The sequence below is a fragment of the Clarias gariepinus genome, chromosome 1 (assembly GCF_024256425.1).
Source record: "Clarias gariepinus isolate MV-2021 ecotype Netherlands chromosome 1, CGAR_prim_01v2, whole genome shotgun sequence".
NCBI lineage: Eukaryota > Metazoa > Chordata > Actinopteri > Siluriformes > Clariidae > Clarias > Clarias gariepinus.
The window spans coordinates 8,024,651-8,168,829 of record NC_071100.1 but is presented as its reverse complement, the minus strand read 5'-3'; the positions used below and the strand labels follow the sequence as shown (position 1 = coordinate 8,168,829).

The window sequence follows — 144,179 nt, the reverse complement described above, 5'->3', positions numbered from 1 at the left end:
TATAGTTCATTCATGTCTTCTGATGATGTCGACACATTTTTTACGTTTTAAATAAGATATGTTGGCATATTCACGAATCAGGACATTCGCATAGTTAAGACTATCAGCCTACTATCAGGAAATTAAATTAATTTCAACACCATGTAAACCGAGACATTGCCATGTCTTTCACTGTTTTGTCCCTGTTAAAACATTACAAAAAATATATAAGAAACTTATTAAGAATTTTAAAGCACGAATTTGGGCATCTCATTTCATCATTATGAAAATAATATGAAGCACACATACACACATTCATCATGAAAGATCTGTTGTAAAGCAAAATAAAATTCATGTTTGCTTCAGCATTGGGAACAATATTGTTTTAGACTAAGTAATTATACACAATTCTTCGTTGTACAGTACTTGGTCCGGCGTTCAAATAAAGTCCTTCCATGCGCCATCTGGCGGATATTCAGTGAAGCACAACACATTTATTTAAATTCCCGAATGTTGCTTACGGCAAGTTGCGGCGCGCCGCGCGCTAAATTGAGGCATCCCGCGGGAAAACACGCGCAGTCTTAATGACCACATCTGTATGTATTTTTTTGGGCTGTAGAACGAATAATTTAGGTTTCCATTATTTCCTATGGGTAAATTAAATTTGGTTTACGAGTGTTTTGGAATACGAGCCCGCTCCTGGAACGAATTAAGCTCGTAATCCGAGGTTCCACTGTGTATATATATATATATATATATATATATATATATATATATATTCGGCTCCGTTTTGGTTAGCTTATAACACTGCTATCGGTAATGTTATTTAGCCCAAACAAGCTAGTTCCAGTTGTCTAAAATACTGCCTTTTGTAGCTAAGAGATGTTTATGAATGTTTCTGTGGTGTAAATGTTAATAATGCCTTTTGTTAAGCTTGTATTTACAAATGCCTGTTTGTAAATACAATAGGTGTAAATGTTTAGAATGTGTTAAATACGTGTGTAAAGCATGTCAAGTGGATGGTGTTTGCTAATGACTCAGGTGTAAATGTTTGAGATGCACTACATGGTTTATGGCCCATCAACAGATATTTGTCTAGGCTATTGTCCATCAACAGACACATAGGGGCACAAAATGTATACACTTCATACCTATTAAGCGTCCATACCTATTAATTGCACATCCATTTACTCTGAACAGTATGGGCAAACTTTTTCATTTATTTATTTGTTTTTAGCAATGTGTCTGCATCACCCTTGCCTTCACCAGCACCACATATCAGGACACGCAAGCGCCGTTCAGTTTTGAGCGCAATTGAGAATCATACTGAGTGAGTGCACATATATGTGTATATATCTATATGATGATAATGTACATTAGTTCATTTTGTGTTATCAGCATGGTTTTTTTTTGTTTGCTTTTTTTTTAAATAGTGAAAGTGATCAGCCACCTGTCCCCCAAAAAAGCAAAGGCAAACAAGCAAACAAGATGCAGGCAACGTTATGGAAAACGCATAAGATAAGATAAACCTTTATTTGTCCCACAAGTGGGAAATTCGTTAGTTACGAAAATAAAAGGAAATATTACACAATCAAGGGAAAATGGGTTTAACAAACATCAAAATGTGCATTTAACTTTTATAATTTATGCAAAGTTACAAACTAAGCATGTCAAACATTAAAAAAAAACTGTGTAAAGCACATAAAGGAGAAACATGCAGCACAATAATGTGCAATACCTTATAAGATGAAACATTGACTGTAAGAATGGATGTATCATTTTCAGGTTAGACGTCCTTTGGAGGAGCAGCGAGTTCTAGCTAGTGAGACGTTGGTGTGGTGCCATTATTCCCTGATTTAGGCATTATTATTATTATTAGGCTGCAATGCTTGTTGGTCCCTGGTTAAGCTGCCTGTGCGTTACAGAGGTTTAAGGCTTTTGCCTAAGATCAGGCCATGCAAGTGAGTCTGTGATTCTGAGTGTGTGTGTGGGGGGATGGGTGTGTTCTGGCCCAGGTGGAATGGCCACCTAATACAACAGCTTACCCTCGCTATTAAAATACATATGATGCACTGTGTCAATCCAGTCATTCTGTCTTGAGAACTGTTAGTCCTAGAGCTTAGCTTTTTTTTCTCATCAAGGGGAATGTTTAATCTTGATAGATATTAAGCTTTCTGTGTGTATTCCTAAAATTGTGGTTTAAAAAAATACTATGTCAAGTATATTCATTTCAATAAGGGTTTCGATTTCATGCCAGGTCCAGAACAAACAATAACAATCTGACCAATCAGCTCCATCTATACTTTCTAGAAATCAAGAGACCTCTTCATTATAACACATGTTAGATTGTTTGTGTGCAAAAATTAAGGCGGTTCAGTGAGAGAGGAACAAATGTTTTTTTTTTTTTGGCAAAATACTTCTCCCACTACTCAGGACACCCATTCATTTTTTAATGGGCCACGTATGGGTGCAATCTGTGACAGGGGGCATTTTAGTGCATAACACAACTTTACTGCTGTTCACCACTATTGCTCAAATTCCCCCCTCTTGGTCGGCGACTGCGAGTGACGTCACTCCCCACACAATCCCGCCCCACAGTATAGACCCGCCCCTGATGCTGATTGACAGGTTTCTGTGTAACGTGTTGGAAATGTAATTGCAAATGGATTAGCGATTGTGTTAGAATTTTGGCCGGCTTGACACGCGATGCACAGAAAGTGAAAAAGCAAACGTGTTCATTGATTTTGCTATTTAAATATGGCAGGCTCATGACTTGTAAGACATGGGAAATACAAATGCAAATGGACTTTTCTTTCTCATTTGAAATTTGGCAGTCAGTGTGCGTTCACGAAGGCGAAACAGCAAACAGTAATGAAAAGTTTGCAATTGCATTTGAATTATGGCACACTTTGTGCGTCCACATATGGGAAACGCAAATGTGATTAAAAAAAATCCTTTTGAATATTGTCCGGGATATCGCTCCATACACGTAAAAGCTACTTCATTTATTAACAGTAGGTTGTTTTATAGGGAGTGCTAAAGCTGTGGTGACTATAAAGCCTGATAAACACACATACAGAGGAGAGAATGTTACTCTCACATGTGACATACAGGGAGGAGGAGACACTGACTGGACATACAGCTGGTATAAGAATAACAACACTTTCCACAATGAGAGAAAAAACAAAGTCTTTACCAACAGCACAATAAAGTGGGTCACAGTTAGGTTTTTTAATGACTCTGACAGTGGTAATTACACCTGCGGAGGACAGAGACGTGACTCTCAGAGCTCAGTGATCAGTGATGCTGTTACACTGACTGTATCAGGTGAGTCTGTAGCAACAAGATTATGATTTTATAGTTTTATACTTACAAACTCATATTTAGGATTTCATTTCAATTCCAAGTAAATTATATATTAGACATATTTATGATTGTTTACATGACCAGCCCTTAGATATGGTAGTAAGGTCTACTCTTGAAAGTTTGGACACAGCTGTTAAGCCTCTGTGTAGTATTGTTATACCCTTTGGTAATGTGTGAGGAACTAACACACCTTAATCCCATAACCATTTCATATGTAAAGTCATATTTAATGCTAAATTTAAATCCTCAATAAAATGGTAGAGAATGTGAATTAAGAATTTAAAATTATTATTGTATATAAATTAAATGTACAGATTTAAGTATAGTTTTGTATTTCCTGTGTAACAGAGAGACCAGAGGCAGTACTGAGTGTATCTCCACAGAGCTGGCTGACTGAAGGAGACTCAGTGACTTTAAGCTGTGAGGTTACAGACTCCTATACAGACTGGACATTCAGCTGGCACATGCTCGTTCCCATCAAACGCAATGATACCAATAAAAATGATTAAAAAAATAACTTATTTTCCAACAGCAGCAGAGGATCTGGAGGCTCCTACACTCTCATTCCTGTTGTTCTTAATCACACAGGAGTTTATAGGTGCAGAGGAAAGAGAGAAAAGAACAACCCTCTCAAACAAAATACAGCAATCAACAGGCACTATGGATCACCGGTGAGGAAAAAATAACAACACTAGTGTTTTGGAGTGTCAAATACAGATCTGGCCTTTAAAAATGCACGTTTTGAGAAAAGGGATCCCGCGACTTGCAGCGGCTGCGGGTGAAGCTGTAAAATGCCCTTCATTACCTGTAGGGGGCAGTCGTGTTTCAGTCTGAAGTATTGTGTGTGTCTACTGAAGCCAAAAAATGTGTTATGCCCATTGATAGCAAGCGACATAACGTGTCAAGCTCAAACTGATATGTATTTATTCTTCATTTTCATTCAGAATTATTATTATTAGTAGTAGTAGTTCTCCAAATTTATTATTGTTATTATGATTATTATTATTATTGTAACGCACCCGCGCATGTGTGCAAAAGGGCTACAAAGATGTACGATATGTTAGCCTAAACCAATATTGTTTTATTGTTTTTATGCGCTTTAAACTTTCAAGGGCACTAGTGGCTCAGTGGTAGGTGATTCGCCTGCCATGCGGGAGGCCTGGGTTCGATTCCCAGTCAGTGCTCGAAGTGCCGGTGTTATGCGCTAAAATGCCATATAGCCATTACATTATCAAGTTATGCTTCAGTACTAAATGCATGTTTGCAATTGAGAATTTTTTTTTCTTAAGCTATGAAACACATTAGCACTCACCTCACAGTTGCTATAATTTAATGATTATCATAAGCAAAAAGTGTAAAACAAAGGATTCACTTTTATTACATTTTCACCCAGAGCGGGATTCGAACCAGAGTCTGGACGATTTTATACTATTATTTAAGCAACGCCACACCACGTGGAAAGCAACAAAAATGCTTAAATTTCATTGGCTGTCACTAAGTGTCAGCTATTCACGACTGGCCCCCCCGCGGAACACAGAATCCCTGGGCTTTGACTGCGCTTTCTCCATTCGTTATTACAGGGGCGGACTGGGACCAAAAAGTGGCCCTGGACTTCCTGGCCCACAGCAGCCCACACCATAATACATTGGCTCATTAATGTAGAGATACATTTTTAACACCAGTTACTAGTATAAAAATATAACACAATACAGAAATCAATGCTATTTAAACATGTTATTTGAAGTATCACTGAACATATATTGGGTCAAAGAAACGAAAAAAAGAACATCAAGACAAACAACATATAAATCTATAAAGACAATATTTTAAAAGGAATGGCAATAAAACTGAACAGGTAAGCTGAAATAAAATCAGTAGCAGCAGTAGCTCACACTAGTAAACTAGTTACTTATTTTAATTATTAGGGTAGTCAATATTAACACGAAACAATGCTGCTAATAATAATAACTACCATAATAATTACTAGCACGGGTTAATGCTGCTACTAATTTTATTCAGTTTGATTGCCATTCTTTTTACTTGGCTCTGGTAGATCAGGGGAGACGTGTTGGTCATCATCAGCAGGCACTGGTTCATTATCACTGATGAGTGGTATGTCTTACAATGCATCAAGATGATATCCCCGAATTGCAAAATGTTCATGATAACTCACAAAAAAGGCTTTTCCTCATAAAGTGTTTAGGTGAAATTGAACCCATACAAGGGTCACAAATATACAAAGAAAAAAAATCAGAAAGGGGCAAATGCTTTTTTTATGGCACTACACATGTAGTCAGATTGTTCCACTGGGATTAAACTGTGCCAGGTGGAGTTATAGCACTTTCAAAATCATACTAACTACACTGATATGAATAACTTTAAATGATATGAATAGCTTTTTAACACCCTTGTGACTCAATAAGAGACAATGCAAAGAATATTTTCTAACAGCATTTTAATCATACATTTCGGCAGTATTGTCTTGCATCTTTTAAAATACATAAATAAATAAAAAATCACAATACTGACAAAATGTCTCATTTTGCTGTCAAACTGTTTTTAAGCCTCCTGGGTCTCTGTATGACTGGTGCTACTGGACACTGAAAATATTGTATTTTTATATGTTGTTTGTCTTATTATTCTTTCCTTTGTTTTACAAATATGACCGAATACATGTTCAGTGAAACTTTGTTTTACGTTTTTGTATTGTGTTAAATTTTTATACTAGTAAGTAGTTTTAAAAAATAATCTCCACTTTAATGAGCCAATGTATTATGATGTGGGATGTGGTGCGCTGCTGGATCCAGCCTCACTGTCCCTGACCTGTTATAGGCAGAATCTGTTAATTTTAAGCATTTCACAGCATTTACCTCAAAGCTTTTTCTTATTTTCGCGTAACCTTTTCTTCTTTCTCCTTTTCATTCATGGAAATTATTATTAATTTGCTCAGAAAATTCGCTGCATCAAGAAAGGATCAATATCTAAAAATTTTAAGATGCCCACGTGTGTGGACAAAAAATACAAAAGTATATAATCTTTAATAAAGTTAATCTAATACAATATTGTTTCCAAAGTTAAACTCTGCGCCTTGTTTTTATAATGTGGAGCAAGCCCGAGATCATATTAACGTTAATTATCGCCAACCGAAACGAATAAGCGGCTCCGTCCCTTTGCCGCCTATTCAGGGAGCCTACGGAGTGAGCGAGTAGAGATGGTAGATTTGGGCGCACACCCATCAAAAGCGCACGCCTGACAGATCATCATAAGTTTCTTTAATAGTAAATAATGACCCCCGTTGCGCTGTACCACCGCTGGCAAAACCCTTATAAAATAAAAGTTAAACATTAAACGAATTTACAAAACTTTATACGTGTGGTTAAGCGCTGATTCTACATACAGTAGGAAAGTAAAGAGGAGCAATGGCAGACGTCTGGCCATCTGGAGCACCGGGAGTTTTCCAGGTGGGCCACTGGCCAATGTGGGCCAGCCTAGTCAATACGCAAATATATGTATATAAAAAAAATGATGGAAATCATAATATTGCATCTCTTTTCTACGCATATGGATGCGCAAGTGCGTCCCGACAAAGAGCGCGTGATTATGTTACCGCGGATCCCAGTGGAACATTCTGACTACATGTGCAGTGCCATGAAAAAGTATTTGCACCTTCCTAATTTTTTTCTTTGCATATTTGTCACAATTGTATAGGTGGAATTTCACCTAAACATTTCATGGGGAAAAGACAAATTGGCCTTTTTGATTAAAAACGGCTGCAGACAGGAAGTCACTGCCAGCACCGGAAGCGCGTTCATCATCACCGAGCATGACGTGAGGAGAGCCTTCAAGAGAGTGAACACCAGGAAAGCAGCAGGACCAGACGGCATCTCAGGCCGTCTCCTCAGAGCCTGCGCAGACCAGCTAGCACCTGTGTTCACTGAGATATTCAACATCTCTTTATCTCAGGCGGTGATCCCCACATGCTTCAAAGAGTCCATCATTGTTCCTGTCCCAAAGAAACCTCATCCTGCTTCACTCAATGACTATCGCCCTGTAGCCCTCACTTCAGTAGTGATGAAGTGCTTTGAACGCCTGGTCAGAGACTTCATCATCTCTTCACTACCAGACACACTAGACCCACTACAGTTTGCTTATCGTCCAAACCGTTCCACGGACGATGCAATCTCTCATCTCCTCCATACATCTCTCACTCACCTGGACACTCGGAGGGGGAATTATGTGAAAATGCTCTTCATCGACTACAGTTCTGCATTTAATACCATAATTCCCTCCACACTTACCACCAAGCTGGAGCACCTGGGACTCAGCTCATCTATGTGTCAGTGGATCTCCAACTTCCTAACTGGCAGACCACAGGCAGTAAGGATGGGCGGACATGTCTCAGCCCCTCTCACTCTCAGCACTGGAGCCCCCCAGGGTTGTGTTCTGAGCCCCCTGCTGTACTCTCTGTACACCCACGACTGCGTGGCCACTACCAGCTCCACCACCATCATCAAGTTTGCTGACGACACTGTTGTGGTGGGCCTGATCACGAACAATGATGAGACGGCCTACCTGGAGGAGGTTGGAAATCTGGAGAACTGGTGCCAGAGAAACAATCTCCTCCTGAACGTCAGTAAGACAAAGGAGCTGATAGTGGACTTTAGTACAAAGCAGGTGAGGAACTACCAGACCCCCGTCATCAACAGGAGCCCAGTGGAGAGAGTGGACAGCTTCAGATACCTCAGTGTTCACATCACGCAGGACCTGGCATGGTCCTGTCACATCAACACCGTGGTAAAAAAGGCCCGGCAGCGTCTCTACCACCTCAGACGCTTGAGAGACTTTAGACTGCCCTCCAAGGTGCTCAGGAATTTCTACTCCTGCACCATCGAGAGCATCCTGACGGGAAATATCACGACCTGGTTCGGGAACAGCACCATGCAGGACAGACGAGCTCTACAGAGGGTGGTGCGATCAGCTGAGCGCATCATCCGCATCGAGCTCCCTGACCTGCACTCGATCTACAACAAGCGGTGCTTGACCAAGGCCAGGAAGATCGTGAAGGACCTCAGCCACCCCAATAACGGACTGTTTACTCTGTTGCGGTCTGGGAAGCGATTCCGCTCCTTGAAGGCCAACACAGAGAGACTGAGGAGGAGCTTCTTCCCGCAGGCGATAAGGTCTCTCAACCACAACCACACCACTATGCAGAACTACACAATATTTTCATAATTGGTCAAATCTATCAATCTTCTTACATCCATAAACACTATGGACAATTACACGCTCACCTTCCTTCATATATACACTACATGTCGTACGTTACATCCTGGACCATTGCACAAAGACACTTTAATAACTTTGCACACCTACCTTCACAACTACACTACATTTTACAGTTTTACGTTTACATCCTGGACCAGTGCACAAAGACACTTTAATAACCTCTGCACTAAGACACTTTGTTCCATGCATATTTGCACACACCGTGAAGTATATTTCAATTTGCACAGTATATTTCTATTTTGTACATCCTATTTCTATTTTTATTTTTAGTTCTATTTTTTCATAGCACATTTCTATTTTTATTTTTAGTTCTATTTTTCCTAGTTTAATTTAATTTTGTAATTTAATTTCTATCGTATTTCTTTTATTCATATTTATTTCTTATTTGTAAAATTTAACTCTCTTTTAGGGTCAATGGCAGTCGTATAATGCATTTCACTACATTTCGTACTGTGTATGTTTGTGTATGTGACAAATAAAATTTGAATTTGAATTTAAAAACAATGCAATTTAAGGAAAATATCAATTTCTTCCATTCCAAGGATTTAAAACGGTAACAATGTCTACTTCAGAATCTAGAATCGAGAAGATAAAATTTACACAAATTTAAAAAGAGGCCTTAATCACTAAAAGTCTTCAGAAGAGCCTCAGATTCAAGAGGTTTTTAAAGTGTGGAGAGGTGCATTACAGTTCCTCTGAATGTATAGGTGAGAACAGCTGATTTACACTTGCGGAGAGTGACTAATTTGCATTTGAATGTTGTCTGGCATTGTAAATTCCAGACACGCACATACTGAAAGAACAACAACCCAGGATTAATAGAAATAGGAGGCACTAAAGAGGAGGATTTTTATTTAGACTATAAAAAAATTAACCTGTGTCTATTTTTAGGCGTGCCAGATGCCACTTTTTAGTTAGAAGTTTTCAATACAAATCTTATAATGCCCACATGACATCAAAAATTCCCCTTGTTAATATTTTAACTATTATCATCCATGCCTAATTCCGCGGCCCCGCTTCTTCGCATATCTGAAGGAGAGGCCGCCTAACTAGTGAGCGAGGAGCGATACTGATTTGGGCGCACCCCGTGGCTAAAAAAAAACTATTGTCCTCAAAAATGTAACAGATGAGGACTCTGATTAATGTGCAAAAACTATTTAATAAAACTATATAAGACTACATGCCTATATAAGACTCAACTTTTATTTAAGCGCACTCACAATAATGAAAAAACGTTGTGATTTTGTAAATGTTTGAAAGCAAATAAGCTGCGCTGTTCTGTATTGTTTTTTAGTGAACTTGAGCGCGTCAGAAAATGAACGCAAGCGTTTTTTTTAAATGGTCAGTCAGTCTGCTTGCTGTTTTCTTTATGTGTGCGGCTGAGCGCTGATTAAAACTATGGAGTAAATTAAAGAGGAGAGTCACGATGCCGACTCGAAGTCCTGAGCCCAAACCTCATTTAAATTAAAATAACAAATATTATAAGTAAAAAAACGAAAAAGATTTCCTGAAGCTCCGAAATCACTGGGGCATTTTTTCTAAATAGATGCTATCTTTAATAACTGATGGAGGTTTTGAGCTGTATACACACGCAGTTTTGAAGGGTTTAAAATGACTACAACGAGCAGACCTACATGAAAGGTGAGAAGTGAGTAACTGAGCGTGCTGTCGCGGTGTATATACTGTACAACACACGTTTATCAACCTTTTGATAAAAACTCTGCCTTTTGTAAAGTGAAAGTACTTTACAAAAGACAAACAGCTTTATTTCAGTCATGAATTCACAATTCAATTCAATTTTATTTGTATAGCGCTTTTAGCTTTTAATTATCATTGCCGCAAAGCAGCTTTACACAGTCAAAAGAATTATTTAAGTTAGTATGAAATGTGAATTTGTATGAATCAAAATGGTCAGTTTGTCCCTGGTGAGCAAGCCGAGGGCGACAGTGGCAAGGAAAAACTCCCCGGTCATCATCAGTATTTCTGGTCATCACCCCGGTATTTCTGGTCATCATCAGGAACACCACATTCCCCATCCTTATGTAAACCACACCAAGACACATATCATGTGGTTTTTAGTTTCCTGTCATTAATATGTTGTTAACAAGTCATCCCCGCCTTGGTATTGTGCACTAAATTGTAGGACGGTCCAGATTGGGCTTGGCTTATTTGGAAGGTAGATAAAAAATTTTAATGTTATGAGTATTCCTGAATAAATTTGAGTGCAAATCTTTATTTTCAAATATATTTTGCATGTATTTAAAGAAGTGTCCCTTTCCTATGCGATGTGATCTTTACATTGTGATGTAAGTAATTTAAGTGGATTTTCCTTGTTATGTGTTAAACAAGGTCTGGGAACTTTAAATATTAAGGGTGATACTCAACTATTGACTTTATTCTTGCAGACCTCTTGATCCACGAGTCTGATAAAAGCCTCAGTCTTTTCTCGAAGGTGCAATTCTGATGTCATTCCAGGTTCTTATATTATTAAATCGTCTTAACCTCACTTGTGTTTGAATGTAATGGCATATCCATGCAAGTTTAAACAAAATTTGGAGATTTGCACAAACATTGGTGGAGAAATATTTTAAAGGAAAAAAATTGGAAGATGGAATGTAAAATAAAAAAAACAGAAAAGTGAAAAAATGTGGAGACGGAAAAAAAATCACAACATGGAAGGAACAATAATAATGTTGATAATAATAATAACAACAACAACAATAATAGTAATAGTATTATTGTCATTTTATTATTTTCATTGTTATTAAGAGGGCCAGGGGTAGCTCAGTGGTTAAGGCAGTGGTTCTCAAAGTGTGGGGCGCGCCCCCCTAGTGGGGAATAGAGACATGACAGGTGGGGCGCAATGAACGGGAGGGAATTAGTGGAAAATAATAGGAAAGTACCTATTATAATTCATGCTTTTCTTTATTGATTTATTTAATCTTTATTTTCTTTATCAGACACTCAAAACTAAAAGAAAAGAAACACACAAAGAATTGGATCATTAATACAAGTAAATTAAAATAACAACAGAGAAAAAGTGGAACCATAGTGCAACAATAACGGTTTAACGCCGGCATGTTGATTGCAGAGGAACAATATATAAGGAAACATTCGGTATTATATATGTCATTTCATTTATTCCTATGTGTATGCTGATGTTTCTGTATTTTTGTTAAAAATTAATATTTTATCAGGCAGTACTAGTCTGGCATTTCTAGTTTCCAGTGTGGCAACAAAGTTGCTTTTTGATCCTTCAGGCGCTGAACAGAAGGGAAGATCAATATCGTTCTACACTTTTTGTTGGTGTGCGGCATTTTGCGATGATCCCTAAATCATTCGTTGCGCCGTAGAGAATAATGGTGTTTATGCTTTTAAACTTGTATAATTAAAGGCGGATGTAGCTTAAAGACACTGTAGAGAGGAAATATATGTGGGTATCTTATTCGCGGGTTTATTTACGCAGCTATTGAATTCGGAGATGCGAATATCAAACTAACTTTACCGCGGACACAAACAGGTGTTATGCGCTAAAATGCCCCCCTGCCACGGATTGCCCCCCTACATAATCTCTATCAAATATTATATTAGGACATGCATTCAAAGGTTTATTATTATCAAATATATTATTACTATTATAATTAACACTAGGCACGTGACCCTCGTCGAGACGATTAATACAAATCTCCCAAAATGATTATTTTATGGCAAATTTATTTTGCAGGGGTTTGTCGATGTAGAAATAACAAATTATTTATCACAAATTACACTAAATATTGTTTGTGGTAAAAAAAATTACAGGAAACGATTTTTATTATAAAATAAGCAATATAAAAATATAAATTTGTTATATAAAAAAATATATAATTTATATATTTTGCCCCCTATACAACCTTTTTTTTTATATTGCTTACTTTATAATTAAATTCATTTGTTATAATTTGTAAACCATAAACCTATGAATTTAGATGGGCAATCTGTGGGGGGGCATTTTAGACCATAACACAGTAGCGTACTGTATGTAGTGAGCATAATAACATCAATGGATACATTTGTTACATGGACCACAAATAAGCAGGTGATTCAGCACTATCAGCCTAATCAACCAAAAATCCAGCCAAAAGGAAAACATGATGAAGCCTACTGTATGTTGCGATTGGATTCATGGTGGGGATGGTGGGGCAGAGAAGAGACCCATGTGTGTTTTGTGTCTTAAACCGCTGGCAGCAGACAGCATGAGACAAAGTAGGAAGACACTTAGAGACAACACACCCCAGTCACGTTAATAAGCCACCTAACTTTTTGGAAATAAAGCTCTAGATAAGTGATAAAGTAAGTCTGTTATAACAATAGCACGTGTATTTTATGTTTTGAACTTGGTGTTATTTGATCTTACTGGTTTAAAAATTGATATTTCAATAAATAGTAAACTTGGCCGTTTTCGTTATCATTTTGTTGACAAGTGGGGCTTGAAAATTCGCCCACCCCCTTAAGTGGGGAATGACAGAAAATGTTTGAGAACCACTGGGTTAAGGCATTGGACTACGGTTCGGAAGATCCCAGGTTCAAACCCCACAACCACCAAGTTGCCACTGTTGGGCCCTTGAGCAAGGCCCTTAACCCTCAACTGCTCAGATGTGTAATGAGATAAAAATGTAAGTCGCTCTGGATAAGAGTGTCTGCCAAATGCCTAAATGTATTATTTTTTATTATTGTTATTATTATTATTATTACTATTATATTTTAAGCAGTTGGCAAGCAGTTTTTTTAGGTGCATTACTGCCAACTGCTGGAAAGAATTGATAAAGCTTGAGGGTCTCAATTGTTTTTTTTTTTTCTTCTTGCAATTTTTTTCTTTCCTGTCTTTCCTGTTGCTGTTGACGTGAGTGGTGGTGGCATCAATTTATAGTAACCAGTTGTCCACTGGATGGTAGGTGACCAGTGTTCTCCAGCCTTGCTGATTTACTGCACTCCAATTTGGTTTTTAAAGGTCCTACACATCCCATTTTTCATTAAATGTTAATATGATCTTTAGAGTCCCAATGAAAAGTTTGTATTATACGTTAATTAAAACACTACTTTTACCTGGTAAAAACTAGCTCTGTTCTCAGCAACCTGTTTCAGTACATGCTAATTTAAATGCTCATGACCTCTGCTGAGCCCGCTCCCCCAGTTCTGTGGGGCGTGTCTTCACAACACACGTGGGGTATAGCCACGGAAGTGTAGTCCAGTGCGGGCAATGCTTTGTGGGTAATGCAGTCCAAACTGGAAAACGCTGAATTATGGAGGCTGAGCCTGTTTTCTTCAGTCGTTTTTGGTTTGATTTAAGTACGGAACCTACGCGGAAGTTTGTAATATCGCTTGACAACGCAGAAATTAAAAGAATGGACATGCATCGACTCGATTTGTCTTTCTCATCACTGCATGGGCATGAATTAACGGGCAGTTATGCTGCCGCGACAAACAACAACATAAAGCGGAGAAACTTACCGAGAGAGATACGGACGCGATGTGTTTACTGATGTGTTTACATGACTTCTTAATCTTCGACAGACATCGTTATAAACCATCTAACGTTACAAAGGTAAGCATAATATAGTTTTCCAACTACGTACACAGTTTGCAACCAGACAATCACCTTAATGCATTGTTTATTATAAACGGGCGATTAGGGATTATATAGAGACGGATGTACATAGAGAAGAAGCCATAACCATGTTCTATGAAAGTATAAGTTAACTTACACTCCGCATTCATCGTGATTATTAAAAAAGGCGATCTGCAAAGAGTCATAGAAAAATAAATTACTCACTGAGCCTGGTGAAGATAAAACAGGAACACGAAGCGTTAGTACAGATCCATTTTTTTAGGAGCAGCTTCCTAGTAAAACCTGCTTTATATTGACCCGCGTTTATAAAGCAGTCTGGTGAAAAATGATTATCGCAAACATGAACGCATTTAGGTAAATCGGCGGGGACGTTAGCTTTAAAAACTAAATTCAGCCACTGCGTCCTCAGTCGCTTAGATACCTAACCCTAGGTAGGTACCCTAGGTCACTAACCCTAGGTAGTGAATGACGACTGCTGTGTTCGCTATTACACCCAACAACTGTACACAACACTCGCTTAGGCGCCATTTTGCTCCAGCGGCGAAAAACAATGGCCGACAGCTTCTTCTCACTCGGGGCGGGTCTTTGCTAAAACACCAGTGTCAATCAACTAGTGTAGGAGCGGCCTCTTTTGGTGTGGCGTCACATCGACAGGCATTTGCGATTGGCCTGATTTCAGAAGGGGCATGTTATTGTAATAAATGAAAAGAAAATCACTGGGCGGCTCTTTATCATCGTAGAGTGGTTGTGTACGCACTCTCCTAACACACAGTTCAGTCCAAACAGCTCAAAAAAGTGCATGTAGGCCTGTATGACCCCTTTAAACAACTTATGAGGACATAACAAGAATCAGTCATTAGTGGGGACCAAATTTGCATAGACAGAAAATTAACTGGTTTTCATAATGTTGTGGGGACATCGCTAGTGACCTAATTTGCATACATCACTAAATAGCTAAATGGATAAACACTTATAAGGCATATTACACAAGATCAAGGGGACATTGGTTTAACAAACATCAAACTGTGCATTTAACTTTTATAATTTATGCAAAATTACAAACTAAGCATGTCAAAAAAAAAAAAAAATGGGTAAAGCACATAAAGGAGGACCAGGGGTAGCTCAGTGGTTAAGGCATTGGATTACGGTTCGAAAGATCCCAGGTTCAAATCCCACAGCCACCAAGTTGCCACTGTTGGGCCCTTGAGCAAGACCCTTAACCTCAACTGCTCAGATGTATAATGAGATAAAAAAAATAAATAAGTTGCTCTGGATAAGAGTGTCTGTGTAAGGGTCCACCACCAGAGGTCGCTGTTTTTTATTTGTAGTTTTTGTTGGCTGACTCAGTTTTCCAGCAGGCATCTCGGTCAGGTGATGCGAGTGCACACCTGAGCCGAGGTAGCCATTAATCCATCTATAAATAGCTGTTTAGACTGGGAAACTGTGTTGAGCATTTTTGGTTTTACCCCTGTCATTTGTGTGGGCATTTTGTTCTGTTTTGGTTTGTTTTGTTATTTGTTTAGTTTATATTTTAATTTAAGTTGTGTTGACTTGGGCTCTCTTATTGGCAATGTTTTCTGTATATGTTTTGTGTGTCTATTTTGGTGGAGCTGTTGCAGTCATGTCTGGTGTGGTTGTTGTCCTCCTGTTTTCTTGTGTTTAGCTAGAGCAGGTAAGTAGATAGGTGTGTGTTTGAGTTACCGTAACTAGCATGCTTCTAGCCATAGCCCCTTTGTGTCTCTAGGTTTTCTGTGTTTCCTGTCTCCCTAGATCCCAGTGAGCCTAGCCTTTGAGTGTCCCCTAGCCTAGCCTTTGAGTGTCCCCTAGCCTAGCCTTTGAGTGTCCCCTAGCCTAGCCTTTGAGTGTCCCCTAGCCTAGCCTTTGAGTGTCCCCTAGCCTAGCCTTTGAGTGTCCCCTAGCCTAGCCACTGGGTATCTCTTGTTTCTGTGCCCCAATTCCCTAGTGTGTGTTGAGGTATTAGGTAAGTGTAGCTTAGTGCATGTTGGAGCTGAAGACATGTTTAGCTAGGTGTATGTGTAGCTGACTGCCATGGTTAAGAGCAATCTTAACCATGTTTAGCTAAAAGCCATGCCTAGCTGACTGCCATGTCTTTAGCCTTAGTCTTGTTTCTCTCCTGTCTTTAGTCTCTACGTGTCTCCCCTAGTCTCTACGTGTCTCTCTCTAGTGTCTCCCTCTAGTGTCCAGTTTCAGCTCCACGCATAGTTTGTGTGTCCTGTTACGTGTTTGTCCTCCTTCTGCCTGTGTCTCGCCACAGGGTGTGTTCTTCGTCCCTCTGCCTGTGTCTCGCCACAGGGTGTGTTCTTCGTCCCTCTGCCTGTGTCTCGCCACAGGGTGTGTTCTTCGTCCCTCTGCCTGTGTCTCGCCACAGGGTGTGTTCTTCGTCCCTCTGCCTGTGTCTCGCCACAGGGTGTGTTCTTCGTCCCTCTGCCTGTGTCTCGCCACAGGGTGTGTTCTTCGTCCCTCTGCCTGTGTCTCGCCACAGGACGTGTGGCGTTCATCCTTCTTTTGGAGGAGCAGTGAGGACTATCTAGTGAGACGTTGGTGTGGTGCCGTTATCCCCTGGCTTAGGCATTATGCTAGGCTGCAATGTTTGTTGATCCCTGGTCAAGCTGTCTGCGTGTTTCAGGGATTTAAGGCTTTTGTCTAAGATCAGGCCATGCAAGTTAGGCTGTGACTGAGTGTGTGTGTGGGGGATGGGTGTGTCCTGGCCCAGGTGGAATGGACACCTAATACAACAGCTTATTAAAATACATAGGAAGCACTGTGTCAATCCAGGCATTCTGTCTTGGGAACTGTTAGTCCTGGAGCTTAGCTTTTTTTTGTTATCAAGGGGAATGTTTAATCTTTATAGATTTTAAGCTTTCTGTGTGTACTCCTAAAATTTTGGTTTTAGAAAAACATTCTGTAAAGTATATTCATTTCAATAGGACTTTCGATTTTGTTTCAGGTCCAGAACAAACTTTTAATAACAACCTGACCAATCAACTCCATCATTACTTTCTAGAAGTCAGGAGACCTCTCCATTATAACACATGTTATAGTGGTGTGTGCAAAAATGAAGGAGGATTGGTGAGAGGTACAAAGGTATTATTATTTTTTTTGCAAAATACTTCTTCCTCTTCTCAGGACACCCATTCATTTTCAATGGGCCACATATGGGGAGCAATTTATAGGGACCCATGAATCAACACACACTGCTCACACACACCTTTGGACTAATGTGTTCCAGCTGTGATGTCTCCTCACTCTGAAGTTAAACACTGCACGGCGTCTGTGAGAAGGCTGATCATTCGTGGCATTTTACCTTTACAATAAATTTTTCATATATTAATATTAATGTTCAGTTGAGGTTCCTTAAGAATATTCTGTGTAAAACCTGTTGGCAGACAGAGAACAGCTGATCATGATCTTAAACACAGTGTATCTCAGATCATTTCCACCAGCCCAGCCCCAGCACTAGAGATGATAATAAAAAGTCAGTATGAGCTGCACTACTGAGCTGTGGTGCTCCTCTCCAGCCCTGAGCTCCATCTCACACACTTTAAACTCAACTCACAGCTCAAATCCTGCAATAAATTCAAATTTCAAATTCAAATTTTATTTGTCACATACACAAACATACACAGTACGAAATGTAGTGAAATGCATTTTACGGCTGCCATTGACCCTAGAAGAGAATTAAAGTTTACAAATAAATAAATATGAATAAAAGAAATACGATAGAAATTAAATAAAAATTAAATTAAACTAGGAAAAATAGAACTAAAAATAAAAATAGAAATAGAAATATGATGTGCAAAAATAGAAATCTACTGTACAAATTGAAATATACTGTGCTGTGTGTGCAGATATGCATGGAATAAAGTGACTTTGTGCAGAGGTTATTAAAGTGTCTTTGTGCACTGGTCCAGGATGTAAACGTAAAACTGTAAAATGTAGTGTAGTTGTGAAGGTAGGTGTGCAAAGTTATTAAAGTGACTTTGTGCAATGGTCCAGGATGTAAGCAAACGACATGTAGTGTATATATGAAGGAAGGTGAGCATGTAATTGTCCATAGTGTTCATGGATGTAAGAAGATTGATGGATTTGATCAATTATGAAAAAGATGAAAAGATTGTTAGTTCTGCATAGTGGTGTGGTTGTGGTTGAGAGACCTTATCGCCTGCGGGAAGAAGCTCCTCCTCAGTCTCTCTGTGTTGGCCTTCAAGGAGCGGAATCGCTTCCCAGACCGCAACAGAGTAAACAGTCCGTTATTGGGGTGACTGAGGTCCTTCACGATCTTCCTGGCCTTGGTCAAGCACCGCTTGCTGTAGATTGAGTGCAGGTCAGGGAGCTCGATGCGGATGATGCGCTCAGCTGATCGCACCACCCTCTGTAGAGCTCGTCTGTCCTGCATGGTGCTGTTCCCGAACCAGGTCGTGATATTTCCCGTCAGGATGCTCTCTATGGTGCAGGAGTAGAAATTCCTGAGCACCTTGGAGGGCAGTCTAAAGTCTCTCAAGCGTCTGAGGTGGTAGAGACGCTGCCGGGCCTTTTTTACCACGGTGTTGATGTGACAGGACCATGCCAGGTCCTGCGTGATGTGAACACCGAGGTATCTGAAGCTGTCCACTCTCTCCACTGGGCTCCTGTTGATGACGGGGGTCTGGTAGTTCCTCACCTGCTTTGTACTAAAGTCCACTATCAGCTCCTTCGTCTTACTGACGTTCAGGAGGAGATTGTTTCTCTGGCACCAGTTCTCCAGATTTCCAACCTCCTCCAGGTAGGCCGTCTCATCGTTGTTCGTGATCAGGCCCACCACAACAGTGTCGTCAGCGAACTTGATGATGGTGGTGGAGCTGGTAGTGGCCACGCAGTCGTGGGTGTACAGAGAGTACAGCAGGGGGCTCAGAACACAACCCTGGGGGGCTCCAGTGCTGAGAGTGAGGGAGGCTGAGACATGTCCGCCCATCCTTACTGCCTGTGGTCTGCCAGTCAGAAAATTGGAGATCCACTGACACATTGATGAGCTGAGTCCCAGGTGCTCCAGCTTGGTGGTAAGTGTGGAGGGAATTATGGTATTAAATGCAGAACGGTAGTCGATGAAGAGCATTTTCACATAATTCCCCCTCCGAGTGTCCAGGTGAGTGAGAGATGTATGGAGGAGATGAGAGATTGCATCGTCCGTGGAACGGTTTGTACTATAAGCGAACTGTAGTGGGTCTAGTGTGTCTGGTAGTGAAGAGATGATGAAGTCTCTGACCAGGCGTTCAAAGCACTTCATCACTACTGAAGTGAGGGCTACAGGGCGATAATCATTGAGGGAAGCAGGATGAGGTTTCTTTGGGACAGGAACAATGATGGACTCTTTGAAGCATGTGGGGATCACCGACTGAGATAAAGAGATGTTGAATATCTCAGTGAACACAGGTGCTAGCTGGTCTGCGCAGGCTTTGAGAATACGGCCTGAGATGCCGTCTGGTCCTGCTGCTTTCCTGGTGTTCACTCTCTTGAAGGCTCTCCTCACGTCGTGCTCGGTGATGATGAACGCGCTTCCGGTGCTGGCAGTGACTTCCTGTCTGCAGCCGTTAGCGCCGCTAGCATTAGCATCGCTAGCGTCCTTAGCTGCAGCCTCGAAGCGAGCATAGAAAGTGTTGAGCTCATCTGCCAGAGTCACGTCTGCGTTTATCATACCGGATGTTGGTGCTTTATAATCCGTTATTGTTCTTAATCCCTGCCACAGGCTCCTAGAGTCACTCTGTTGGAGTTGTGACTCTAGTTTCCTCCCGTAGCGCTGCTTCGCCTCTTTCACCGCCTTCCGGACGCTGTATGACGCAGCCTTGTACGGTTCCATGTCCCCCGACGCGAGTCCCGTGTTGTAGGCAGCGGTGCGAGATCTCAGAGCGTCGCGGATGGTTTTATCCACCCACGGCTTCTGGTTGGGAAACGTTTTAATAGTCTTTTTTTCTACGGTATCGTCCGCTAGTTTCCCGATGAATCCCACAACCGCTTCCGTAAACACGCTGACGTCACCATCGGAGCTGTTTCTGAACATGTCCCAGTCTGCGTCATCGAGTGCGTCCTGTAACGCGGCCACCGATTGGTCCGTCCAGCACGCGACCTCCCTCTGAACCGGAACTTCCTGTTTCAGCCTTTGTTTGTATTTTGGCATGAGGAAGATGGCGGCGTGGTCGGATTTACCAAACGGTGGACAAGATTGTGCCTTGTAGCCGTCCTTGACCGTTGTATAGCAGTGATCCAATGTCCTTTCGCCCCTGGTGGGGCAGGTGATGTGCTGATAAAAGTTCGGCGCTGCGCGTTTGAGGTTGGCACTGTTAAAGTCCCCCGCCACAATAAGCGCAGCGTCCCGGTGTTGTGTTTGTTGCTGTGTGAGTGCCTCATGCAGCTCGCATAAGGCAGTGTCCGTGTCCGCTTGTGGTGGAATATAAACGGCGCTGATTATGACCGATGTGAACTCCCGAGGAAGGTAAAAAGGACGACACATGATGGACAGTAGTTCCAGGTTGGGTGTGCAGGAGCGTGTGAGAGGAACAACGCTCGCGCTGTTGCACCAGCTGCTGTTCACCATTAAACACACGCCGCCTCCCCTTGACTTCCCCGAGTCCCGCGTCCTGTCCATGCGGTGAACCGAGAAGAACTCGGCCGGCTGGATGGCGTGGTCCGGCACCGCTGGGTTCAGCCATGTCTCGGTGAAGCAGAGGAGATTGCAGTCCCGAATGTCTCTCTGGAACTTTATCCTGGCCCTGAGGTCATCGAGCTTGTTTTCCAGTGACTGGACGTTGGCGAGCAGGATGCTAGGCAGAGGTGTGCGGTGTGCACGGGCTCTCAGCCTGTTCCTGACGCCGGCTCGTTTCCCTCGAGGCCGCCGCTTCGCGTCGCGTCCTTTGTTGTTCCTCAGGATCTCACTCGGCCAGCTCGGATCCGGAGTTAAAAACGTCGAATTGTGAGTACATTGTATACCAATAGAAACAAGAGTGTCTCTATCATAACTAATGTACCCCATGGTGGTAATTTTGCCGGTTTTAAAATGCTGTAAACTAACTTAAAGAACAAAAACAAAGAAAAGGTGGTCGGAGCAGTCGTGACGGCAGCCGACCTCACCGGCGCCATCTTGGAAATCGACTCATAGACTCAATAGACTCATTTCACAAACACGCTGCTGCTGTTTATCACCTTACATTAACTGTATGACGAGGGATAACCCGTTAAATAGACAGGTGTTACATTAAACAGTAATTTATGCCAACTACAGGAGACAATTTAATAGATTTAATCAGTTTTAAGAGTTTACTGAACTCCTAAACTGTATCAGCATGTCCACTAGCATAAGTCACTCTAACATTGCGATTGCTTTTATAAATAACACTAAAACACGAAAACAAACTTTAAAACATGTTAGAGTGACTTGCAAAATGCGATGTGGAGCAAATGGTCACACAAATACACCTATCCAGAGGGTCACTTATGTGCCAAAGCTAAAAACTGGTGGGGCACTTATTTATACCCTCCTCAACACGTTACAATACTTCAACAGTGTGGGGACATTTCTTTTGTCCCCATAACGGTTTCAGCCCCCATAATGTTTGTGTGTAGCCATAGTGATGTCCCCACAATGCGATAATTACACACACACACATAGTCTGTGAGACCACAGGAAGTTTAGACAGTGAAACACATCACTTCTCTGCCAGTCAGTCAGTCTTTACAGGACCATGATGGAGTTCCGTCCACTCTCTGTGATGCTATGTGAGTAAATGTTCTCTTTGACAAAATCCCTCAACCTTCTTGATGTAAGTATTTGTGTAGGCAAGTGTCTGCATTAGAATAAAAAAAAAAATCAAATTTTACTGCAAATTTTTTTTTTTTTTTTTTTTTTTAAAGCACGTATTTAATGCAGCTATATTTAATAGCTTCTCATAAACAATGTTGTCAGAAGACATGTTCTGTTGTTATGGAAAATCTTGCACTGGGTTTCAATTCAAATTACTGGTTTAAGCAACGATTTCTATGTCATTACTACATTACATAGGGTTGTTAAAATAATGCCATGGTGAATTCACACATTAATCACAGTTAAGGGCAGTCAAGCAAAATATTCGAGTGTTAGGAATGTTTTTTATACATTAGTGTAAAAAACTTGAGCAAAAATTATGCAGACACAAGCAGAGGCCCTAAAATAGAGAAGTTATTTTTGTTAGTTTGTTTTTTGGTCTATTTAGCAGTGTGGGTTTAGCAGGAGGAGGTGTGAAATGATGTATGAGACTGATAACAGGCTTTAACTAAACAGAGTTTTACCTAAATATGGACAACATATATACCTCATGAATAACTCAACGTATGATTGGTCACTTTTAACATGAACCTTTTCCAAGATGGCGCCGGTTAGGTCAGCTGCCGTCACGATTGCTCCGACAACCTTTTCTTTGTTTTTGTTAGTTTTTAGCGTTTTAAAACCAGTCAAATTACCACCATGGAGTACATTAGTTATGATAGAGACACTCTTGTTTCTATTGGTATACAATGTACTCACAATTCGAAACAATTCGTTTTTAACCCCGGATCCGAGCTGGCCGAGTGAGATCCTGAGGGAGAACAATGGACGCGACGCGAAGTGGCGGCCCTGAGGGAAACGAGGGCCGCCACAAACGTGCACACCACACACCTCTGCCTAGCACTCGCCAACGTCCAGTCACTGGAGAACAAGCTCGATGACATGCAATCTCCTCTGCTTCACCGAGACATGGCTGAACCCAGCAGTGCCGGACCACGCCATCCAGCCGGCCGAGTTCTTCTCGGTTCACCGCATGGACAGGACGTGGGACTCGGGGAAGTCAAGGGGAGGCGGCGTGTGTTTAATGGTGAACACTAGCTGGTGCAACAGCGCGAGCGTTGTTCCTCTCACACGCTCCTGCACACCAAATCTGGAACTACTGTCCATCATGTGTCGTCCTTTTTATCTACCTCGGGAGTTTACATAGGTCATAATCAGCGCCATTTATATTCCACCACAAGCGGACACGGACACTGCCTTATGCGAGCTGCATGAGGCACTCACACAGCACCAAACACAACACCGGGACTGCGCTTATTGTGGCGGGGGACAAAGGCTGAAACAGGAAGTTCACAGGAAGTTCCGGTTCAGAGTAAGGTCGCGCGCTGGACAGACCAATCGGTGGCCGCGTTACAGGACGCACTCAATAACGCAGACTGGGACATGTTCAGAAACAGCTCACACACTACGGGCAATTTGGGAATGCTAGTTCACCTAACCTGCATATCTTTGGACTGTGGGATAATTAAACAAATATATATCAAATAAAATTATACCAGTTTAAAATTAATTTGACCTGGATCATTTAAGTGTGACAAAATTTTTTATTAACTCCTTGATGTTATTTTATTTTTTTAATGAAAATGTCCTACACTTGGCCTTCTGAGGAATCAGTAGTACTTTGTTTGAGATCACATCAGTGCATCATTGTGTCTATAATGTGCAGTGTTTAATGATATACTGAATCTTTTAGATGAATAAAGCACATCTACTATCTACTATTTTCATAGTCGAATCTGATTCGTTTGATTTTGCCATAGTCGAACCTTTTTTTTTTTTTTTTTTTTTTAGATAGCAGCTAGATTTTTTCCATTTCAAACAAAAGAGTTAAAAAAAACTAAAAGAAAAACATGGTGTGTAACAAATACCTTTTATTCATTTAAAGCCAGATGGGGTCCTGCTTCAGAGCGCTGTTTATGCAGAGTTGTAATGTGTGGCCCGCGCAGCGCACTCCTTTCATCTTTCCCCAGCGGGGCTGCTGGACCAACTGGTTGGTGCACGCAACCATGTTTGCTGCGTTATCACGAACCACAGAAACGATCTTGCTACTTGGAATGTCCCACTCACAAATGATCTCCGTCAGTTCTCGTGCAATGTGATCAGCTGTGTGACTGTCCTCCATTTTTTTTGTTTCTAAAACTCTCCAGTCGCCAGTCTCCGGTGATGAAATGTGACGTGACTGTGAGATAAGCCTCCATCTGAAGTGAGGTCCAGATATCAGTTGTGAAACTGACAGCTTCACAGTCCTGTATAGCCATGTAAATATCTGACCGTATCGATAGATATTTTGTGTGCACGACATCCATCACTGTAGCTCTTGTAGGGACGGTGTAGCCTGGCTCAAGTGTGCGCAAGAGTTCTTTAAATCCCTCACCCTCAACAATGAGCACGGGCCTCATATAAAGTGCCACAAACTCCGCAATCTTTTCAGTAATTTCCTTTTTTCTCTTCTCTGAAAGTGGTGGTCTCAAATAAATTTTTTTGCGTTAATCTCGGGGCCGCCGCTGATGCAGACGTGCTGCCTGAGCTGTCGTCATGAAACTGCGGGTGTAACCGTTTCAAATGATAAGCCATGTTGGTTGTCGTCGTGTGATATGAAAGAAGCTGCTGACACAACTTGCACTTAACTTTCTTTGGGTCATCTTTAACCTTCTCGAAATACTCCCACACTTTTGATAATTTTTTAAAAGCCATTGTGAGCCAATAAATCCGTAAATGCTAACAAATGCGGTCCGGACGTTACAGGCCTGTAGTGTGCTGCTTCTCATTGGTTACATAACACTTTCCTACTATTCGATTATGAGGTTCATAGTCGAATCAGACGTCTACGAATCGAATCGTCGAATCCTCGACTATTAGAAGTCAGCCCTATTATTATTATTATTATTATTATTATTATTATTATTATTATTTGTTTCATTAAATTTGCCTTTGTGCTCTTGGTGAATTCTAAATATTCTAATTAATGACTTTATTGCAGTGGTGTTGTGAACATCATCGTGTAATTAGTTAAATATTAATTTTACATATTTGTATTTTTTTCTGTATTAAGTATATTTAGTGTTTGATTCCTTATTCTGTATTTTGTATTTCCTGTGTAACAGAGAGACCACGCCCAGTACTGAGTGTATCTCCACAGAGCTGGCTGACTGAAGGAGACTCAGTGACTCTAAACTGTGTTACAGAGTCCTATACAAACTGGACATTCAGCTGGTACAGAGAGGTTCCCTACAGAGATGGCCTACTTCAATTAAAAAATAATCATAGCTATGTGGAGCTCCTCTCAGACAGCAACAGAGGATCTGGAGGCAACTACACTCTCAGTCCTGCTGCTCTTAATCACACAGGAGTTTATAGGTGCAGAGGAGAGAGAGAACAATTCTTTACAAAGTTCAGCAAACCACAGCCAGTATGGATCACTGGTGAGGAAAAATATCAACAGTGATGTGTTGGAGTATCAAATATAGGTGTAAAAATAAATGTAGCATTGATTTAAAATATGATGGAGGAATACACTCACCGGATACCTCATTAGGTGCAACAGTTAAATTGCTTGTTAACACAAATATCTCATCAGCCAATCACATGACAGTAACACATTTCGGCATGTAGACATGGGCAAGGTGATCTGCTAAAGAAAGGAGATTTGAGTGACTTGTTGGTGCCAGATGGGCTGGTCTGAGTATTTCTGAAATTGTTTGTCTACTGGTATTGTCATGGACAACCATCTCTAAGGTTTACAGAAAATGGTCTGAAAAAAAAAGAAGATTTTAAGTGAGGTTAGCTATCTGGGCGAGAATGTGCTGTTGATGCCAAAGGTCAGAGGAGAATGGCCAGGTATGCTGAACACACAACATTGAATAATTGAATATTGTTGCTGACCAGGTGGCACGGAGGTGTAGTGGTTAGCACTGTCACCTTGCACCTCCAGGGTCTGGGTTCGATTCCCGGCCAGGCTCGGTTCCCATATCTGTATGCATGGAGTTTGCATGTTCTCCCTGTGCTTACTCAGTGGGTTTCCTCTGGGTACTCTTGTTTCCTCCCACATTTACAAAGACATGTAGGTAAGGTTAATTAACGTTCCCAAATTGCCCGTAGTGTGTGTGAGTGTATCTAAATATTATGTGTGCCCTGCGATGGATTGGCACCCTGTCCAGGGTGTACCCTGCCTCGTGTCCTAAGTCTCCTGGGATAGGCTCCAGTTCCCCGTGACCCTGAATACAGGATAAAGCGGTATAGAAGATGAGTGAGTGTTGCTGACCATGTCTATTCCTTTATGACCAGAGGATAATGTGGAATTTCACAAATATATAATCATCTAAAACTGGCTCCTTGAACATCACAATGAGTTCACTGTAATGGCCTCCACATTCAAATGGCTTTCACATTCACCAGATCTTAGTCCAATAGAGTGGCTTTGTGATGTGGTGGAAAGGGACATTTGCATCATGGTTGTGTAGCCAACAAATCTGCAGTGACTGCATGATGCTATCATGTCAATATGGACCAAAATGTCTGAGGAATGTTTCCACTACCTTATTGGATCTATGCAATTAAGAATTAAGACAGTTCTGTATGCAAAAGTGTGTCTAACCCAGTACTAGGTGTACCTAATGAAGTGTTCTGTGAGTGTACAGCTGTGATTTATTAAAAGATGTTACTCTTTTGAGTGAGGAATTTGTAAGGCAGTTCATTAGCCCTAAGCAATCCACAGCCACTAACTGATAAATAAAATTACAAACACTGATGAGCTGCAATAGCAAATATTAATAAACAAATGTGCAAATTAACACAAAACTAATTTGACATATAATGAAGGAATACAGTTACAATATAACCTGTAAAAATATTCCCTCTAGTCCGTGACTGATGTTTAAGGAAGTTGAAAAGCCCTAAGCACTGGTAGAGGATTATTCTCATTCAAATATAAATTTAAGTTGACCATAAAAACACAATCATAATAACACATCAATTATTATTATTATTATTATTATTATTATTATTATTATTATATTTTATTTATAAGTGCATTATACACATAATTATAATGTTGTGTGTTTAAGGTGAATCTCCTCCAGTCTCTCTGATCATCAATCCCATCAGAACTCAACACTTTACTGGTGACTCTCTCTCACTGAGCTGTGAGGACCAGAGACACTCTACTGGATGGACAGTGAGACGATACATAGACAATAAAAAAGTGTCAGATTGTTCACTATGGGGATCAGTTACAGGATTTATATGTAATATCAGCTCCCTCTCCACATTCTACACTGGAGTTTACTGGTGTGAGTCTGAATCTGGAGAAAACAGTAATCCTGTCAACATAACAGTGCGTGGTGAGTCTTCATGTAGTGTGTTTATTGATAAAGAAATACAGTATATTATTATTATTATTATTATTATTGTTATTATTATTATTATTTATAATAATAATAATAATAATATATGTAGAGTTTCAAACAGGGAAAACTGTTTAACAAGAGACACTTAACTGGTTTATCTCATTAATGTTTTAAAAATTATTAAGCCTCCGAGTGGTGCAGTGGTAAAGTGCTCGCCCTATCATCCGGAGATCGCTGGTTCGAACCCCGGGTGATGCTGTTTTCCTCTTACAGCCGGAGGCACTGAGAGACCTGATTGGCCGAGCTCTCTCAGGGGGGAGAGATGAGAGGTACTTTGTGCTCCCACATTAATCACGGCTCTACAGCCAATCAGGGGCGTCTGTGAGCTCGCGCACCCGGAAGGAACGGCTAGCGCTTTCCTCCGAGTGTGTTACTCCGCCCCTAACGGTGCGTGAACGAGCAGTTCGAAAAGATGCGGTCGGCTCGCGTCACGTGGTTCGGAGGAACCACGGGATAGCTTTCGTCCTCCCGACTGAGTGGTGGTAGCCTTAATGTGGGAGCCCCCTAGTGACGGGGAGTAATTGGCCACTACTAGAATTGGACAGGACTAAATTTATAGAAAAAAAAAAAAAGTTATTAAAATCTGTAACTTTAATATTACCTGAAGACAGCAATAAAACGGCACAGTTGGATTCCTCTTATGAGCTGAATCATCTACTGTAGAACATTTGAATGAGACTGTAATGTAGATTTGCACAATTCTAGTATTGCACTCCTTAACTTAAGATTTTTCACCCAACTCAACCTTTAACATCACAAAACACAAGCATGCTAATAGGTTTCACAGTAAGAATTTTGTCTAAATACTGTTTAGTTTAAAGTGATCCTGGAGCATCCTGTCCATCCTGTGAATGAGGGACATCCTCAGAAATACTAGAGTTTATATCACAACGCAAAGCCCTCAAACATCTAATCTGAGTTCTATAAAGATGAATCCGTCCTCAAGGCCTGCAAGACAAGCATTGTTTAAAAGCATTTTATATAGTTTTATACTTGCAAACTCATATTTAGGATTTCATTTCAATTCCAAGTAAACTATATATTAGACATATTTATGATTGTTTACATGGCTAGACCTCAGGTATGTTAGTTAGGTCTACTCTTAGCCCTCTTTGAAAGTTTGGACACAGCTGTATTATGTAGATTATACTACAAATCAACAGCAGCTAAGCTTAAGCGTAGTATAATTATACCCTTTGGTAATGTGTGAGGAACTAACACACCTCAATCTCATAACCATAACCATATGTAAAGTCATATTTAATGCTAAATTTAAATATTTTATAAAATAAGTTCATAGAGATAATGTGAATTAAGCACACGTTTCCTGTAGTAAAAAATACAATATATTTAATGATTTTTTTTTTAATTGCCTGTTTTCTAAAACTAATTTTAATTGTAATTTTCCATTTGAGGATTTTTTCCTTCTTAACACCTACATTATTGGGTCTGTGGGGTCCATTGAGTCATACTAAAGTATAATAAAAGAAGACTGTTTTGGTTATAATATTATGACTTCATTGCAGTGGTGTTGTGAACATCATCGTGTAATTAGTTCGATATAAATTTTACATATTTATATTTTTTTCTGTATTTAGCATATTTAGTGTTTGATTCCTTTTTCTGTATGTAGTGTGACATCAGAAATCAATAGCAAAATTATTATTGTATATAAATTAAATGTACAGATTTAAAGTATAGTTGTGTATTTCCTGTGTAACAGAGAGACCAGAGGCAGTACTGAGTGTATCTCCACAGAGCTGGCTGACTGAAGGAGACTCACTGACTCTCAGCTGTAAGGTTACAAACTCCTCTACAGACTGGACATTCAGCTGGTACAGAGAGGTTCCCTACAGAGATGGCCTACTTCAATTAAAAAATAATCATAGCTATGTGGATCTCCTCTCAGACAGCAGCAGAGGATCTGGAGGCAACTACACTCTCAGTCCTGCTGCTCGTAATCACACAGGAGTTTATAGGTGCAGAGGAGAGAGAGAACAATTCTTTACAAAGTTCAGCAACCCACAGCCAGTATGGATCATTGGTGAGGAAAAATATCAACAGTGATGTGTTGTAGTACTGAATATAGGTGTCGTTTGTGAAAATAAATGTAGCATTGATTTAAAATATGATGGAGGAATACACTCACCGGTTACCTCATTAGATGCAACAGTTAAATTGCTTGTTAACACAAATATCTCATCAGCCAATCACATGGCAGTAACACATTTCGGCATGTAGACACGGTCAAGATGATCTGCTAAAGAAAGGAGATTTGAGTGACTTTGAATGTGGCCTGGTTGTTGGTGCCAGATTGGCTGGTCTGAGTATTTCTGAAATTGTTTGTCTACTGGTATTGTTATGGACAACCATCTCTAGGGTTTACAGAAAATGGTCTGAAAAAATGTTCCAATGTTTATAGTTTTTCTAATTGCACCATTTTAGAATTTCTAATTTCATGTACATCGTATAATGACAATAAAATCTATTCATGCAAGTTTTTTTTTTCTTTTTTTAATGAGCTAACCCTTCATGAGCTATTGGAAAATTCATGTGTAATGTTTATTTTCTAACACTTACTTTTCTGAAGCACTGTCACTTTTTCACTTCACTTCACCCTTTAAACTGTATTAAAAATGAGTTCAAATGCAATTTATCTGGCTTCATGATACAAACAACGTTTATGAACCTGCTACAAAAGTGACCTTGTTATTTTCTTTAACAGCTCAAACTGATGGAGAGAGAACCGTGAGTGCAATCATAAAGGAGTGAGCAGAGTCGCTGTATAAAGAGAGAATGCAATGATGTTTTTTTATTTTATTTTTTTAGATTATTGGATGGATTGTATGATAGGGTTTTTTTTTTTTTTTTTTGCTGTGATGTTTTGCTTTGAACGCAATCTTTGTAAGGTTCAATAGAAAATGAGAAAAATACTTATGTAAATAGGTTTTCATTGTCAACAGCAGCCTCACAGTGTATATTTTCTATATTAATTGACTTTAACTGTAGCTGTGTGAGGAGATTTGTGGATTTAGTAATGTTCAGAGATGTTACTTGTAGAAAGCAGGACAGTAGAACCCCATATTTTCTTACACCTTTATGTAAATGTAACACAACAGTGTGTATCATTTAATAGTGAGGGCAGTTCAGTGGGATGTGTCATTGTTTCTTAACAAGCTGAGATATATAATCTGTGAATTATATGTGACAAATAAAAGCTTCTTCTTATTATTGATATTCTGGCTCTTTATGCTTAGAGATTGCACACAAGTGAAAGTGTAAACAATGTTGATTACAAATCTGCTGAATCCCCAGTCAACCATCATGTGTCACTGAAACAAGTCTTCATCAGACTGCTAAATTAGATTGGCCTGACTATAAATCAACATTAAATTCAAATTCAAATTCAAATTTTATTTGTCACATACACAAACATACACAGTACGAAATGTAGTGAAATGCTTATACGACTGCCATTGACCCTAAAAGAGAATTAAAGTTTACAAATAAGAAATAAATATGAATAAAAGAAATACGATAGAAATTAAATAAAAAAATTAAATTAAGCTAGAAAAAATAGAACTAAAAATAAAAATAGAAATGTGCTAGGAAAAATAGAACTAAAAATAAAAATAGAAATATGATGTACAAAAATAGAAATATACTGTACAAATTGAAATATACTGTACTGTGTGTGCAAATATGCATAAAACAAAGTGTCTTTGTGCAGAGGTTATTAAAGTGTCTTTGTGCACTGGTCCAGGATGTAAACGTAAACATGTAGTGTAGTTGTGAAGGTAGGTGTGCAGATTAGAATATCTATAACTAAAATGCATATCATATTAACTTCTGTTAAAATCATTAACAAACCATTTGTTTTTTACTGCCACATAAGGCAAATTTCTACATCAAGCCCAGACCCTATTGTGTTGAGTGTATTTCCATCCTTAATTCCAATTGCATTGTGGAGAAACCTTTAGGATTGTTATACTATCGAAAATGACCTTGAGTAGTCATGTTGTAAATTAGATCCTGAGAGTTTTTACAGTGTCCTTTTCACAGTACCAAAGGAATCCATGGTATTTCTGGTCATCATCAGGAACACCACATTCCCCATCCTTATGTAAACCACATCAAGACACATATCATGTTGTTATTAGTTTCCTGTCATTAATATGTTGTTGACGGAGATGTCTTGGTATTGTGCACAAAATTGTAGGACGGTCCAGATTGGGCTTGGCTTATTTGGTAGGTAGATTAAAATTTTGGATGTTATGAGTATTCCTGGGTAAATTTGAGTGCAAATCCTTATTGTCAAATATATTTTGCATGTATTTAAAGAACTGTTCCTTTACCTATGTGTTATGATCTGTACATTGTGATGTAAGTAATTTAAGTAGATTTTCCTTGTTATGTGTTAAACAAGGTCTGGAAACTTTAAATATTAAGGGTGATACTCAGCTAATGACTTTATTCTTGCAGACCTCTTGATCCACGAGTCTGATAAAAGCCAGGTCTTTTCTCGAAGGTGCAATTCTAATGTCATTTCAGGTTCTTTTATGACCAACCATGTTAAATTGTTTTAACCTCACTTGTGTTTAAATGCAATTGAATATTCATGAAAGTTTAAACAAGTTTTGAAGATTTGCACAAAAATCGGTGGAGAAATTTTTTGAAGGTAAAAAAATGGATAATGGGATGTAAAATAAAAAAACAGAAAAGTGAAAAAAAGTGGAGACGGAAAATAAATCACGACATGAAAGTAACAATAATAATACTCATAATAACAACAAGAACAATTATACTTGTTAATATTTTTATTGTTAATGTTATTGTCATTGTTATTTTGTTTTATTATTGTTATTATTATTGCAAGCAGTTTTTTAGGTGCATTACTGCCAACTGCTGGAAAGAAGTGATAAAGCTTGAGGGTCTCAATCGGTTTAATTTTTTTTCTTTCCTGTTGCTGTTGACGTGAGTGGTGGTGGCATCATTTTATAGTAACCAGTTATCCACTGGATGGTAGGTGATCAGTGTTCTTCAGCCTTGCTGATTTACTTCACTCCAAATGTTTTGTAAATTGTAAGGGAGTCACAAAATGAGTGGATACTCTGTACAGTTTATTTATGCCAGTGTGATTATTAAAATGTTAAATAAAATAAATACATAGATACAAATAAAGGAGTATAATCTGGTTAGTTGGCAAATGTTCATTAAAATAAAAAAGTGACTTCCCTCCAACTCCTTTCTCTCCGTCTTTCTCTCACACACACACACGTTCTTGTAATTAGGGCATTATATGGACAGTAGTCCCACCCATCAGTTTTGGGGACACCGTGTCCCATTGATCCTCTGGGTGTAAAAAAAATCAGGCATGTACATTTAAATTCTTTAAACACAAATATCACTTTATATTACAGTTTCACAGTAAAAGAAAATGTGCTTGGTTTTTAAACAAGTTATGAGGACATAACAAGAATCAGTCATTAGTGGGGACCAAATTTGCATAAACAGAAAATTAACTGGTTTTCATAATGTTGTGGGGACTTCGCTAGTGACCTAATTTGCATACATCATTAAATATCTAACTTAGATAAACACTTATAAGGCATATTACACAAGATCAAGGGGACATTGGTTTAACAAACATCAAACCGTGCATTTAACCTTTATAATTTATGCAAAATTACAAACGAAGCATCTCAAACATTAAAAAAAAAAAAAACTGTGTAAAGCACATAAAGAAGAAACATGCAGCACAAGAATGTGCAATTCCTTATAAGAATAAACATTGACTATAAGAATGGATGTATCATTTCCAGGTTAGACACAGGTGCCTTTGAAGGAGCAGCGAGTTCTAGATAGTGAGACGTTGGTGTGGTGCCGTTATCCCCTGGCTTAGGCATTATGCTAGGCTGCAATGTTTGTTGGTCCCTGGTCAAGCTGTCTGTGGTTACAGAGGTTTAAGGCTTTTGCCTAAGATCAGGCCATGCAAGTCAGGCTGTGATTCTGAGTGTATGTGTGGGGGATGTGTGTGTTCTGACCCAGGTGGAATGGACACCTTAGCTTACCCTTGCTATTAAAATACATATGATGCACTGTGTCAATCCAGGCATTCTGTCTTGGGAACTGTTTGTCCTGGAGCTTAGCTTTTTTTTCTCATCAAGGGGAATGTTTAATCTTAATAGATATTAAGCTTTCTGTGTGTACTCCTAAAATTTTGGCTTTAGAAAAATACTCCAGAACAAACCAAAACAATCTAACCAATCAGCTCTATTCTTATTTTCTAGAAGTTAGGAGACCTCTCTATTATAACACAGGTTAGAGTGGTGTATGCAAAAATGAAGGAGGTTTGGTGAGAGATAAAAAGCGTCGGTAGTATTGAGTATTTTTTTTTTTTTCAAAATACTGTACTTCTCCCTCTACTTGGGACACCCATTCATTTTCAATCGGCCACGTATAGGGGGCAATTTAGAAGGACCCATGAATCAACACACACTGATCACACACACCTTTATCTGGACTGATGTGTTCAAGCTGTGATGTCTCCTCACGCGTCTGTTAAACGGAGGATCATTCGTGGCATTTTACCTTCACAAGCAATTGTTCAGATATTAATTTTAATGTTCAGTTGAGGTTCCTTGAGAATATTTTGACAGACAGAAAACAGCTGAGCATGATTTTAAACACGGTGTATCTCAGTTTAAGTTTTCCAACATATAATAAAAGTCCAGTACCATGCACTACTGAGCTGTGATGCTCCTCTCCAGCCCTGAGCTCCATCTCACACACTTTAAACTCAACTCACAGCTCAAATCTTCCACTAGAGACTCATTTTACAAACACGCTGCTGCTGTTTATCACCTTACATTAACTGTATGACGAGGAATATCCTGTTAAATAGACAGGTGTTACATTAAACAGTAATTAATGCCAACTACAGGAGACAATTTAATAGATTTAATCAGTTTTAACAGTTTACTGAACTTTAACTCACCCTGTTACAAGCGAATCCTAAACTGTCTCAGCATGTCCGCTAGCATAAGTCACTCTAACATCGTGATTACTTTTATAAATAACACTAAAACACAAAAACAAACTTTAAAACATGTAAATACTGACACAAACACTTTCCTAAGCGCTCACAGCCGGAAGCGCGTTGGATAGGTGGGCGGGAACATCTGGGATAGATGGTAAATGTATCTAACTTCTAATTCCCACATGATGTAGTTCATTTTCTATTACCCCCCCCCCCCCCCCCCCCCCACACACACACACACACATATAAAAAAGAAATGGTTCAAGACTAAAGGGGGGACGTGGAGCAAATGGTCACACAAATACACCTACCCAGAGGGTCACTTATGTGCCAAGGCTAAAAATCGGTGGGGCACTTATTTATACCCTCCCCAACACGTTACAATGCTTCACCATTGTGGGCACATTTTTTTGTCTCCATAACGGTTTCAGCACCCATAATGTTTGTGTGTAGCCATAGTGATGTCCCCACAATGCGATAATTACACACACACACACACACGCAGACATAGTCTGTGAGACCACAGGAAGTTTAGACATTGAAACACATCACTTCTCTGCCAGTCAGTCCGTCTTTACAGGACCATGATGGAGTTCCGTCCACTCTCTGTGATGCTCTGTGAGTAAATGTTCTCTTTGACTTATTGACAAAATGCCCCAACCTTCTTGATGTAACTATTTGTGTAGGCAAGTGTGTCTGCATTAGAATAAAAAATAATCTAATTTTACTGCAAACTTTTTTTGTTTGTTTGTTTTTTAAAGCACGTATTTAATGCAGCTATATTTAGTAGCTTCTCATAAACAATGTTGTCAGAAGACATGTTCTATTGTCATGGAAAATCTTGCACTTGGTTTCAGATCAAATTACTGGTTTAAACAACGATTTCTACGTCATTACTACATTACATAGGGTTGTTAAAATAATGCCATGGTGAATTCACACATTAATCACAGTTAAGGGCAGTCAAGCAAAATATTCGAGTGTTAGGAATGTTTTTTTATACATTAGAGTCAAAAACTTGAGCAAAACTTATGCAGACACAAGCAGAGGCCCTAAAATAGAAAAGTTATTTTTGTTAGTTTGTTTTTTTTGGCTATTCAGCAGTGTGGTTTTAGCAGGAGGAGGTGTGAAATGATGTATGAGACTGATAACAGGCTTTAACTAAACAGAGTTTTACCTAAATATGGACAACATGTATAACTCATGTATAACTCAACATATGATTGGTCACTTTTAACATGAACCTCATTCACCTCATGTCACATGTCTCCACCAGCAATGTGCTTGTGACTATAACACATCCAGTGTGTAAACTCAAGGCGTAACTTGGCTGATGTTAACGATAATTAAGTTCAGTGTTAATTCGCTGTTACTGAATGATAAAAGTTCACAATTTATTCAATTGCGTATTAATTCTTAAGTTAGTTTATGCAATGTTATGCCATATTGAGAACAGAGCTGATAATACTGGATGATGAAGTACTTATATGTTGATCCGTTCAAACCGTTTACTATGTGGTCTTGCCACTGTTGAAAATGCTATGCAGTAGTGTACTCCGGGCCATTTCAGTGTTATTCTCTTCCAAGTTCATGTGTACGAAATAAAATAGAGATGCAGGCCAGAGTTGGCCCATGGTTCATGTGCATTAGAGACTGTTGGGCATAGTGTGTACAGTAGAGAGTGTTTAAGACAAGGTGTGCACAGTAGACTTGGAGTCGTGTGTTTTTCTCATTCTCACCCATGTATCTACGATGCCATAAAAAGGATTTCCCCCTTTTGTTTTTGTTTTTTTTGCACATTTGTTACATTACATGATTGAGATCTTCAAACAAATGTTGGTATTATAAAAACAAAAATGATTTAAATGATTATTTTATTTATTAAGCAAACAAGCTGTTCAAACTTACCAGGGCCTGTGCTAAAAAGTAATTGGAAAGGGTTACAAATCACTTCTAAAATTACTTCATGAGCTCAACGATGACTCATTCAGGAGCTTAAAAAAGAGCCCAGAACAACATCTAAATTAAATTCAGTTACGACTTGTCTAAATTAAAGTCAGTGTTCATGATCCAACAATAAGAAAGAGAAAATGGGCAAAAATGGCAGCCGTGGGAGAGTTCAAAGGCAAAAGTCACTGCTGACCAAAACAAACCAGAGGCTTATCTCACATTTGCCAAAAACATCTTCATTACTTTTGGCAAATATTCTATGGCAGATTGAGACAAAAGCTTTTAAGGTGTGTGTCCTGTGTGTGTAAAATCAACACAACATCTAATAAAAAGGACATCATACCATTGTTAAACATGGTGGTGGTAGTGTGATGGTCTGGGGCTGTTTGCCATAACTGATGAAACCATGAATTCCTGGTACTGTATGTTTTGACAGTTTAATAAATGAAATCATTATGTTGTGTTTCGGTCTAATCTGACTAATTTACAATTTTCTTCACTAACAACTGCAGTACATTTTATCAATATTTCATGAGGTTTACATTTAAAACATAAAATAGATTAGAAATATTTACATAAAAATATGTGTTTTACGGAACTTATATACACTCATGGTGGTCTCAGTCAAAAGTGACAGATCATTGGAAATAAATGGGTAACACTACAATTAGTGTAGAAAACAGAGTTTAAGGACTTAAAGGATCTTCTACCCCTTATTGACTACTATGGCAACCTGCACAGGAACCTATCGACAACATCATTTTTACCACACCTGTTGAAAAACAAACTTGCAACATAGTTTCAGTCATAGAACTTTCTTGCAGCTCAAAGTTTTTTGATGTCTTACTTATAGTTAAGTCTTTAACAGCTCGATGGCCAAGAGATGGACTGCATGTGTAGCTGTAGAATTATATTTGATGATGACAGTGATCAGGAGGAGAGAAGTCAGGTTGACAATGAGGAGGGTTGAACGGAGGAAGAGTCAGAGGTTGAGGATAATACAAAGTATAATTCGAGGAGGGAGACGTTGACATTGATGAGGAAGAAGACCCAGCTTAAGTTGTGGTCTCCATTCATCCAAAAATGGAACCAAACCGTAACACTAACCTGATATTCCACATCCTGAGTAGAAGATATTAAGTCCAATTTTCAACTTTTTCTACAGACTTCGTTGTAACCATTGACATACAATTAACATACAATAAAAATGACAAAGCTGTAGGGGTGAATTTTGTGAATTTTGTTATTTTGTGTCTACCTGACCGGGCCTCTGCCTGTTCAGAACTCTACAGTTTTAAAAAAGTGACTTTGGTAATCAAAGCTACAAAATTACCCTGTGATAAATAGTATAATAGGTTTCATCTTAGTATTTGTTATGGTCAGAATAATATCTATTTAATGTTTTTCCCCTAAAAAAAAAAAATAGTGGTATGAGCTCAGGTAAATGAGGTCTGCAGGACATACAGCAAATACAAGTTCAAATTCTAAATTTATTTGTCACATACACAGTCACACACAGTACAATATGCAATAAAATGCTTAAACGACTGCCCGTGACCTTAAAAATAAAATATTATTCTCACTCACTCATCTTCTATAACACTTTATCCTGTATTCAGGGTCACGGGGAACTGGAGCCTATATCAGGAGGCTTAGGGCACGAGGCAGGGTACACCCTGGACAGGGGGCCAATCCATCACAGGGCACACACACACACATACACACACACACACACACACACACACACACACACACATACACTCACACACTACGGGAATTTGGGAACACCAATTCACCTAACCTGCATATCTTTGGACTGTGGGATAATTAAACAAATATATATTAAATAAAATTATACATGTTTGAAATTAGTTTGACCTGGATAATTTAAGTGTGACAAAATTTTTCATTAACACCTTGATGTTATTTTTTTTTTATGAAAATGTCCTACACTTGGTCTTCCTGAGGAATCAGTAGAACTTTGTTTGAGATCACATCAGTGCATCATTGTGTCTATAATGTGTAGTGTTTAATGATGTACTGAATCTTTTAGATGTATTAAGCACATGTTCTGTTTTTATTCTTATTCAGTGCTGATTTTACTTATACCATTGACACCTGCTCAAGGTGAGTGTACTGTACATTGTATGTTGTTTGTTTGTGCATATTTAATTTGAATTGGAGCAGAGAAGGTTGTGTTTTGTGCATTACCCTGCAGAGTTTCTGAGTTTGTTAATATTATCTCATATCTGTAAAGAGAATCAGCTACATTAACTCAGTTATGTAAGAGAAAAGAAGTCAGGACACTCGTGCAGGTGGGACTTTATTTAATATTCACATTCAATATAATATTCCAAGCTTTAGTAGAGACACAAACACAATGATAAACTAATGAGAACCATAAGCAATCATTTTGGGGACTACATGGGCTCGTACGGGTATTGTATTCAACCTAAGTGGAAGCCATATTAGGACAGGGCTTGTAATGATAGGGTCAAAATATTATAGGTAAAAACAATGTAAGTGGTGCAATGTACGGGGGAACACTGTGATAAATTATTATTATTATTATTATTATTATTATTATTATTATTAATATTATTATTATTATTATTATTAGTTTTATTAAATTTGCCTTTGTGCTCTTGGTGAATTCCCTCACGCTGTCTGGCTCTTGACTATTTCCTTGGTAAAATATAAAAAAAAAATATTTTGACATATTATAATATGTTATTATAAAAATTAAGAATTATAAATGTTCAGTGAAACTATACCCCACAAAGAATTAATAATTTTACTTAAGTATCATTGTGATTCTTTAGTTTTACACATTAATTCTTTATTTAAAGCATTAAACTTAAATTATTCATAGTGTTATGTAACTCGGCTCACATCTGTACACGTAGGAGCTACTTTATTAACAGTAGGTTGTTTTATAGGAAGTGCTAAAGCTGTGGTGACTATAAAGCCTGATAAACACGTGTACAGAGGAGAGAATGTTACTCTCACATGTGACATACAGGGAGGAGGAGACACTGAGTGGACATACAGCTGGTATAAGGATAACAACACTTTCCACAGTGAGAGAAAAAACAAAGTCTTTACCAACAGCACAATAAAGTGGGCCACAATTAGGTTTATTAATGATTTTGACAGTGGTAACTACACCTGCAGAGGACAGAGACGTGACTCTCAGAGCTCAGAGATCAGTGATGCTGTTACACTGACTGTATCAGGTGAGTCTGTAGCAACAAGATTATGATTTTATAGTTTTATACTTGCAAACTCATATTTAAGATTTCATTGCAAATCCAAGTAAAATATATATTAGACATATTTATGATTGTTTACATGGCAAAACTTAGGTATGTTAGTTAGGTCTACTCTTAGCCCTCTTTGAAAGGTTAGACACAGCTGTATTATGTAGATTATACTACAAATCAACAGCAGATAAGCTTTTGCATAGTATTGTTATACCCTTTGGTAATGTGTGAGGAACTAACACACCTCAATCTCATAACCATAATCATATGTAAAGTCATATTTAATGCTAAATTTAAATCTTTTATAAAATGAGCTTATAGAGATAATGTGAATTAAGCACACATTTCCTTTAGTGAAAAATACAATATATTTAATATTTTTTTTAATTGCTTTCTAAAACTAATTTTAATTGTAATTTTCCATTTAAGGATTTTTTTTTCCTTTTCCTTATAATATTATGACTTCATTGCAGTGGTGTTGTGAACATCATCGTGTAATTAGTTCGATATTAATTTTCCTTTTTCTGTATTTGGTGTGACATCAGAAATCAATGGCAAAATTATTATTGTATATAATTAAATGTACAGATTTAAAGTATTGTTTTGTATTTCCTGTGTAACAGAGAGACCAGAGGCAGTACTGAGTGTATCTCCACAGAGCTGGCTGACTGAAGGAGACTCAGTGACTCTAAACTGTGAGGTTACAGACTCCTCTACAGACTGGACATTCAGTTGGCACATGCTTCTTCCCAATGATACCAATAAAAAGGATAAAAAAGAACTATTTTCCAACAGCAGCAGAGGATCTGGAGGCTCCTACACTCTCAGTCCTGTTGTTCTTAATCACGCAGGAGTTTATAGGTGCAAAGGAAAGAGAAAAGAACAACCCTTTCAAACTAAATACAGCAATCAACGGGCACTATTGATCACTGGTGAGGAAAAAATAATAACACTGGTGTTTCGGAGTGTCAAATATACACGTGTAAATTAACATAGCACTGGTTTGAAATATGGAGAATTAATATTTTTTTGTGTAAAATATTTATGTTTAGCCTGCTGAGTAAAGAATGTTTAAAACAGTTTAGGAAGACTAGCTCTATGCCATGAAATGCGATAACAACACATTAACTATAGTGTTGTGTGTTTAAGGTAAATCTCCTCCAGTCTCTCTGATCATCAATCCCAACAGAACTCAACACTTTACTAATGACTCTCTCTCACTGAGCTGTGAGGACCAGTGTAACTCTACTGGATGGACAGTGAGACGATACAAACAGAATAACACAGGATCAAATTGTTCACAGTGGGGATCAGTTACAGGATCTACATGTGAAATCAGCTCCCTCTCCACATCCTACACTGGAGTTTACTGGTGTGAGTCTGAATCTGGAGAAAACAGTAATCCTGTCAACATCACAGTGCATGGTGAGTCTCCATCTAGTGTGTTTATTGTTAAAAGTGAAATGTTTATTTGCAGAATATTTAGACCTCAAAAGGGTTTTTAGCTGGAAAAACAGATCACATCACTGTTTTTTTTTTTCTTTATAACTTGAAGACAGCAACAGAACAGCACAGTCAGGTTTCTCTCTATACAGTAACTCAATCAGCTGTAGAAGAGCGGCTATAAGGCTCTAGTTTTACAATCCTTTTCTAAAAAGTTTTCTTTTAATTCAACACCAGAATACACAAACACACTAATGAGTTTCACTGTGAAATCAAACAGTAGTGTAAATTCTCTGTTCTAGATGGTAATGTGATCCTGGAGAGTCCTGTCCATCCTGTGACTGAGGGACGTCCTCTGACTCTACGCTGTTTATATCGCAGCACAAAGACCTCAAACCCCCTAGCTGATTTCTATAAAGATGGATCAGTTCTCCAGAACCAGACTACAGGAGAGATGATCATCCATAAGGTCTCAAAGTCAAATGAAGGTTTCTACCACTGTAAACACCCAGAGAGAGGAGAGTCACCGAAAAGCTGGGTCTCGGTCAGAGGTGAGAAATTAGTTTTTTTTCTCACTTGATTTTTCTAACACAATTCAGATATACTATGTTAAAATCCTAAATTATTTCTCATTATTTCCTCAGTAGCCAGACATGGTGGGACAAAAGGAGTGACTGTGGGACTGAGTTTGGCCATTTCCTTTATTGCTTTTATAATATTATTGCTGTGGTGCTACAAAATAAAGAAAGGTCAGATAACCTTTGAAAATGTATATAGAGTATATGACTTAATTTACTTATAAAGCATAGAGGATGAAATAATTGTTGATTTATATGGAAGTATTAAATTCATCAAAAGGTTTTTGGTAGAATATGTTACAAGTTTAAAATAATATGGTCTGTTTCCTGATTATAGAACAGATTGGAGCAGTCCATATCTAACTATATTTTATCTATATTTAGTATTTACATGTACTCTTCATGTGCTTTTTAACAAAACTCGGCCATACAGTATGCAATTATATAATCAGGAGTTTTTTTCCCCTGTAAATATTTATATTATATTAATATTTATATGTAGATCTGTTTCTCTCTGTAGAAAAGCATCAGAAACCCAATCACACATCAGATCAGAAATTGAGCCGGTCAGGAGCTGAAGACTCTCAGTCAGGACACACACCACTTCATGCTGGTCAGACTCTGTTTTAATCACTGTTTATTTTAACATGTATTAATAAAAGATTTAAAAAAGATTTATTATTATTTTTTATTTTTTTGAATCTCTGTTCTGCTTTCTTTAGTGGGCGCAAATATTTGTGACACAGTTGATCAGACAGCTATCCGTGGAACAGGTAGCTTTATATAGTAACAAATATTTTATCTGGCATTAAATAAATGGAATATAGATAAACTCAATTATGTACAAAAGGGTCTTACAGTGATTAACACACTGCACTGTGTTCAGGCGAAGCTGCAGCTGAGAGCAGTGATGTCACTTATGCACAGGTTACAAAGAAAAAGAGAAAGAATGGTATTTTTTATAAACATGACAACAAGTTAAACATTCTCCAATATTTTTAGTTATCTTTTAAACTGATCATCCCTGTAGTTACTCTGTACACCACAAACTGAAAGATAAAGGAATTACTCGTACTATATGAATGAGAATTGAGATTTCATGACTAATATGATGTAATGACTAATAGATTTTATGACTGTCTAATCAGTGTTATGGTTTTGTTCCCTCTTACTACAGATGCTGAACCCAGTGGTAGTGATGTGACTTATGCTGAACTTGAAATAAAACCAAAGAAAAAATCTGTAGGAGAAATAGGTGCAGAAAATCGTGATTATATCTTGTTTACATCAATGTATATGTTTTCTAGAAATTCATTCAGGATTTATTTTTCCAATTAGAAAAATTGGGTGTGGATTCTAATCCTGTATACTCAGAGGTGAAATTGAACCCAGAGGTAAAAATGATGACAACCACATGTTATACAATTTAAAACATAATCCAAACATTGTGAAGTAATAAATGTGTGTTGGGTAGAATTTAAGCTCTATAGGTTAAATCTGGACTACAAAAAAAACTTTAAAGAGATTGAGTTCACTCTCTATACAGAAAGCCCTTCCTTCCTAGGTAAGGTGCTAGCTAGAGAATGCTCTATAATCTATGTTTACTTTAAAATTAAACATAGATAGCTATAAACATGCAAAATACAGATTCCTCCTCACTCAAAAGAGAAATTAAAACTAAGGAGCTCATTCAGCACTTCAGCGAATCCCTCAGAGGGAACAAAGGAGCAGGGCCACCAAATATGACAGGACTGATGGCACATCTTGATTGAAGGCCTTGGACTCTCTTCCCCTGGATAAAATGTGTCAAGAGAAATCTGAGAAATCAGGGCTAGCGATGGCATATAGTGACTGCCATGGTGTGTTTGCATGCTTTAATGCTGGGGAGTGTTCTTTGCTGCTTGGCATATTGCCGAGGATCAGCCACTGATTGGCTACAAAAGCTGCCTTGCCATGCCATGCTGGCTGCTGCACTCCAAATTGCTGCAGCCACCAATCTTTGCTTGGCCTCTTTGGCCTACAAGCAACTTGCCGCCAGCAAACTTGCAACTGCTGTCTCCATTTCATGCCCACCTCCACACATCTTACTTTCTTCATACTTCATTCTTTAATTCCCCATTTCCCCATTATATATTTCTTTTTTATTATTAAATTAAAACACTTAATTTTTGGTCAAGACCTCATCTAGTGTCTGAGTGTCTGAGTTACCCCCAATTTACGTTGCTGCATAAATTAGAATTGTATCACATTCTCATATAGTTAAATTCAATTCAATTTTATTTGTATAACGCAAAGCAGCTTTATACAATCAAAATAATTATTTAAGTTTATATAATTCCACTAAGAGCAGTTCTAAAAATAAATAGCATATTTGATCCTGTTCACATTTTACTTAAATAACGGAATTAATTTAATGTGGTGGCACAGTGCAGCCTCACATATTCAATTCCTGCCTTGGATCTATGTGCATGGAATTTGCATGTTCTCTCTGTGCTTGGTGGGTTTCCTTCCATCCTAACAGTAATGCACCTCCCAGATGTGCATTACTCTCCAGGTTAAAGGCATGCAGATTAGTTCAATTGAAATTCCCCATGGTGTGTGTGTGTGTGTGTGTGTGCCCTGTGATGGCTTGGCACCCTATCTAGGTTGTACCCTGCCTTGTGCCCTAAGTCTCCTGGGAGAGGCTCCAAGCCCCCCTGTATACAGAACATTTGATATAGAAAAAAAAGAAATAACTTGAAGTAATTTAATGCAGATATAAATGTGTAGTTAAGCTTATTCACTCCCTATAGGTAAGGAACCACACTTTAATCAGAAGAGAGCCTGAATAGTGATTCCAATATAATGATTGAACAAGGGGGAGTGGTTTATTGTGGTGGCTGGGACAAAGACGTTGCACACCTGCTTTACTGATCTATATTTATGTGATCTGTATTTATGTGATTTCTTTCTCTCTCTGCAGTGAGCCATGTGTCTGTGGATGATGATGAAGTGATGGTTAATTAATTTATACAAAAACTTGGAAAAAAAGGAAACATGTTAAAAAGAAATGTCTGTCTAGAAGCATAGCTATTAATAACTTAATTAAATGAAATTAATCAAATGACTGATTAACTGTGATGATTTTTTTATTTTTAAATATTCTAGTTAATGCCACCAGAAAGCCTAGATTTAAATATTGCAATCTGTCCTGGTGTGTCTTTAGCACTAGCAAAATCATATTTTGATTTGATAGTAATAAAGCCCATTATTTATTTTTATTTTATCATCATATAGCTTACAATTTAAAAGTATGTATAATGTATATAGGTACACTCCGTATTACAGTGTATACTGCAATGTTATACATTTTTTACAAAGGCCATATTTGTATGCCTATTTTTAGCATTGTGAGGTCATGTTGTGTAACACACATTGAAATGATAAATAAGGTCTATTTTGCAGAATGTTTTAATTATCTTTGATTATCTTTGAGATGTTTCTGCAGCTTAATTGTCCACCTGTGGTAAATTCAGTTGATTTGACATCTTTTGGAGCAGGAACCAACTCACCTGTGGGACCCTATATAGACAGGTGTTTGTCTTTCCAAATCATGTCCATACATATGACATAACAAAATGTGGAAAAAGTGATGAGCTGTAAATACTTTCCGGATGCACTCTACTTTTTAAATAAATATTTTACTTTTTAAATGCTACTTTTTAAATAAATATTTCTCTGCCATGTTTTTTTTTTTTTATTTTGCCGCCATCACTGGATAAGTCCATTCTTACTAAGGGTTTATGTGTTATTACATGTGGTTTTTACTCTTTAACTTGAACTGAGAGTGCCTGCTGCACCTGACTGCTGATGTGTCGCTCTCTCTCAGGTATCAGTGCTCTTGAATAGACACTACGCCAAGTGCAGCATATCTGTAATATGGGAAATAAAAAATGCAGCTTAAATCATACGGGTAATTAAACCAAAACACAAAACACCTGTGTATAAGGAAATATGAATAACAAGACTAAAAAAAGAACTCACTAAAATTAATATCCCAGAAAAAAGAAATGTCCAGAGGTATATTAGTCCTCAGGGAGCAATTATCTAACAGCAACTTTCACACAGCTTTGATGGAACACTTTAACCCTCATGCTGTGTTCTGGTCAAATCTGACTGATTTACAAGTTTACACTCTAAAAAACTGCAGTAAATTTTATCCATTTCTCACAAGGTTCAATGACTTTGTTTGTACATAATATTTGAACACGTAAAATACATTTGAAGTTTTATGGAACTTTTATACACTCATAGTGCTTAAAAGTTCCATGTTTAAAAGTTCTGGTGTTCCTGGTCAAAATGACTGACTATGGAAAATGACTGGTTATTGGAAATGAATGACTAAGACTATCAACAGTGCATAAAACAGGCACATGCCTACACTCCTATTTCACACCTAAACATTCAGGTGTCTTTAAGCAGACACACACGTGCATGAACACACACACACAAACACACTGTTTAAGCCCTTTTCTGGGTTCCATGGCAACCCACATGGGAACCTATCGAGAACATAATTTTTACTACACCTGTTAAAAAACAAAATTGCAACATTTTTTTCAGTCGTCATACACCTTTCTTGCAGCTCTGGAATACAAAGCTTTTTGAGGCGAACACTCGTCAGGCAATTTTTCACACTACAATGTATTTGCAAACCTTCCACATCCTGTCATGTGTGATTCACTTTGATACATCACTCTGGGCATGCAACAGTCTTTGTGGTACGCTCATTCAGGACTTCTCCACATGGTTAAAAACAACTTTTGGCATTCCCACGAGTCAACAAAGGTTTGGCTAATATTACACATTTAATTCTGTATTGAGTTGGGCAGCTATGGTTTTATGTTCCCTTTCAAAGACTACACTCAATGCTGTGTGAAAACGCTATGGGAACATCTTTTCGTTTTGCTAGTTGTGAAGCATGTGTGTATCAAACACGCCAAATTTTGGCTTATATAACCTCGGTAGGGTGACGTCATCTGATTAGACGCACCTGCAGGTTATAAATACAGGTGAACCGGAGACATTCCTCAGATCTTTTGTCTTCACCGCTTTGTGTGCGTGTGTGTGTCAACAAGCATACTAAAAATCTAACAGCAGAATTTAAGGCTTATAAAACTCACCAGACAAAAATGGCGAAGTTTAGAGCTAGATGTCCCCCTCCGTGCGATATTTTCCTTTCGGAGGGCGATATGCACACTTTCTGCTTTGAATGTTTGGGTGAAGCACGCTTACGAAGGGCTTAATGGAGAGTGCAAGCACTGTGATCTTCTCCCCATGAAGCTGCTACACGTGTGCCTCGCGTTCTTTAGGGAGCCACGAGCCGTGCTGCACTTATGGGGATCACAGGCTGACTTGGCCGAGGCACGAGAGATGGAGCCCCTCCTTTCTCTCGCACTCTCCCCCGATCCCGAACTCTCTCCTTCCACTTTACGAGCGCACTCCGGTGCCGCTCGTGGGTGCGTTGAAGAGACTCACTCCCCTGCTTCTGTGGAAATGGAAGTAGCTTCCTCAGAACGCTCCTCTAAAGATGAGAGAGAATATGAGCAGCTGCTTGAGGTTATAACGCGTGCAGTTGAACGACTGCATATTGATTGGCCACAGGAGCAAGCTCACCCAAAACACTCAAAATTACACGCAGGTTCCTGTTGGGTGGCCAGGAGATGGAGCCAAAACGCCGCTCTCTCCCATTCTTCGAAATATTTCATCCAAGAATTCTTTTTCTTAACGTATTTTTGTTTCATCGGTTTTGTTGTATTCGAATATCGTGGACGCAAAAGCACGAGGCTACACCATGATGCCCCAGATAGAAGAGACGCTTGCGGGATATCTCTTGCCTGCGGCATCATCTTCATTAAAGAAACCAACACTTCCCTTCAAGCCGTATAGAACTTCTTTTAACCTTGTAGGAAAAGAGTTTCAAGCAGCAGGTCAGGCCGGCGCTTCCTTGCACACCATGGCGGTTTTGCAGGCATACCAGGCCGATCTGCTGAAAGATCTGAGCACGAGCAGCACGGTGAATCAAGAAGCATTCACTGAATTACGCCGGGCTGCTGATTTATCCCTGCGTGCGACTAAACAGACAGCCCGTGCTATCGGCCGTTCTATAGCCTCTTTGGTGACTACTGAAAGACACCCATAGTTAAATCTAACAGGCATCAAGGATTTCTTTGGGAAACAGCCTCCAAAAGATCAGATCGCCGCACTGTCTTCTTTGCTAAAAGTAAGTCCTGATAGCCTACGCGATCAGGACCGGGGGATCAGCACTCAGCGCTCTTTCCCTTAAGAGCATACCCTCCCGGGCACCACCAGTGGGTTGGTGTTCAGTTTCCGCTGCCTCTGGTGTTTCGGACGACACCGATATTCAAAGATATGTTAGTGCACGAGAAGAGTGTGGTTCTCGGATCTAGTATCCCTCTTCAACGGCTCACCATGGGTGATTCCCATGAGGTGGGATCTTCTGTCTCAGGCGCAGGGGACAATATTTCACCCCCGGCCCGAGTTTTTTGGAACCTTCACGTTTAGTCCCTGAACGGGACAAACTAAGTCAAGCTGGTCTCCCAGCCAGCATAATTAAGACTATTCTAAGTGCTAGGGCTCCCTCCCCTAGATGAGCTTATGCCCTTAAATGGAATGTATTTGAAAGTTGGTGCATGACGAAGCAGGTAGACCCAGTCCACTGCCGAATTGTTTCAGTGCTGGAGTTTCTGCAGGAAAAGTTGCCTCGGGCTTGTGCCCTAGTACTCTCAGGACTTACGTGACCGCTATTTCAGCCTGTCACGTCCTGAATGATGGGGTTATTGTGAAACACCCCCCTTCTTTTTGTTGAACCACTAGAGTCAGCGCCTCAGGTTTCTGACCCTTAAGATGGTTTGTCTAATGGCCTTTACCTCTCTAAGAGGATTGGAGATCTGTCAGTCTCCCCATCCTGCCTAGACTTGCCCCTGGGCTAGTCAGGGCCATTTTGCATCCTCACTGAACTATCTTCCGAAAGTTCCATTAACAACATGCACCCTATTATTTTTGAAGCCTTCTGTCCTCCGCCTTTACAGCTTCGGAGCAGGAGAGACTTCACTTACTGTCCAGTATGTGCTCTTCAGATTTACATCCACCGCATCAGCCAGTGGTGTAAGTCAGAGCAGCTTTTACATGTTTTGGGGCCGCAACCGGGGGGCGGCCGCCACTGCACTGGGTGAGAGATGCTATTGCCCTCTCCTATGAGGCGCGTGGGCTCACTTCGCCTCTAGGAATCAGGGCTCATTTAACCAAGGGGATCGCCTCATCTATTGCACTAGCAAGAGGTATTCCCCTGCAGACTTCTCGGCCTTGTGCGCACACGCTACACAACCTTGGTGTCCAGACACTTGCAGTGCGGTGACGTTGGTACTCTTGTTCCCATAGCATTTTCACGCAGCATCGAGGGTAGCCTTTAAAAGGGAACGTCTCTAATAAAGTAGTTGTACTGCAAATAAAACATACAGATATACACGATTTAAATGAACATGGAAAATTACTTACAGTATTTCTTCAATCTGAATGTGTGATGTAGTCTAATACTACTAATAACTACACTACAACAAAATTATTGCAATTAATTTTATAAATTATGTAAAACGAATCAATAAAGCAAAACGCAACACTAAAAACAATTCTAAAGTGACCATTAAATCACTTTGACACTTAACAATATTACGATTTAACAGTGCTGCTGCTAGAAGACAGTGCTGTCAATCAGTGTATGACTAAACACACCCATAGTGTTATTTTTCTTTTAGCTTGTTACAGTTCTTAAATAAAAAAAATAAATAAATAAATAAATAAATAAAACATTAGCAACAAAGGTATGTGGATACATTACAAAATTGAGGTCTGCAGCCGGAAGCCTGGAGAGGTTTAATGTCTCCTCCACATTTTGCATCATGCTTCAACTTTGTTCAAATATTCCTTTCCTTCACTTAAAAGATGTTTTTGACATGTGCTGAAACAAATCAAAGCAAACAGTGAGACAAATATTCATTAAGAGTTGTGTAGAAAACATTTGAATAATTAAACTGGAATCATTCTGCTGACACCTGAAGACATAAAGGGTTAAGACTGACAAGCAAAGCAAAAATATAAATATGTTCTAAGAACCACACACTCCCAAAAACAAATTGTTTAAAGCACCTAGGCAAATCTGAAGGACTAAAAACATTGTCACAAACTTAAAACAAACTAAAAAAATTGAAGTAAATGAAAATGAAGACGAGAAAAATTATGTTTAACATCTAACCTGTACTAATTAACCAGCATACTATGCATCCCTAGCACAGGATGTTTATGGTTTTTGTCTGGAACAAACAATAACAATTTACTATAAATTAATATAAAAAAATATTCAGAAATTTAAATAAAATGTAACTTAAAACAGTAAATAATAATAATAATAATAATAATAATAATAATAATAATAACAATAGAATAACCTAGTTAGGATAACAGCTCTGCAGTACAGTACAGAACTGCAGGACTTCAGTGCAGGATAATAATCAAATTTTAATTCAACTACGGTTCCAACTACATTGCAAAGCATTGAACTTCACAAAACTGCACTATAAAAGTTATTATTATTTTTTTGATCTCAAAAACCTTTGGTATTTTTTGTAAGGGTACATTAACACTAGTAAGCCTCAAATAATTAAATAAAACAACATAGAATCAATCAAATCAATAATAGGAGCAGGGTCAATATTTACTAGTCTGCTATCTAAGATATTTTAGTAAGCTAGCACTTAGTATAGTGATATTAGTCTGCTTTTAAAGATATATTTGGAAACATATTGTACAGATACAATGGAGCTAATTGTTAACATCAGGTATGTGTATCTAAATATGTGATATATTAATGTTACAGTCGTTTACTAAATATATGTTATCACACTGCAAAATGCTTAGTAGTTAGCTAGCGTTACTTATTGTTGCTGTCATTCTGTTAAAGCGTTCTGAGGCTCTGGCATCAAAAAGACATACTGTACAGTAGACCACAGTAAACCTTGAGTTGTGGTGGTGTTATTTTTGACATTTTAACTACTCTGACAGAATTCCCTACTAGTAGAAGAAATTTATAGTATCAGTATCGATACTTTCTCAATATATTATACCCATAGTTTTGATTCGTTGTAGCCCTGCAAAATTATGTTTTGTTAAAGGAGGCAACATTCCCTGACATACTGTTCTGCGCATGCATGGTATATGTGGGTAATAGAAAGTGATTGGTAAGACAAAACCAATTTTGTAAGACAAAAGTATAGAACATCTGTTGTCTGCTACACATTGCAGCGTGGTGCGACTACACACACAAGCAAAGGCTCATCCTGACTGAAGATGAAGGTTTCCAAATCCTGATTTCATTAGAACCCAATGTGTCCATTTAACTATATATTTTATTTTAACAAATAGAAATAACTGTAAGAATGCAAGAATGTATTTGGAAAAATGGGGGAAAGAAAGGGTTTTAAGGAGGAAAAAAGTATAAAAGGATAGGGAAGTCATGAGGGTGTGCATCTCCGGGTCTGGAGGCAGTGCCCAGTTGCCATGTGGGCACGAGGCTGGCAGGCAGAGTAGGCCCGTGTGGTTATCGGCTCCTGTATGCTCCTTATAGAGTGGCTCCTCTCGCTGTCTTGGTCAGTAGACTCCTTTCAGTTCTCCTTGGGTGAAGCCACAGATGGGGGTCCAACGTGACATCCAGAAGCTGGGAGGCTTTTCCTGGCTGGAATTACGGGCCTTAATGTGGAGCACAGCTTTTCCTCTACGGCTTCAGGATCACGACGGCTGGCTTTAAGCAGAGTGAAAGTGATCATGCAGTCTTTAAAATGATTAAATGGCTTCATTTAGTACTAGTCTGGAAATCCCTGGGGTGCACGACATCACCCCTCTCACATGCCACCCTACACATTTAGCACCTGCCGCGAGACACTTAGCTTTAAACCACTGGACTTCGAGCTAAACTCCCTGTCTTGTTTTTATAGCACAGAGAAAGCTCAAGATACATTAAAGATGCTGATTCCCCAGCTGTGCCCAATCTGTGTACTACATAGTGAGTCTATGGAGTGAGCAAGAAGTGACAAAGGATTTAGATGCACACCCATCACGGGCACTCGCCATGACACAACATAAACAATAAACCAGAACAACTCTAACACACTTATAACTACCAAACCAATATATTCTCACTTACTTACACATTTATACCACTTTATCCTGTATTAATAGCTACCAAAGTATCATACTATTTTTTTTATTTTATATTTTTTATTTTATTTTTAGGAATTTTTATTTGTTTATTAGTTAGAGACCTGAGAGAAGAGCTTGTGGCTGTGGTGGTTTTGGTTCTTCTTCTTCTGCTAATTTTTATTTTTGTTAATGACATGATATGTAAAGAAAGAAGGAAGTGTATCATAAGCAACTTGAAACTATGCTGAATAAAAATAACTTCACTACTACTTATGCTTATCTTATACACTCTAAAAAATAAAACTGTGCTGTACTCAATTTTTTTGGTGAAACATTTTTACCCTTAAAAATATTGAGTAAATATAAAAAAATATAAAAATCATGTAAAATATACTTCATGAGTTGAGTACAAGTCAGTAAAAAAAATAAGTAGACCTGAATAACTATATTTAGTACAATGATGTACAAAATTAAGTAAATGTAATGAAAATCAGAAGTTAATGCAAAGTGAAAATGAGTAAAATAATTATTTTATCCTTATTTTATTATTTTATTCCTTTAAATGCTTATGATCTCTGCTGAGCCCGCCCCTCAGTTCTGTGGGGAGTGTCTTTACAACACACGTGGGGTATAGCCCCGGGAGTGTAGTCCAGTGCGGGCAATGCTTTGGACTGCATTACCCACAAAGCATTGCCCGCAACACAGTGCTTTGTGGGTGATGCAGTCCAAACTGGAAAACGCTGGAATATGGAGCCTGAGCCTGTTTTCTTCAGTCGTTTTTGGTTTGATTTAAGTACGGAACCCACGCGGAAGTTTGTAATATCGCCTGACAACGCAGAAATTAAAAGAATGGACATGCATCGACTCGATTTGTCTCTCATCACTGCATGGGCATGAATTAACAAGCTGTTATGCTGCCGCAAGCAACAACAACATAAAGCGGAGAAGCTTACTGAGAGAGATACGGACACGATGTGTTTACTGATGTGTTTACATGACTTCTTAATCTTCGACAGACATCGTTATAAACCATCTAACGTTACAAAGGTAAGCATAATATAGTTTTCCGACTACGTACACAGTTTGCAACTAGACAATCACCTTAATGCATTGTTTATTATAAACGGGCGATTAGGAATTATATAGAGACGGATGTACATAAGAGAAGACGACATAACACATAAAGACAAGTTAACTTACACTACGCATTCATCGTGATTATTAGAAAAGGCGATCTGCAAAGATTCATAGAAAAAGAAATTACTCACTGAGCCTGGTGAAGATGAAGCAGGAATACGAAGCGTTAGTACAGATCCATTTTTTAGGAGCTGCTTCCTAGTAAAACCTGCTTTATATTGACCCGTGTTTATAAAGCAGTCTGGTGAAAAATGATTAGCGCAAACATGAACGCATTTAGGTAGATCGACAGGGACGTTAGCTTTAAAAACTAAATTCAGCCACTGCGTCCTCAGAGGCTCAGATGTCGGTAGTGAATGACGACTGCTGTGTTCACTATTACACTCAACAACTGTACACCACAATCGCTTAGGCGGCATTTTGCTCCAGTGGCGAAAAACAATGGCCGACAGCTTCTTCTCACACGGGGCGGGTCTTTGCTAAAACACCAGTGTCAATCAACTAGTGTAGGAGCGGCCTCTTTTGGTGTGGCGTCACACGGCAAGGCATTTGAGATTGGCCTGATTTCAGAAGGGGCGTGTTATTGTAATAAATGAAAAGAAAACCACTGGGCGGCTCTTTATCATCGTAGAGTGGTTGTGTACGCACTCTCCTAACACACAGTTCAGTCCAAACAGCTTAAAAAAGTGCATGTAGGCCTGTATGACCCCTTTAGGGTAACATAACCTTTTTATAGCTGTGAAATTTACAAGGCCACAGAATCATTTTTAGAGTGTAAGCTACTTAATGTTTTATTGATGTGATCTTTATTATTGTACATTGATGGGGGGAGGTGGAGCAGAGTATCACCTGTATTCAGAGGCGTAGCAATAGGGCGGGCAAGACAGGCAATTGCCTGGGGCCCTGCATTTTGAACAATCTAAAATGTCATTATCAAAAACATACACGTAACATGGAGCAATATATACACATCCCCTAGAGGGCTCCCTCTAGCGTTACGCTGGATGTGCTTGCTTTTTCTTCATGATGCCTTAGCCGCGGTTTTCAAACTGGCACAGCAGCACTTATTACTAGGCAGCCAAAAGTGAAAAAAAAAAAACAAGAGGAGGAGGAAAAGAGAAAACATGACAGCGGTAAGTTAAGTGATGGAGATCATTGATGACTTAATAAGAAATTTTATGACTAACCAGTCTGTTTTTTGTTGTTTCAGCTTATTTTCGTTTAATAATTTTCTAGATTGTCTAATTTCTAATAGGGTTACTAGCTAGGGTTACACGTACTGTAGCAGCAGCATGTATTTTATGTGTAACGGGTATAGAAATTAACCTGTTAAATTGTTAGAATTTACACAAAATTGTTCATTTCATATACCTGATGTAGATGCCTGTTCGAGGTAGGCCCTTTCCCCTTTAAATCCTGTGATGTCATCTAAAGCCAATACAATTTCCTGTTTTGTCCCCTCCTCTTCCCTTTTCCTGATGGAACTGTATGGAAGAGGTATGTTGTTTCTGACTCCCTGTAATCCAATTAAATCTTTATTTTTATTATTCTTTTTATTTCTATATCTTTACTCCAATTTGTGTGTATAATGTTATAAAATATATTTGCATGATTATTTTATGGCATTTTTCATTTTTTTGGGTTATATTACCAATTTTGGCTTAAACATGTGGAAATCAAGCACATGATGTACATCACATTTATTTTATAGAGAACAAGGGCTATTCTCACTCGAAGGCTGTTTGTTCCTTTATGTGTCAGGTATGTTTCTTAATATTTAATTTTTAAGTTTATTTACATATGTTCAATTATTTATGCTGTAATTCTGCCCTTTTCCTGATGGAACTGTATGGAAGAGAGAACAAGGGCAATTCTTACTCGAAGGCTGTTTGTTCCTTTATGTGTCAGATTAAATGCTTCCAGTGAACCGCCATCTGTGTCCCGTGTCTGATTCACACAACGCAGAATAAAGTCTAACTGGAGTGACCGGTTACACGTGGTGCCGTGACCCTTTGGATTTTACGTGATTGGCTGCTCGCCGCTCACCGGGAGTGCTGCTTCGGATAAACTGCGCATGCGCTGCGCGTTGCTTCAGGGACGCCGGAGGAGTGTTTCGCCGATTGGAGAAGCCGCCTCGCGTTTTGGTCTCGTCTCCCGATTTCATCTTGTCCGTTGCTCACCGTTGGATGGTTTCACCCAAACGCTTGCACTTGGTGAGGTATGGTGAAAAACTGTTTAGGCTTTTATCAAAGATTATTCGGCATCTTGTTTGTCTTCGAAAGGCATTGAACTGTTAGCAGCACATTTAACGTGACTGAGTTTTCGCGCTGCTGCACGCTCATTATTAATTAAAAAAAAAAAAAAAAAAGTTTTGTACTGTACTCACGCTGCTGTTTTAGTGATTGTCGCGTGTGGAACTTTTTTTCTTCTTCTCTTTTTCCTACCCTGTACAGCATTATACTGAACTTCTGATTACTTTGTAAAAGTGCTAGTACATGGTTGTTTCTGCAAGTGCATATACGCTCATCTATGTAAGGTTGTGATTTCATTTTTTAATTCTTTTTCTTATTGCCTTCGAGATAGTTATTACGTTTCTTTTTGTGATCTCTACTTTACTTAAGTCATGTTTGAGGACACTATTAGTCAGGATAACGTTAGCCCTCTGCGACAGCCCAGTGCTGTGTTCTCAGTAGGTAGGGGTAGAGGGAATATAGTTAATCATACTGAGAACTTATCTGAAATTTCACCTCGATGTGTTGGTAGGGGTAGATTCTTCTTTAATGCTGAAACTGACCATACACATGCATCTGATTCAGGTATTGGTGCCTCAGTGGGCCCAGCTGCTTGTTCCACTCCTTATACGTGTCCAAATACTGATCGTGTTATCACTGAGTCTTTAGGTGGTATTATCTCTGATTTGGCACAGAAAATTGGTGAAAGCATTTCAACCAGTCTCAATTTAACACAACAGCCAGCCCTCATGCAGTCCATGTCAAATGTGCAGCACTCTAGTGGATGTGTTGATGGTTCCAAGCTGAAAGTTATTGTGCAACATGATGTTACGCCTCCACCATTCTTCAGAGGTGATAAGAGTGATTCATTTACCGTGCATGAATGGGAAGACATGATGCGCACTTATTTGAACAGTAGGAAATGCACTGACGATGCTGAGGTCTGTGAGTTCATTTTAGCTAGGTTAGCAGGAAAAGCAAGGGATGTAGTCAAAGTATCTCTGCGCAGCTTTTCTGGACCAACTGCTGCAGTGCCCCCTAGCAGAGTGTTTGATATTTTAAAGCGTAATTTCAGCGAGTCAACATATTCTAACATGCCTATGGCTGACTTTTATAACACACTTCCCAAGGTAGATGAGGGTCCAATGGATTATTGGATAAGGCTAAATAAGGCAATTGATGTGGCTGACGAGTGTTTGCGTGGGCGGAACAAATGCGTTGAAGACCCAGCAGCTGAAGCTGTCATGATGTTTGTCTCTCACTGTCCAGATCCTGGACTTGCGTTGTCTTTTCAGTTCAAACCTGCTGAACAGTGGAGTGCGGCCGAGGTTCAAGAGCGGCTGGATTGTCACCATAGGGACACGAAAAGAGCTTCAATTAGAACCCCACGTTACCCATCTGTGTCCGCTTGCCATCAGAATACAGTGACGGTTTGTGATGATTCAGTATGCAGTCTTCCGAAACAACCTGAACTCCCGTCAGGTCAGTCACCAAGTTCTAATGTTCTGTTAAACCCCAACGCCGCCCCTTTTGTCTCAAATACCGATACGCAACAGCTGGTTGATATGATGGGTAAAGTTTTAGCGCTATGTACTGCCTCATTGTCAACGTCCAACTCGGCGTGTCCTAGCAGGGCCTCAGGTTTTAAGCCCGACGTTAGTCCGGCGTGTAGAGTATGTCAGTCAAAGGAGCATACAACGTATACTCACTGTATGCGTCATAGGCTGTGTCGTAACTGTTTCAAACCTGGACACTTTAAGAGTAACTGTACAAGGGCAGCAGACTCTAACCCACTTCCTCCTCTTACGCAGTTAAACTAAACAGCCCATGCGTGGAGGGGGTTAGCGTGGGCGGTGACGAACTTCCCCTTAAAGATGCGTTCGACCCAAAAGAAGTTTTTGTGAATAGTTGTAAATTGTTGCCACCTGACAAAACAGTGTTGTATGTGGGATCTCAGAAAATTGATGGAGCTAGTGATCTGTTTTATGCTCTTTTGACTGTCGGGGGCAGGTCCGTACTTAATGGTTTGCTTGATTCTGGCAGTATGGCTTGCACCCTGAGTACAGATGGCGAATCTAAGTTACGTGCTGATGGCGTTCTCCCAGAACCCTCTGTGATTCCCAGTGACATGGTCCTAGTTGGCTGTGGTGGTCTTACTGTTCATCCTAAATGCACGTATGATCTGGAAATTGAGGTATACGGGTCTAAGTTTATTGTGCCTACTTTGGTAGTACCTGGGCAGAAGGATGAGTTTATTATTGGCAGTAATGTCATCAAACATGTGCTTCGGAAGATGAAGGAGGAGAAGAAATACTGGAAGCTAATTTCCAGCCAAAGCGGCAACGCTGAGTGTGAAGAGTTTCTTGAGCTATTGAGCTGTACTTCTCGTTGGTCTGGGTCAACTCGACCTGAAAAACTTGGCTCAGTTAAGCTTCGTCAAGCAGTCACTTTACTTCCCAGGTGTGAGCACCTTGTCTGGGGAAAATTGCCTGGGAATGCTCATATTTCCCCTGGTAGCACGGTCATTGTTGAGCCCACTACATCACGTTCAGCGCCCCGTCATGTTCTTGTTGGGCGTGTGGTATCTCCTTTGTGGGGCGATCGGTGGGTGCCAGTGAAAATACTTAATCCCACCCAGTCTCCAATCACTCTTCGTCGTAATACAAAGCTGGCTGACGTGTCCCCTTGCTTGGCGGTGGAGGATGTTACTGTCACACAAGGTCTGTGCAGACCTCTCAATGTCCCTGATTCAGCTTTCACCAAGCCTTTTCCATCTGTAGACCCAACGCAATTACTGCATGAGTATGGTTTGGGGGATATTGACATTGATGGGTGTGAGGTCTCAAAGTCATGTAAGGAGGAGTTAGCGAGTCTTATTGTGTCCTATTGTGACATTTTCTCAAGAGACAGGCTTGACTGTGGAGAGGTGAAGGACTTTGTCCACAGGATCCATCTGTGCGATGAGCGTCCTTTCCGTCTGCCCTATCGCAGAATTCCCCCTGCCCACTATCTCAAGTTAAGAGAGGTTATTTCTGACATGGAGGAGAAGGGAATCATTAGTAAGTCCATCAGTGAGTACGCGTCTCCCTTGGTAATGGCCTGGAAGAAAGATGGCTCTCTGAGGGTTTGTACTGATTTTCGCTGGCTTAATGCAAAAACTGTCAAGGATGCTCATCCTTTGCCTCATCAGGCAGATTGCCTAGCTGCTCTTGGCGGCAATCTTCTGTTCAGCTCTATGGATTTAACATCTGGATTTTACAACATTCCTCTCCATGTGGCTGATCGGCATTACACAGCATTCACAACACCCATGGGCCTATATGAATATAATCGTCTTCCACAAGGCCTGTGTAATAGTCCAGCATCCTTTATGCGCATGATGCTTAGCATATTTGGTGATCTCAACTTTTCCAGCCTTCTTTGTTATCTTGATGACTTACTGATTTTCGCCCGTTCTGAACAGGAGGCCTTAACACGCTTGGAAGTGGTGTTTTCACGGTTGCGGACGAGTAATTTGAAATTGGCTCCGAAAAAGTGTCACTTTCTCAGGCAGTCTATCAAATTTCTTGGTCATGTGATCAGCGGTTCTGGTGTGTCCGTAGATGAAGACAAGGTAGCGGTCATTTCTGCTTTTCAGAAGAAAGACCTGATGAAAGAGGATGGCTCCACGCCTTCTTCAAAGAAAATAAGATCATTTCTGGGCATGGCCCTTTACTACCAAAGCTTTATCCCTGGATGTTTACGAATCGCAAAGCCACTGTTTAATCTGACAGCTGGCCAAAAACGGTTGGTAAAAGGGTCGTTTAGTCGAAAGCGAGCTGGAACTTTCCGTGAGTTGTCTCCCCAAGACTGGACCCCCGACTGTGACGTCGCCTTTGAGGGGTTGAAAAGAGCCGTTTTGGAGAGCGTAGTACTTGCTCACCCTGACTTTGAGCGTCCCTTTATTCTTTGTACTGACGCGTCATTGGACGGCCTAGGTGCGGTGCTTTCTCAAGTTCCTCCTGGTGGGGATAAGGCACGTCCAATAGCCTTTGCCAGCAAGTCCTTGAGCCGCAGCCAAGCCAATTACCCTGCACACAGACTGGAGTTCTTGGCTCTCAAATGGTCCATATGTGACAAGTTCAGCCACTGGCTTAAAGGCCATGAGTTCACTGTGTGGACTGATAACAACCCGCTCACATATATCATGACAAAACCTAAATTAGACGCATGTGAGCAGCGTTGGGTTTCAAAACTTGCTCCGTACAATTTTAAGATAAAGTACGTTCCTGGAAGATCCAATGTTGTGGCGGATGCACTAAGTCGCGACCCGTTCACCAAACCAGTAAGCCAGCGTCTCTTGTCTGAGCCTTATTCTGCATTGTTGGAGCAGGTAAACAGTATGGACGATGATTCTGTGCAGAAGACGTTCCATCTGACATGCCAGCCGCAAACACTTGATGCTGTGGAAAAAAGCTGTGAAACAGATGTTTCCATGACTGCTGAGGATGTGTCATCCATTTTGTCATCTTGCGGTGATTGGGATTTGGGTGCTGTGTCCAGAGCAACATCTCTGGCTGATCACATGAGCTCTGTTGTTCCCGACTGCCAAGATGTCATCCATACCTTTTCATTGTCTGAACTGCAAAGTCATCAACACGAAGATCCAGTTGTTTCAAGGGTGACTTTTTATGTCAGTAGGAAGTGCAGACCTTCCAGACGTGAGCGTGTAAATGAGGGTTTGCATGTTTTGAGATTGTTGAGGCAGTGGGACAAACTCTCTTTGCTTAATGGTATCCTGTACAGAGCCATCAAAGATCCTCTCACAAGACACAAGAAATTTCAGTTTGTCTTGCCTGATTCCCTAAAACAGCGAGCTCTTTCTGGTGTTCATGATTTGGCTGGTCACCAAGGGCAACCACGTACCCTATCTTTAGCCCGCCAGAGGTTCTATTGGTCCGGAATGGAACAGGATGTGCGTGATTACGTCAGGAGATGTACCCGTTGTGTCCTGAGTAAAACTCCAGAACCGGCAGCAAGAGCACCTTTGGAGAGCATTAAGACCACTGCACCCTTGGAGCTTGTTTGTATTGATTTCTGGGCTGCTGAAAATAGGCACAATAAATCTGTTGACGTTCTTGTAATCACAGATCACTTCACCAAGCTAGCACACGCTTTTCCTTGCCAAAACCAATCTGCTAAGACCGTTGCAAAGAAACTTTGGGATGGCTTCTTCTGCGTTTATGGCTTCCCAAAACGTATCCATTCAGACCAGGGTGCTAGTTTTGAGAGCGAGCTTATAGCGGAGCTGCTGCTTCTTACCGGTGTTGACAAATCGCGAACTTCTCCATACCATCCAATGGGGAACGGTGGAACTGAAAGGTTTAACAGAACATTGGGTAACATGCTAGGATCGCTTCCTCATAGATCTAAACAAAAGTGGCCACAGTTAGTGCAGACTATGACTTTCGTGTATAACTGCACTGCCCATGAAACAACTGGGTTTGCCCCGTTTTATCTAATGTTTGGTAGGGTTCCGAGATTGCCTATTGATCTGATGTTTCAGAGTGTTCTTCGTGATGAGTCCATCTGTAATTATAATGACTATGTCCAATCTCTTGTCAGAGACCTGCAGTCTGCTATGGGGCTGGCTCAAATGAACTCTACTGCAGAACAAAAGCATCAGTCTGACCAATACAACAAGAAGGTTAAGGGTCTACCTTTGTTAGTTGGTGATCAAGTTCTCATTGCCAACAAAGGCTGTAGGGGTAAACGGAAGCTCGCCGATAAATGGGAGCCCACCATGTATTCCATTGTTTCCTCTAACCCATCTTTGCACATTTATAAGATCCGCAGCAACTCTGGTCACGAGAGAGTAGTGCATCGGAATCTATTGTTGCCAGTTAACTTTCTCCCTTTGCCCACAGATGGGTCTGACTTTTCTGACCGTGAAAGTGGTGATATTGATCACTGTTCCGCACCTTCTCAATCTGCACGTGATCTAGCTGAATCTGCAGTATCAGTTACAGATGATTCGTCACATGCAGATTCTCTGTCCGTCATTTCTCATAGGGCTGTCTGTGATGATGATCCTGTTGCTTCTTGGGTTTCATCCCATTCTTCTCAAACTCTTTCTGAGGCACATGATGATTTGTCAGTTGTCGATCATGATGCCGGTGCAGACGCCCCTTTACCGGTTATACCTGTCTCTAACTGTTCATGTGACCCTGTGGTTACCAGTGATTCCAGAAATCGGTACACCACCAGGCTTGGTAGAGTAATTAGGCCTGTCCGTAGACTAATTGAGTCAATGGTTCAACTTGAGTCCTTCCTAGGTAGTGAGCCTAGATCTCCAGTTATTGATATTTAGAGCTGTGCATTGTATTACATTGTATACCTTTTTTTACATGCAATGTATGACATGCTGAGTTATTTGTTTTCTCATGTATCTTTATAAATTCTGTCTTTACATCAGGTCTGGATATTTCTAAGTGTAATGGGCACTTTGTATGTGTCTGCAACATGTGTTGAAGTTTGGCCAACTTCATTCATATTTGCACCCCTTTGTTGGGGAGCTTTCTATGCTGATGGTCTGTTTTTTTTTCTGGAATGTGGACCAAATGATCCTTCTGACCTGTTTTTTTTGTTTGTGTGTTGCTTTTCATGCGTTTATATACTCTGTGAATTTTGTATAAATTCTGGGGGGGTGAGTGTAACGGGTATAGAAATTAACCTGTTAAATTGTTAGAATTTACACAAAATTGTTCATTTCATATACCTGATGTAGATGCCTGTTCGAGGTAGGCCCTTTCCCCTTTAAATCCTGTGATGTCATCTAAAGCCAATACAATTTCCTGTTTTGTCCCCTCCTCTTCCCTTTTCCTGATGGAACTGTATGGAAGAGGTATGTTGTTTCTGACTTCCTGTAATCCAATTAAATCTTTATTTTTATTATTCTTTTTATTTCTATATCTTTACTCCAATTTGTGTGTATAATGTTATAAAATATATTTGCATGATTATTTTATGGCATTTTTCATTTTTTTTGGGTTATATTACCAATTTTGGCTTAAACATGTGGAAATCAAGCACATGATGTACATCACATTTATTTTATAGAGAACAAGGGCTATTCTCACTCGAAGGCTGTTTGTTCCTTTATGTGTCAGGTATGTTTCTTAATATTTAATTTTTAAGTTTATTTACATATGTTCAATTATTTATGCTGTAATTCTGCCCTTTTCCTGATGGAACTGTATGGAAGAGAGAACAAGGGCTATTCTCACTCGAAGGCTGTTTGTTCCTTTATGTGTCAGATTAAATGCATCCAGTGAACCGCCATCTGTGTCCCGTGTCTGATTCACACAACGCAGATTAAAGTCTAACTGGAGTGACCGGTTACATATGCAGGTATTAATAGGCTGCAATAGGTGATAATGTTAATGAGGTGAACATCCCCACTTGACAAGTTTTGGTACTGTGTTTTGCTGCCAGTGGAGAGCTCACAAAACAATTTAAATAAATATCATAACATTTACTTAGTTTACATTTTTATTTAGCTCTTCTACATTAAAAATAGTTAACATAATTAATTGTAAACTAACAATGAACTAATAGTTAATAAACTGTAAATTAAACTAAAACGATTAAATTAAAATGCTAATCATGTACAGTATTTCTGCATTCAGGAGCATTACTTAAGTTCCTGTCATCACCACCACCTCAGGGAGATCCTTCTGTCCACCCCAGTCCATCCTTCTAACAGTGAAAATGGTAAGCTCAGGATGTTAGATGTAGTGTTGCTATATCAATACATATATCACCGTTGCCTCTGCTGAGAGAAGCTTTTCAGCTTTAAAGCTGATAAAAACATGCATCAGGTCAAAAATGAACCAAGAGAGGTTATCAGCACTGGCACTAATTTAAATTGAACGGAAAATACGAAGATCTTTGAATATGGAGGACACAGTGACAGCATTTTTGTAGCTTAGGCTCATAAGCACCATTTTTAAGGTGACAATCTATTACTGTAAATAAGAAGATTGTTCTGTATCTTTAAGATTTTAAATTAATATTTTGCCAAAGAATATGCACTTTGTTTAAAGAAAAAAAAAAACTATTTGTTATATTATGTGTTTTAACTACTTTTTTATGTTGTATAAATGTATATTTAGGTAACAAAGATATATTAACGAAATAATCTTTTAAAAGGGCCTCATCTATTCATTTTGCCTGGGGCCCACACTTCACCTTGGTTGCCTGTAATTATTCTGGTCTAACCTGCACTGCATTAACTAAATATCTTGACTGAACCTAGTTACACTGCACTTCCTGGAGACATATTAGTGCATTGTAATGGCACTGACAGAGTAAGGAAATACTCAATAAAGGTTAATATTGCAGTGTGAGTCTTAAAACAGTTCAAATTAAATTAATAAAGAACTTAAATTTGTATAAGCTGGCAGTTCTGTGTCTACTAAAACAGCAGCGTAAATCTCCACCCCAACTTCTGTCTCTTTTTCTCTCTCTCTCTCTGTCTCTCTTTCTGAGAGGCCACAGGAAGTGTACAAACAGCCAAACACCCCACTTCTCAGTCAGTCAGTCATGAGAAGAACAGGATGGAGCTCAGTACAAACTCTGTGTTACTCTGTAAGTAAATGTTTTCTGACTAAAAATAATGGTGTATAAACTACTTTTGTTACAGTACTACTATAATTGGTTCCAGGAAACCATTTGGATTAAGAAATATAAAATAATAAAACATATAAATTTATATTATATATGTTATAGAAATATTATATTAATTATAAAACATGTTCAATGGTCATGAAAAACTTTTACAGTGTTTCAGAGGGGAAAAATTATTGGTTTAAGCAATGACTTTTATATCAATGTTTCTTCATGTTTATTTTGCATAATGTTATGAACATTTTTGTTGATCAATAAACAAACCACAAGTCAATTTTATTTAATTTTATTTTATAAAGGACTAATTTTGTCAAGTAGTTGAAGGCCTGAGAGCAGAACTTGTGATGGAGGTGCTTTTTCTTCTTTTTTTATTAACTTGCGTAAGATATGAAGAAAAGCAGGAGGTGTGAATGTGTCATAACCAACTCGAAACTATGATGAATGAAAATACTTTCACTGGTACTCATGTTTATCATATGTTCTACTGAATGTTTTAACAATGTGAAATGTATTGTTTATTTATATGGTGTTTATTTCTTTGCTGTTTACATATATAAAAATTATTCTTGGCCAAAATTAAATTTAATATTGATTATATTCATATATAAGCATTAAAGGAAATTTAAGCAAAGTTGTGTGTTCAGTAAAGTGTTGGAAGAAAAGATGTCAAAGGTATCAATGATAGATAGATAGATAGATAGATAGATAGATAGATAGATAGATAGATAGATAGAATATATTAGATGGATTACTATATTGTACAACATGTAAGCAACAAGTGAGAATTGGAGTGAGGCAAAAAGAAAAGTAAAAAAAAAAGTTTTTTAAGGTGTATTGATGAGGTAAGAATGGTGTCAAATAATCTGAATATTCTGTTTCTAACTAAACGTGCATGACGATTGTATTCACAGGTAGTTGTGAATCTGCTGTTCTCAGATCATTTATCAAGAGTAGTTTGATTGTGGGCAGGGTTAGCTGCATATGTTGATGGTGTATTCAGCTCAAAGTTTAGTCTGCTTGTCACCATGTTGGTGGTGTTGAGCTGTGGGCTTGTGGGTTATGGGTAAAGAGACATAGGTGCAGAGGTGAGAAGCAAGTTACAGTCCTTTTTATTAAACAAAACAAAACATGAACTTGAACAAAGCAAGTTGGCTTTATATTGAAGAAGTGAAGAAGAATAGCGTGATCAGCGGTGTCAAAAGCTGCACTGAGGTCGAGTAATACAAGCATAGGTACACAACCCTGATCAGAGGTCAATAGGATGACATTTACTGCTTTAACGAGTGCTGTCTCTGTACTGTGAAGAGGCCTAAATCCTGACTGATACAGTTCATGTATGCCATTTCTATGTATATATGAGCATAGCTGCTCCGCTACTATCTTTTCCAGGATCTTAGAGATAAAGGATAGGTTTGATATTGGCCTGTAACTGGACAGCTAACAGGGGTCGAGGTCAGGTTTCTTAATTATTGGTTTGATAACTGCTAATTTAAAAGATTTTGGAACATAACCAATGCTGAGTGAAGAATTAATTATTCTCAACAGGGGTTCTATTATTGCTGGTACTATCTGTTTAAGAAAATGTGTCGGTACAGGATCTAATATACAGGTTGATGAATTTGCAGATGAGATGAGTGAAATTAGTTCATTCTCTTCAAGGGGAGTAAAGTATTCTAGGTTCTGATCTGACATGGCTAGATTAACATCTGCATCAATTACATTGTTCGGTTTCAAAACTTCAATTTTATGCCTAATATTTACAATTTTATTATTAAAAAAGTTCATGAAGTGCTCACTGTTGCATGATGTTGTTAATTCTAAATGGGTTAACTTATCAATAGCATGCCATAATAGACAATTATATAAGTGAAATCACCAAACTGTCGCTATGTCAGGATGAACTAACCTTGAAGACCAGATGACTTAGCTTTAGCGATAAGCCCAATGTAGCGTGGATGGTGAACCAAAACGCGGAAGAAAGCGAGTAGGCAGGATAACCACGTGATTTAGTTTAAGGACTCTCACAAAAGGGGAGCAAGGGAAAAACACAAATTTAACCTGCGTTCTATAAACACACACTCAATATCAGAAAGCAAAACCCAAGAAAGTGAGTACTCACGAATCAGAGGACGGACAGCCAGAACCGACATGGGCGAAACTCAACGACTGAGCGTTGAATCGTGGTTTGTTTACTCCTCTTATACTTCCTGGTTCGCGACCGCTTCACTTGACATGCATGACAGTACCCCCCTGTCCAGGACCGGCTCCTGGCAGTCCTGGGGTGGAGGATACCCGACGACGGTAGTCTCGAAATAATTCGGGGTTGAGAATGAACCGGGCCGGGACCCAAGACCGTTCCTCGCCCGAGGGTGCGAGTCGAGGATCCGGCACACAGTGTAGGCGGGACCACTGTTGATGATCCTGGGAGAAGGAGCAGGGGGGGGTGGGTGGATTCATTGAAGAGGTGATGAAGTGTTTCAGTTGGGAGGTGTGGAAAACTGGATGGATCCGGAGTGCCGCAGGCAGCTGGAGCCGGTAGGTGACAGGATTTACTTTTTTGTATGGGCCGATGAACCTGGGAGATAGTTGTGTGATTCTGTGTAAAGATGGAGATTTTTTGTGGAAAGCCATACCTTGTCACCTACGTGGTACAATCGTCCCAGAGGGTGTTGATGGCGATGCTGGGTGACGTAGGTGGTGTTGGCACGTTGGATGGCGAGGTTGGCTTGGTTTCACAGCCGCCGGCACCTACGGATCAACTGTTGGGCCGATGGTATGTCAACCTCCGGTTCTTGATGGTCGGAGGTTGGAAACTATAACATACCTCAAATGGGCTTAGGTTGTTGGCCAAGGAGATGTGGAGATTGTGAGACCCATTTGAGGTAGCGGGCCCAGGAGCACTGCCGATCCGAAACAAAACACCTCAGGTAGCGCTCCAGTTGTTGGTTGGTCCCTTCCGTCTGACCATTAGTCTGGGGGTGATAACCGGAGGGCAAACTGCAGGTGGAATTGATCAGACGGCAGAAGGCCTTCCAGAACCGGGCAGTGAACTGGGGCTCCCTGTCCGAGACGATGTCCTTGGGGCTCCCTGTCCGAGACGATGTCGGAGAACCGGTCGACGATGGTTAAAATAGTGTTCTTTTCTTCGGAAACCGGCAGGCCCGTGATGAAGTCTAGGGCTATGTGCGTCCAGGGCCGTCGGGGAACAGGCAGTGGTTGGAGCTCTTCGGGGGTAGGTTGGTTTAGGTCCTTGGCCCTGGCGCACACCCGGCACATCTGAACGAACTCCTCAATGTCTCTCCTTATGGTGGGCCACCAGAACAGCCGTTTTACAAATTGTAGAGTTCGTCGGGCTCCAGGGTGCCCTGCGACGGGCGAGGAGTGGCCCCACCGGAGGACTTCTAATATCAGACGCTGGGGCACGTAGAGTCGTCCAGGCGGCGCACCTGCCAGCCCGGCCTCCGCAGCCTGTGCCTGGCGAACCCTTGTTTCTATGTCCCAGTGGAAAGGTGCGATGATTCGTGAGGTGGGGATGACCGGCACAGGGTCCGTCCGGGGCGCCTCATCTTCTTGTTGACGGGAGAAGGCATCGGCCTTGGTGTTCTTGGACCCCGGGCGGTATGACAGATGGAAGTTGAACTGCTCGAAAAACAATGCCCACTGTGCCTGTCGTGGATTGAGTTGTTTAAGATTTCAGATGGTGATGAGGTTCTGATGATCCGTCCAGACCATGAACGGCTCACTGGTGCCCAGGAGCAACAGGAGTGAGTTGGAAGGGACGAGCGAAAGGGCCTGGTCAGACTGGTCAGTGGTGCTGCAACAGTATTGTAGCCCCGGATAAAGCGACGATAGAAGTTCGCAAACCCAAGAAACCGTTGAAGCTGTTTAAGAGTCCTGGGTAGGGGCCAATGACGAACAGCTTCCAGTTTCTGCGGGTCCATGGCCACACCCTGGGATGAGATGACAAAACCCAGGAACGTGGTGGAGTGCTGGTGAAAGGTACATTTTTCCAACTTGCAGTACAGTTGGTAAGCGAGCAATCTCTTGAGAACTGCCCGGACGTGCTGGATATGTTCCTCGATGGTGTGGGAGTATATTAGGATGTCGTCCAAGTATACGAACACCCATCGGCCTAGCATGTCTCTCAGGAAATCATTGATGAATTGTTGAAAGGCCGAGGGTGCATTGCAGAGTCCAAAGGGGATGACCAGGCTCTTGTAATGTCTCATGGGTGTGATGAAGGCCGTTTTCCACTCATCGCCCTCTCTGATGCGCAAGTTGTAGGCGCTCTGGAGGTCCAACTTTGTAAACACGGTGGCACCAGAGAGGGCGTCCAGGGCTGAGTTGGTGAGCGGCAACGGATGTCGGTTCTTAATGGTGATCTTATTCAACCCCCGATAGTCGACACATGGACGAGGTTCGCCCCCTTTCTTCTTCATGAAGAAGAAGCCCGTGGCCGCTGGCGACGAGGAGGGCCGGATGGTTCATTGTCGAAGGGCGCTGGCGATGTATTCCTCCATCGCCTGCATCTCAGTGGCAGACAGCGAGTACAGGTGGCCGCGGGGGGGGAGGAGGGTACAGAACCTGGCTGCAGCTCTATCGCCAGGTCGTAAGGGCGATGTGGTGGAAGGTGGGTGGCTCTTTGTTTACGAAAAACTGCAGCCAGGTCACGATAGGCAGGAGGGATGGCGTTGGTGTTGACATCGGGGGCCTCGGACTCGGTGGAACGCGTCCCAGCTTGGGCTCGTAGGCAGAGTTCAGTGCAGGTCGGCCCCCACTGGAGGATTAGATTTTTGGTCCATGAAATGAGAGGGTTGTGCTGCAGCAGCCAGGGGTATCCGAGAATGATGGGAGGTGAGCAGATGGGTGTGAGATGGAATTGGATTGGTTCATGGTGTTGGTTTATGATGAGCGTGATGGTTTGAGTCTGGTGGGTGATGGGGCTGGATGACAGGGGCCGACCGTCGACAGAAGTGATTTGCACTGGCTGGGATAATGCCTCGATTTTTACCCCCATTTCTCTGGCATAAGTTGAGTCAATGAAGTTGCCGGCGGCATCGAAGTCAATGAACGCCGCACTTCTGACCCGTTTGTGGCCAAATTGGAGGATTACCTGCACAGTAAGGCGAGAGGTGGTGGTGTCGGTAGTGGTGGAGATTTGGAGGGAGCCCGGTGAGTCTCTCCTCTGGCTCACCAGGGCTGCGCGTTTTCCGGATGGACAGGGCAGATCGCCCGGTGGTGTGCTGCGGACCCACAGTAGGCACACAACCCCTCTCGATACCGGCGCTCGCATTCTGCTGCGGTCAGGGAGGCGCGTCCTAATTGCATGGGTTCCCCGGCTCCGGTGTCAACCACGTCAGGCGGTGGAGATCCGACAGGTCCAGTAGTAACAGCGGTGAAAGTGGTCAGTGGTGGAGGTGCAGTACGCTGATAGGTGGGAGCAGGCGGCAGGGTCCTCGGGGCTGGCTTCGGACAAGAGAGGAGGCGCTGATCGATGCGGAGGGCCAGCTGGATTAATCCCTCCAGCGTGACTGGAAGCTCTCGTCCAGCAAGCTCGTCTTTTATACGTGACGCCAGCCCCTCCGGAGCGCGGCATCTCCCCAAGATGTTTGTACGACGAGGGTTCTAAACTCCGCGGTGTAGCGACTTACGGACAATCCACCCAGCCACAGGTGATAAAGCTTGGTGTCGGTCTCCACCTCGCCTGCAGGGTGTTCGAAGGTAAGTCTGAGTTGGCGTGTGAATTCATTGTACGAATGGGCAGTGTCCGAGTCTGATTTAAGAACTGCCGTGGCCCACTCTGCTGCCTGCCCAGATAGCAACAAGAAGAGTAGAGCAATGCGTAGCCGATTGGTGGAGTATTTGGTGGAATTAAACTCAAACACCAGATTGAGCGCTGTTAGAAACACACTACACTTCCCGACCGTGCCATTCCATTTCTCTGGTAATGAGAGAAAAACATCAGAAGAAAGGGGGGGGAATGATGCGGCGCCGCGACCGCTGCGGCAGGAGGCCGCAGTTTATACTTCCTGGTTCGCGACCGCTTTACTTCCGGGTCCTAGTGCCGGTCGCCGATTGAGTGTGCATGACACGCTTATATTTTCATGTAACCTGTAGTGGCAGTGAAACAAACCAGGTATACAGTACAATAATAGTTGATTGACAAACATCTGACAACACTGTTTACCAGCTTCAGAAACAAATGTGAAGCATGTCAGTTGTTTGGGGTTGTATAGCATGCAATGGAATGAATACAATGAGATGAAGGAGTAGAGGTTTAATACCCCTACAGTAATACGTAAGTACGGTTCATCATGATTCAGCACGAGTTTTGGTGCCGTGGTTACGTTTCGATTTTACCACGCAAAAAAAACTAAACATGTTTAACATGCGGAAGCTCGCGGACCTTGCAGATCTTTGCGGAATGTCGGACGGGCACTCGAGGCGGCTCACGGTGCCTAATACCCCAATCTCACCTATGCGGTTTGACTCACGGTGAGACGCGATATTAGGCACCGTAAGCTGCCGCGATTGCCCGTCCGCGAATGTTCCACAAAGTTCTGCGAGGTCTGTAAGCTTCCGCGAGGGCCGCCAAAAAAAAATTAAACGTATAATCTTTCACGCGGAAAGATGGAAAAGTAATCACAGCGCAAAAACCCGCGGCGAATCATGATGAATCCTAATTACAGCCACTGCACGCGTAGGTGAGATAGGGGTATTACGCATTACAATCACTCAGAAAAATGAATGGATACAGGGTTTGAAACTCTATAAAATATTTTAAAAAACTAAATAAAATTTCATAAAATAAAATGTGTCAAAAGAAAAGCCCATCCAGTTATGGATAATGGCTAATGATCAGTGAAACATATTTTAAACAAAAAGCAGCGAGCAGCTGGACATCGGGACGTGAAGTGTAAGTACGAAGCGTTGGCCTGGCAAGCGTAGGTGAATGCCTACGTCACCTGACCGAGGTGCAACCTGGGACATGCAGTTCCCACTTAAACCGAACAAACAAACTACAAAACCCAAATAGTCTTTGGGCGCATTGGCGCCCTCTAGGGGTTAACCCTTACAGTACCCCCCCCTTAAAAAAGGAGGTTCCGGACTCCTACCACAGTGGTCCCACTCTGGACTGGTCTGAGCTGGGCGGCGGTGGAGCTGGAGCGACGTCCGCGAAGCTTTGAGGTGGAGGAAGGACAATGCTCTCCCAGTCGCTCCACGACTCGCCACCCTTGCTTTCGAGCTGAGGCAAAGGAAGCGCGTCGTCCTCCACGTCAGGCGGAGGCGGTGGAGGTGGAGCAAACGTGTCCTCGTTGCCGTGCAGCAGCGGCGCGTAGTCCTCCATGTCGGGCAGAGGTGGTGGAGGTGGAGGAAACGCGTCCTCGTTCCCGTGAAGCAGCGGCGCGTAGTCCTTCGCGTCGACCACAGGCGGCGGCGGGAGAGGGAGCGCGTCGTCCAGATCAGAGAGAGGGAGAACATCCGGGACTACAGCGTGGCTCTCCCGAACCTGGACGAGCAGCTTTTGGAGCTGCCCCACCTGCTCCCGCAGGTCACAAATGCGCTCCTCGTTTTGCTGTGCCAAAAACGTGTAGACATCTCCCGTTTGTCCCTCGCCACCGTCATGCCAGACCTCTTCGGTCTGTGCCTCTTCATCGGTGCTTGGAAGCTTGTATCTCCCCGCTGCTTTTGTAACAAACTACAAAACCCAAATAGTCTTTGGGCACATTGGCGCCCTCTAGGGGTTATCCCTTACATTAAGAAGCTTTATAATCTGTTGCCTTGGAAGGCAAAACCTTAAAAAAGAATAATAAGTAAATAAATTGCGACCTCAGGAAAAATATGAAAAGGGCTGAAGTTTTGCCTAAAGAAAAAATTTATATGAACCACACGGCTCCGCGGACGGCGCTGTTTTCAGTTTAACACAACACCACGCTGTATTGCTGCCAAATTGTTTGCTACCTGTTTAATATTAAGTGATTGCCAATTTTAATGCATTAGTCACATTATGAAATAGGCTAATTAAAAGTCATTCTATTAGTTCTGATATCAAATAAAATAAAATTCTTGTGATGGCCAAAACTAGGTATTGGTGCTAAAAATGTTTCACTTAAGTGAAAAAGTGAAATTTTATATACAGTACAGTGGAAAAGTCTTAGGCACCACACGCATAAAAATAAAAAGGAGTGAGTGTGACAAAGTTACCAGAATAACTCTTATTCTCCAGCATGTTCAGTAAAACCTAACAGCTGTTTGTTTTCTTATGTTTTCTTATAAAACTGTACAAATCTGTGTCTAAAACTTCTGATTTTAATTAATAGGTATTCAATCCAAATATTGACTGTTTATTTTATTACTCTTTATAAAAGTTTCTTTTATGCATAAATGTTTTCAAAATCATCTTTTGCTTATGCCATATTTTTGTATGTCCCCAAGACATTTGCACAGTACTATAAGTGAAATAGTTGTTAGGTTTTACTGAGCTTGATCAGTAGAATATGAATTAGAGAGAGAATATGAATTATCCTGGTAACTTTGTTACATTCGCTTCTTTCTATTTTTTATGCAAATGCGTACATTGAGTTTTTGGTTTCCATCTGAAAACAGGTCTGTCTTGTACTATATTTTTTTCTTTACAGCCATGCATATATTCTCCTTTAACAGTATTTATTTATACATTTTTTAATTATATATGGAAATATTGAATGATTTTGTACATAATTATGCAGACATGATAAACATATATAACAAAATTGGTACAGCATATAATATGGTGCCTAGGACTTTTGCACAGCATTTTAAGACCATATAGCATTTTTCATAATACTTAATGCTGCTTATTTTCTATGCCATGTAAATTCAAATCTTTCAATGATCGTTATTGTCATTTAGATGAAACTTGGCCAATTTAGATTTATAAAAGTGTAGTAAAAAGTAGTAAAGAAAAGTGTATTATTTTAAAATGCAAAATAGTTAAAATTAACATGAATTTGACATTTTTATGGATACTACAGATATTTTGCTTTTTGCTTATTTTCTAATTTATTGAGATGCACCTATAGAAGCATATGACCTGTAAAAATTGTTGCTTAAATGGGTTAAGACATGCTTCTACAGGTGCATCTCAATAAATTAAAAAATAATCAAAAAGTTTGATTTATTTCAGTAATTCAGTTCAAAAAGTGAAACTCATATTATATCGATTCATTACACACAAATTGAAAAATTTCAAGTGTTTATTTATTTTAATTTTGATGTTTATAGCTCACAGTTAATTCAATCCAATCCCAAAATTCAGTATATCAGAAAATCAGAATATTGTCTTTAAACAGTCTCTCAGTCTGGTTCAGTAGGCCACACAATCATGGGGAAGACTGATTTGACAGTTGCCCTGATCATTGGTACCCTGCACATGGAGGGTAAGACACAAAAGGTCATTGCTAAAGAAGCTGGCTGTTTACAAAGCGCTGTATCCAAGCACAGTAATGTAAAGTTGAATGGAAGGAAAAAATGTGGTAGCAACAGGAATAACCACAGTCCTGAGATGATTGTAAAATGAAGCTCATTTAGGAATTTGGGGGAGATTCACAGGGAGTGGGCTGCAGCTGGATTCAATGCTTCAAGACCCACCACCCACATACATATCCAGGACACATATACATTTTTTTGTGTCAAGTCACTTTTGAAACAGAGACATTGCCCAGAGTCATCCTACCTGGGCTAAGAACTAAAAGGACTGGACTGTTGCTCAGTTGGCAAAAAAGTCCTCTTTTCAGATAAAAGTAAATTTTGCATTTTAGGAAATTCAGGTCCCAGAGTCTGGAGGAAGAGAGTCGTGCCAAAGAATCCAAGTTGCTTGAGGTCCAGTGTAAAGTTTGCTCAGTCAGTGGTGGTTTAGGGACTCCTGACATCTGCTTGTTTTGGTCCACTATGTTTCATCAGGTCTAAGGTCTGCGCAACCATCCACCAAGACGTTTTAGAGCAATTCACCTGTTGCGTCCACTTCGACCACGAACTGGAGGCATGGGTCAGGGAAGGTGAGGATAGGGCAGAGGTGAATTGGCATTTGAGTTCCTTAAAGGCCTTGAGCGCCAGAAAAGAAAGGGCTAATATACAGTACATTTTGTTTTGCTTTAGGGCACTGCATTTTTGTATGTTTATGGGGTTGTTGATATGTACCAAGGTAGTTGGCATGTGAAACATACCATTTAACACTTTTGCTAGTTATTTACTGTTTGAATTGCTATTTACTTTGTTGTATCTGGAGAAAAATGTGTGTGCTGTAAAACTGGAGCTGTTGTTAAACTTAGTTGAGCCAAATGTGAAAATTATTTGTTTTTCTCATCATTTTGCTGGTTGAAAGGAATGTTTTAAAGAAAATATTTTGAAGTACATTTGAATGTACAGTGCTTGCCGGCACGATTTGCACGTGATGAGCTCTGCGAGTGTAGAGTTTAGCAGTTGAAGATGTGGTGGGACGTGAGAACATTGTTTTTGCTTCCTGAATGAACAGTGCTGTTGTTATGTTCTTAAAATAACTGCCACCCAAGAGTCTGCTAAAACAACCTCAATATCAAAAGACATCACAACCAATCCAAAAGCACTAGACACTTCTGGATTACAAGATTTTTATCAAGGCTTTTTAAAATGTGGAACACCATAATGGTCCACCATAATGTCAGAGCAAGGAGTTCAGCTTATGAACTACATAAGAAACAAAACAAGTTCTACATACAGTAGTAGGAACCCTTTCCCACAGCTGATCAAGCCAAAATGGCATTCAATTGTTACATGAATATGTAAGATATAAACATGTTCAATTCTTATGGAAAGAAAATATATTTCTCTATATATTAACTGTTAATACATTGAAAAATTTAGTGTTCTAATCTAAATATATTCACAATAAATGAAATAATATTCACAATAAATGAAATAAGGAGAAGCAAGTTCAGCCATATATAAGACCATAATGGCAAATCAAGACACTAAATGATACTGATGTCAAAATGATTAAAATTTACCTAAACACCATTCAGCTACTCCATTCACAATTTGTTGTTGTGAGGAGATCAACGTATTTATCAACCAAATCCCTATCTTATTTCATACAATAAAATTTGTGAAATAAAGGATTGTAAACCTTTTTTTTTTCATTAATTCTAGCACTTGCTGTCTAATGAAGGCACAAAAACAAACACTACTCATCACTTGTGTTCAGATACACTGGAGTCAATGTTAAACATGACAGCAGTGTTTAGTTATAGTTATTGTTGTTATTCTGTTCTGTATTAACTCTCTCTTTTTTATGACTGATGCAAAACTACTGACTGTTAACATGGACAAATATGTAGTAACTGCACTGACACTTATGCAGCTGAAAGTTAAGTAAACAGAAAATGTTACATTTTGTTCACAATTGCACAGTATATATTTGTATGTACAGTATATAATTACTCTATAATTTATTTTTTTATTAATGATTGATTGATTGATTGAATCATTCATTGATTGAATCATTAATTTATTTATTTTTAATGAACTACACCAGGACTTACTGAGAAATCAGTAGTACTTTATTAGAGAAAACATTAGTACACAGTATCAGTGTGTCTATAATGTGCAGTGTTAAATCATGTACTGAATCTTTTAAATGTTTAAAGTGTTTTTTTCTGTTCTTATTCAGTGCTGATTTTACTCAGACCAGTGACATATGCTCAAGGTAAGCGTATATATACTGTGTAATATATATATATATATATATATATATATATATATATATACTTTTAGCACCTTGTTGAATTAATGCCACGTAGAATTAAGGCTGTTCTGTAGGCGTATTTGTATGGTGTTTCTAATAATTCTTTAGGTTTATTAGGAACACCTGTTCAACTTCTCATTAATGCAATTATCTAATCAACCAATCACATGGCAAGTGGTTCAATTCATTTAGGGGTGTGGTCCTGGTCAAGACAATCTCCTGAACTCCAAACTGAATGTCAGAATGGGAAAGGAAGGTGATTTAAGCAATTTTGAGGGTGGCATAGTTGTTGGTGCCAGACGGGCCGGTCTGAGTATTTTACAATCTGCTCAGTTACTGGGATTTTCACGCACAACCATTTCTAGGGTTTACAAAGAATGGTGTAAAAAGGGAAAAACATCCAGTATGCGGCAGTCCTGTGGGCGAAAATACCTTGTTGATGCTAGAGGTCAGAGGAGAATGGGCCGACTGATTCAAGCTGAGAGAAGAGCGACTTTGACTGAAATAACCACTCGTTACAACCGAGGTATGCAGCAAAGCATTTGTGAAGCCACAACATGCACAACCTTAAGGCGGATGGGCTTTAACAGCAAAAGACCCCACCGTGTATCACTCATCGCCACTACAAATAGGAAAAAGAGGCTACAATTTGCACGAGCTCACCAAAATTCAATTCAATTCAATTTTATTTATATAGCGCTTTTAACAATGGTCATTGTCTCAAAGCAGCTTCACAAAAAATTAAAGAATTTTATTTTTTTTTTTAGAAAAGAAAAGAAAAGAAAATATTTGGAAGTGTGTATGTGTGAGAAAAATGTGTCTAGATAATAATGAGATGAATGAATGATGAATGAAATGTCTCTGATGAGCAAGCCAAGGGTGATGGCGACGGTAGCAAGGAAAAACTCCCTGAGATGGCAATAGGAAGAAACCTTGAGAGGAACCAGACTCAACAGGGAACCCATCCTCATCTGTGTGATAACAGATAGAAATAACATCATGTGTGTTGTGCAGGTGAAAGTTCAATATAACAAAAGTTGTGTAGATTAACATGAAGTCCAGTTCAGCACAGGGAGTCAGTAGGTGCAGAGAGCAGATGGGGTCTGGATCACTGGAAGCACAGAAGCAGGATGTGTAGCTCCAGCCATCATAAAGCAGAATCCAGCTGGAGCTGGTCCTTCTCTGGATCCCTTAGAAACCTCGCAGGGTTGGCCTTTGTCTACTAAAGCTGGCACAATCTCCAGATGCCTCGGGATGGGTGGAAAAATACAGAAAAGATGGAGAGAATTAGCGTAGTTGCCATTCAGGATAGGTGTACTGGAGTATGAGGTTATGGGATGAGTTAGGCGTATGCCAGAATAAAGAGATGCGTCTTGAGTCTACTTTTGAATTGGGAAACCGTGTCTGCTCCCCGAACACTGTCTGGAAAGCTATTCCAAAGTTTTGGAGCCAAATATGCAAATGCCCTGCCCCCTTTTGTAGATTTAAAAATTCTGGGAATTACCAGAAGTCCGGAGTTTTGTGATCTTAAGGGACGTGGTAAGATCTCTATATTAGAGACATCTATACCATGGGATATAATTAAATCTAGTGTATGATTAAAGCGGTGAGTTGCTCCATTTATATTTTGTTTAACCCCAAAGGAATTTAGTAAATCCATAAATGCGAGTGCTAAAGCGTCGTTAACATCATCTACATGAATGTTAAAGTCTCCTACTATTAACACTTTGTCAGAGTTAACCAGTAGGTCTGATAGCAGATGTCCAAATTCTTTAAGAAAATCGACATATGACCCCGGGGGTCTGTACATGGTGGCCAGAGTAAAATATAGCGCAGGTTTATTATGTATTTTACTGAGTGCAACATTAATGATGAGCACTTCAAATGAGTTAAACCTGGGCCTTATTTTCTGAGTAACAGTGAGTACATCATTGTAGATAGTGGCGACACCACCACCACGACCAGTTGGACGGGGCTCGTGCTTATAGAAATATCCTGACGGAGTAGACTCATTCAGACCAATATATTCAGTTGGTTTAAGCCAGGTTTCGGTGAGGCAGAGTGCGTCAAGGCAATAATCCGAGATCATTTCATTAACAATAAGTGCTTTAGTCGCAAGGGATCTAATGTTGAGAAGTCCAAACTTTAGAGGTAGATTTTGATTACTTCTTTGGCCTTTTTCTGGTTTTCTGGTTATCAGATTGTTTCGGGCAGATTTAACAAATTTATTCTTTTTTCTCACTATTCGGGGAACAGACACAGTTTCTATAGGACAAGCTATGTGTGTGCGTCTATTAGTATGGCGAGTTGTATTGTGGCTTATATCTAAAGAATCTAAGGTATGACTTACCGCCAGTCAGATGGTTCGTAATGTCCTGGAGATGTTGTCAGAAAGCACCGCTGCTCCAGCTCTGCTAGGGTGCAGGCCATCTGTGTGGTAGAGCCTAGGACGCTCCCAGAAAACATTCCAGTTATCAACAAAGGGTAATCTCTGTTGTTGACACCAATACAGTATGTCTATAATCTACTGAACCTCTCGATTCCTCTCTGAAATGTCGGAAGTGGTCCAGATACGACGATCTTTGTCGTGGGCGATGTGCTGCAGACCTTCTCAACCAGGCTCCTGAAGTCCTTCTTTAGGATCTCCGTCTGCCTCAGCCTGATGTCGTTCGTGCCAGCATGAAGAACCACAGCTCGAATGTTCTTCCGCGGGGCCGCAGGCACCTGTGCAGCAACATCAAGAACACGTGCACCAGGTAAACAGCGTGTGTACGCCTTACCTTTAGCTGTGGTAGCACGCACGTGCCGCACGATGGAGTCTCCGATGACCAATGCGTCGTGTGCCGTCTCGCGGAGAGGAGTGGTTTCGGGTCGAGATCTCGAAGACTGGTGGTGGCAGAGGAGGAGAGGTCCTCGCCCGGGGCTTGGCGCGCGTCTTTCGCTGCTGCAGTATCCAGGCCTCGTGGTATCCCGGCGCCGGGGTGAAGGAAACCTGGGCGGGCTGCGTCCTCGGTGCGTTGGACCTGGGCAGAGAAGCAGGCGGGGTTGAGGTTGCCGGAGAATTCTCATGCCGAGAATTTACCTGGGACAGGTGAGCGTCGGTCCGCGACGATTCCAACGTGGCTTTCTGCTGCTGTAGCGGATCAGCTTCTCCACGGCCTCCAGCTCCAAGTCCACCGAGTGCAGCTCCAATGTATCCTCACCTGCACACAGGGGCAGAGACACAACCGACATGGTGTCTAAAAATAGAAATAACCGGTGTGAAAGAGTGTAAACAAACTTGAGATAGCCGGGCTAACGGGCTAGCGATGCTAATGGAAAGCCGGCTAGAAGCGGTGTGCTGCAAAACAATTAAAACTTATATGATATAAACTTATACGAAAACAATATAACACGCATTTCGAGTGAATATATTATAAGGTTGTATGAAATACTTATCTGTTATATGTTTACTCTTCGTAAGTGGACAAAAAAGTAGAAAAATTGGTCAGTCTGGCGCAGCTCGGAGAAAAGCAGCATCTCTCTTGTTCACCCAAACCTCAGTGAAAATGTCTAAACACCCACTGTCACAAAATTGGACAGTTGAAGACTGGAAAAATGTTGCCTGGTCTGATGAGTCTCGATTTCTGTTGAGACATTCAAATGGTAAATGCTTGTAGTGAGAAACGCCGCATCTTAGACCTCTGGTGAGAGCCTGACAGGCTGACCGGAGGCAATTATAACAGGGACAAGGCCAGGCATGGCTGGGATGGAGGCAGTTATAATGGGGCAGGCATGGCTAGGATGGAGGCAGTTATTACAGGGCAGGGCATGGCTGGGATGGAGGCACTTATAACAGGGACAGAGCCAGGCATGGCTGGGATGGAGGCACTTGTAACAGGGCAGAGCCAGCCATGGCTAGAATGGAGGCATTTATAACAAAGACAGAGCTGGGCATTGTTAGGATGGAGGCAGAACAGGGACAGAGCCAGGCATGGCTGAGACGAAGCAGGGCATGGCTAGGACATGTCGGATGCTGCCGTGGCAAACCTGATATCACCCTTTGTCCTTGCCAGGTGCATCTAAAAGGGTTGAAAGAATGCAGGTGCAGGTGTGACACATTTAACATAATAGTGATCATAAAAAATACTGAAACATAGGAATAGGAACAGGCCATTAGCATTAGCTTTAGCAGTGATGTGAACAGTGATATGGTAAACTCGACAGGACCATCAGCAAGGGTTAGTACAAATGTCAAACAAGGAATATAAATATCATTATAGGTCAAGGGAGAAACCGGTGACATTAGTCAAATCAGAAATATATAAAAACATGACCATGACAACAATAAACTCAATCACGCAATGGACATGATATATGCTGTAGACTGAAAAAAAAAAAAGGCTCGGTAAATAATACTCTTAAATATTATTATAATATGAGATGACACTTAGAGATGGCACGGTGGTGTAGTGGTTAGCACTCTCGCCTTGCACCTCCAGGGTCCAGGTTCGATTCCCATCTCTGTGTGCATGGAGTTTGCATGTTCACCCTGTGCTTAGTGGGTTTCCTCCGGGTACTCCGGTTTCCTCTCACCGCTAAAGACCTGTAGATTAGGCTAATTGGCATTTTCAAATTGCTAATACTGTGTGTATGAGTGTGTATGTGTCTGTGTCCTGCGATGGATTAGCACCCTGTCCATGGTGTACCCCGCCTCATGCCCCAAGCCTCCTGGGATCGGCTCCAGGCCCCCTGTTACTCTGAATACAGGATAAAGCAATATAGACAAAGAGTGAGTGAGTGAGATGAAACTTAATTAAGATGAAACTTAATACTATAAAAAATTATTAATAATTTTACTTTATGCTTATTGTGATTCTTTAGTTTACATTAATCCAATGTTTACTATCAGTCCACGTCTTTACTTTACACCACTACTTTATTAACTGCGGATTGTTTTATAGGGAATACTGAAGCTGTGCTGACTATAAAGCCTGATCCACATCTGTACAGTGGAGAGTTAGTAAATTTCAGGTGTGACATACAGGGAGGAGGAGACACTGAATGGACCTACAGCTTTTATAAGAATAATAATTTCTACACAGAGGGAAAAGAGTATGTTATCTGGGTTAGAGACTCTGACAGTGGTAACTACACCTGCAGAGGACAGAGACGTGACTCTCTGATTTCAGTGATCAGTGATCCTGTTACACTGACTGTATCAGGTGAGTCTGTAATTATAATTTTATAGTATTACACAAGCTCATATCTAGTATTTATTTTCAACTACAACCAAACTGTAGTAGACATATTTATGATTGCTTTTGTGTTCAGCCCTGAAATATTTTCATAAGGCCTACTACTGGTTTGGATACCGCTGTTTAATTTAAAATCTACAATAAATAAAATACAGATAAATTAAAATTGTAACCTTAATATTTAATAAATTTTATTATAATTTTCTTTATTTATAATTTTTTGCAAGTTCTTAAAGCTTATTTTGTCTGTGATGTCTATTGATGGTTGGTGGTGGAAGGATGTGGGAACGGCATCGTTGCTGAAGTTAAAACTTTAATAAGAGTAAAAACAAGCAAAAAAATAAAAACTGGAGGCTAGAATTAGATTAGGTTCAAAAAACAATCCAATACAATAAACTGCAGTCACTAAAACAAGCAAAAAAAAAATCTGAAGTCATTTCAGTGCTCAGTTCAGATACGAGTTCAATCCAGGGCCCGTATTTACTGAGCGTCTCAAAGTAGGAAATGTTCAGACAAAGACACACGCGGAAGAGAGATGCTTTAGGATCCAGTTTAAGCGGGTTCACACCCCATAATACACAGCCACTGCATGCGGTGCTGGTCCCAAACCCAGATATAATGGGTGGGTTTGCTTCAGGAAGGACATCCGGTGTAAATGAAAAACAAGCTGCATTCATGTCGTGGGCATCATGCATGGCACGCACATTAAAATAATCTCATTTATATACTTATATTAAATTATTTAAATGTAAACAATTATTTTTTGAGATTCTGTTATAAGCAGCATTTCAGAATTTTGCTTTAATTATTTCTTTACATTTTACTGTCTCCTCCTTGAGCTAAACGTTCTCATCCTCTCTCCAGTTTCGCTTTCTTCTCAAAGTCATTTTATTCAGATTATGACAGTCCTACACATTTCTATTCTAGGGGCTTTAAACAGATGTGATTGGAGTCTGATAACGATAATGTCATGCAGTTATGTCACGCATTGCTAAGTTTTGTCAGTGCATAAAGCTTTCACACAACTGTCGCTGATTTTGCCATTTCACTTTTCTTCCATTTAAAACTACAAAGACCTGTCAACACCCACTATGATGTGCAGCCTACTCTGTGGCTCTCAGTATCGTAACATGCTGTAATAACACGTTTTCTTGGGTCAGAGGGAAAAAAAAGAGTAGGAAGCTTCATAAATGTCAGACTGATGTAGGAAGGTAGGAAGATTTTCAGTCCTAAATGAACTTTGAGGCCGATTCCTACAAGTGATTTTGAGACGCTTAGAAAATACGGCCCAGATAAAGTATTCAGTTTCATGTCAAGTGCAAAACAAAATACAGTACTAGACAATGCATTCAATTTAAATAACTTTTACTTCAAATAAAAGTCCCAGAAGCATATGAAAACCACAAGTCCCGGGGCACAGCGCCCCCTCCAGGGGTTTTCAGAACAAACAAAAAACAAATAATGTTCTTTGACATTTTTGGACTTTAATAGAACGTGGTGCAATTCAGGTGTGTAGTTATTTCATGTGTTTTTTTCCTTAGGAGATATATTTATTGTTTGTAGTTATTCTGTACACCTGTTCCATGATTCATCCTTCTCCTTGCTTGCTATCACCTCATTCTCTGTGCACCTGTGCTCAATCACTAATCACCTCTAATGCCTACTTAACTCACCTGTGCAAGCCTGCTCGGGCTCAAATTACACACACCGGCTCTAATCGTGGAGCTTGCTCACCTCGTCCTGGGCTCTCTGCTTTTTTCATATTCGTCATGGAGCTCAGGCCCTGCTGTGATCAGAACTGTCACGTCTGCCTTGCGCACTGATTTAAGCATGCTTCTTCATAATAAATCTGATTTGCTTCTTGCTCCTCACCTGCACTTAAATCCATCATCGCAGCCACGACCTGTGACAGAGACATGAGGTAAATTATTGTCCCTAAAGAAAATTTTCAGATTTAAGTATAGTTTTCTATTTCCTGTGTAACAGAGAGACCAGAGGCAGTACTGAGTGTATCTCCACAGAGCTGGCTGACTGAAGGAGACTCAGTGGCTCTAAACTGTGAGGTTACAGACTCCTCTACAGACTGGAAATTTAGCTGGCATAGAAAGATTCCTATAAGCTATGGTGTTTACCATATAGAGCTCTCAGACAGCAGCAGAGGATCTGGAGGCTTCTACACTCTTAGTCTTGCTACTCTTAATCACACAGGAGTTTGTGTGCATAGGAGAGAGAGAAGAACGACCCTATTACACAAAGAGCAGCAACAAACAGCCACTTTGGATCATTGGTGAGAAAAAAATATTAATAAGTCTTAAATATCAGATATGTGTGCAATTTACAGTAACACCAAAAGGTTTTAAAATATGATTAATACAGCTGTGTATAAATTTGCTTAAAATAAAGAAAAATGCTATCACTAATGTTATATAATCACTGCTTCTCTGTTGGCTCAACTGGAATCTTTTTCTTTTTGTGTGACTTTTACAAGGAACCTGCAGTGGGGTGGGGGGTGGGGGTGGGTGAGGGTTCCTAGAAATCACATTAGGGCTGCATTATAATTATAAATATAGTTATACAGTGTATGGGTCAAGCATGATATTTATAATATATCTTTCCTTGTGTACGTTTGGGTTTTTGTTTTCAATATATCATACCGGTCAGTATTGTTGTTATTTTGTGCCACAGTTTAAAAAAAATTAATTTGTTTAAAAAAAAGTTACTTAGATAAACATTTTAATAAAGTACTCTGTGATAAATAGTACCATAGGTTTTATTCTAATATGTGTTATAGTCAAAATAATACAGTATCTTCATAATGTTAATTTCCCTAACAAATGAGTGGTATGAGTTCAGGTAAATAAGGCCAGCAGGACAAACACAGCAAATACAAGTTAAAAACATGTAATGTTCATAAGATCTGGAGTTGATAAAAAGATCTAATACAACATTAGGTGATAATATATGTATTATTGTGGATTGATAACGAAATAAAATGATCTGGTCAAAAGTGACCAGGAACATAATGAGTGTGACCCACAAACAAACACAACATGAGGGTTAACTAAATGAGATGTAACTGTGTTTAGTACATATTACATAAATAAAAAGTTGTAATGTGTGAATTATGTAATTTTCTGTGTTTAAGGTGAATCTCCTCCAGTCTCTCTGATCATCAATCCCAACAGAACTCAACACTTTACTGGTGACTTTCTCTCACTGAGCTGTGAGGACCAGAGAGACTCTACTGGATGGACAGTGAGACAATACACAGAAAATAAGGGAGTGTCACCTTGTTCATGGTGGGGATCAGTTACAGGATCTACATGTAAAATCAGTTCCCTCTCCACATCCTACACTGGAGTTTACTGGTGTGAGTCTGAATCTGGAGAAAACAGTAATCCTGTCAACATCACAGTGCATGGTGAGTAGTTTTTACTGGTCAACAGAATTCTGTGAAGGAAGGAAGCATAAGACAAACGGGATAAAACTGAGATTTTTATTTTACACCAGCAGCAACTTACAAATGAAGTCTCAATTTAAAAAGATGTAAAAAAAAAACATAAAACACCACAAATAAGTATTAATCATAGAAAAACAATTAAATACCAACAGAACCGTTTTGTACTTTATAACTGTCCGTTATGACTTTTAAATATGACCGTTAGAGACGGTTGGTCAGGAAACTCCTGAAGTCAGATGCAGACAGGACACTTTCACTCACAAACTCCTGTGAAAAAATTCAGAGATAGATTCAAATAAAATTCATGATACTTTAATTAGCAAATGAACAATATTTATACTTTCTTCCTCTCGCTTCACAACTCATGAGAACAGACCGAAACCAGAACCGAACCGCAGATTAAGCACGCGCATATAACCGTCGGTATTTTAAGTGTGAATAAAAATACAAGAAATAGCTTAAACCAAAATAACGTGACTAAACATCGCTAAACAGAAGGTGACATTTATCTTTAGTATTTCGTTTCTATTTAGAAAGATGGGAATTTATTCCTGCTTACTTTTTCCACACGCCCGCCAAACGCTTGTCTTCTCAACACACTGCGTTCTCTTCTCGCGATGTTTGATCTGATATTTCCGTTTCCATAGTGACATGTTTATCTCAACATGATTGAATCGAATACATGTTAAGTTGTTGAATTTCATGTAAATACAACAGAATTTATTTATGTTCATCTTGGAAACATGAAATTATTATGTACAAAGGACATACAGTATTACATTTTAGTACATGTAACTGGTAGCCAGGTTCATTTTTTTGAGTGTATATATATATATATATATCACTCAGTAATACTCAGAACATTATAAGTTACATGTTATTCAATAGTAATATTGTGTCACAGTTAAGTTTGTCATGAGCTGATTTATCTACAGTAGTGCAGGTAAAACACTGAATAATGCTATAATGCAGCTCTAAATAACTCTAGTTTTACAGTCCTTTATTTAAAGAGTTTGTATCCAATTCAACAATACAAAACAATCACACTATTGTGTTTCACTGTGAAATAAAGGAGAAGTCCAAATTTTCTGTTCTGTCCATCCAGTGACTGAGGGCCATCCTCTGACTCCACACTGTTTATATCACTACACACATTCCTCCAAGGAATTTCTATAAAGATGAATCAGTTCTCCAGACAAAGACTGCAGGAAAGATAATAATCCATAAAGTCTCAAAGTCAGATGAAGGTTTCTAACACTGTCTCAGTCTCTAACATAACCTCTGTATCTTCACATAATATAACAGGATACTTGGTAATCTGTATACAATATCCAGTGTGTTCACATGCCTTAAAGTGTACTAGTGTAAATGCATTTGTTTGTTCTGCATTTAGGCTAATACCTACAGTTTAGGTAGTTTAGCGAGAATAAAGTATTATTATTATTATTATTATTATTATTATTATTCTCCTCTGTATCAGATCCATCACATGTAGAAGCTCCATCAGGTGCAGAACCTCCATCAGTTCCATCAGCTCCATTCTCAGTGCTCTTGCTGATCAGTAGTGTAGTGACGGCTTCTCCATATCTGCTGGTCACCATCATTCTGCTAATCAAATGTTACAGAGCTCGAGGTGAGAACTCTTTCAGGACATCTCTGTCTTTTTAAAGAGCAAACCACTCATGAGCTATTGAAAATGACTGAATGTGTGATGTTTACTTTCTAACAAATTTTTTTTCTGAAGCACTGTCAGTTTTTCACTTCACTTCACCCTTTAAACTGTATTTAGGATGAGTTCAAAAGCAGTTTAACTGGTTTCATGAACAACGTTTATGAACCTGCTACATAAGTGACCTTCTTATTTTCTTTAACAGCTTAAACTGATGAAGAGAGAACCGAGAGTGGCGTCATAGAGGACTGAGCAGAGTCGCTCTGTAAAGAGAGGATGCAATTATGTGTTGTTGTTTTTTGAGATTAGTGGATGGATTGTATGATTAAGTTTTTTTTGGGTGTAATTTTTTGCTTTGGACTCTGTCCTTGTGAGGTACAGTAGAAAATGAAAAAAAAAATACTTCTATGAATAGGTTTTCATTGTCTACAGCAGTGTATATTTTCTATATACAGTAAATTGACTTTACCAGTAGCTGTGTGAGGAGATTTGTGGATTAAGTAATGTTCAGAGATGTTACTTGTAGAAAGCAGGACAGTTAAATGTCATGTTTCCTTACACCTTTATGTCAATGCAGTTAACACAACAGTGTGTATCATTTAATAGTAGGGGCAGTTCAGTGGGATGGGTCATTTGATTCTTAACAAGCTGAGATGTACAACCCCTAGCAAAAAGTATGGAATCACCCCTCTCAGATGATGTTCATTCAAATGTTTAATTTTGTTGAAAAAAAAAAAAAACACATATATTCCACAAAACTATTTTCACTCAACAATCCAAACTTTTGGCTGTATAAAACACTGTAAAAAAAAAAAAAAAAAAAAAAAAAGAAAGATAACTATGGTCAATGACAACTGTTGTTACAGCTCATACAGAGGAAAATATTATGGAATCACACAAATCTGAGGAAAATTATATGGAATCACCAAATAAAAAACTACTATTACTTTGTTGCACCACCAATTCACAGCTTGAATTGTCTGAGGCATGGATTTAACTAATGACAAACAGTATACTTCATCAATCTGTCTCCAGCTTTGCCTTATTGCAGTTGCCAGATCAGCTTTGCAGGTTAGAGCCTTGTCGAGGACCAATTTCTTTAATTTCCATCACAGATTTTTAATTGGATTGAGGTCTGGACTATTTGCAGGCCATTTCATTGACATTATATGTCTTTCCTGTAGGAATGTTTTTTTTTTTTTTTTTTTTTTTTTTTACAGATTTTGCCCTATGGCACGATGCAGTATCAACCTAAAAAATGATGCTACCATCACCAAACATCCTTTCAATTGATGGAATAATAAAAGTGTCCAAAATCTCAACATAAACTTGTGCATTTATAGAAGATGTACTGACTGTCATGTCTCCAGTCAGTTGTCCAGTTGAGGCAGTTGTCTTTATAAATTTCATTGGAACGGCACCAAACAAAAGTTCCAGCATCATCACCCTGCCCAATGCAGATACGTGACTCATCACTGACTATAACTCTAACTCAGTTATCTGCAGTCCAAGATTGTCTTTCTTTAACCCACTGAAACCTTGTTTTTTTCTGTTTAGATGTTAATGATGGTTTTCGTTTGGCTTTTTTTGTATGTAAATCCCATTTCTTTTAGGTGATTTCTTACTGTCTTACGCAGACATTGACTCCACTTTCTGCCCATTTGTTCCTCATTTGTTTTGTTGTGCATTTTCTGTTTTCAAGGCATATTGCTTTAAGTTTTTTGTCGTGGCGCTTTAATGTCTTTCTTGGTCTACCAGTACGCTTCCCTTTTTCCACCTTTTCATTTGATTTGTAATTGTTCCAGATTTTAGACACAGCTGACTGGGAACAACCAACATCTTTTGCAACATTCCGTGAAGATTTACCTTTTTCAAGAAGCTTGATAATCCTCTCCTTTGTTTCAACTGACATCTCTCGTGTTGGAGCCATGAGTTATGTCAATCATCTTGGTTCAACACATCACTAATTAGTCTGCAGTCTTTTTGAACTGCAGACTAATTAGCAGTAATCAGATACAGGTGTTTGTTTTAGAAATGCAAAGTGCATGGTGATTCCATATTTTTTCCCTCTGTTTGATCTTTAAAACAGTTGTCATTGACTATAGTTATATTTCTTTTCTTTTTTTTTAAAGTGTTTTATACAGCCAGAAGTTTGGATTGTTGAGTGAAAATAGTTTTGTGGCATGTACTGTATGTGCTTTTTTTTCTACACAATAAAACATTTGAATGAACATCTTCTGAGAGGGGTGATTCCATACTTTTTGCCAGGGGTTGTATTATCTGTGAATTATATGTGACAAATAAAAGCTTCTTCTTATTATTGATATTCTGGCTCTTCTTGCTTAGAGAAGGCTCACAAGTGAGAGTTTAAACAATGTTGATTACAAATCTGCTGAATCCCCAGTCAACCATAAAGCGTCACTGAAACGCGTCTTCATCAGACTGCTAAATTAGATTGGCCTGACTATAAATCAACATTAAAATATCCTTAACTGAAATGCATATTAAATTAATTTCTGTTGAAAATTATTAACAAACCAAACAAGGCAAATTCCTACATCAAGCCAAGACCCCGTTGTACTCAATGTATTTCCATCCTTAATTCCAATTGCATTGTGGAGAGACCTTTAGGATTGTTACACTATGGAAAATGACCTTGAGTAGTCATGTTGTAAATTAGATTCTGAGAGTTTTTACAGTGTCATTTTATAGAGACTGCTTGTTTAGAGGGATATCAATGCATTGACTATGTAAAGTGCACTCTACAAAGATGAGTGTCGACTCCATACTCCTGCTTACATTCCCTGATGGCTCTTGTGAGCCCATCAATTTCCATCACTGGTAAAGAGCTATTACCAAAAAGAAACATGGAGCCTCATATGGATTTTCAATGTCTTATCATTTCACAGTACCAAAGGAATCCATGATATTTTTGGTCATCATCAGGAACACTACATTTCCCGTCCCTATGTAAACCACATTAAGACACATATCATGTTGTTATTAGTTTCCTGTCATTAAGATCGGGCAGTGGTAGCTCAAAGGGTTAAGGCACAGAGTTATTGATCAGAAGATCGGCGGTTCAATCCCCAGCTCTACCAGGTTGCCACTGTTGGGTCCTTGAGCAAGGTCCTTAACCCTAACTGCTCCAGGGGCGCGGTATTATTGTTGTTGTTGTTATTTTTATAATTGTCATTGTAATTATGTTTTATTGTTGTTAATATTTTTATTATTATTATTATACTGTATTTTAAGCAGTTGGCAAGCAGTTTTTAGGTGCGTTACTGCCAACTGCTGGACAACCACAAGAAAAGCTTGAGGGTCTCAATTGTTTTCTTTTTCCTTCCTTTTTTTCTTTTCTGTTTTTCATGTTGCTGTTGAAGTGAGTGGTGGTGGCATTCTTTTATAGTAACCAGTTGTCCACTGGATGGTAGGTGACCAGTGTGCTCCAGTCATGCTGACTTACTTCACTCTCAATTTTTTGAAAATTGTAAGGGATTCACAAAATGAGTGGATACTATATACAGTTTAATTATGCTAGTGTGATTATTAAAATGTTAAATAAAATAAATAGATACAAATGAAGGAGTAAGTTGGCAGATGTCCATTAAAATTAAAAAAAGTAACTTCCCTTCAAACCCTTTCTCACCGTCACACACACACACTCTCTCTTGTAATTAGGGCATTATGTGGACAGTAGTCCCACCCATCAGTTTTGGGGACATCCCTTTCCAGTGATCCTCTGGGTGTGAAAAAAATCAGGCATGTACAATTAAATTCTTTAACCAGAAATATTACTTCAGCTCCCCAGTAAAAATATATATATATATATATTGCTTGGTTTTTAAACAACTTATGAGGACATAACAAGAATCAGTCATTAGTGGGGACCAAATTTGCATAGACAGAAAATTAACTGGTTTTCATAATGATGTGGGGACATAGCTAGTGACCTAATTTGCATACATCACTAAATAGCTAACTTGGATACACACTTATAAGGCATATTAACCCTTAGGAGTCTGACTTGCCGTCGGCGGCAAAAAGTGCATTTTTGTTTTCTGGTAACCGTGAAAATATTTAAAATGCTCCGTCATGATTAATCATACACATTAGTGTAGTACATCATTTGAATCTTTAAAGGGTCTACTTTTTTTCATGTATACTCACATCATCCACAAAACATTGTGCTTTTGTAAAATAAAGAAAATAAAAAATAAACAGGGTGCGCTTTCAGCCATCTCAGTCTCCGCGAAATATCTTTTTGAAACACGTCACTAAAATGAACTGAAACTCCGCGAATACTGCACAGACAGACATGAGAAATATATCTATAGAAAGCTTAAAGGGTCTACTTTTAAATTATTCAAGTCACATAATATTCTCAGTTTATGTAATCCGTATGAAACCAAGGAGAGGCACAGAATTTCTGTCGCACTTAATTATCTGCTAATGACCCGAGGCAGGACACGCCCACACGTCAATCACACGGAAAACAGTCACAGGGTACTCTACATACGAGGTCACGCCCCACCCCACACAGACTGGCTTGAAAACACAGAGTTTACACACCGATTCAGTGAGTTTTTCTGCACGTTTGGAAGATGTCGCGCGCTACAGAATGTTCTGGACAGTGGGTGGAGTTTACATTTACCTCAGAAGGAGACTGTATGACGAACGGGAGCATTTTGAAGAGAGAACAGATCCAGCAGAGGACATTCAAGCAAACTGCTATGACAATAGGTAAGTTATTAAGTCTTATATAACTCTTATTCTGATCATATTAAACTAATATTAGTAAATATTTTTCTCACTTCAGCTAGCTCTTGTCAGTTTATGTGACACATTGGCTCTTAATGCCATTTATATAGTTTAGTGTAGCATGTAGATAACACTGCTAACATGCTGCCTTATGTAGCAAACATGTTGTTTCCGGTGGCTAAGCTAATGTCTTATGGAGTTTACAGATGTTTATAAATATTCTAACGTATTTCACCTCGTGTTGGATAGCTTTAAATTATGGTTGCTAATATATATATATATATATATATATATATATATATATAAGCTAACCGAAACGGAGCCGAATATAACACTGCTATCGGTAATGTTATTTAGCACAAACAAGCTAGTTCCAGTTGGCTAAAATACTGCCTTATGTAGCTAAGATATGTTTATGAATGTTTCTGTGGTGTAAATGTTAATAATGCCTTTTGTTAAGCTTGTATTTACAAATGCCTGTTTGGGTGTAAATGTTTAGAATGTGTTAAATACGTGTGTAAAGCATGTCAAGTGGATGGTGTTTGCTAATGACTCAGGTGTAAATGTTTAAGATGCACTACATGGTTTATGGCCCATCAACAGATATTTGTCTAGTCTATTGTCCATCAACAGACACAGAGGGGCACAAAATGTATACACTTCATACCTATTAAGCATCCATACCTATTAATTGCACATCCATTTACTCTGAACAGTATAGGCAAACTTTTTCATTTATTTATTTGTTTTTAGGAATGTGTCTGCATCACCCTTGCCTTCACCAGCACCACATATCAGGACACGCAAGCGCCGTTCAGTTTTGAGCGCAATTGAGAATCATACTGAGTAAGTGCACATATATGTGTATATATCTATATGATGAAAATGTACATTAGTTCATTTTGTGTTATCAGCATGCTCATGGTTTTTTTTTGTTTGCTTTTTTTTTTAAATAGTAAAAGTAATCAGCCATCTGTCCCCAAAAAAACCAAAGGCAAACAAGCAAACAAGATTCAGGCAACGTCATGGAAAACGCATAAGATAAGATATGATAAACCTTTATTTGTCCCACAAGTGGGAAATTCGTTAGTTACGAAAATAAAAGGAAATATTACACAATCAAGGGAACATGGGTTTAACAAACATCAAACGGTGCATTTAACAAACTAAGCATGTCAAACATTTAAAAAAAAAACTGTGTAAAGCACATAAAGGAGAAACATGCAGCACAATAATGTGCAATTCCTTAAAAGACGAAACATTGACTGTAAGAATGGATGTATCATTTTCAGGTTAGACGTCCATTGGAGGAGCAGCGAGTTCTAGCTAGTGAGACGTTGGTGTGGTGCCATTATTCCCTGGCTTAGGCATTATTATTATTATTATTATAGGCTGCAATGTTTGTTGGTCCCTGGTTAAGCTGCCTGTGCGTTACAGAGGTTTAAGACTTTTGCCTAAGATCAGGCCATGCAAGTCAGTCTGTGATTCTGAGTGTGTGTGGGGGGGATGGGTGTATTCTGGCCCAGGTGGAATGGCCACCTAATACAACAGCTTACCCTCGCTATTAAAATACAGTACATATGATGCACTGTGTCAATCCAGGCATTCTGTCCTGAGAACCGTTAGTCCTAGAGCTTAGCTTTTTTTTCTCATCAAGGGGAATGTTTAATCTTGATAGATATTAAGCTTTCTGTGTGTATTCCTAAAATTGTGGTTTAAAAAAATACTATGTCAAGTATATTCATTTCAATAAGGGTTTCGATTTCATGCCAGGTCCAGAACAAACAATAACAATCTGACCAATCAGCTCCATCATTACTTTCTAGAAATCAGGAGACCTCTTCATTGTAACACATGTTATATTGGTTGTGTGCAAAAATTAAGGCGGTTCAGTGAGAGAGGAACAGATGTTTTTTTTTTTTTTTTTTTTTTTTGCAAAATACTTCTCCCACTACTCAGGACACCCATTCATTTTTTAATGCGCCACGTATGGGTGCAATCTGTGACAGGGGGTGACACACAATCCCGCCCCACAGTATAGACCCGCCCCTGATGCTGATTGACAGGTTTCTGTGTAACGTGTTGGAAATGCAATTGCAAATGGATTAGCGATTGTGTTAGAATGTTCATTGATTTTGCTATTTAAATAAGGCAGGTTCATGACTTGTAAGACATGGGAAATACAAATGCAAATGGACTTTTCTTTTTCATTTGAAATTTGGCAGTCAGTGTGCGTTCACGAAGGCGAAACAGCAAACAGTAATGCAAAGTTTGCAATTGCATTTAAAGTATGGCACACTTTGTGCGTCCACATATGGGAAACGCAAATGTGATTTTAAAAAATCCTTTTGAATATTGTCCAGGATATCACTCCATACACATAAAAGCTACTTCATATTAACAGCAGGTTGTTTTATAGGACGTGCTAAAGCTGTGGTGACTATAAAGCCTGATAAACACGTGTACAGAGGAGAGAATGTTACTCTCACATGTGACATACAGGAAGGAGGAGACACTGAGTGGACATACAGCTGGTATAAGGATAATTCAATTCAATTTTATTTATATAGCGCTTTTAACAATGGTCATTGTCCCAAAGCAGCTTCACAAGAAAAAAAAATGAAAGATTTTTTTTTTTTTTTTTTTTTTTTTTAAGAAAGAAAAGAAAATATTTGGAAGTGTGTATGTGTGACAAAAATGTGTCTAGATAATAATTAAATGGATGAATGATGAATGAAATGTCTCTGATGAGCAAGCCAAGGGTGACGGCGACAGTGGCAAGGAAAAACTCCCTGAGATGGCAATAGGAAGAAACCTTGAGAGGAACCAGACTCAACAGGGAACCCATCCTCATCTGGGTGATAACAGATAGAAATAACATCAAGTGTGTTGTGCAGGTGAAAGTTCAATATATCAGAAGTTGTGTAGATTCAGTTCAGCAGTAGGTGCAGAGGGCAGATGGGGTCAGATCACTGGAAGCACAGGAGCAGGATGTGTAGCTCCAGCCATCATAAAGCAGAATCTAGCTGGAGCAGGTCCTTCTCAAGATGCTTTAGAAACCTCGCAGGGTTGGCCTTTGTCTACTGAAGCTGGCACAATCTCCAGATGTCTCAGGATGGGTAGAAAAATACAGAAAAGATGGAGAGAATTAGCGTAGTTGCCATTCAGGATAAGTGTAATGGAGTATGAGGTTATGGGTTGAGTTACGCGTATGCCAGATTAAAGAGATGCGTCTTGAGTCTACTTTTGAATTGGAAAACCGTGTCTGCTCCCCGAACAGTGTCTGGAAGGCTATTCCAAAGCTTTGGAGCCAAATATGAAAAGGCCCTACCCCCTTTTGTAGATTTTAAAATTCTGGGAATTACCAGAAGTCCGGAGTTTTGTGATCTTAAGGGACGTGGTGGATTATAGCGTATCAAAAGACTGGTTAGGTATGAGGGAGCTAAACCATTTAAAGCCTTGTATGTAAGTAGTACTATTTTGTAATTAATTCTAAATTGAACAGGTAGCCAGTGCAGGGATGATAATATAGGGGTTATATGATCATGTTTTCTGGATCTAGTGAGAACCCTGGCGGCTGCATTTTGGACTAACTGAAGCTTGTTTATTGAGGCTGCAGGACAACCACCTAGTAATGCATTACAATAGTCCAGTCTGGAGGTCATGAATGCATGAACTAGCTTTTCTGCATCAGATACGGATAGGATACTCCTAAGTTTGGCAATATTTATAAGATGGAAAAAGGCTGTTTTTGTGATATTGGAAATATGATTTTCAAAAGACAAGTTGCTGTCTAATATCACGCCCAGGTCTTTTACTGTTGAGCTAGTAGTAACAGTACATCCTTCTAAACGCAGGCTGAATTGTGAAAGCTGTTGTGTGCTGGTTTTTGATAACAACACTTTCCACAATGAGAAAAAAACAAAGTCTTTACCAACAGCACAATAAAGTGGGTCACAGTTAGGTTTATTAATGACTCTGACAGTGGTAACTACACCTGCAGAGGACAGAGACGTGACTCTCAGAGCTCAGAGATCAGTGATGCTGTTACACTGACTGTATCAGGTGAGTCTGTAGCAACAAGATTATGATTTTATAGTTTCATACTTGCAAACTCATATTTAGGATTTCATTTCAATTTCAAGTAAACTATATATTAGACATATTTATGATTGTTTACATGGCTAGACCTCAGGTATGTTAGTAAGGTCTACTCTTGAAAGTTTGGACACAGCCTTTAAGCCTATGTGTAGTATTGTTATACCCTTTGGTAATGTGTGAGGAACTAACACACCTCAATCCCATAACCATTTCATATGTAAAGTCCCCATATGCACATTCATATGCACATGCTCGTTCCCATCAAACGCAATGATACCAATAAAAATGATTAAAAAATTACTTATTTTCCAACATCAGCACAGGATCTGGAGGCTCCTACACTCTCAGTCCTGTTGTTCTTAATCACACAGGAGTTTATAGGTGCATAGGAAAGAGAGAATAGAACAACCCTCTCAAACAAAATACAGCAATCAACAGGCACTATGGATCACTGGTGAGGAAAAAATAACAACACTAGTGTTTTGGAGTGTCAAATACAGATCTGGCCTTTAAAAATGCACGTTTTGAGAAAAGGTATCCCGCGACTTGCAGCGGCTGCGAGTGAAGCTGTAAAATGCCCTTCATTACCTGTAGGGGGCAGTCGTGTTTCAGTCTGAAGTATTGTGTGTGTCTACTGAAGCCAAAAAATGTTATGCCTATTGATAGCAAGCGACAGAGCTCATAAACGTGTAAAGCTCAAACTGATATGTATTTATTCTTCATTTTCATTTAGAATTATTATTATTAGTAGTAGTAGTAGTTCTCCGAATTTATTATTGTTATTATTATTATTGTAACGCACCCGTGCCTGTGTGCAAAAGGGCTACAAAGATGTACGATATGTTAGCCTATAACAATATTGTTTTATTGTTTTTATGCGCTTTAAACTTTCAAGGGCACTAGTGGCTCAGTGGTAGGTGATTTGCCCGCCATGCGGAAGACCCGGGGTCGATTCCCAGTCAGTGCTCGAAGTGCCGGTGTTATGCGCTAAAATGCCACGATATAGCCATTACATTATCAAGTTATGCTTCAGTACTAAATGCATGTTTGCAATTAAGAATTTTTTTTTCTTAAGCTATGAAACACATTAGCACTCACCTCACAGTTGCGATAATTTAAAAATGATCATAAGCAAAAAGTGTAAAACAAAGGATTCACTTTTATTACATTTTCACCCAGAGCGGGATTCGAACCAGAGTCTGGACGATTTTATACTATTATTTAAGCAACGCCACACCACGTGGAAAGCGGCAAAAATGCTTCAATTTCATTGGCTGTCACTGAGTGTCAGCTATTCACGACTGGCCCCCCGCGGAACGCAGAATCCCCGGGCTTTGACTGCGCTTTCTCCATTCGTTGTTACAGGGGCGGACTGGGACCAAAAAGTGGCCCTGGACTTCCTGGCCCACAGCAGCCCACACCATAATACATTGGCTCATTAATGTAGAGATACATTTTTAACACCAGTTACTAGTATAAAAATATAACACAATACAGAAATCAATGCTATTTAAACATATTGTGGCGTGGGCGGGGCGGCGGCTGACGACCAGCATGCCTTGCGGGGATGTCGGTGTGTGTTCACCATGTTGGGGAAAGGTGTTTGGGTTGGTGGCTTCGGCCCTGTTTGTGTGAGGGGTGTGTGACGTGTGAAATGTGCTCCAGTTCAAGCTAGTGCTGAATTGGATGTAGGCTCCTGAGTGAAGGTGCTGCTCATGCCTTACATGCTGTGTGCTTAATAAAGTACTCCCAGCCATTGCATTGGGTAGCAAATAAGCTCACTCGTCTCTCCACCATCCTTTCCGGCGTAAAAACGCCCACAATATTATTTGAAGTATCACTAAACATATATTGGGTCATATTAGTAAAACAAAGAAACAAAGAAAAGAACATCAAGCTAAACAACATATGCATCTATAAAGACAATATATTAAAAGGAATAGCAATAAAACTGAACAGATGAGCTGAAATAAAATCAGTAGCAGCAGTAGCTCACGCTAGTAAACTAGTTACTTATTTTAATTATTATTGTAGTCAATATTAATACGAAATAATGCTGCTAATAATAATAACTACTATAATAATTACTAGCATGAGTTAACGCTGCTACTAATTTTATTCAGTTTGATTGCCATTCTTTTTACTTGGCTCTGGTAGATCAGGGGAGACGTGTTGGTCATCATCAGCAGGCACTGGTTCAACATCACTGATGAGTGGTATGTTTTACAATGCATCAAGATGATATCCCCGAATTGCAAAATGTTCATGATAACTCACAAAAAAGGCCAATCTGTCTTTTCCTCATAAAGTGGTATGGTGAAATTCCACCCATACAAGGGTCACAAATATACAAAGAAAAAAAAAATCAGAAAGGGGCAAATACTTTTTTATGGCACTACACATGTAGTCAGATTGTTCCACTGGGATTAAACTGTGCCAGGCGGAGTTAAAGCACTTTCAAAATCATACTAATATGAATCATACTACACTGATATAAATAACTTTGAATGATATGAATAGCTTTTTACCACCCTTGTGACTCAATAAGAGACAATGCAAAGAATATTTTCTAACAGCATTTTAATCATACATTTTGTCAGTATTGTCTTGCATCTTTTAAAATACATAAATAAATAAAAAATCACAATACTGACAAAATGTCTCATTTTGCTGTCAAACTGTTTTTAAGCCTCCTGGCTCTCTGTATGACTGGTGCTACTGGACACTGAAAATATTGTATTTTTATATGTTGTTTGTCTTATTATTCTTTCCTTTGTTTTACAAATATGACCCAATATATGTTCAGTGAAACTTTGTTTTACGTTTTTGTATTGTGTTAAATTTTTATACTAGTAAGTAGTTTTAAAAAATAATCTCCACTTTAATGAGCCAATGTATTATGATGTGGGATGTGGTGCGCTGCTGGATCCAGCCTCACTGTCCCTGACCTGTTATAGGCAGAATCTGTTAATTTTAAGCATTTCACAGCATTTACCTCAAAGCTTTTTCTTATTTTCGCGTAACCTTTTTTTCTTCCTCCTTTTCATTCATGGAAATTATTATTAATTTGCTCAGAAAATTCGCTGCATCGAGAAAGGATCAATATCTAAAAATTTTAAGATGCCCACGTGTGTGGACAAAAAATACAAAAGTGTATAATCTTTAATAAAGTTAGCCTAATACAATAATGTTTCCAAAGTTAAACTCCGCGCCTTGTTTTTATAATGTGGAGCAAGCCCGAGATCATATTAACGTTAATTATCGCCAACCGAAACGAATAAGCGGCTCCATCCCTTTGCCGCCTATTCAGGGAGCCTACGGAGTGAGCGAGTAGAGATGGTAGATTTGGGCGCACACCCATCAAAAGCGCACGCCTGACAGATCATCATAAGTTTCTTTAATAGTAAATAATGACCCCCGTTGCGCTGTACCACCGCTGGCAAAACCCTTATAAAATAGAAGTTAAACATTAAACGAATTTACAAAACTTTATACGTGTGGTTAAGCGCTGATTCTACATACAGTAGGAAAGTAAAGAGGAGCAATGGCAGACGTCTGGCCATCTGGAGCACCGGGAGTTTTCCAGGTGGGCCACTGGCCAATGTGGGCCAGCCTAGTCAATACGCAAATATATGTATATAAAAAAAATGATGGAAATCATAATATTGCATCTCTTTTCTACGCATATGGATGCGCAAGTGCGTCCCGACAAAGAGCGCGTGATTATGTTACCGCGGATCCCAGTGGAACATTCTGACTACATGTGCAGTGCCATGAAAAAGTATTTGCACCTTCCTAATTTTTTTCTTTGCATATTTGTCACAATTGTATAGGTGGAATTTCACCTAAACATTTCATGGGGAAAAGACAAATTGGCCTTTTTGATTAAAAACAATGCAATTTAAGGAAAATATCAATTTCTTCCATTCCAAGGATTAAAAACGGTAACAATGTCTACTTCAGAATCTAGAATCGAGAAGATAAAATTTACACAAATTTAAAAAGAGGCCTTAATCACTGAAAGTCTTTAGAAGAGCCTCAGATTCAAGAGGTTTTTAAAGTGTGGAGAGGTACATAACAGTTCCTCTGAATGTATAGGTGAGAACAGCTGATTTACACTTGCGGAGAGTGACTAATTTGCATTTGAATGTTGTCTGGCATTGTAAATGCCAGACACGCACATACTGAAAGAACAACAACCCAGGATTAATAGGAATAGGAGGCACTAAAGAGGAGGATTTTTATTTAGACTATAAAAAAATTAACCTGCGTCTATTTTTAGGCGTGCCAGATGCCACTTTTTAGTTAGAAGTTTTCAATACAAATCTTATAATGCCCACATGACATCAAAAATTCCCCTTGTTAATATTTTAACTATTATCATCCATGCCTAATTCCGCGGCCCCGCTTCTTCACATATCTGAAGGAGAGGCCGCCTAACTAGTGAGCGAGGAGCGATACTGATTTGGGCGCACCCCGTGGCTAAAAAAAAACTATTGTCCTCAAAAATGTAACAGATGAGGACTCTGATTAATGTGCAAAAACTATTTAATAAAACTATATAAGACTACATGCCTATATAAGACTCAACTTTTATTTAAGCGCACTCACAATAACGAAAAAACGTTGTGATTTTGTAAATGTTTGAAAGCAAATAAGCTGCGCTGTTCTGTATTGTTTTTTAGTGAACTTGAGCGCGTCAGAAAATGAACGCAAGCGTTTTTTTTAAATTGTCAGTCAGTCTGCTTGCTGTTTTCTTTATGTGTGCGCTCTGGATAAGAGTGTCTGCCAAATGCCTAAATGTATTATTTTTTATTATTGTTATTATTATTATTATTACTATTATATTTTAAGCAGTTGGCAAGCAGTTTTTTTGCTTTTTGCTGGAAAGAATTGATAAAGCTTGAGGGTCTCAATTTTTTTTTTTTTCTTCTTGCAATTTTTTTCTTTCCTGTCTTTCCTGTTGCTGTTGACGTGAGTGGTGGTGGCATTAATTTATAGTAACCAGTTGTCCACTGGATGGTAGGTGACCAGTGTTCTCCAGCCTTGCTGATTTACTGCACTCCAATTTGGTTTTTAAAGGTCCTACACATCCCATTTTTCATTAAATGTTAATATGATCTTTGGAGTCCCAATGAAAAGTTTGTATTATACGTTAATTAAAACACTACTTTTACCTGGTAAAAACTAGCTCTGTTCTCAGCAACCTGTTTCAGTACATGCTAATTTAAATGCTCATGACCTCTGCTGAGCCCGCTCCCCCAGTTCTGTGGGGCGTGTCTTCACAACACACGTGAGGTATAGCCATGGAAGTGTAGTCCAGTGCGGGCAATGCTTTGTGGGTAATGCAGTCCAAACTGGAAAACGCTGAATTATGGAGGCTGAGCCTGTTTTCTTCAGTCGTTTTTGGTTTGATTTAAGTACGGAACCTACGCGGAAGTTTGTAATATCGCCTGACAACGCAGAAATTAAAAGAATGGACATGCATCGACTCGATTTGTCTTTCTCATCACTGCATGGGCATGAATTAACGGGCAGACAAACAACAACATAAAGCGGAGAAACTTACCGAGAGAGATACGGACGCGATGTGTTTACTGATGTGTTTACATGACTTCTTAATCTTCGACAGACATCGTTATAAACCATCTAACGTAACAAAGGTAAGCATAATATAGTTTTCCAACTACGTACACAGTTTGCAACTAGACAATCACCTTAATGCATTGTTTATTATAAACGGGCGATTAGGGATTATATAGAGACGGATGTACATAGAGAAGAAGCCATAACCATGTTCTATGAAAGTATAAGTTAACTTACACTCCACATTCATCGTGATTATTAGAAAAGGCGATCTGCAAAGAGTCATAGAAAAATAAATTACTCACTGAGCCTGGTGAAGATAAAACAGGAACACGAAGCGTTAGTACAGATCCATTTTTTTAGGAGCAGCTTCCTAGTAAAACCTGCTTTATATTGACCCGCGTTTATAAAGCAGTCTGGTGAAAAATGATTATCGCAAACATGAACGCATTTAGGTAAATCGGCGGGGACGTTAGCTTTAAAAACTAAATTCAGCCACTGCGTCCTCAGTCGCTTAGATACCTAACCCTAGGTAGGTACCCTAGGTCACTAACCCTAGGTAGTGAATGATGACTGCTGTGTTCGCTATTACACCCAACAACTGTACACAACACTCGCTTAGGCGCCATTTTGCTCCAGCGGCGAAAAACAATGGCCAACAGCTTCTTCTCACTCGGGGCGGGTCTTTGCTAAAACACCAGTGTCAATCAACTAGTGTAGGAGCGGCCTCTTTTGGTGTGGCGTCACATCGACAGGCATTTGCGATTGGCCTGATTTCAGAAGGGGCATGTTATTGTAATAAATGAAAAGAAAATCACTGGGCGGCTCTTTATCATCGTAGAGTGGTTGTGTACACACTCTCCTAACACACAGTTCAGTCCAAACAGCTCAAAAAAGTGCATGTAGGCCTGTATGACCCCTTTAAACAACTTATGAGGACATAACAAGAATCAGTCATTAGTGGGGACCAAATTTGCATAGACAGAAAATTAACTGGTTTTCATAATGTTGTGGGGACATCGCTAGTGACCTAATTTGCATACATCACTAAATAGCTAAATGGATAAACACTTATAAGGCATATTACACAAGATCAAGGGGACATTGGTTTAACAAACATCAAACTGTGCATTTAACTTTTATAATTTATGCAAAATTACAAACTAAGCATGTCAAAAAAAAAAAAAAAATGGGTAAAGCACATAAAGGAGGACCAGGGGTAGCTCAGTGGTTAAGGCATTGGACTACGGTTCGAAAGATCCCAGGTTCAAATCCCACAGCCACCAAGTTGCCACTGTTGGGCCCTTGAGCAAGAACCTTAACCTCAACTGCTCAGATGTATAATGAGATAAAAAAAATAAATAAGTTGCTCTGGATAAGAGTGTCTGTGTAAGGGTCCACCACCAGAGGTCGCTGTTTTTTATTTGTAGTTTTTGTTGGCTGACTCAGTTTTCCAGCAGGCATCTCGGTCAGGTGATGCGAGTGCACACCTGAGCCGAGGTAGCCATTAATCCATCTATAAATAGCTGTTTAGACTGGGAAACTGTGTTGAGCATTTTTGGTTTTACCCCTGTCATTTGTGTGGGCATTTTGTTCTGTTTTGGTTTGTTTTGTTATTTGTTTAGTTTATATTTTAATTTAAGTTGTGTTGACTTGGGCTCTCTTATTGGCAATGTTTTCTGTATATGTTTTGTGTGTCTATTTTGGTGGAGCTGTTGCAGTCATGTCTGGTGTGGTTGTTGTCCTCCTGTTTTCTTGTGTTTAGCTAGAGCAGGTAAGTAGATAGGTGTGTGTTTGAGTTACCGTAACTAGCATGCTTCTAGCCATAGCCCCTTTGTGTCTCTAGGTTTTCTGTGTTTCCTGTCTCCCTAGATCCCAGTGAGCCTAGCCTTTGAGTGTCCCCTAGCCTAGCCTTTGAGTGTCCCCTAGCCTAGCCTTTGAGTGTCCCCTAGCCTAGCCTTTGAGTGTCCCCTAGCCTAGCCTTTGAGTGTCCCCTAGCCTAGCCTTTGAGTGTCCCCTAGCCTAGCCTTTGAGTGTCCCCTAGCCTAGCCTTTGAGTGTCCCCTAGCCTAGCCTTTGAGTGTCCCCTAGCCTAGCCTTTGAGTGTCCCCTAGCCTAGCCTTTGAGTGTCCCCTAGCCTAGCCTTTGAGTGTCCCCTAGCCTAGCCACTGGGTATCCCTTGTCTCTGTGTTTCTGTGCCCCAATTCCCTAGTGTGTGTTGAGGTATTGGGTAAGTGTAGCTTAGTGCATGTTGGAGCTGAAGACATGTTTAGTTAGGTGTATGTGTAGCTAACTGCCATGGTTAAGAGCAATCTTAACCATGTTTAGCTAAAAGCCATGCCTAGCTGACTGCCATGTCTTTAGCCTTAGTCTTGTCTCTCTCCTGTCTTTAGTCTCTACGTGTCACCCCTAGTCTCTACGTGTCTCTCTCTAGTGTCTCCCTCTAGTGTCCAGTTTCAGCTCCATGCATAGTTTGTGTGTCCTGTTACGTGTTTGTCCTCCCTCTGCCTGTGTCTCGCCACAGGGTGTGTTCTTCGTCCCTCTGCCTGTGTCTCGCCACAGGGTGTGTTCTTCGTCCCTCTGCCTGTGTCTCGCCACTGGGTGTGTTCTTCGTCCCTCTGCCTGTGTCTCGCCACTGGGTGTGTTCTTCGTCCCTCTGCCTGTGTCTCGCCACTGGGTGTGTTCTTCGTCCCTCTGCCTGTGTCTCGCCACTGGGTGTGTTCTTCGTCCCTCTGCCTGTGTCTCGCCACTGGGTGTGTTCTTCGTCCCTCTGCCTGTGTCTCGCCACTGGGTGTGTTCTTCGTCCCTCTGCCTGTGTCTCGCCACTGGGTGTGTTCTTCGTCCCTCTGCCTGTGTCTCGCCACTGGGTGTGTTCTTCGTCCCTCTGCCTGTGTCTCGCCACTGGGTGTGTTCTTCGTCCCTCTGCCTGTGTCTCGCCACTGGGTGTGTTCTTCGTCCCTCTGCCTGTGTCTCGCCACTGGGTGTGTTCTTCGTCCCTCTGCCTGTGTCTCGCCACTGGGTGTGTTCTTCGTCCCTCTGCCTGTGTCTCGCCACTGGGTGTGTTGTTCGTCCCTCTGCCTGTGTCTCGCCACTGGGTGTGTTCTTCGTCCCTCTGCCTGTGTCTCGCCACAGGACGTGTGGTGTTCATCCTTCTTTTGGAGGAGCAGTGAGGACTATCTAGTGAGACGTTGGTGTGGTGCCGTTATCCCCTGGCTTAGGCATTATGCTAGGCTGCAATGTTTGTTGATCCCTGGTCAAGCTGTCTGCGTGTTTCAGGGATTTAAGGCTTTTGTCTAAGATCAGGCCATGCAAGTTAGGCTGTGACTGAGTGTGTGTGGGGGATGGGTGTGTTCTGGCCCAGGTGGAATGGACACCTAATACAACAGCTTATTAAAATACATAGGAAGCACTGTGTCAATGCAGGCATTCTGTCTTGAGAACTATTAGTCCTGGAGCTTAGCTTTTTTTTGTTATCAAGGGGAATGTTTAATCTCTATAGATTTTAAGCTTTCTGTGTGTACTCCTAAAATTTTGGTTTTAGAAAAACATTCTGTAAAGTATATTCATTTCAATAGGACTTTCGATTTTGTTTCAGGTCCAGAACAAACTTTTAATAACAACCTGACCAATCAACTCCATTACTTTCTAGAAGTCAGGAGACCTCTCCATTATAACACATGTTATAGTGGTGTGTGCAAAAATGAAGGAGGATTGGTGAGGGGTACAAAGGTATTATTTGTTTTTGCAAAATACTTCTCCCTCTCCTCAGGACACCCATTCATTTTCAGTGGGCCACATATGGGGAGCAATTTATAGGGACCCATGAATCAACACACACTGCTCACACACACCTTTGGACTAATGTGTTCCAGCTGTGATGTCTCCTCACTCTGAAGTTAAACACTGCACGGCGTCTGTGAGAAGGCTGATCGTTCGTGGCATTTTACCTTTACAATAAATTTTTCATATATATTAATATTAATGTTCAGTTGAGGTTCCGTAAGAATATTCTGTGTAAAACATGTTGACAGACAGAAAACAGCTGATCATGATCTTAAACACAGTGTATCTCAGATAATTTCCACCAGCCCAGCCCCAGCACTTTAGAGATGATAATAAAAGGTCAGTATGAGCTGCACTACTGAGCTGTGATGCTCCTCTCCAGCCCTGAGCTCCATCTCACACACTTTAAACTCAACTCACAGCTCAAATCCTCCACTAGAGACTCATTTCACAAACACGCTGCTGCTGTTTATCACCTTACATTAACTGTATGACGAGGGATAACCCGTTAAATAGACATGTGTGACATTAAAAAGTAATTTATGCCAACTACAGGAGACAATTTAATAGATTTAATCAGTTTTAAGAGTTTACTGAACTCCTAAACTGTCTCAGCATGTCCACTAGCATAAGTCACTCTAACATTGCGATTGCTTTTATAAATAACACTAAAACACGAAAACAAACTTTAAAACATGTTAGAGTGACTTGCAAAATGCGATGTGGAGCAAATGGTCACACAAATACACCTATCCAGAGGGTCACTTATGTGCCAAAGCTAAAAACTGGTGGGGCACTTATTTATACCCTCCTCAACACGTTACAATACTTCAACAGTGTGGGGACATTTCTTTTGTCCCCATAACGGTTTCAGCCCCCATAATGTTTGTGTGTAGCCATAGTGATGTCCCCACAATGCGATAATTACACACACACACACAGACACACACACACAGACATAGTCTGTGAGACCACAGGAAGTTTAGACATTGAAACACATCACTTCTCTGCCAGTCAGTCAGTCTTTACAGGACCATGATGGAGTTCCGTCCACTCTCTGTGATGCTCTGTGAGTAAATGTTCTCTTTGACTTATTGACAAAATGCCTCAACCTTCTTGATGTAACTATTTGTGTAGGCAAGTGTGTCTGCATTAGAATAAAAAAAAAAATCAAATTTTACTGCAAATTTTTTTTTTTTTTTTTTTTTTTTTTAAAGCACATATTTAATGCAGATATATTTAGTAGCTTCTCATAAACAATGTTGTCAGAAGACATGTTCTATTGTCATGAAAAATCTTGCACTGGGTTTCAATTCAAATTACTGGTTTAAGCAACGATTTCTATGTCATTACTACATTACATAAGGTTGTTAAAATAATGCCATGGTGAATTCACACATTAATCACAGTTAAGGGCAGTCAAGCAAAATATTCGAGTGTTAGGAATGTTTTTTATACATTAGTGTAAAAACTTGAGCAAAAATTATGCAGACACAAGCAGAGGCCCTAAAATAGAGAAGTAATTTTTGTTAGTTTGTTTTTTGGTCTATTTAGCAGTGTGGGTTTAGCAGGAAGAGGTGTGAAATGATGTATGAGACTGATAACAGGCTTTAACTAAACAGAGTTTTACCTAAATATGGACAACATATATACCTCATGTATAACTCAACATATGATTGGTCACTTTTAACATGAACCTTTTCCAAGATGGCGCCGGTTAGGTCAGCTGCCGTCACGATTGCTCCGACAACCTTTTCTTTGTTTTTGTTAGTTTTTAGCGTTTTAAAACCAGTCAAATTACCACCATGGAGTACATTAGTTATGATAGAGACACTCTTGTTTCTATTGGTATACAATGTACTCACAATTCGAAACAATTCGTTTTTAACCCCGGATCCGAGCTGGCCGAGTGAGATCCTGAGGGAGAACAATGGACGCGACGCGAAGTGGCGGCCCTGAGGGAAACGAGCCGGTGCACACCACACACCTCTGCCTAGCATCCTGCTCGCCAACGTCCAGTCACTGGAGAACAAGCTCGATGACATGCAATCTCCTCTGCTTCACCGAGACATGGCTGAACCCAGCAGTGCCGGACCACGCCATCCAGCCGGCCGAGTTCTTCTCGGTTCACCGCATGGACAGGACGTGGGACTCGGGGAAGTCAAGGGGAGGCGGCGTGTGTTTAATGGTGAACACTAGCTGGTGCAACAGCGCGAGCGTTGTTCCTCTCACACGCTCCTGCACACCAAATCTGGAACTACTGTCCATCATGTGTCGTCCTTTTTATCTACCTCGGGAGTTTACATAGGTCATAATCAGCGCCATTTATATTCCACCACAAGCGGACACGGACACTGCCTTATGCGAGCTGCATGAGGCACTCACACAGCACCAAACACAACACCGGGACTGCGCTTATTGTGGCGGGGGACAAAGGCTGAAACAGGAAGTTTACAGGAAGTTCCGGTTCAGAGTAAGGTCGCGCGCTGGACAGACCAATCGGTGGCCGCGTTACAGGACGCACTCGATAACGCAGACTGGGACATGTTCAGAGACAGCTCACACAGTATGGGCAATTTGGAAATGCTAGTTCACCTAACCTGCATATCTTTGGACTGTGGGATAATTAAACAAATATATATCAAATAAAATTATACCAGTTTGAAATTAATTTGATTTGAATCATTTAAGTGTGACAAAATTTTTCATTAACTCCTTGATGTTATTTTATTTTTTTAATGAAAATGTCCTACACTTGGCCTTCTGAGGAATCAGTAGTACTTTTTTTGAGATCACATCAGTGCATCATTGTGTCTATAATGTGTAGTGTTTAATGATGTACTGAATCTTTTAGATGTATAAAGCACATGTTCTGTTTTTTTTCTTATTCAGTGCTGATTTCAGTTATACCATTGACACCTGCTCAAGGTGAGTGTACTGTACATTGTATGCTGTTTGTTTGTGCATATTTAATTTGAATTTGAGCAGAGAAGGTTGTGTTTTGTGCATTACCCTGCAGAGTTTCTGAGTTTGTTAATATTATCTCATATCTGTAAAGAGAATCAGCTACTTTAACTGAGTTGTGTAAGAGAAAAGTAGTCAGGACACTCGTGCAGATGTGACTTTATTTAATATTCACAGGATTAGAGACTAGAAACTGCTAAGCTTTAGTAGAGACACAAATACAATGATAATCTCATTAGAACCATAAGCAATCTTTTTGGGACCACATGGGCTTGTACGGGTATTGTATTCAACCTAGTGGAAGCCATATTAGCACAGGGCTTGTAATGATAGGGTCAAAATATTAAAGGTAAAAACAATGTAAGTGGTGCAATGTACGGGGGAACACTGTGATAAATTATTATTATTATTATTTAGGGCTGTTTTCGACTAAGGATTTTCATAGTCGAATCTGATTCGTTTGATCATGCCATAGTCGAACCTTTTTTTTTTTTTTTTTTTTAGATAGCAGCTAGATTTTTTCCATTTCAAACAAAAGAGTTAAAAAAAACTAAAAGAAAAACATGATGTGTAACAAATACCTTTTATTCATTTAAAGCCAGATGGGGTCCTGCTTCAGAGCGCTGTTTATGCAGAGTTGTAATGTGTGGCCCGCGCAGCGCACTCCTTTCATCTTTCCCCAGCGGGGCTGCCGGAAGGAACGGCTAGCGCTTTCCTCCAAGTGTTTTACTCTGCCCTTAACGGTGCGTGATCGAGCAGTTCGAAAAGATGCGGTCGGCTCGCGTCACGTGGTTCGGAGAAAACACGGGAAAACTTTCGTCCTCCCGACTGAGTGGTGGTAGCCTTAATGTGGGAGCCCCCTAGTGACGGGGAGGAATTGGCCACTACTAGAATTGGACAGGACTAAATTTATAGAAAAAAAAAAAAAAAAGTTATTAAAATCTGTAACTTTAATATTACCTGAAGACAGCAATAAAACGGCAGAGTTAAATTCCTCTTATGAGCTGAGTCATCTACTGTAGAACATTTGAATGAGACTGTAATGTAGATTTGCACAATTCTAGTATTGCACTCCTTAACTTAAGATTTTTCACCCAATTCAACTTTTAACATCACAAAACACAAGCATGCTAATAGGTTTCACAGTAAGAATTTTGTCTAAATACTGTTTAGGTTAAAGTGATCCTGGAGCATCCTGTCCATCCTGTGAATGAGGGACATCCTCAGAAATACTGTAGTTTATATCACAACGCAAAGCCCTCAAACATCTAATCTGAGTTCTATAAAGATGAATCCGTCCTCAAGGCCTGCAAGACAAGCATTGTTTAAAAGCATTTTTTTTATAGTTTTATACTTGCAAACTCATATTTAGGATTTCATTTCAATTCCAAGTAAACTATATATTAGACATATTTATGATTGTTTACATGGCTAGACCTCAGGTATGTTAGTTAGGTCTACTCTTAGCCCTCTTTGAAAGGTTAGACACAGCTGTATTATGTAGATTATACTACAAATCAACAGCAGATAAGCTTTTGCATAGTATTGTTATACCCTTTGGTAATGTGTGAGGAACTAAAACACCTCAATCTCATAACCATAATCATATGTAAAGTCATATTTAATGCTAAATTTAAATATTTCATAAAATAAGTTTATAGAGATAATGTGAATTAAGCACACGTTTCCTGTAGTGAAAAATACAATATATTTTATATATTTTTTTTAATTGCCTGTTTTCTAAAACTAATTTTAATTGTAATTTTCCATTTGAGGATTTTTTTCCTTCTTAACACCTACATTATTGTGTCTGTGGGGTCTATTGAGTCATACTAAAGTATAATAAAAGAAGACTGTTTTGGTTATTATATTATGACTTTATTGCAGTGGTGTTGTGAACATCATCGTGTAATTAGTTCAATATTAATTTTACATATTTGTATTTTTTTTCTGTATTTAGCATATTTAGTGTTTGATTCCTTATTCTGTATTCAGTGTGACATCAGAAATCAATGGCAAAATTATTATTGTATATAAATTAAATGTAAAGATTTAAAGTATAGTTTTGTATTTCCTGTGTAACAGAGAGACCAGAGGCAGTACTGAGTGTATCTCCACAGAGCTGGCTGACTGAAGGAGACTCAGTGACTCTAAACTGTGAGGTTAAAGACTCCTCTACAGACTGGACATTCAGCTGGTACAGACATCTTACTTACAGAGATGGCCTACTTCAATTAAAAAATAATAATGGCTATGTGGAGCTTCTCTCAGTCAACAGCAGAGGATCTGGAGGCAACTACACTCTCAGTCCTGCTGCTCTTAATCACACAGGAGTTTATAGGTGCAGAGGAAAGAGAAAAAAACAATTCTTTACAAAGTTCAGCAAACCACAGCCAGTATGGATCACTGGTGAGGAAAAATATCAACAATGATGTGTTGTAGTACTAAATATAGGTGTACACTTGTGAAAATAAATGCAGCATTGATTTAAAATATGATGGAGGAATACACTCACCGGTTACCTCATTAGGTGGAACTTTTGCTTGTTAACACAAATATCTCATCAGCCAATCACATGGCAGTAACACATTTCGGCATGTAGACATGGGCAAGGTGATCTGCTAAAGAAAGGAGATTTGAGTGACTTGTTGGTGCCAGATGGGCTGGTCTGAGTATTTCTGAAATTGTTTGTCTACTGGTATTGTCATGGACAACCATCTCTAAGGTTTACAGAAAATGGTCTGAAAAAAAAAGAAGATTTTAAGTGAGGTTAGCTATCTGGGCGAGAATGTGCTGTTGATGCCAAAGTCAAAGGAGAATGGCCAGGTATACTGAACACACAACATTGAATAATTGAATATTGTTGCTGACCATGTCCATTCCTTTATGACCAGAGGATAATGTGGCATTTCACAAATATATAATCATCTGAAACTGGCTCCTTGAACATGACAATGAGTTCACTGTACTCAAATGGCCTCCACACTCAAATGGCCTCCACAGTCACCGGATCTCAGTCCAATAGAGTGGCTTTGTGATGTGGTGGAAAGGGACAGTTGCATCATGGCCGTGTAGCCAACAAATCTGCAGTGACTGCATGATGCTATCATGTCAATATGGACCAAAATGTCTGAGGAATGTTTCCACTACCTTATTGGATCTATGCAATTAAGAATTAAGACGGTTCTTTATGCAAAAGTGTGTCTAACCCAGTACTAGGTGTACCTAATGAATTGTCCTGTGCGTGTACAACTGTGCCTAGATTTATTAAAAGATGTTACTCTTTTGAGTGAGGAATTTGTAAGGCAGTTCATTAGCCCTAAGCAATCCACAGCCACTAACTGATAAATAAAAATACAAACCCTGATGAGTTGCAATAACAAATATTAGTAATCAAATGTGCAAAGTAACACAAAACTGATTTGAAATATAATGAAGAAATACAGTTACAATATAACCTGTAAAAATATTCCCTCTAGTCCGTGATGGATGTTTAAGGAAGTTGAAAAGCCCTAAGCACTGGTAGAGGATTATTCTCATTCATATATAAATTTAAGTTGACCATAAAAACACAATCATAATAACACATCAATTATTATTATTATTATTATTATTATTATTTTATTTTATTTTATTTATAAGTGAATTATACACATAATTATAATGTTGTGTGTTTAAGGTGAATCTCCTCCAGTCTCTCTGATCATCAATCCCAGCAGAACTCAACACTTTACTGGTGACTCTCTCTCACTGAGCTGTGAGGACCAGAGTAACTCTACTGGATGGACAGTGAGACGATACACACACAGTGAGGGAGTGTCAGATTGTTCACAGTGGGGATCTGTTACAGGCTCTACATGTAAAATCAGCTTCCTCTCCACATCACACACTGGAGTTTACTGGTGTGAGTCTGAATCTGGAGAAAACAGTAATCCTGTCAACATCACAGTGCATGGTGAGTCTTTTTTTATTATATATATGTATGGTTTTATACATATGGTTTTCCTTGCAATATATAAAGTAATAAAAAAAAGACTCACCACCATGGACAGAACAGAAAATTTGGACTTCCACATTTCCCAGTGAAACACATTAGTGTGATTGTTTTGTATTGTTGAATTGGATACAAACTCTTTAGATAAAGGACTGTGAAACTATAGTTGTTTAGAGCTGCATTACAGCATTATTCAGTGTTTTACCTGCACTACCGTAGATGAATCAGCTCATGAGATAAACTTAACTGTAACACAATATTACTATATAAATATTTATATATTTTACTCAGTACTACTCAAAACATTATAAGAAGTTATATGTTATTTAATAGTAATAGTATGTCAAGTTTATCTCCTGAGCTAATTTATCTACAGTTTAGGTAGTTTAACAAGAATAAAGTATAATAATAATAATAATAATAATAATAATAATATTCTCCTCTGTATCATATCCATCACATGTAGAAGCTCCATTCTCAGTGCTCATGCTGATCAGTAGTATAGTGACGGCCTCTCCATATCTGCTGGTCACCATCATTCTGCTGATCAAATGTTACAGAGCTCGAGGTGAGAACTCTTCCAGGACATCTCTATAATAATGTGACATAATAAGTGACATAATGAATGACACTAACTATATACTATATGACTAGAATAATAATCTGTCTGTCTATTTATTACTATTATTCTTATTACCTTGCTACCTTATCATTACATGGGCCAGTGCAATTATAATTTCACTACATGATATGTTATGGCTGGTGAAATAATTTGTCTCTAAAGCCATCACCGACACTAATCTACCTCTACATTCATCAAATAAGCTACAAATTTAGATGTTTGGCTTCTGCAATAATGTCTGTATCTCTAATTATCAATTAATTAATGTAAACCAGTCCAATGTTTATAGTTTTTCTAATTGCACCATTTTAGAATTTCTAATTTCATGTACATCGTATAATGACAATAAAATCTATTCATGCAAGTTTTTTTTTTTCTTTTTTTAATGAGCTAACCCTTCATGAGCTATTGGAAAATTCATGTGTAATGTTTATTTTCTAACACTTACTTTTCTGAAGCACTGTCACTTTTTCACTTCACTTCACCCTTTAAACTGTATTAAAAATGAGTTCAAATGCAATTTATCTGGCTTCATGATACAAACAACGTTTATGAACCTGCTACAAAAGTGACCTTGTTATTTTCTTTAACAGCTCAAACTGATGGAGAGAGAACCGTGAATGCAGTCATAGAGGACTGAGCAGAGTCGCTGTATAAAGAGAGGATGCAATGATGTTTTTTTATTTTATTTTTTTAGATTATTGGATGGATTGTATGATAAGGTTTTTTTTTTTTTTTTTGCTGTGATGTTTCGCTTTGAACGCAATCTTTGTAAGGTACAATAGAAAATGAGAAAAATACTTATGTAAATAGGTTTTCATTGTCAACAGCAGCCTCATAGTGTATATTTTATATATTAATTGACTTTAACTGAAGCTGTGTGAGGAGATTTGTGGATTTAGTAATGTTCAGAGATGTTACTTGTAGAAAGCAGGACAGTAGAACCCTATATTTCCTTACACCTTTATGTAAATGTAACACAACAGCGTATATCATTTAATAGTAGAGGCAGTTCAGTGGGATGTGTCATTGATTCCTAACAAGCTGAGATATATTATCTGTGAATTATATGAGACAAATAAAAGCTTCTTCGTATTATTGATATTCTGGCTCTTCATGCTTAGAGACGGTACACAAGTAAGAGTGTAAACAATGTTTATTACCAATCTGCTGAATCCCCAGTCAACCATCAAGTGTCACTGAAACGAGTCTTCATTAGACTGCTAAATTAGATTGGCCTGACTATAAATCAGCATTAAAATATCCTTAACTGAAATGCATATCAAATTAATAACTTTTGAAATCATTAACAAACCATTTGTTTTTTACTGCCACATGAGGCAAATTTTTACATCAAGCCCAGACCCTATTGTGTTCAGTGTATTTCCATCCTTAATTCCAATTGCATTGTGGAGAGACCTTTAGGATTGTTATACTATCGAAAATTACCTTGAGTAGTCATGTTGTAAATTAGATCCTGAGAGTTTTTACAGAGTCCTTTTCACAGTACCAAAGGAATCCATGGTACTTCTGGTCATCATCAGAAACACCACATTCTCCATCCTTATGTAAACCACATCAAGACACATATCATGTTGTTATTAGTTTTCTGTCATTAATATGTTGTTAACGGGGATGTCTTGGTATTGTGCACTAAATTGTAGGACGGTCCAGATTGGGCTTGGTTTATTTGGAAGGTAAATTTAAATTTTGAATGTTATGAGTATTCCTGGATAAATTTGAGTGCAAATTCTTCTTTTGCACAGCTATTGTCAAATATATTTTGCATGTATTTAAAGAACTGTCCCTTTCCTATGTGATGTGATCTGTACTTTGTGATGCAAGTAATTTAAGTAGATTTTCCTTGTTATGTGTTAAACAAGTTCTGGGAACTTTAAATATTAAGGGTGATATTCACCTATTGACTTTATTCTTGCAGACCTCTCGTTCCATGAGTCTAATAAAAGCCAGGTCTTTTCTCGAAGCTGCAATTCTGCTGTCATTTCAGGTTCTTATATGACTAACCGTGTTAAATCGTCTTAACCTCACTTGTGTTTAAATGCAATTGAATATTCATGAAAGTTTAAACAAGTTTTGAAGATTTGCACAAAAATGGGTGGAGAAATTTTTTGAAGGTAAAAAAATGGATAATGGGATGTAAAATAAAAAAACAGAAAAGTGAGAAAAAGTGCAGACGGAAAATAAATTACGACATGAAAGGAACAATAATAATACTCATAAAAACAACAAGAACAGTTATACTTGTTAATATTTTTATTGTTAATGTTATTGTCATTGTTATTATGTTTTATTATTGTTATTATTATTGCAAGCAGTTTTTAGGTGCATTACTGCCAACTGCTGGAAAGAAGTGATAAAGCTTGAGGGTCTCAATCGGTTTAAATTTTTTTCTATCCTGTTGCTGTTGACGTGAGTGGTGGTGGCATCATTTTATAGTAACCAGTTGTCCACTGGATGGTACTGTAGGTGACAACTGGCAGTGTGCTCCAGCCTTGCTGATTTACTTCACTCCAAATGTTTTGTAAATTGTAAGGGAGTCACAAAATGAGTGGATACTCTGTACAGTTTATTTATGCCAGTGTGATTATTAAAATGTTAAATAAAATAAATACATAGATACAAATGAAGGAGTATAATCTGGTTATTTGGCAAATGTTCATTAAAATAAAAAAGTGACTTTCCTCCAACTCCTTTCTCTCCGTCTTTTTCTCTCTCACACACACACACACACTCTTGTAATTAGGGCATTATGTGGACAGTAGTCCCACCCATCAGTTTTGGGGACACCGTGTTCCATTGATCCTCTGGGTGTAAAAAAAAATCAGGCATGTACAATTAAATTCTTTAAACACAAATATCACTTTATATTACAGTTTCACAGTAAAAGAAAATGTGCTTGGTTTTTAAACAAGTTATGAGGACATAAGAATCAGTCATTGGTGGGGACCAAATTTGCATAAACAGAAAATTAACTTATTTTCATTTACATTTACATTTAGGCATTTGGCAGACGCTCTTATCCAGAGCGACTTACAAAAAGTGCTTTAATGTTTACAACATTGGATACATACTTACACTGGGTTACCTAGGTTAATAACTAAGTACCATTAGTTCAACACATCTGAGTTTTTTTTTTTTTTTTTTTTTCGGGGGGGTTAGTCCAAGTACTGGAGAAACAGATGCGTCTTGAGTCGTCGTTTAAAGATAGTCAAAGTCTCTGATGTACGGACATCTAGAGGAAGTTCATTCCACCACCTAGGTGCCAGAACAGAAAAGAGCCTGGATGAATGCCGCCCTCGATCCCTGAAAGATGGTGGGATGAGGCGAGCAGTGCTGGAGGATCGGAGGGAACGTGATGCAGTGCGTGGTGTAATTAGCGCAGAGAGGTAAGTGGGTGCTGGGCCATTTTTAGCTTTGTAGGCAAGCATCAGTGTTTTGAATTTGATGCGGGCAGCTACAGGAAGCCAGTGCAGGGAGCGGAGGAGTGGGGTGGTGTGGGAAAACTTGGGAAATGTTGTTTCATAATGTTGTGGGGACATCGCTAGTGACCTAATTTGCATACATCATTAAATATCTATGTCACGAATCCACTCCCTGTGACTCCCTCCGATCACCACCAGAGGGAGCCATCCCCGGAGTACTAGTCTCTTTAGGACTCCATTACCCACAATCCTGTGCCTGGGGCTGATCACCAGCCCAGGTGTCAACAATTACCCACAGACTTTAAATTACATGCTTACTCTCACCACCTCGCGAAGTCTTGTTTTTGCTGCTGCTGACATTTCTGAGCGTTTATCCCTGCTTTCATCTCTTGTTGCCAACTGGATTGTTTTTGTACTCTGTCTGCCTGCCGCCTGCCTTTTGACCCACGCTTCTGTTTATTGGATTTGCTCTATTGGACCGCCGCCTCCCACGACCCTCTTGCCTGGACTTTGATTCTGATTCTGGTTTGTCTACACTGTTCTTATTGCCCCGGTTTGACCCTGATTTGTTTGTATAAGTGTTCGCTTTCAATAAACTTGCATATGGATCCCATTCACGCTGACTCTGCGTCACAGAAGACTTCGCCGCCTATTGATCCAGCAACTATGTATCAGCTCACCACGGAACTGTCTGCCCAAGCATCTGTGCTGGCGGCCCAGCAGCAACAACTCGACCGCCTCACTACCCTCACCGAGGAACTAGTGAAGATGCTGCAAGCGCTCCGTACTCCGTCCGCTGAGTCATCCAGTTCTCTGCCTAGCCCGACGACCCACGCCACAACAACCGCCTCTACCACAACAAGTCCACGACTGGCGTTCCCGGACAAGTTTGACGGAACACCTACTAAGTGTAAGGGCTTCTTATTACAATGCTCTATGTTTGTGAATCAGCAACCTACCTTGTACCCTACTGACACTTGCCGCATAGCTTTTGTTTGCTCGTTGTTGTCCGGTAGAGCACTCGACTGGGCCACGGCTGTGTGGAGTGAGGATTTACGTAAGGGACTCAATGCCGAGCTTCAGTCGGAGCTCGCCTGCCGGGATGAGGGAAAACCCCTGACACAATTCATTGATCTGGCCATTCGTGTGGATAACCTAATTCAAGCACGCCGCCCACAACGAACAACCACCTTCCCCATCTCAACCAGCCCACCCCAACTGGAGAGCAAACCCATGCAGCTGGAAGTCACCCACATCAGTTCGGAGGAGAGGGAGCGGCGAATTCAAAAGAACCTCTGTCTCTACTGTGGCCTACCCGGGCACATGAGATCATCCTGCCCCACACGCCCTCCTCGCAAATCTGCTGCGGTGAGCTCTAATTCTCATACACGTACTCGTATGGAAATTCCAGTAACTCTAAAGTTCAAGAGTAAAATTGTTCGTACCACAGCTCTTGTTGATTCCGGTGCCACCGAAAATTTCATTGACCATGACTTTGCCACAACTCATGCCATTCCCCTTGTACCATGACTGTCCCACTTGGCAGTGGCAGCAGTAGATGGATGTCCTCTGGGCTCTGGGCAGATTCAACACACCACCGATGATCTCACTCTGTACTCCGGGGCTCTCCACGCAGAAACCATTCGTCTGTTCATCCTCAAACCCCGATCATTTTGGGTTTCCCTTGGCTGGAGAGACATAACCCGGTAATCTCCTGGACTGAGAGACAGATTCTGCGGTGGTCAGAATTCTGCCAGGAAAGATGCCTCAATCACATTCCACCCAACACAGAGGGCGACCGGACTAACCTCACATCACCCGACCCTGCCAAATTACCCAGAGCATATCTGGACCTCGCCGAGGCCTTCAGCAAGACCAAGGCGTCACAACTGCCTCCTCATCGCTCCACTGACTGTGCCATTGACCTGATGCCAGGCTCTCATCCCTCCAAGGGGCGTGTATTTCCTCTGTCCCAACCTGAATCCGCCGCCATGAGGGCCTACATTGAGGAGGAACTGAGAAAAGGCTTTATTCGCCCATCCACTTCTCCCGCCTCTGCTGGCTTCTTCTTTGTAAAGTAAAAAGATGGCGGCCTCAGTCCGTGCATTGACTACCGAGGACTTAACGAGATGACCATCAGGTTCCGCTACCCGCTCCCACTCGTTCCTGCTGCCCTAGAACAATTGCGCACTGCCAAGTTCTTTACCAAACTGGATTTACGCAGTGCCTATAATCTCATTCGCATAAGGGAGGGTGACGAATGGAAGACAGGCTTTTCAACCACCACTGGTCATTACGAGTACCTCGTTATGCCCTTCGGACTGGTCAATAGTCCGTCTGTGTTTCAGGCCTTCATTAATGATGTCTTCAGGGACATGCTCAACCGCTGGGTCGTCGTCTACATTAATGATATTCTTATCTATTTAGACTCCTTCCACGATCATGTAAATCATGTCCGGTCCGTCCTGCAGCGTCTCATACAGTATCGACTATATGCAAAGCTTGAGAAGTGAGTTTCACCAGACCAAGATGTCATTCCTGGGCTACATCATCAGTCCGGAGGGAGTCGCCATGGATGACTCAAAGGTACGTGCGGTCTTCAACTGGCCCCAACCCACCACGATCAAGGAACTTTAACGCTTCCTAGGGTTCGCCAACTTCTACCGCCGCTTCATCCGCAACTTCAGCTCCATCTCTGCACCCTTAACGTCTATGATCAAGGGAGGTAAACAGCGCCTTTCCTGGACACCGCCGGCCATCACAGCGTTCCGAGAACTCAAGAACAGGTTCACTTCGGCTCCCATTCTACACCACCCTGACCCAGACCTGGAGTTCATAGTGGAGGTGGACGCCTCAAGTACGGGCATTGGCGCAGTACTCTCCCAAAGACAGGGTAACCCTCCGAAAATGTATCCCGGTGCCTTCTTCTCTCACAAACTCACCCCCACTGAACAGAACTATGATGTCGGCAACCGGGAGTTACTCGCCATAAAGGCCGCCTTCGAGGAATGGCGTCACTGGTTAGAGGGGGCAAAACATCCATTTACCGTTCTCACGGATCACCGCAACCTGGAGTACCTTCGATTAGCCAAACGACTCAACCACAGGCAGGCCAGATGGGCCCTGTTTTTCACACATTTCAATTTTTCAGTGACCTACCGTCCGGGCTCCCAGAACACTAAAGCCGATGCCCTATCACGTCTCCACGATTCACTCACATCTTCCTCTACCAATGAACCCATTCTCTCCCCCAGCATCATCGTGGCTCCAGTACACTGGGACATCACGACAGAGATCTCCGAGGCCCATCTAACTGATCCTCCACCACCTGAGTGCCCACCTAATCACACCTATGTACCGAGAACCCTGAGACAACAACTCCTTCAGTTGGTTCATTCCACGCCCAGCTCAGGTCACCCTGGAATTACTGCAACCACCGAACTCCTTACCAGCCACTACTGGTGGCCCTCACTCCAGACCGACACCATCGCCTTTGTAAAAAATTGTTCCACCTGCAACACCTCCAAGTCCACTCACCAACTCCCTGCCGGTCTCCTCCAACCACTGCCCATACCTCGACGTCCCTGGTCTCACATTGCCATTGACTTGGATCCACCACCCTCCTCAGGGTATACCACAGTTCTCACTGTCGTTGACCGCTTCTCAAAAGCCTGTCGCTTCATCCCTCTACCCAAATTACCCTCTGCGCTCGAGACGGCTGAGGCATTGTGCAACCAGGTTTTTCGATTCTATGGCCTCCCCAAAGATATCCTCTCTGACCGTGGTCCCCAATTTACCTCCCGAGTCTGGGCCTCATTCTGTAAAGTGTTGAGCATCAATGTCTGCCTCACATCTGGTTATCATCCGCAATCCAACGGCCAGGCTGAGAGGTTAAACCAAAAACTTACTCGCCTCCTCAGATCATATTGCCAGCGGAACCAGACAGATTGGAGCCGTTACTTCCTTTGGGCTGAATACGCTCAGAACTCTCTTCGTAAGCCCTCAACCAACCTCACCCCATTCCATGCATTCTGAGATTTCAACCACCACTCTTCCCCTGGTCTGGCGAGTCTTCTGAACTCCCGGCCGTCGACTCCTGGCTCCGCCGGAGTGAGGAGACTTGGAAATAGGCTAATGTACAACTCCAGAGAGCTGTTCACCGCACCAGAGAGCAGGCTGACCGCCATTGACGTCCTAACCCAGCCTACCATCCTGGTCAGTGGGTATGGCTGTCTACCCGAGATCTTCGCCTACGGCTCCCATGCAAGAAGCTCAGTCCCAGGTACGTGGGTCCATTCAAAATAATTAAGGAAATAACCCCGGTTTCATTTAGATTGGCTTTGCCTAGAAATTACCGCATTTTACCCACGTTTCATGTCTCTCTGCTCAAGCCCACTGGTGGACCGAGAGGAGGGGAGGACCAGGAGGTGGTTGGTGATTAGAGTACCCCTCCACTCATCATTGACGGCGAGGAGGCCTACCGGGTTCACGAAATCCTGGATTCACGTCGCCAGGCCCGAGATCTAGAGTATCTGGTGGACTGGGAGGGGTATGGACCGGAGGAACGCTCATGGGTGAATGCAGAGGACATCCTTGACCCCAGTCTGGTAAATGACTTCCATCACTCCCATCCGAACCGGCCTGCCCTGAGACCTCGTGGGAGGCCTCGGCCTTGTTTGCCTCCTCGCGTCAGGAGCCGCTCGCAGGGGGGGGCTCTGTCACGAATCCACTCTCTGCGACTCCCTTCGCTCACCACCAGAGGGAGCCATCGCTGGAGTACTAGTCTCTTTAGGAATCCATTACCCACAACCCTGTGCCTGGGGCTGATCACCAGCCCAGGTGTCAACAATTACCCACAGATTTTAAATTACATGCTTACTCTCACCACCTCGCGAAGTCTTGTTTTGCTGCTGCTGACATTTCTGAGCGTTTAACCCTGCTTTGATCTCTTGTTGCCAACTGGATTGATTTTGTACTCTGTCTGCCTGCCACCTGCCTTTTGACCCACGCTTCTGTTTATTGGATTTGCTCTATTGGACCGCCGCCTGCCACGACCCTCTTGCCTGGACTTTGATTCTGATTCTGGTTTGTCTACACTGTTCTTATTGCCCCGGTTTGACCCTGATTTGTTTGTTTACGTGTTCGCTTTCAATAAAGTTGCATATGGATCCCATTCACGCTGACTCTGCGTCACAATCTATCTTGGATAAACATTTATAAGGCATATTACACAGGATCAAGGGGACATTGGTTTAACAAACATCAAACTGTGCATTTAACCTTTATAATTTATGCAAAATTACAAACGAAGCATGTCAAACATTTAAAAAAAAAACTGTGTAAAGCACATAAAGGAGAAACATGCAGCACAAGAATGTGCAATTCCTTATAAGACATTGGTTGGAAGAATGGATTTATCATTTCCAGGTGCCAAAATACCATTTCCAGGTCATCCCCTGGCTTAGGCATTTTGCTAGGCTGCAACGTTTGTTGGTCCCTGGTCAAGCTGTCTGCGCATTACAGAGGTTTAAGGCTTCTGCCTAAGATCAGGCCATGCAAGTCAGGCTGTGACTCTGAGTGTGTGTGGGGGATGGGTGTGTTCTGACCCAGGTGGAATGGACACCTAATACAACAGCTTATTAAAATACATATGAAGCACTGTGTCAATCCAGGCATTCTGTCTTGGGAACTGTTAGTCCTAGAGCTTAGCTTTTTTGTCATCAAGGGTAATGTTTAATCTCAATAGATATTAAGCTTTCTGTGTGTATTCCTAAAATTTTGGCTTTAGAAAAATACTCCAGAACAAACCAAAACAATCTAACCAATCAGCTCTATTCTTATTTTCTAGAAGTTAGGAGACCTCTCTACACTGTAAAAAAAAAATGCTGTAAAAAAACGGTAATCTACTGGCAGCTGTGGTTGCCAGCATTGCACTGTTAAAAAACAGTGGGTTACTGTTATTAAAATTAACAGCAAGATACTGTTTTGTTAGCTACAGCATACAACTGTTATTTAGCAGTATATAGCTGTTAATATACATTTTAATCACAGCCCAATTATTCTAAATTGCAAATGCTATTATACCCTGCATTTTATATTTGTGGAAAACAAAATAAATAATGCCAACTTACTGTTTTAGTCCTTCTTTATTTCCATTTAACATTATATTAATTGTTAAGCTGTTTGTTGTGCCAAAAAGAAATGTGTGAAAATGCAAGCCATCATATTTTTGAGTGCATAAACTATGGTGCAACAAATAAGCACCCATAGCATAGAGAAATACAAAGATGGCTTAAGAAAACAAACACAATTTCAAAATGCCTCAACTTGACATTAAATAATAAACAAGCTTCAAATCTAGCTTCCGAAAAAAAATAATGAAAATAAATAAATCAACACAAGGCTTTATCAAACACAAGCCTTTTCTGGATATAAAAAGTAGAATACAAAAAAAAATAAAATAACAGTATGTACAAACCACTGTAAAACAAAAAACATTTTAAATAAAGTGCCACTCAAAGTCCATCAATCTTTTTAAAAGATTTGACACTTTCAGATTGACTGTCATGGTCTTCTTTTGAACAGTTTTCCCAGTCTTTTTAGATGTCACTTTTCCTTTTGCAGCCTTGGTCCCTTTTTCCGGATTTATTCCAACAAATCGTCTAAAAAATAATAAGGGAAGACTTTCTGTCATCAAACTTAAAAGTCTTAAACCTTTAATAATAAAACAAGATTTAAAAGATTTACACAGTACTGTAAAGCTTGTTATTTAATACATTAGCTAATGTTATGAAGTGTTACCAAACTTACAGCTTAAACCTTTAAAGACCCAGAAACTTTAACTTTACTTTTTAAAATACTATTATTACCATATTATTGTAAGATAAAAATAAATTTACCTTTGAAGGAATTCCAATGTGGATGCTGCTTCCTCTTGATATTGCAGGTTAAAGATGTAATACAGTGAAAACAAAGCAGCAAGTCCAGACAGAAAGGTTGGTTGCACACCCTCACAGATTATTCTGCCCTCCAAGCTGATCATCCATTGTTTCATCCACCGCCCTTGAGTATCACTTGGACCTTAAAGGAGTGTACAGATTATGTTATAAACTATTATCCTTGGAGGGCTAACATAGCTAACAAATTATGCAAGCCCTGACAAAATCATATAATATTCATATCTTCCCAGACAACTAACCTTGCAGTTTTTAATATTTTAGCCAACAAGCCACTAAGGTTATGATATGCAAACTAAACAGCACAAACTCATTCAGGCATCACATCAAATATTTTCTTCAGTTTAAAAAAGTACACTTTGTTACGTCCCCAGGTCTAGGGTCCCAGGGCGTAATAAATAATAAATACTTAACGACCAACTTTGTCTTTGTTTTTTCTCTTTTATTTTACACACACACACACCGGAAGCTCTCGGCTTCAGGGTTGGGCCAAGGCCAAAACAATAAACAAAAACCCCGCCCTATCTCCTCCCAAAACTAACTAAGCTACAAAGAAAACTAAACCAAAAACACAGGGCTAAACTAACTCCCTAACTAAACATTCGAAACAGGAGAAAACGGGTCTAACTAAAATGGCACCCAACCCCTACTGCTTCCATAAAAGAAATATGTATAAACAAACAAATAACTATTTACAATATTTACAACATATAACAATTAACATAAACACAAGAGACCAAAAACACACACCACACACGAGAACAACACAGGCGCGACCCAACAGCTCTATTTTCAATACACAAACCAACACAAGCAACAATCTCCAAAAATATCACACAGCGCGCGCTTCCGGCTTTCCTCCGCGACCTTAAAAAGACGCGCAGATCAAACGACGGCCAATCCTGGCGCACGTCACGCACGTCCAATCAGGGCGGAGCCACCTGCAGGAAAGGGAGAGCGAGAGAAAGAGAGAAAAAGAGCGCGCGTGCACGCCGCCACCAGCATCCGCGCCTCTACACTTACATTTACATGCCACACACACGGGCATGTAACACCCCCACCCATAAAAGTCAAAAATCTTATTTTGACTAAAAACATACAGAACAACTAAAAGATTATTGTTCACGACCTAGACAATGCGTCCGCTAAAACATTTTCTGTACCCTTTTTATGCCTTATGTCGAGGTTAAAACTTTGGACAATTAGTGACCACCGCATCAGCCTCTGATTTGAATTCGCCATTCGGAGCAGGAAGACTAAGGGATTGTGGTCTGTATAGACTACGACAGGTAGGGAACTACCTCCGACATAGACTTCAAAATGCTGAAGGGCGAGGAGCAATGCTAAGGCCTCCTTCTCAATAGTGCTATAATGCAGTTGTGCTTTTGAAAATTTTTTTGAGAAGTAGCACACAGGATGGTCAATTTCTGCCTCGGTTTCTTGTAATAAAACCGCACCTGCGCCCAATGCGCTTGCATCCACCTCTAACTTAAATGGCTTAGAAAAGTCAGGGGCGGATAGAACCGGCGCACTACACATAAGATCTTTGGCAGCATTAAAAGCATTATCACATTCGACACTCCAAGCGAAGGTTTTGGATTCACTCAGTAAGTCTGTTAAAGGGCACACAACAGAGGAAAAATTTTTGCAGAACGCACGGTAATACCCAATCATTCCCAGAAAGCAGCGCAGCTCCCTTTTTGACTTGGGAATGGAAAAATTCCTGATTGCTTCCACTTTGGCGCTAACAGGACGCACCTGGCCCTGGCCAACCTGCTTACCCAAGTAAGTGACCACAGCTTTCCCGAATTCACATTTTTTTAAATTTACCGTTAACGACGCTTTGTCTAAACGAGCAAATACCGTGCGTAGCAAGTTTATGTGGGCACTCCACGAATTTGAATAAACGACCACATCGTCCAGATATGCTTTGCAATTTTTCACGCCAGATAAAACTTTGTGCATTAACCTTTGGAAGGTAGCTGGAGCACTTCGCATACCAAAGGCCATAACGGTATACTGTAAGAAATTATCTGGTGTTACGAATGCGGAGATATTCGAAGCACGCTGCGTAAGTGGCACCTGCCAATAACCTTTTAACAAATCCAATTTTGTTACAAAGGACGAGGCACCAACACGGTCAACACAGTCTTCCATTCTGGGCAACGGAAAACAATCTGCTTTGGTGACACTATTCACCTTTCTGTAATCCGTGCAAAATCTAAAAGAAGCATCGGGTTTCAGCACCAACAAACACGGTGAGCTCCACGGGCTCGAACTGGGAATGGCTAAACCATGCTTAAGCAGGTACTCTACCTCTCCTCTCATCACTTCTCTCTTCTGGGGATTAACACGATAAGGATGTTGTTTTATCGGCGACGGGTGTGTAAGTTCGACATCATGGAATATCACATGGGTTTGTCTGGGAATGTCTGAAAAGAGAGAAGAGAACTCATAAATCAGAGAAATCACATCTGTTCTTTGGGAGGATGAGAGGTAGGACAAATGTTCCTTTAAACTTTCAAGTATGTCAGAATTAGACAGTTTATTGGTAGACATATTGTCATGTTTATCTAAACCATCATTTTCAGACTCAACTTCAAGAAATGGAGAAACAGTTGCCACAGATGACATTTTTACATCAGGCTCCACAGACGTTGCTCTATTCAAGTAACGCTTTAACATATTCACATGACACACACGAGTTTTTTTCCTACGCTCAGGAGTGCGAATTTGGTAATTAACTTCACTCAACTTCCTTTCCACTACATAGGGTCCAGAAAACCTGGATGTTAATGATGACCCTGGAAGAGGAAGGAGGACCAACACTAAATCTCCTGGCTGAAAATTTCGTGAAACAGTCTTAATGTCAAAACGTTTCTTCATTTCTACTTGCTTTGAAGACAAATTTGCTTTTGCCATGTCCCACACACGATTTAAATTTTTACGCATTTGAGCCACATAATCACATATAGTCACTGTTTTTTTCTTTGTCAATAAAAACTGTTCTTTTAAAAGTTTCAGAGGTCCACGTACCGTATGTCCAAAGACTAGCTCGGCTGGGCTGAAGCCCAGAGATTCCTGGACCGTCTCACGGACTGCAAACATCAACATAGGCAGCCCTTCCTCCCAGTCCTTTCCCGTTTCCACACAGAAAGCACGGAGCATGGACTTGAGAGTTTGGTGAAATCTTTCAAGCATACCTTGTGATTCAGGATGGAAGGCACTTGAAAGCTGGTGCTTAACAGCTAGTTCACGAAGCACCTGAGTAAAAAGCTTAGAGGTAAAATTAGACCCTTGGTCTGTTTGGATAATTTTTGGTAATCCAAATAGTGAAAAGAATTTAATCATTTCTTTTGCCACTAATTTAGCTTTTATACTGCGCAACGGGATGGCTTCCGGAAAACGAGTGGTAGCACACATAAGAGTAAGTATGTATTGATGACCTGATTTAGACCTTGGTAATGGTCCCACACAGTCTATAACTATATGTTCAAATGGCTCTCCCATTACAGGGATTGGATGTAAAGGGGCAAGAGGAATGACCTGATTTGGTTTACCCGTCAGCTGACAAATATGGCATGACCGGCAGTGAGCACTAACATCAGCTTTTAAACCAGGCCAAAAAAACGATCTTAAAATACGATCATAGGTCTTTCTAATCCCTAAATGGCCAGATAGAACATGGTCATGAGCAAGTTTTAATATTTGTGAACGATAATTCAACGGAACAACAATTTGTTGAACACTATCAACATTTTTCCACTGTCTCATCAACACATCGTTATCAAGATAAAACCTCACATTTTCATTAGGAACCACTAGCTTATCAGAAATAGCTTTAAAACATTTAACCAATGTTGAATCAGCCTTCTGCGCCGCCGCTAATTGCGAGCGTCCCATCTGTAACGGTAAAACGTCATGGTTAGGTAAAATTGGTTCAACACACAGTTTTCCCGTCATAGGTGTAGATTGCATAAAAGAATCAGACAAATCCACTACATCGTCAAATTTTCGTGCCTGTGCACGTGTAACTACACATGATGAAAATACAGCAGGAAATTGAGAAGAGAGGTCACTTTTCACATCTGTTATGGGGGTATCTACAACAATTGGTTGTGGAAAAACAACACCACCAGCTAGGTCATTTTCTAAAATAATCTGTACTCCGTCAACAGGGAGTTCAGCACAAATTCCAACACACACTTCACCCTTTACGATGTCAGTTTGAAGGTAGACAGTATGGAGTGGAACTTTAACACAGCCTGCTCCTATACCCCTTAAAATTACATCAGCCCCCGTGTACGTTTTCTGTGACAAAGGTAGTGTGCCAGCTAGCATCAAGCTTTGGGCTGCACCTGTATCCCGCAGAACAGACACTGACCTGGGAATTCCTTCCGAGCTGTCTGCCACCCATCCCTGCAACATGAAGGGTTTATATGCCGCTATTGTTGGATCAGGTAAAACATTTTCTCTTTGTCTTTTTATAAAACCTACACTTTTAGATTTCGCTGATGCATTTTTTTTCTTTTTCCAGGCTTCGCAGTCTGAAATAAGATGACCTTCACTGAGGCAATAAAAACAGACTCTACCTCCCCTTGTGCGATACTGAGAACTTCTAAAAACTCCTCCCCTCGCCGGTCTCACACCACCAGCCGAAGGATTCACCTGCCCTTCAACCCCACGGACAGCAAATTTATCAGTTCTCAACGTGGGAGTAAAAACCGTTCGGTGTGTTAAAACGAACTCGTCAGCCAGCACAGCGGCTGCTGACAGAGACGTAACTTTCTGTTCGTTTAAGTGAATGAATATATTTTCAAACATACAGTTTTTAAAGTCTTCTAGTAAGATTAACTCTTTTAAGGCTTCAAAGGTAGTAGTTTTAGTTGCCGCACACCACTTTTCAAAAAGAGCTTGCTTTTCTCGGGCGAACTCAACAAAAGTTTGTTTGTCTGTCTTCTTATGCGCTCTAAATTTTTGTCTATACGCCTCCGGTACTAACTCATAAGCACGAAGAACAGTTTGTTTAACCACGTCGTAATCCAGACTTTGTTCTATTGGCAACGCTGAACAAACGTCTTGCGCTTTGCCGGTTAGCTTACACTGTAAAAGTAGAGCCCACATCGCTCTTGGCCACTGCAAAGTAGCTGCAACACGTTCAAAGGCTATAAAATAGCTATCCACTTCGGTTTCTCTAAACGGAGGGACTAAATTAATATGTTTGCTCACGTCAAAATTCGGCAAAGGAATAGTTACTGGGGCAGAAACGACACTAGAAGAGACCGGCGCAGGCCCCGTAGGTAACTGAGCAAATGACGGAGAAGCAGGGGAACTCTCCAACGCGCTCTCAGCCCGGTGAAGCCGGCTGTGATCTCGCTGAAAACGCTCCCTCTCTATCTCAAGCTCTAGTTCCCTTAAACCAGTGGTTCTCAAACTGTGGGGCGCGCCCCACTAGTGGGGAATACAGGCATGACAGGTGGGGCGCAATAAACGGGAGGGAATTAGTGGAAAATAATAGGAACGTATCTATTCTAATTCATGCTTTTCTTTATTGATTTATTTAATCTTTATTTTCTTTATCAGACACTCGAAACTAAATAATGACACATAAAGAATTGGATCATTAATACAAGTAAATTAAAATAAATCCGAGAAAAAGTGGAACCACAGTGCAACAATAACGGTTTAACGTCGGCATGTTAATTCCAGAGGAACAATATATAAGGAAACATTCGGTATTATATATGTAATTTCATTTATTCCAATGTGTATGCTCATGTTTCTGTATTTTATCAGGCAGTACTAGTCTGGCATTTCTAGTTTCCAGTGTGGTAACGAAGTTGTTTTTTGATCCTTCAGGTGCTGAACAGAAGGGAAGATCAATATCGTTCTACGCTTTTTGTTAATGTGCGGCATTTTGCGATGATCCCTAAATCATTCGTTGCGCCGTAGAGAATAATAGTGTTTATGCTTTTAAACATGTATAATTTAAGGCGGATGTAGCTTAAAGACAATGTAGAGAGGAAATACAGTATATGTGAGTATCTTATTTGCGGGTTTATTTACGCAGCTATTGAATTCGAAGATGCGAATTTAAGACTAATTTTACCGCGGACACAAACAGGTGTTATGCGCTAAAATGCCCCCTGCCACGGAATGCCCCCCTACATAATCTCTATCAAATATTATATTAGGACATGCATTCAAAAGTTTATTATTATCAAATATATTATTACTATTATAATTAACCCTAGGCACGTGACAGCCGTCGAGACGATTAATACAAATCCCCCAAAATGATTATTTTATTTTATTTATTTTGCAGGAGTTTGTCAATGTAGAAAAAAACAAATTATTTATCACAAATTACACTAAATAAATATTGTTTGTGTTGAAAACTTACAGGAAACGATTTTTATTATAAAATAAGCAATATAAAAATATAAATTTGGTATATGAAAAAAATATATAATTTATATATTTTGCCCCCTATAAAACCTTTTTTTTAAATATTGCTTACTTTATAATTAAATTAATTTGTTACAATTTGTAATTTGTAAACCATAAACCTATGAATTTAGGTGGGCAATCTGTGGCGGGGGGGGGGCATTTTAGACCATAACACAGTAGCGTACTGTATATAGTGAGCATAATAACATCAATGGATACATTTGTTACATGGACCACAAATAAGCAGGTGATTCAGCACTATCAGCCTAATTAACTAAAAATCCAGCCAAAAGGAAAACATGATGAAGCCTATGTTGCGCTTGGATTCATGGTGGGGATGGTGGGGATGGTGGGGGCAGAGGAGAGACCCATGTGTGTTTTGTGTCTTAAACCGCTGGCAGCAGACAGCATGAGACAAAGTAGGAAGACACTTAGAGACAACACACCCCAGTCACGTTAATAAGCCACTTAACTTTTTTGAAAGAAAGCTCTAGATAAGTGATGAAGTAAGCCTGTTATAACAATTGCACGTGTATTTTATCTGTTTTGAACTTGGTGTTATTTGATCTTACTGGTTTAGAAATTGATATTTCAATAAATAGTAAACTTGGCCGTTTTCGTTATCATTTTGTTGACAAGTGGGGCTTGAAAATTCGCCCACCCCCTTAAGTGGGGAATGACAGAAAATGTTTGAGAACCACTGCCTTAAACGAAGCCTTTTTGCCTCAGTTTCTTCTCGTTTAATTTCCAATTCTATTTCTTTTGCTTTTAAATTTAATAGTTGGTCCGAATTTGTGAATAATGACGTGGGAGGTGGTGCAGTTAATTGGTACCTGGAAGTTGTGGGTGAGTGTGGCGTAGATGGTGGCTTCACGTCGACTTCCGTCGGCGTTGAAGAGCTCCTATCATCAGCATCCCTTCCAGACTCCTCAGGCAAAATCTGCTGTTTAACCAATTGTTTATATAAAATTTTTTTCACCTCCGTTTTTGAGATATTACGTGGCACATCCACTCCAAAAAAATCAGCTATTTTAAACAAATCGTCTTTACGACAGCGATTAAACTGTTCCGTGCTAGGAGATAGCGTAAAGGCAATTAGATCAAAATCCATTTTTTCTATTTATGTACCAACTGTACAAGCAAACTAAAGAAGGCAGCCAAACAAATTATTTGCAATCGCTGAGCCCTTACTTTAATAATGAGCCACCCACTTTGTTATTTGCCCGGGCAATGGACGAGCCCCCACTTTGTTACGTCCCTAGGTCTAGGGTCCCAGGGCGTAATAAATAATAAATACTTAACGACCAACTTTGTCTTTGTTTTTTCTCTTTTATTTTACACACACACACACCGGAAGCTCTCGGCTTCAGGGTTGGGCCAAGGCCAAAACAATAAACAAAAACCCCGCCCTATCTCCTCCCAAAACTAACTAAGCTACAAAGAAAACTAAACCAAAAACACAGGGCTAAACTAACTCCCTAACTAAACATTCGAAACAGGAGAAAACGGGTCTAACTAAAATGGCACCCAACCCCTACTGCTTCCATAAAAGAAATATGTATAAACAAACAAATAACTATTTACAATATTTACAACATATAACAATTAACATAAACACAAGAGACCAAAAACACACACCACACACGAGAACAACACAGGCGCGACCCAACAGCTCTATTTTCAATACACAAACCAACACAAGCAACAATCTCCAAAAATATCACACAGCGCGCGCTTCCGGCTTTCCTCCGCGACCTTAAAAAGACGCGCAGATCAAACGACGGCCAATCCTGGCGCACGTCACGCACGTCCAATCAGGGCGGAGCCACCTGCAGGAAAGGGAGAGCGAGAGAAAGAGAGAAAAAGAGCGCGCGTGCACGCCGCCACCAGCATCCGCGCCTCTACACTTACATTTACATGCCACACACACGGGCATGTAACATACACTTTAATCAAACTTTTTTATACAGTGGCCAGAATGAGGCACATCAAGATGAATGTTTTCCTAATGGTAAAATGTTGTGCCAGCCAGCCTAGAGTGTGATCCTTGTTTAGTGAACATACAGACATGTCATATTTCATATACTTACCAAGCAGGATCAATCGAGGAGTCACAGGTAGGTTACCAGTCTTCTCAAGGTCAGCAGGAGTGGCAGACATCTATTGGTAAAGATAAGAATTAGAAATTACCATATCCAAAAAACATACAGTTATGTTCAAAATAATAGCAGTGTTAAAATGTGAGTAAAGCTCAGAATTCTTATAATATTTTATTTCCATTCATTGGGAACACTGCACATTATATTTTACTTCAAAACATGAAGAAAAACGATCAATATTTTAATCACTTTACAGAAAATGACAGTAACAATGATATTGGGCTGTTCAAAAAAAATAGCAGCGTCTGCCTGTTTCAATACAAACTGAAATATTTACTTCATAAACTGAAAAAAACATTAAGATTTAGCTTTCCTGTGAATCACTAAACTAATATTTAGTTGAATAACCACTGTTTTTGAGAACTGCTTCACATCTGTGCTGCATAGAGTCAACCAACTTCTGGCACCTGTAAACAGGTATGCCAGCCATGGATCATTTGACAATTCCCCTGTATTTCTTAGTTTTGCCTCAGAAACAGCATTTCTGATGTCACCCCACAAGTTTTCTATTGGTTAAGGTCCGGGGATTGGACTGGCCACTCCATAACCTTAATTTTGTTGCTCTGGATCCAAGATGCTGCTCGCTTACTGGTGTGTTTGGGGTCATTGTCTTGTTGAAACACCCATTTTAAGGGCATTTCCTCTTTAGCATAAGGCAGCATGACCTCTTCAAATATTTTGTTATAAGCAAATTGATCCATGATCCCTGGTATGCGATAAATAGGCCCGACACCATAGTAAGAGAAACAGCCCCATATCATGATACTTGCACCACCATGCTTCACGGTCTTCAGAGTGTACTGTGGCTTTAATTCAGTGTTTAGGGGCCACAGACAGTTTGTCAGTCAACCCCCAAACACTGAATTAAAGCCACAGTACACTCTGAAGACCGTGAAGCATGGTGGTGCAAGCATCAGCCAGACCAATCCCCAGACCTTAACCAATAGAAAACTTGTGGGGTGACATCAGAAATGCTGTTTCTGAGGCAAAACTAAGAAATACAGAGGAACAAACAGACAATTTATTTATTAAAATATCCTAATATGTAAAATTAAACAAGTCCTTTTCCTACACATTTGTTCATAGTAAGTACTAATAACAATGTATATAAAGAAAAACTTACATTTTCTTGAAGAATAAGTCCATCTTGATTCTCTGCAAAGTGAGCCATTAGGAGTTGAACTATGAGATGGGCTGAATCAATGGCTTCCTCCTTGGAAAAAAATGCCTTAACTTCTGAGTTAGTTGGCCTGGTTTTAAAAAACTGTACAATGCTCCTCCCACACTCTTCGACAGAAAGTTCAAACGCACGTAGGACATTGATCTCAGTCAGAAGCTCAAAATGTGTAAATAGGCCTTTCTGGAGAAAAAGGTATGGCCACTTTTTTATTACGTCTGCAACAGAAGGTGCTGGAATGCTATTTATTTGACTTCGTTGCAGGCAGAAAGTTGTCTCCATCAATTGAATTACTTCAGCATTCTCGCCACCCTTTGTTCCTTCACGAGAGTAGATATCCTCCAGCTTTTGACGTTTATTCTCAACTGAGTCCTCCGTTTCCTCTAAAGGAAGATCAGGCTGAAACCGTACACAGCCATATGTGTCGGTTGGTCCTCTTTTAACACCACAGAGTGATGATCGGTGCTGTCGGAAGCTGGTGGTCCGACTGAGGTTCTCAATTCTTGTCTTGACCTGGGTCAAAAGTGAGCTGTATCCTTCCCCTATAATTCGTCCATCATGAAGCTGGTCTGCAAAGCTCAGGGGATATTGATTGACAATTGTTTTGCAAATGGTAAGACACTGTGAACGTGTTGGGGTTGTCTCCATTTTTTTCATTTCATCTGCAAGTACCCTAACCATTTGTCGTCTTGCTGCTGGTGAAGGCCTTTTTCCAGAGGAAATAGCAGACTGAATTTCTGCAGGCATGAGCTGCCATGGTACTTTGAAGGTGTCTGGCCATGATTTCCTAATATAGGATGTAGATGGCCTACTGCATTCAAGACTGCTGGATTCTCCATCAGTAGAGACAGACAAATTAGAAGAGGATGGCAATGGTGAGGAGCTCCCAGCTGACAAGGAAGGAGTGTTCTCCATGATGGTGAGATCCAAAGTGACAGTTTCCCTCTCTATAAACCACCAAAATATTGAACAGGCAGTTAAAACTCACCCCACTTGATCTGTATAGATAACTTCAATTAAACATAATAAAATATATACATCATCACATATTGTTTAAATGGGCAGTTTATAGGCATCATTTTTAAACTATTTACATTGTTAATGTTACTATTGTAGTGAGCAAGCAAATTAAAATGTTGAACAGGAAATTAAAACCCCATTAAAACTGTAACACTCTTACTGTAACATGCACTTCCAAAATGTCAGGCCTAAAATTTGTCTATTCACACTTTCCAATATTAAAGAAATAGTTCACCGTGAAATTAAAATTACCCCATAATTTACTAACAAATGTCATCTTTAGTGTATATTAATGGCTTTCTTCAGATGAAAACAATAGTGTTATATAATTATATTTGTTATATTAAATAATAGCCTGGCTCTTTCTAGATTTATAAATTGATTCAATGGTATCCAAGGTTTTGATGCTCCACATGACTTTGGTTAACATAGGAGAATAGCTAATTTAGTGAATACCATGTTGCATATAAATGTATATAAAAAATAAACTCCAGCACAGTAGGTTTAAAATGGTGGCATGTGAAATGTCACAACACACTCAAGAACTAATTATATTATTAAATACTGACATGTCACCATTCTCAAACTTACTTTCTAGCATGTCTGCTTCTGTATGTATAGATTTCTATGCAACATTATCCCTAAATTAGCTAACAATATTATTAGGTTTGCTCACAAATGCATCGTTTAACTTTGGAAGAAATTTATTAGTCATATGGATTACTTCTATTATGACTGGATACAGCTTTAACTTGAACCCCATTAAATGCCATTACAAATGAACCAAGATATATTAACGATTGTATTTATCTACAGTGACATATGTAAATTATGTAATTTTTAATATCTGGCTAACTAGTTACTGAATAAAAATGTCTACTTTTGCTTTTAAGAACGAATGTAAATGAGATATGAAAAAGTAATTACCCATTTTGAAAGCACTGAGAAGTTTTCTGACTTTTATAGCTGGTAGAATGCTACTGAGGTCATGTTCTTCAACAAATTGAAGATCATCTTTGGATTCCACTCCTGACTCTAAAAGTCTCTCAATCAAAAGCTCTGTGGTGTTCTCAACATTTGTCGGCAATGCCCTGAGGATGATCGCCCTCAATTCTTCCACCAGGCAAGACATTGCTCTAAATTAAGAGAAGGGAATGATGAAGAACTATTACAGTCATATCAAAGACTGTGTACTTCGACAATGGATAATAATCCAGAAGGTCATCCTGGTAAGAGTAGGAACCATTTTTTACTGTCAAGCAGTAAACACCCATGTTATGGATTGTGGAAGTTTGGAAAAGTTCAGTGATGAAATACACTGAAGAATTCTGTATGACTGTCATCACAATCCTTCCCACAATAATGCCTTCATCAGTTTCCTGAATAACGACATACATGTTTTTTTTGTATGTTGTTCCTTTAACAGTTGCCTCATGAGCAACCGTAGTATTTTCAGGCTGAAAATCATATCCAGCCACAGCTTCCCTAATGGCGTCATTGTAGTCACTTACTACAAACTCTGTTGCCTTGTCTGCTACAATAGTGGGAGGGAAGAACTCACCAGCGTGAAGAAATGCCTGGAGAAGCTGATGTCTTTCTGCAAGAGTAAAGCACAGATTTTTAAAGTTATGTAATTTTCTTACACACTGTTTGAAATAAACATGCTTGCTCTCAAACCTTAAAGTCCACAAGCGAATGAGTGGACCAAAATATATAATCAGGTCAGGGTAGTGGCTAAGATAATGATGTTTAGGTCTGAGACAGTGGGCGGGAAAAATGTGTTTCCTAAAATGTAGGTACTCATCAATCAAAACTCTCAAATACCCCACCTGACCGGTGGAAATGGCTGGTGAACAAACAAGTGCAACAGTAAAATTAGTTGTCAAACTTCATTTGTATCAGGGGATTCAATTTTGTCACCAATCAACAATGGCAGCATCCTCAAAAAACACCAGTTTTGTACAGCGTGGCCACCAAGCTTCTCACTTCCTGGGTTAATTTCACAAGGTCTGTCCCTGTTTTCGTTACCCAGAAACTTAAACTGACTGATCCTGTGATTTAATTCCAGGTAAGTAAACTGTCTGTCAACTCTTACAAGATGTTGTATACATAAAGGAATGTCATACGACACAACACCTTCAAACAAATCATGTCCAAGGCATGGGGGCAACCCTGGCTGACAAACATGATAGAAAGAGAGCTCATTGAATGATGAGTCGAACTTGATGCCTCCACTATGAAGCAAACCCTCGGAATGGTTTTGAACATGATCTTTGTACGACTGCACTGTACGAAATGTGGCCCTGGAAAGTGGATCTTGCTGAAATGTTTTTTTATCTACTTCACAGTATCGGCAGAAGTATGTGCTTCCACTGAAATTCTCCACAAACCCACCTATGCTATGTGAGCCTAAATTGTCACCGGCTATCGCCCACAGAATTGCTTTAATGTTCAGTCCATCAGGAAAACATACACCTGTAGTCTCAAGGTCTTTTAGGTCGTCGACTAAGCACCTCATGACCAATTTTTCACCAAAGTATTTGAAGTCTTGTTCCCTACAGAGAAACACCAATTGCATTTGATCAGTGCTTGATCTGTTATAAGGACACAGATCTGCTAATGTAAGGTACATAGCAAGTATTTTATGTTTTTTCCTGCCAGACCCTAAAGGGTTCACAACTTCAAAAGAGTCTTGATATAAGATCAAGCCTAAGGCAGATTTATCTATTTTATGCATGTTTGCAGTTCCATTTTCACCATCCCACACATCTTTTAAAATGTCCTTCACTGGGACATGACTGTGCACATCTCTGTACTGTTCCCTTACAGACTTGCAGTTAAGAAGAGTTTCAATTGTTTGTTTAATCGGTATGTACTGTGCAAAACACTCTTTTCCTGCTTCATTCTGTCCTAGACGAATAGGGACCGGCTCAACATAATGGAAACTGTTCTTGAAAAATGATTTTCTTCGCTGATCTGAGCTTAAGGTATGACTTTTACACGACATAAAAAGATCTTCAGCTTTAAGATCGTCAAGAACCATTTTTATCATTGTCTCTGGAACGTCAAGTGAAACTAACTTTTCCTGAAGTTTGAAAAGCATATGAGACAGGTTGATTTCATGGATAGACTGAATATCTTCAATGACTGTCTGAATTACTGAGGCTGGAAGCAATAATTTTGCTTGCAGTTTCAAATAGAACAGAGCAAGATTCCTTAAAAACAATGTCTCATCAACATTTTCAGGACTTACATCTGGTTCCTCACAGTTCTCACCTTCACTCGTCTGTGTATTAGACTGAAAATTATCCTCTTGAATCTGGGAGCAGCTGGCTTCAGATGTCGTGATTGATTGTCTTGTGTCTTCTTTATGTTTTCTAGACAAATGAGAGGTAAATGTTGATATAACAGCAAACTTTTTACCACACTGCATAAAAGGGCATGTGACTCTTCGACCCTCTTTAATGTGCATTTTGATATGAGAAATAAAGTCAGGTAAACTGGAACTTTTGGCACCACACAAATCAACATGACATTCCAATGAATGTGTAGTGCACATTGTGGTTTCTGACTTATATCTTTTATGGTGTCTGTATACGTGAGATTTCAAGCCTGCGTGTTTTTGAAACTTTCTATTACAGTTACGTATGCAACAACGGAATACACTATTTGAGACATGACTGTGTATTTTCATGTGTTTCACATAAATCGCAGGGGTAGCACACGTTTCCCTACAGAAATTACAGGGAAACATAATGCAAAAAACAGCCGGAACACTAACTAACAAATTACTGATGCATTCGAGTCACGATCAAAAGATAAAATGGTGACGAAGTGCAAGAGTATTTGACGTTAGATTTTTTTTTTAAATAAGCACATTCACAGTAATCTGTCGATAATTTGCTTATATCATTTACTGTCAACTAAAATAAACTAAACCTGTCTTTCCAACTATGGATATAGCTTGCCAATGTAATGTAAAGTTAAATTGAGGTAAAATGTAACAAGCATATAATTTATCTTGTATTTGAACATTAACGTTAACTTACCCAGTCAGTTTGGGAAAGTTTCAAGCTGCTAACTGCATGTAATTAAGTTAATTACAACGGCTTTACCGAATCTTTAACGTTACCGCATGAATTTTAGAAATCGTCTGTAACACCAATAAAACAGTGAGTAAAATATGGTGTATTGAACCGATGAATTTAAAAATAATACGAAAATCGAATTTCAGAGTTGAACTTACAGATTTTTCGTCAAATGAACAGTTTGAATAAAAGCGAACTCTTACCTGTTAGCAACACGATGGAAAATGTAATGCAGTATGGAAGTTCCGCAGCTCCTTGTCGCGCCAGATTTTTGTTTTCTGTGTGTAGCCTAAACACACTTTCGGCATCCGTCCGTGGCACCCAGCTACGATGGTCTCTGTTTTAATTGATCCGTTACCCACATGTTTTTATAATGTTATTTTTAGAAATACTTTAGAAATAATTATAAAAAACCCTCCTGTAATATTTTTAAAGATATGACAAACATAGATAAAGGTGCACTCTAATTACCTCGTGGTGATAATACACGTCGCACAAATAAAAAAATATGATATAATACCGTTAAATAACAGTGACATACTGTTGTTGTTCGACTACTAACCTGAAGTGAGCAAGTCTTCCCACAATGCACTGTAAAAAACGGCAACCTACTGATATTTCATTAAAACAGCATTTTTCTGTTAAATTTCTATGTAAATTTACAGAAATTTTTTACAGTGTATTATACCACAGGTTAGAGTGGTGTGTGCAAAAATTGGTGAGAGATTGGATTGGTGAGAGATGAAAAAAGGTTTAATATTTTTTTCAAAATACTGTACTTCTCCCTCTACTCAGGACACCCATTCATTTTCAATCGGCCACGTATAGGGGGCAATTTAGAAGGACCCATGAATCACACTGATCACACACACCTTTATCTGGACTGATGTGTTCCCGCTGTGATGTCTCCTCACTCTGAGAAGTTACACACTGCACAGCGTCTGTGAGACGGAGGATCATTCGTGGCATTTTACCTTCACAAGAAATTGTTCAGATATTAATTTTAATGTTCAGTTGAGGTTCCTTGGGAATATTTTGACAGACAGAAAACAGCTGAGCATGATTTTAAACATGGTGTGTATCAGTTTAAGTTTTCCGCCAGATAATAAAAAGGTCAGTATGAGCTGCACTACTGAGCTGTGATGCTCCTCTCCAGCCCTGAGCTCCATCTCACACACTTTAAACTCAACTCACAGCTCAAATCTTCCACTAGAGACTTAATTCACAAACACGCTGCTGCTGTTTATCACCTTACATTAACTGAATGACGAGGAATATCCCGTTAAATAGACAGGTATAAAAATAAAACACTCACAGCCGGAAGCGCGTTGGATAGGTGGGCGGGAACATCCGGGGCAGATGGGAAATGTAGCTAACTTCTAATTCCCACACGATGTAGTTCATTTTCTAATCCAAAAAAAAAAAAAAAAAAAACTGGTTCAAGACTAAAGGGGGCGACGTGGAGCAAATGGTCACACAAATACACCTATCCAAAGGGTCACTTATGTGCCAAGGCTAAAAACTGGTGGGGCACTTATTTATACCCTCCCCAACACGTTACAATACTTCACCATTGTGGGGACATTTTTTTGTCCCCATAACTGTTTCAGCACCCATAATGTTTGTGTGTAGCCATAGTGATGTCCCCACAATGCGATAATTACACACACACACACACACACACACACACACACACACACACACACACAGACATAGTCTGTGAGACCACAGGAAGTTTAGACAGTAAAACACATCACTTCTCTGCCAGTCAGTCAGTCTTTACAGAACCATGATGGAGTTCCGTCCACTCTCTGTGATGCTCTGTGAGTAAATGTTCTCTTTGACTCTTTGACAAAATCCCTCAACCTTCTTGATGTAACTATTTGTGTAGGCAAGTGTGTCTGCATTAGAATAAAAAAAATAATAATAATTTTACTGCAAACTTTTTTTGTTTAAAGCACGTATTTAATGCAGATATATTTAGTAGCTTCTCATAAACAATGTTGTCAGAAGACATGTTCTGTTGCCATGGAAAATCTTGTACTGTGTTTCAGATCAAATTACTGGTTTAAACAACGATTTCTATGTCATTACTACATTAGATAGGGTTGTTAAAATAATGCCATGGTGAATTCACACATTAATCACAGTTAAAGCCAATCAAGCAAAATATTCGAGTGTTAGGAATGTTTTTTATACATTAGAGTAAAGAACTTGAGCAAAAATTATGCAGAAACAAGCAGAGGCCCTAAAATAGAGAAGTTATTTATGTTAGTTTGTTTTTTTGGCTATTTAGCAGTGTGGGTTTAGCAGGAGGAGGTGTGAAATGATGTATGAGACTGATAACAGGCTTTAACTAAACAGCGTTTTACCTAAATATGGACAACATGTATAACTCATGAATAGCTCAACATATGATTGGTCACTTTTAACATGAACCTCATTTCCTTCATGTCACATGTCTCCACCAGCAATGTGCTTGTGACTATAACACATGATTAGTAAGTTCAGTGTTAATTCACTGTTACTGAATGATGAAAGTTTAGAATTCATTCAATTGCGTATTAATTCTCAAGTTAGTTTATGCAATGTCATGCCATATTCAAAACCAAACTGATATTACTGGATGATAAAGTACTTATATGTTGATCTGTTCAAACCGTTTACTATGTGGTCTTGCCACTGTTAAAAATGCTAAGCAGTAGTGTACTCTGGGCCATTTCAGTGTTATTCTTTTCCAAGTTCATGTGTACGAAATAAAATAGGGATGCAGTCCGGAGTTGGCCCATGGTTCATGTGCATTAGAGACTGTTGGGCACAGTGTGTACAGTAGAGACTGTTTGAGACAAGGTGTGCACAGTAGACTTGGAGTCGTGTGTCTTTCTGATTCTCACCTATGTATCTACGATGCCATGTTGGTATCAACAAATGTTGATATTATAAAACCAAAAATTATTTAAATGATTATTTAAAACAACAAGCTTTCCAAACTTACCTGGGCCTGTGGGAAAAAGTAATTGGAAAGGGTTACAAAGGCATTTAAAATTACTCCATAAGCTCAACGATGACTCATTCCGGAGCTTAAAAAGAGCCCAGAACAACATCTAAATTAAATTCAGTTACGATTTGTCTAAATTAAAGTCAGTGTTCATGATTCAACAATAAGAAAGAGAAAATGGGCAAAAATGGCAGCTGGGGGAAAGTTCTAAGGCAAAAGTCACTGCTGACCAAAACAAACCAAAGGCTCATTTCACATTTGCCAAAAACATCTTCATTACTTTTGGCAAATATTCTGTGGCAGGTTGAGACAAAAGTTTTTAAGGTGTGTGTCCTGTGTGTGTAAAATCAACACAACATCTAATAAAAAGGACATCATACCATCAGTAAAACATGGTGGTGGTAGTATGATGGTCTGGGGCTGTTTGCCATAACTGATGAAACCATGAATTCCAGGTACTGTATATTTTGACAGTTTAATAAATGAAATCATTATGTTGTGTTTCGGTCAAATCTGACTGATTTACAATTTTCTTCACTAACAACTGCCGTACATTTTATCAATATTTCATGAGGTTTACATTTAACACATGAAATAGATTAGAAATATTTACATAAAAATGTGTGTGTTTTATGGAACTTATATACACTCATGGTGTTCTCAGTCAAAAATGACAGATCATTGGAAATAAATGGGTAACACTACAATTAGTGTAGAAAACAGAGTTTAAGCACTTAAAGGATCTTCTACCCCTTATTGACTACTATGGCAACCTGCACAGGAACCTATCAACAACATCATTTTTACCACACCTGTTGAAAAACAAACTTGCAACATTGTTCCAGTCATAGAACTTTCTTGCAGCCTGGTATACAAATTTTTTTTCATGCCTTACTCACAGTTAAGTCTTTAACAGCTCGATGGCCAAGAGACATACTGCATGTGTAGCTGTAGAATTATATTTGATGATGACAGTGATCAGGAGGAGAGAAGGCAGGTTGACAATGAGGAGGGTTAAGAGGAGGAAGAGTCAGAGGTTGAGGATAAAACAAAGTATAATTCGAGGAGGGAGACATTGACATTGATGAGTAAGAAGACCCAGCTTAAGCTGTGGTCTCCTTTCATCCAAAAATAAAACCAAACCCTAACACTCACCTGATATTCCATATCCTGAGTAGAAGATATCACATCCTATTTTTAACTTTTCCGTACAGATTCCGTTGTAACCATTGACATACAATAAACATACTTGGTCTCTTGGTTTCCATCCGGATCTCAGCATGTCTGGTAGACATCTCAACCTGGATGGCTGCTCATCAGCTGAAGCTCAATCTCAGTAAAACAGAACTGTTGTTTATCCCTTGTGACTCATCCCCATGTCAAGACCTTGTGATATCCCTGGACAACAACCAAATCACTCCATCAACCACTGCCCGCAATCTTGGGGTAACCGTGGACAATCATCTGTCATTTTCCCCACACATCGCTAACCTTACTCGCTCTTGTAGATTTCTTCTTTACAATATCAGAAGAATTCGCCTATTTCTTTCTTCACAGGCTACTCAGGTGCTTGTTCAGTCCCTTGTTATTTCAAGACTGGACTACTGCAACTCACTCCTGGCAGGCCTGCCTCTGTCCACGATTCATCTTCTGCAACTGATCCAGAATGCAGCAGCACGTCTCGTTTATAACCTTCCCAAGTTCTCCCACACCACACCACTCCTCCGCTCCCTGCACTGGCTTCCTGTAGCTGCCCGCATTAAATTCAAAACACTGATGATTGTCTACAAAGCTAAAAATGGCCCAGCACCCACTTACCTCTCTGCTCTAATCACACCACGCACTGCACCACGTTCCCTCTGATCCTCTAGCACTGCTCGCCTCATCCCACCAGACTTTGACTATCTTTAAACAACGACTTAAGACGCATATGTTTCTCCAGTACTTGAATTAAACCCCCCCCAAAAAAAACACAACCTCTTCCCAGTTGTGTTGGACTAACGGTACTTAGTTATTAACCTAGTTAGCCCAGTGTAAGTATGTATCCGATGATGTAAACTTTAAAGCACTTTTTGTAAGTTGCTCTGGATAAGAGCGTCTGCCAAATGCCTAAATGTAAATGTAAACATGACAAAGCTGTAGGAGAAAAGGGTTTATGGAAACACCTGGAAAGAGCTTGACTTGGTGAATATTGAAGCCTATGTGGATTTTTTTTATTTTGTGTCTACCTGGCCGGGCCTCTGCCTGTTCAGAACTCTGCGGGGGAGCAGGCTGTGGATCTGCTGACCAGGAACACAAGTTTTTTGTGCTACAGTTTTAAAAAAGTGACTTTAGTAAACAAAGCTAGAAAGTTCTCTGTGATAAATAGTATAATAGGTTTCATCTTAGTATTTGTTGTGGTCAGAATAATATCTATATAATGTTTTTCCCCTAAAAACAAATTAGTGGTATGAGCTCAGGTAAATGAGGTCTGCAGGACATACAGCAAATACAAGTTCAAATTCTAAATTTATTTGTCACATACACAGTCACACACAGTACAATATGCAATAAAATGCTTAAACGACTGCTCGTGACCCTAAAAATAAAAGATTATTCTCACTCACTCATCTTCTATACCTCTTTAAACTGTATTTAGGGTCGCGGGGACCTGGTGCCTATTCCAGGAGGCTTAGAGGCTTAAAGGCTTTAAGGCAGGGTACACCCTGGACAGGGTGCCAATCCATCACAGGGCACACACACACACACACACGTACTATGGGCAATTTGGGAATGCCAATTCACCTAACCTGGATATCTTTGGACTGTGGGAGGAAACCCGGAGTACCTGCACGAATTCCACCAAGCATGGGGAGAACATGCAAACCCTACGGACACAGAGGCGGGAATCCTGGCCGGAAATCAAACCTGGACCACAGTGCTAACCACTACACCATGGTGCCACACTTAAAAGAATATTAATAGGAAATAAATATCAATAAAAAGAACTAAAAAAAAAAATAAATAAACAAAACATGTTCATAACATATAATAAGAGCTAAAATTGATAACAAGATCTAATACAACCTTAGGTGATAATATATGTAGTATTGCGGATTTATAATTAAATAAAATTATACCAGTTTGAAATTAGTTTAATCATCTGGATCATTTAAGTGTGAAATATTTTTTCATCAACTCCTTGATGTTATTATTTTTTTTTTATGAAAATGTCCTACACTTGGCCTTCTGAGGAATCAGTAGTACTTTGTTTGAGATCACATCAGTGCATCATTGTGTCTATAATGTGTAGTGTTTAATGATATACTGAATCTTTTAGATGTATAAAGCACATGTTCTGTTTTTATTCTTATTCAGTGCTGATTTCACTTATAACACTGACACCTGCTCAAGGTGAGTGTACTGTACATTGTATGCTGTTTGTTTGTGCATATTTAATTTGAATTGGAGCAGAGAAGGTTGTGTTTTGTGCATTACCCTGCAGAGTTTCTGAGTTTGTTAATATTATCTCATATCTGTAAAGAGAATAAGCTACTTTAACTGAGTTATGTAAGAGAAAAAAAGTCAGGACACTCGTGCAGGTGGGACTTCATTTATTATACACAGGATTAGAAACTAGAAACTGCCAAGCTTTAGTAGAGACACAAACACAATGATAATCTCATCAGAATCATAAGCAATCTTTTTGGGACCACTTGGGCTTGTACGGGTATTGTATTCAACCCTAAGTGGAAGCTGTATTAGGACAGGGCTTGTAATGATAGAGTCAAAATATTAAAGGTAAAAACAATGTAAGTGGTGCAATGTACGGGGGAACACTGTGATAAATTATTATTATTATTATTATTATTACTATTATTATTAGTTTTATTAAATTTGCCTTTGTGCTCTTGGTG

The 144,179-nt window shown here is 39.8% G+C and overlaps 3 protein-coding genes and 1 long non-coding RNA gene across 4 annotated transcripts in view; all 4 read left to right on the top strand.

Annotated features, from left to right (window-relative positions):
* The first annotated feature begins 27,257 nt into the window (after positions 1 to 27,257).
* Positions 27,258 to 44,775, top strand: LOC128512347 (Fc receptor-like protein 5). Its single transcript, XM_053485618.1, has 10 exons — positions 27,258 to 27,264; positions 27,371 to 27,430; positions 29,220 to 29,540; positions 40,898 to 41,173; positions 41,494 to 41,742; positions 41,836 to 41,940; positions 42,272 to 42,382; positions 42,656 to 42,721; positions 42,947 to 43,024; positions 44,732 to 44,775. The coding sequence occupies exons 1-10, from the start codon at positions 27,258 to 27,260 to the stop codon at positions 44,773 to 44,775; spliced, it is 1,317 nt and encodes a 438-aa protein (XP_053341593.1).
* Positions 44,776 to 73,419: 28,644 nt separating this feature from the next.
* LOC128512085 (leukocyte immunoglobulin-like receptor subfamily B member 1) lies at positions 73,420 to 116,091 on the top strand. Its single transcript, XM_053485240.1, has 5 exons — positions 73,420 to 73,474; positions 109,462 to 109,785; positions 111,056 to 111,328; positions 111,822 to 111,938; positions 116,072 to 116,091. Exons 1-5 carry the CDS (start codon positions 73,420 to 73,422, stop codon positions 116,089 to 116,091), a joined length of 789 nt encoding a protein of 262 aa, XP_053341215.1.
* An 8,439-nt stretch (positions 116,092 to 124,530) lies between these two features.
* On the top strand, positions 124,531 to 125,225 carry LOC128524444 (uncharacterized). Its single transcript, XR_008360521.1, has 3 exons — positions 124,531 to 124,887; positions 124,983 to 125,061; positions 125,165 to 125,225. It is a non-coding gene; the product is annotated as an uncharacterized LOC128524444 (long non-coding RNA).
* A 13,849-nt stretch (positions 125,226 to 139,074) lies between these two features.
* The window catches only part of LOC128511889 (uncharacterized), a 10,601-nt gene continuing 5,496 nt past the window's right edge, over positions 139,075 to 144,179 (top strand). Inside the window, exon 1 of the mRNA XM_053484954.1 lies at positions 139,075 to 139,108. Coding sequence (XP_053340929.1) covers positions 139,075 to 139,108 — 34 coding nt within the window. The remainder of the gene's footprint in view (positions 139,109 to 144,179) is intronic.

What these genes read in the sequence shown, in the direction of transcription:
- LOC128512085 (XM_053485240.1), top strand. Translation starts at nt 73,420, where the DNA reads ATGGGGAAGACTGATTTGACAGTTGCCCTGATCATTGGTACCCTGCAC. An exon ending in ACAGCCAGTATGGATCACTG is followed by an intron (nt 109,786 to 111,055) that starts GTGAGGAAAAAT and finishes TGTGTGTTTAAG; the next exon opens with GTGAATCTCCTCCAGTCTCT. An exon ending in CAAATGTTACAGAGCTCGAG is followed by an intron (nt 111,939 to 116,071) that starts GTGAGAACTCTT and finishes TCTGCGTCACAG; the next exon opens with AAGACTTCGCCGCCTATTGA.
- LOC128512347 (XM_053485618.1), top strand. An exon ending in ACAGCCAGTATGGATCATTG is followed by an intron (nt 29,541 to 40,897) that starts GTGAGGAAAAAT and finishes TGTGTGTTTAAG; the next exon opens with GTAAATCTCCTCCAGTCTCT. An exon ending in AAAATCTGTAGGAGAAATAG is followed by an intron (nt 43,025 to 44,731) that starts GTGCAGAAAATC and finishes CTCTCTCTGCAG; the next exon opens with TGAGCCATGTGTCTGTGGAT.